Source organism: Lontra canadensis, unplaced genomic scaffold (assembly GCF_010015895.1).
Source record: "Lontra canadensis isolate GAN:19392208 unplaced genomic scaffold, GSC_riverotter_1.0 scaffold88, whole genome shotgun sequence".
NCBI classification, from domain to species: Eukaryota; Metazoa; Chordata; class Mammalia; order Carnivora; family Mustelidae; genus Lontra; species Lontra canadensis.
Genome location: NW_022631082.1, coordinates 5130575 through 5243825, shown reverse-complemented (window position 1 = coordinate 5243825; position 113251 = coordinate 5130575). Strand labels below are relative to the sequence as shown.

Below are 113251 nucleotides of genomic sequence, written 5' to 3'. Positions count from 1 at the left end.
GGAGTGTGAGGAAACTTCTAGAAGCATCCCCAATGCCCCCATTGGAGACTGTCAGTTCATGTCTCTTTCCCAGGTAGTTTTAATCACTTAGTGATTGCCTTTGGAGAGGCACTTGCGGTTAATTAGTGGTCATTTCCGGAAAGGAGAGGCTTCATGTGAAGTCCCTCTGATTTAATGGCCCAAGGCAGGCCCACTTCTCATTCCTGCTCAGTGCGGTGAGGAAGATTTTCTTTGCAGTTCCAGAGCGGATGCTGTGTGTTTTCCCTTCAAGCGCCAGGAGGTGGGTGATTCCTCAGAGTCTGTCCACTGTTTTCCTTTAGGGCCTGGTGGCTACAATGGGCAGTGGCCACAGGACTCAGGCAGGCCAAAGAAGCCTGGGGTGGGCTGAGGGAGGAAAGGCAGGACTTAAGTGTCTTAAAAGGAAGGAAGGAAGGAGGCCCAAGCTTGAAGTGGGTTAGAGAAGTGGGGAGACATACTCTGGGGATTTACATAAACGGAATCATGTGGTTGGTCCTCCTCTAGGCCTGGACTCTTTCACTTGGCGTAATGTTTTTGAGATTTGTCTGTGATTTTTGCATGGAGTTATAGAGTGCTTTTTTTTTTTAATTTAAATTCAATTAGCCAACATAGAGTGCTTATTCTCAATACTGAATATCAGGGTTCTGTAAAGTATAGTTTGCAGGCTAAATTCACCTGACAGCCTGCTTTTGTAGGAACTATAAGCTAAGAAGGGTTTTTATAATTCTTTTTTTTTTAAGATTTTATTTATTTCTCTGACAGCGAAGGCGGGGGAACACCAGCAAGGGATGTGAGAGAGGGAGCACCAGGCTTCCCGCTGAGGGGGAGTCAGATATGGGGCTCAATCCTAGGACCTTGAGATCATGACCTGAGCCAAAGGCAGATGTTTAATGACTGAGCCACCCAGGCGCCCCGGGTTTTACAATTATTAATTTTGGTGGGGGGGATAGAACAACATTTTGGGATCTGTGAAAATTGTATGAGATGATTCCAATTTCAGTGTCCACTAATAAAGTTTTATTAGAACATAGCTGTGCCCGCACAGTTACATAAACATCTATGGCTCTTCTCACCCCACAGCTGCTCAGTAGAATTGTTGTGATGGAGAAGATGGCCCACATGTCCTGAGATATTTATTATCTGACCCTCTCCAGAAAAAGATGTGACCTCTAGGTTTAGTATTCCATTGTTTGAATACATAATTTTTAGCTTTATTGTTAGATGTTGTGTGGTCTTCAGTTTTTGGCTCTTGTGAGCAAAGCTGCTATGAATATATTTGTACACATCCTTCAGTGTAGAGGTACTCATTCCAGGAGTAGCATTACTGGGTCATAGGGAAGAGGTACATTTAACGTTAGTAGACATCATCAAATCATTTTCCAAAGTGGCCATACCATTTTGGACTTCTCTAGGAGCGTTCTGGTCTTGCTAACACTTGCAATTTTTTTTTTTCATTTTTGCCATCCGTGTGTGTGTGTGTGTGTGTGTAAGCTGATATTGCACTGTGGTTTCATTTTGCATTTCCCTGATGACTAATGTTGAGCAGCTTTTCATATGAGTCTTGGCCATTTGGATATCCTCTTTTGTGAAGTAACTGTTCAACTCTACTTAAAGAGACAGATAATTCTCTATTAATTCAAAGGCATTCAATGTGTATTGTAGATATGAGTCCTTGGTCAGTGGATATACATCTGTGTCTTGTCTTTAGTGGCATCTTTTTAAAAAAATATTTTATTTATTTATTTGACAGACAGAGATCACAAGTAGGCAGAGAGGCAGGCAGAGAGAGAGGGGGAGGCAGACTCCCTGCTGAGAAGAGAGCTCCATGCGGGGCTCGATCCCAGGATGCTGGGATCATAACCTGAGCTGAAGGCAGAGGCTTAACTCACTGAGCCACCCAGCGCCCCTAGTGGCATCTTTTGATGAACAAAAAAATCCTCTTAATACAGCCTGACATTTTCCTTTATGATTAATGTGCTTTAGGTCCTGTTAAAGAAACAGTTGCTTATCCTAAAGCCACAAAGATGTTGCATATTTTATTTTAAAAGCTTCCTTGAATTTGCTTTCACATTTAAATGTGGAAAACACCCAGAATTCAGTTTTGTGTATGGTGTGAGGTAGGGATCAAGGTTTACCTTCTTCCATATAGCCAGCCATACAATGAGCCCAGCATCATTTATTGAAAAGACAGGCTTTCCTTGCTGCTCTGCCAGTTGTTTTTGTTTGACCTAAATAACCACATGCTCCAGCATTCCAAAAAGGCAAAAAAAAAAAAAAAAAAAAAAAACCTTCAGAAAAACTCCTCTTCCTGCCCAAAGCTTCTACCCTGCTAGTTAACATTCCTTATCTCCAGGAAGTTAACCATTTGTTTCTTTCCCAAGGCTTTATGTATAAACAAGTAAATACCCAGAATTCTCCTTTTTTTCCCATATAATCTGTATCCTACTCTGAATTCTGTTCTACATCTTGCTTTGTTTTGTATTAGCAATTAAAAATAAACCTCTAAGGTACTATATGGAAAAATATCCTTTTGTTTTTCGTTACTGCGAGATCTGTCACTGTGTGAATGGAATACACTTATTTTAACTAAATCTCACTGAAGCAGAACTAGGTTATTTCCAGTCTTTTGCTACAGACAAAGCTAGTCAAGAGCTGTGTCCTCTTCTCCTTTTGCACATATGTATGACCAAATCTTATGAGAAATTTCTGGAAGTAGAATAGCTGAATAAGAGCATGTGCAGGGATACCTGGGGTTGGGGGGCTCAGTTGTTTAGCGTCTGCCTTCAGCTCAGGTCATGATCCCAGAGTCCTGGGATTGAGCCCTGCTTCTCCCTCTCTCTCTGCCCCTGCTTGTGTTCCCTCTCTCGCTGTGTCTCTCTCTGTCAAATAAATAAATAAATAACATCTTTTATTTTTAAAAAAGTGTGTGGAATTGTTATTTTGATGAATGTCTGTAGACTGAACATTTAATGTTGGGACTGGGGAGGAACAAGCATCACACCCTCATCTATGCAGAGTTCTGTGAGGTGGTTGTCATCATCATCATCATCATCTCCTTTTTTAAGATTTTATTTTTTTTAAAGATTTTTTTTTAAGATTTTATTTATTTATTTGACAGACAGAGATCACAAGTAGGCAGAAAGGCAGGCAGAGAGAGAGAAAAGGAAGCAGGCTCCCTGCTGAGCAGAGAGCCCGATGCGGGGCTCGATCCCAGGACCCTGAGATCATGACCCGAGCCGAAGGCAGAGCCTTTAACCCACTGAGCCACCCAGGCACCCCTCTTTTTTAAAGATTTTATTTATTTAACAAAGAGAGAGATCACAAATAGGCAGAGATGCAGGCAGAGAGAGAGGGGGGAAACAGGCTCCCCGCTGAGCAGAGAGCCTGATGCGGGGCTTGATCCCAGGACCCTGAGCTCATGATCTGAACTAAAGGCAGAGGCTTAACCCACTGAGCCACCCAGGTGCCCCAAGATTTTATTTTTATTATTTGAGAACAATCATGAATGGGGATAGTGGGAGGGACAAGTGGAGAGGGACAAGCAGACTCCCTGCTGAGTAGGTTCCAGACACAGGGCTCAATCCCAGGACCCTGAGACCATGACCTGAGCTGAAGTTAGATACTCAACTGACTGAGCCACCCAGGCACGCTCCCATAAAAGTAATCATTATGCCCAACATGGGGCTTGAACTTACCCCAAGATCAAGTCACCTGCTCTACTGATTGAGCCAGCCAGGTGCCCCTCCATGAGTCTTTGTTGTGTACCAACTATATCCTGGGCACTTTGCTAGGTGTTGGGCATAGGGAGGTATGACTGACCTAAACTGTCATTGCACACTATGTGATCACCACCTGAAGTAAGGACTCTGAAAGAGGGGCACCTGGGTGGCTCAGTGGGTTAAACTTTCTGCCTTCGGCTCAGGTCATGATCCCAGGGTCTTGGGATGGAACCCTGCATCGGGCTCTCTGCTCAGCAGGGAGTCTGCTTCCTCTTCTCTTTCTGTCTGCCACTCTGTCTACTTGTGATCTCTCTCTGTCAAATGAATAAATAAAGTCTTTAAAAAAAGGAGGGCTCTAAAAGAAAGAACTATGGTTTTAAGAGACTACTAGACACCTTTTGGGCTGGGGGAGATCAGGAAAGTCTCCTTGAAGGAGGTGATGGTTGAGTCAAAGTAGAAAGAATGAATTAAAGATTTTCTAAGCAGGAGAAATGGTGTGTGAAACAGCAGGGCTTCCCAGACTAAGGCAACAGCAAATGCAGAAAACTATGGTTATATAACAAAAAGCCCCAAAGTCTGGTGGCTTAGAACAGATCACTTGTATTATCCCTCATGGTTGCTGTGAGTTGGGAATTAAGCAGCAAAGTGAGCCTGGGAGTAATTCCAGCTTGAGGATCTCTCCTACCCTTCAGCTGGGTATTGGCAAGGGCTACAGTGGTCAGAAAGCTTGGCTGGGGCTGGAAGGGCCATTTCCAAAGTGACTCACACCCATGGCCGGCAGCTTAGTGCCTCTTGCCCTGGCTCGCCACAGGGCTGCTTGAGCATCCTCACAATATGGCTGCTGACTTCCGCCACCAAAACAAGGTGGTACTGCCGATGTCTTTTATGACCTTGCTTCAGAATTCCCGCATTTTCACTTCTACCATCTTCCTTTGGCCCTGGTTCCAAGAGGACCCCACAAGGGGATGAATACCAAAAGACAAAGAATGTTGGGGGCCCTCTTGGAGGCTGGCTACCACAGGCCTTGCGCAGGAAGGGGCCCGGAGTGACCAGGGTGTGGCTCAACTGGGGGGAGCAAAGGAGTGATGGCAACAGCTGATGTGGGTGAGGCTAAATGCATAAGGGTTGGGTTTACTCTAAGAGCCTTGAGAAGGCCTTCTGGCCCATTCAATGGGTTAGGGAGGAGGGGACCTGATCAGATGGATTCTGAGAAGATTCCCTCCCACTGGCAGGGGATTCAATAGCTGAATACGTGGTGAGAGGCCTGAATGGCAACCCAGGAAGGACGTGGGGCAGGTCATCTGGGAGAGCGCTGAGGATAATCTAGGTTGGGGTGGTGCCCTTGGAGGGGCTTATCAGTACACTGATTTGAAGGCTGCTGGGCTTGGTAACAAGCCTCCTGTGATCCCAAACAGTAAGCCACCTGCCTGTTCAAGGGCCCTGCAAAAAGCAAGTGGGTCCTCCCAGCACACTCCAGAGTTGTTTTTCCCAGATCTGATTCCTGGCCACATGAGCCCAGAGAGAGAGAGAGAGAGAGAGAGAGAGAGAGAGCGCATGTGAGCGTATGCAAGCTTGAGAGGCCCACCCTGTTGGTCTTCCTGCCTGGCCCCTGTCTGGGGTGAGTGGCAAAGTGTCCCTTTTGAAGCCTGGAGTGTTGCTGCCACTGCCTAAAGCTTTTGCTGGGCCTGGCACCAAGAGAGAGCTCAGTGGCCATGACTAATTCCCCAGCCGGTGGGGTGACTCAGCTCTGGCCTTCTGACTGAGTGGCTCAAGGCATGTGGCTATCTCCCCACTGGCCCTGGCGCTTGGGGCTGCCCTGACCTTGGCTGGGTTGACACGTAGCCTCTCCTGGCTTCTGGAGGGTGGCCCTTCAGCTGAAGGCTGGAATGTGGCCTCCAAAGCAGGGAGCTCAGGCCTGATAAGTCTTTCTCTTGAGGTGTTTATGAGCACTACTTCAGAGACTGAGAGGTGGAGACGGTGTTAATGCCAGCAAGAGCTGAACCCGGTTTCTTCTGGAAGTTCCATTCATTTCTCTCAAGGGCTGATCCCATTTTTAGGTGGGGGATGGGTCTCCAGTGGTCTAACCTGTCACTCTGGAGGTGCTCAGGAGTCACCCGTATTCCTAGAGCCAGTCTTTATGTCCCTGAGGCCTTGCCCCATGTGTAAAACCATTTGAATCATCCCTCAGTAAAGGGATCACCTGAGAGGGAGCCTTGACTAAATGCAGTTGCTCCCCTGTGAGCTGAGTCCCCTGACAAAGAATTATAGTCTATTGCTCCTCTCTCCCCTGTCCCGTGAGCACCCTGTGCCTTAAGGTGTGTTCGGGGCCCCAAAACTGGCTTCTGGCCCATCTACAGGGGCCTGAGCCTCCCTTTGGTGACACAGTCTTCTATTTACCACCCCTTTTCTGCTCTTACTTTTTAATCTACTTCCCCCCAGCCCTGCCTCTGGGCCTCCAGGGGGCCTGACAACTAACCAGCCAGCTGGGTATCACTGTTTTGCATTCGGGCTCGGTAGCTAAGGACCCCTGGATTCATGGCCCCTGCTGCTTACTTAGTCCACGATCTTGGGTAAGCAGCCTCTGAGCCAGACTCCTTTGTGACAAATATTCCAGGATTAAACAAATTCCTCTAAAGAGAATAGTATAGTATGTAAGTGCTGCTAAAAATACTACTAGCTATTAATTTTAATCTTATTAATATTTCAGTCTTCCTGGATCCTGCCATGTATGGGTAATCCATTGCAAACAGTCTGAGATCCACTTCTGGCCAGGCTGACCTCCCCCCACCAGCTGCTAGGGAAACCTAGTATACATGCATGTTTACAAACCAAGTGACTTATAAAATCTATAATATGAAAATGTAAAAATGTACCATAATTTGTAACTCGGTTCTGACGTGTGTTTTTTTTTTAAGATTTTATTTATTTGACAGATAGAGGTCACAAGTAGGCAGAGAGGCAGGCAGAGAGAGAGAGGAAGAAGCAGGCTCCCTGCCGAGTAGAGAGCCCAATGCGGGGCTCAATCCCAGGACCCCGGGATCATGACCTGAGCTGAAGGCAGAGGTTTTAACCCACTAAGCCACCCAGACACCCCTGGTGCTTTTTTAATTGTTTTTTTTATTGTTGTTTCAGCAGGTACTTTTTTTTTTAACTCCTCCCTCTATGAATGGTTTATTTTTTATTGTGATAAAAGACATAACTCTTACCATTTTAACTATTTTCGAGTAAACAGTAGTGTTAACTGCATGCCTGCAGTTGTGCGGCAGATCTCTGAAAGTTTTCATCTTGTAAAACTGAATTTGTTTCCACTGAACTACTTTCCTTCTCCCTCCTCTCACCAGCCCCTGGTCCCCACCATGGTTCTTCTTTTCTACAGTTGTAAAGTTTATTTTTATCTTCTTTTTTTTTTTTTTTAAGTAATCTCTCCATCCAATGGGGGGCTTGAACTCACCCAAGATCAAGGGCCATCTGTTCTACTGACTAAGCCAGCCAGGCCGGGCTTGCTCTTTTTCTTTGAGACTTTGACTACTTTAGATACTGAATAAGTGGAATTATGAAGTATTTGTTTTTTGTTTTGTTTTTTAAGATTTTATTTGTTTTTGTTTGACAGAGAGAGAGACAACGAGAGCAGGAACACAAGCAGGGGGAGTGGGAGAGGGAGAAGCAGGCTTCCTGCTGAGCAGAGAGCCTGATGTGGGGCTCGATCCCAAGACCTTGAGATCATGACCTGAACTGAAGGCAGATGCTTAACAACTGAGCCACCCAGGCACCCTAGTATTTGTCTTTTTGTGACTGGCTTACTTTATTTACCATAATGACCTCAAGATTCTTGCAGGTTGCCACAAAGGGCAGGATTTCCCTTTTTAAGGCTGAATAACCCATTGTATATACCACATTTTCTGGAAACCCTTCATCTTTCCAAGGACATTTGGGTTGTTTCCATCTCTCTCTCTCTCTCTCTCTCTCTTTTTTTTTTTTAAGATTTTTATTTATTTATTTGACAGAGAGAGATCACAAGTAGGCAGAGAGGCAGGCGGAGGGGGTGGGAAGCAGGCTCCCAGCTGAGCAGAGAGCCCTATGTGGGGCTCGATCCCAGGACCCTGAGATCATGACCTGAGCCGAAGGCAGAGGCTTTAACCCACTGAGCCACCCAGGCACCCCTGTTTCCATCTCTTGACCACTCTGAATAATGCTGCGATGAAGAAGGGTGTGCAAATATCTTTTTGAGATCCTTCTTTTTTTTTAATTTTTTAAGATTTTATTTATTTATTTGACAGAGACACAGCGAGAGAGGTAACACAAGCAGGGGCAATGAGAGAGGGAGAAGCAGGCTTCCCACCGAACAGGGAGCCTGATGCAGGGGCTCGATCCCAAGACCCTGAGATCAGGACATGAGCCGAAGGCAGACGCTTAACAACTGAGCCACCGAGGCATCCCAGAGATCCTTCTTTTAATTCTTTTGAATATATAACAAGTAGGATTACTGGATCATGTGGTTATCCCATATTTATTTATTTATAAATATTTTATCTGGGAGAGAGAGAAAGAGAACAGAGCAGGAGCAGAGGGGAAAGCAGAGGGAGAAGCAGACTCCTTGCTGAGCAGGGAGCCCGATGCAGGACTCCATCCCAGGACCCTGGGATCTTGACCTATGCCAAAGGCAGCCGCTTAACCACTGAGCCACGCAGACGTCCCTCCATTTTTAAATCTCTTGTGGAACCTCCACTCTTTTCTGTGCTGGCTGCACTATTTTACATCCCCACTGATAGTACACATGGATCCTAATTTCCACATTTCTGCCAGCACCTGTTTTTGATTATTGTGTGTGTGTGTGTGTGTGTGTACTGCATATATACACACACATATATAATAATTTCTTGATAGTTCAGCTCATGCCCACTAGAGTGGCCCCTATCATTGTGGTTTTGATTTGCATTTCCCTGATTAGTGATGTTGGGTGTCTTTCATATGCCTGTTGGCTATTTGTGTATTTTTAGGGAATGGTTTATTCAAATCTTTTGCCCATCTTTAAAATCAGGTTGTTGTCTTTGTTGAGTTGTAGCTCTTTATTCTGGATATTAACATCTTATCAGAAATATGGTCTGCAATCTTTTTTCCCATTCTATATGTTGCCTTTTCACTTTGTTGACTCCTTTGCTGTGCATAAATTGTTTGCTGTAGTCCCATCTGTCTTTTAGCTTCTATTGCCTATGCTTTCATGTCCTAGTCAGTAAATCATTGCCAAATTCAATGTTGTGAACCCCCCTTTTTTCTTCAAAGTGTTGCATAGTTTCAAGTCTACATTTATGTCTTTAATCCATTTTGAGTTAATTTTTATATGCCGTAGGTAAGGATCCAACTTTACTTGTTGGCACATAAACATTTCCCCAATTTTCCCAACGCCATTTGAGGAGACCATCCTTTCCCCAAGTTCTGGTGCTTTTTTAATCACACAGGCTGTGGAAGTGGCCTGGGCCTCACCACACTGGGAGATCCGTGATGCTAGCTGCATGGTTTGTGCGTCCTCAAGATTATCCGCGATTAGCACCTTTTTAAAGATGAAACGGGGCCTGGGTCCAAATGACCCATCCAAGGTCATTATAATGAGCATATAGATGGAGTGGAGTTCAAGTCCTCAGTTACAATCCCAAGAGCCCACATGCTGGAGCCCTGTAGGAATGCTCCTTGTTTTATCCCCAGCATGCTAGGAAGAATGAATGAATGAACCTCTCAGGCAAGGCTCCCAGCAAACAGGGAGCTTGGACGAGCCCACAGCTCCACGCGGGGGTGTGCTCCCTTCTCGCGCCTGCGCGGCCCCTGTGCACGACCTGCTCCACTCTATCTGCCCGCACATGGTATGGCCTCTTTCCCTATGGTACGTCCCGCCTTCCCCCACGTCGGGGCCGAGATGGTACATGCCGTCTTAGCTCACCGCCCCTCCCGGTCGGTTTCCGCGCGAAAAGCCAGGGCTGCCTCTGCCGCCGGCGCCGCTGTCTCTGCTGCAGTTTCCAAGATGCCTGCCCGCACCGCCCCGGCCCGGGTGCCCACGCTGGCCTCCCGAGCCATCTCCCTGCCCGATGATGTCCGTAGGCGGTAGGTGCCGCATGGGGGGTTTGTGAACTCGGGCTGGGGGAGATGAGGTGGGGTGGGGGGGGTTGGGAAGTGGCTCGGCGTTGGGGGTGGGGGGGTTGCTTCCCCTCTTGGTAGCCCGTGCTGCCGCTGACAGACGGGCGCGCATGCGCGGGACGGCGCGGCGGCGGTTGGCGCGGGCAGAGTGGCACTTCCGGTCGCGCGCACCCCTGGCCGTTTGGCGCCAAAATGGGCCGAGGCCCCTCACAGTTCCCTGGTGACTAGAAACTTGGGGTCACTTTTGATCTCAAAGTAGAGCGAGCTTTGGGTTCTCCTTGGGGATCCCCTTCCTGGAGGAGCCACGGGCCTGGGTCCTGCCGCCAGTTTGGTCGCGCAGGAAGTGGGCAGCCCGCGGCCTCTGGACACCCCTCGGCCCGGGCACTTCGGCCTCTACTTCCGGTGCCCGGCCCGCTTGGGGGGTCGAGCTGGTCCGATCCCTAGGGGCATTTTGGGGGCTCCCCCTTGGCACCCCGCTCAGCGCATCCCCATGGCGGCCTCCAGAGACAGACGTCGCCGCTCGGGGCCCGGGCGCGGCCGGCTCAGGTTTGCGACCCCCGTCTTCCTTGGGGGGCTTCCTTCATCTAGGACTGCTGCGGGGAAGTCGCATCTGGAAGGAGCTCGTACTGTGCAGCGCAGGACCAGGGGCTCGGGCAGCATGAAGGCTGGATGGTCTTTCCCAGTAAATCTGTGCCTGTGAGCCATGGGCGTCAAGGAAGCTTCGCTAGGGAGAACTGGCTGCAGTTTCGTGTGTGCGCGCATATGCGCGCGTGACACAGTGGCCATGGGTGTGTGTGTGTGTGTGCGTGCGCGCTTCACACAAGTGGCTGCAGTTTCGTGTGTGTGCTCGTGTGTTGCACAGCAGTTAGTGTCCGGACTGGCTGTAGCAGTTCTGTGCAGGTGGGTCGCGGGCAAGAATACTGGGCTCCTGTTTGTGACGGGCACCAGTTTCACTCCTGAAAATTGGCACTCCTTGGAACACTAGTCATTGGAACCTTGACCAGGCAGGAACTGCCCCCCTGGATTTGTGAGCTGGTTTTGCCATTTCCCTGTTTCCCTGTGCTTTTCCTATGGTTGTGCCAGGCCAGTCTTTTGGGCTTTTGGAGTTGGGAGTGTGTGTGTGTGTGTGTGTGTGTGTGTGTGTGTGTATGGGGGTGGGGACGGCTGTATTTGGGGGTCCCTACCACAGGTTTTAAAGTTCAGTCCCGCTTCTTAATCACAGAGGAGGTGTGTCTTGCTGAAGAATCCCTATCTGTATCCTCCCAAGATAGAACTTGAAATGGAATTATGGAAATCCCTGGCTTGGTGGTGACAGACCCAACAGATATTTGGGCCCAGTCTTCTTTATGCTGATGGTGAGAACTCTCATCTCCTCTGGCTCGTTTGACCTTGGGCAAGTGTCATAAACAGGCTGTGGCCATGGACTCCTTAACATGGGCTTTAAACTGACACTGGATGACATGAGACTATGCCCAGCACATAAATCCCCACGTTAGCATTCTTATTGGCTAATCTAGCTTTTTGTCACTTCTGCCAGTCAGTCCCTAATCATATAAAGCACTTGACAGTTCCTCATTTAATCCTCAAAAGTTCTTAAGAGTGGATGCTGTAGGAGTTTGCTGTGAGGAAGCAAGGATTCCTGCTGATGTCTGCTTCTTACCAAAACGTTTCCTTTCATCTAGGGTTTTGAATAGGCCACTGGCTTAGCTTAGGGGTTTTCTTGGGCCAGTGTAAGTCTTTGGCTGAATTTGAATGCTCTTAAGTAAGTTTTACCATCCTCCGTTACCTTAGGTTTCATATTACTTTGAACCAGAATTGCCTACTGTAGGTGCAGAATTTTGGGATTCTGCTTTAGGCCATGGGATGGACATTGAAATTGTCTGCTTATGGGACCCTCAACCACTTCTTGTCTTACATTTTGAATTTCATTGTACAAAATACATAAACATGGTATTCAACACTCCCTTAGATTTGTAAATGGAGGTATAACTTCTTGATCTACGAAAATTAAAGAGGTATGACTTATAACACAAGAGGTACTTAAGTCCAGTAGAACAGTCTAGGAACAAAACTAGGCCAGGTCCTCATGCGTTTCTGTCACTTTTGCTAGCTTACCTATATGTGTCAGCTTTTTTTAAACGTGTAGTTCCATTAGATAATGTAGTACTACCAGAAAGTATTTTCCGTGTTTGGGTTTTTAAGTCTTTAACTTCATTTTTAAAGTGTAGCACCCAAATCGAAAAACTGTATAAAATAAAGCACCCAAAATCTAAAAATTATGCCTTTCGGGACAAGCTATATTTTTCCACTTAAATTTCTTATTTTGTCCAAGCCACCATTTGTACAAAGCAATAAGTCTCTCACTGGTCTTCCTGTTGCTCCTCGGGTCTTTTCTCCAAGTGGAAACTGTGAATCCTCTTAAAAAGTTGGATCTGATGGTTTCCTTGCCCCACACACACTGCCGGGTGCACTGGTCCTGAAGTCCAGAATCCCTGTCCACTTGTCTGATTCATCGTGTGCTCTTTTCACAAGCCATACAGACCTCAGGTTCTCAGGGCCTGAGACCATGCAGAGCGGCCAGTGGGATGCTGAGCTGCTCCATATCTACCCCTTCCCTAAGTTGGCTACTGTCCATTCATCCTTCAGACTGTGCTCAGAAAGACCATCCCTCTTCCCCATAACAGGAACGGTGTTGAATTCTGCCCAAGCACCCTGCATGTTGCCTTTGCAACCCTGGCATGGATGGTAATTTGTTTGCCTTATTTACTCTGTCTGTAATTTGGTGTAGAGTAGACTCTGAAAGGCATGCACGCAAGACTTTCCCCTCTAAGGAAGCCTGGATTCAAGCACAGATTGTAGCAAACCTCCTTTGTACCACTCTGATTAGCCTAAGTAATTGTGCTAGCTTTTTAAACTGCTAGTCCTTCTGTGATTGGATTAAGTTGGGTTTCAAGTTCTTAGCTCTAGTTCCATGACTCCAACTGATTGGGTATTGAAGAGGGCAAAACTGACTCTCCTATTTCTCCCCGGCAGGAATATTCTAGAGGTACAGACCACCGGGGTTCAGATTCCTTCCTACCATAGCTGTAGGGCTAAGTTTTTTTTTTTTTTTTAAAGATTTTATTTATTTATTTGACAGGCAGAGATCACAAGTAGGCAGAGAGGCAGGCAGAGAGAGAGAGAGAGAGGAGGAAGCAGGCTCCCTGCTGAGCAGGGAGCCTGACATAGGGCTTGATCCCAGGACCCTGAGATCGTGACCTGAGCTGAAGGCAGAGGCTTAACCCACTGAGCTACCCAGGCGCCCCAGGGCTAAGTTTTTTAACCTCTTGGTGGTCGATCTCTCTGTCTTTCTTTTTTCTTTTCTTTTCTTTCTTTTTTTTTTTAATTTGTTTTTGAGAGAGAGAGCCCACACAAGAAGGGGGAGGGGCAGAGGGAAAAGCAGACTCCCTTCTGAACAGGGTCGATCCCAGGACCTTGGGATCATGTCCTGACCCGAAGGTCAGGATTGAGCCACCCAGGCACCCCACCTCTTGCTGTTTTATCTGTAAAATGGAACGGTGTTGCCCATGCTACCTGGGTGTTATGAAGACCAACTAAGCTGATAGGTATAAATGTGGTAAAGCAGCCCCTGCCAGAAAACCTTCTGTGCTACTTACTGCACGGTCCGCTGTGTATTTCACTTCCATTAGGGGAGCATGATTTAGAGTAGCAACACGCAGATCTGCTACCGAGGCCGATGTCAGTATTTCAGTGTAGGCCATGTACATGTACAGATGATGTGTATTCCTGCTTATCATTCCAGCCTTCACGTTTGGCTTCTTGCAGAACGGTCTGGGCTTGTTCCTTCCGCTGCTGCCTTTGCTTTTGTGCCAGGTATCCAGTTCTACTCTTAGGCTTTCTTCTCAAGGACTGAGGTGGTGTTCTGTCCTCTTTCATCTCTCAGTATCTCTTGCTTTTTAATCCTTTCTATCCTTGGCTTTTGTGGTGCAGTTTACTACCAGGGAGCCTCTCTCCCCCCCTGATATTCTGCCCCCGCCAATCATTTTCTTTAGTTCCTGGGCCCTTACCTCTCCCCGTCCTAGGACTTGCAGCAGTTGGGCCTATCAGCTGGACAGGACTAACTCCAGGTTTGAGGCCTCTCAGGAAAGCCGGTTTTAATTTCTAGCTGCCGGGTAGCCAGCCAGTGCTGCTGAGCCACTGTTCCCTGAAATGTCACTCTTCACACTTATGGCCTGTTTACTTTTTCTCTACCAAAATGTTCTGAATTTCTGATACCGCGTTAGTTTTTTTGTTGTTGTTTTTTGTTTTTAAGATTTTATTTATTTATTTGAGAGAGGGAGAGAGAGAGCATGAGAAGGGATAAGCAGACTCCCCAAAGAGCTGGGAGCCTGATGTGGGACTCGATCCTGGAACTCCAGGATCATGACCTGAGCCAAAGGCAGTGGCCTAACCAACTGAGCCACCCAGGCGTCCCATGCATTAGTTTTTAATTGGATCCATAACAAATTATCTTAGTGGTTTAAATAGAACGTAAATTTGTTCTAACAATGCTGTAGGTCAGAAATCTGGTATGGGTCTCGCTGGATTAAATAGTGTTAGCAGGCTACATTCCTTCCTGGAGGCTCTTGGGGAGAATGTTTCTTCACTCTTTCAAATTGTTGACAGAATTCAGTTCCTTGTGGTTGTAAGATTGAGGTCCCTCTTCTCTTGCTGGCTCTAACCATGTCCAGCTTCTGGAGGTGATGTACCCTTTGGCTCATGGCCCATTGCCTCCATGTTTCAAGTTAGTAAAGGCAGTCCTCGTGCCACATCTCTCTCTCACCCTTCTTTAGTCACATCTCTTGAAATGCATCTGGGAGGTTTTTCTGCTTTTAAGGATTTAGGTGATTAGATTGGGCCCACCTGGCTAATCCAGGATAATCTGCCCATCTCAAGGGCTACAACCTTAATCACATCTGCAGAGTCCCTTTTACCAGTGAGATACCAGTACTCCCAGGTTCTGGAGGATTAGGGCATGGACATCTCTTTTTGGGAAGGGCTCATTATCCTGCCTCCCACAGGCAGGATATCATCTCAGGCCATCGGAGATACCATCTCAGACAGCCCTGTCCCATCTGCCACGCGGCCAGTTCCAAGAGGCAGAGTTCATGAAGTTTTGTAACTTCTTTAGCAGTGGTCTCCATTCCTAATAAATCACATTACAGACCAGCATTTCTAGTGTGTTAAAGAGTGATTTAACATTTGGTAATCTCTTCCTGCCTATTATGTAATTTTGCCAGATTAATTTTCCTAAAACACGGCTCTGGTGTGTTGGTTTCTTCCTCCCTGCCCTGCCCTCCCCTCCCCCTACGATTCCTTCAGTGGTTTAACTGTGGAACAAAATCAATTTTTTAGCCTGATGTTATTGACCTCCCTCAGACTGGCACCCAGCCTGACTTGTGTGGGTTTCTTGGGTGTCCTGAGCCAGCTCCTCCACTGTACGGCTCCTGTTTGGGCAGCTCCCCTGCTCCGTTCCCGCTGAGCTGTTCCCCTGGGCTAGTCCTTCCTGATGCTTTTCTATACTTTTGCTCTTCGGAAGCCTTCAGGTTTGAATGATATTTGCTTGATTCCTTCAGTTACAGTTTATTTCCCTTATAGGACTGTGAGGGAAGCAACGAGGAATGAATCATGGGATCTTGGGCTGCAAGGGAGCTGAGGTGTTATCTCATAACATGGCTGCTGAGTGTCCTGCCTGGTCCTCCACGTCTGTTCTAATCCTCCCCGCTCTGAATGCAAAGCAGATGTGAGATGGTGTCGCCCTCCGTTTTCCCGGGAAAGGGATGGACTCTTCCGTGGAAGCCTGGGTGTCGGGAGGTGCACTGCCCAGCCTCGTCCCTGTCACACTTCTGGCTCCCCAGGGCCTGTCCTGGGCTCCGCCTTTCCTCTCTAGGGCCAGGCAGGGGACAGTCTGTCTTCACAGGACAAGGCATTTGAGGTCCCCTGAAGAGTTTATTTGGTTCCTCTCTGCCAGGCTAAACAATCCCAGGTCGTGGGAGAGGTGGGCAGAATTTGTGCCCCGAGGTAGTCGTCGGCGTTGTGGAAAGGGTGCTTGGGGGGCGGGGAGGGCGCTCACTGCCAGCTGAGCATCGTCCTTAACACCTGAGGTAGCCTCAGGGTCAGGGTGCCGTGTTGTCGCCAGGGTTCTGTGAGTAGAAGGACAGAGAAGCCCGGCGTGAGGCCCCTGCAGCCTCGTGTGTGCCTCTGGCTGTGTGAACAGAGTTCTGCAGCTCTCCCGGACCTGAGTTACGTCGAGGGTGGAAGGGGGTTACATGTAGAGTGTGTGTGTGTGTGTGTGTGTGTGTGTGTGTGTGTGTGTGTGATATAGTATATGCTGCCACTGTGTCTGCAGTCAGATTTTTTTTTTTTTTTTTTTTTTTTTAAGATTTTATTTATGTGGGGATGCCTGGGCGGCTCAGTTGGTCAGGCGGCTGCCTTCGGCTCAGGTCATGATCCCGGCGTCCTGGGATCGAGTCCCACATCGGGCTCCTTGCTTGGCGGGGAGCCTGCTTCTCCCTCTGCCTCTGCCTGCCACTCTGTCTGCCTGTGCTCGTTCACTCTCCCTCTCTCTCTCTGACAAATAAATGAATAAAATCTAAAAAAAAAAAAAAAAAGATTTTATTTATGTGACAGAGAGAGCCACAGCGAGAGAGGGAACACAAGTTGGGAGGAGTGGCAGAGGGAGAAGCAGGCTCTCTGTGCATCAGGGAGCCCAATGTGGGGCTCAATCCCAGAACCCTGGGATTATGACCTGAGCCGAAGGCTGACGCTTAACGACTGAGCCACCCAAGCGCCCCCAGTCAGAGGCTTCTACAGAAAGACCTTTCCTGACCACCCAGGTCTGAAGGTCCCTTCCCGGCAGTCCCGGCATCCCACTACCCAGCTCGTTGCCTGGAACAGGGCCTGGCATGCAATCGGTGCCTGCAGATGTGGTGGGGGTCAAAGCTAGAGGGGAGGCCCCCACGCACTCAGAGCAGCGTCTGTGTGACAGGAGTCCCGCAAAGCCTGCTGCTTGCATTCCCTGTGTTGCGCTCACACGTGGCTCTTTGGAAAAACCAGGCTGGGAGAGCTCTGTTCTTGCCCGTTTGGCTAATGATAAGAGTACGTTGTCTGTATGGGTGCTGGGTAGGAGGGTCCAGAGATGGTAGAGGCCTGGTCCCTGCCCAGGGCACTTCTCCAGTGACTGATGCTAACCCAGCTGGTTAGACCTGTTCTTCCCGCACTGTCCACAGGTGGCACCCAGCCTAGGAACCAAAGCTTGTCCACTCACCTCCCTTTCCTCAGTGTCTTCTGTCCCCTTCCACTCCCCCCAGAAAAAGAGGCAAGACGCTAATCTTCAGTGATCAAATCAGGCTCTGCTTTTCTCGCCAAACTCACGACAGTTCTGCACTCCTGAAGGATTAGGTATAAACATTCCAAAGGAGGAGCTCTCTGGTGAGGCGCCAGCCAACAATTTTTCTCACCTCATCTGTCACCCCTGAGTGTGGGTGCTCCCTGCTGCACCAGATGCCTTTACTTCCTTTTTGTTGTATGTGTCTGGTTTTTTTTTTTTTTTTTAAAGTAGGCTCCACGCCCAGTGCTGGACTTGAACACACAACCCTGAGATCAAGATCCGAGCTGAGATTGAGAGTAGCATGCTTAACCGACTGAGCCACTCTGGTGCCCCTACTTCCCTCTCTTATGTTCCTCCTTTGAATGCTGCCACCCCCACCCTGGCCTTTGGGAATGTTAGCTGGCTGTTCCTTCACAGCACCTTATGACCCTGGCCCATTCCTTCTAACACTGGCCACCCTGTGGTATGCCCTTTCATGGGGACTTGCCAGACCAACTGGAGGAAGACCTCCTATAGGTCATTTAACAGGTACACCCCAACTATATGGCCTGCCTCTATTTCCCCAGTTCCTTTGGAAATAATACCGTTATGGAGCTCCTCTATTCTCTCACTACCAGAAAAACCGCACCCTTAAGGGGGCTGGGGGTGGGAGGGGAGACCTCATTCAGATCACAAGTGACTTCTTAAAGACGACTACAGGCATTGTAGTAGGATTTCTAGCTTGGGTGGGTGAAAACCACTGTGGTGTTTTGTTTGTTTGTTTTTTCTCTAACACTGCTACATGTCAAATTTATTTCCAAAGTTCTTCAAATTTGGATTTAGGGATACCTGGGTGGCTCTGTCAGTTAAGTGGCTGCCTTTGGCTTGGGTATTGATCCCAGGGTCCTGTTATCGAGTTCTGCATCAGGCTCCTTGCTTGGTGAGAAGCCTCCTTCTGCCTCTGACTGCTGCTCCCCCTGCTTGTGCACTCCCTGGCTCTCTCTCTCTCTCTCTGACAAATAAAATCTTTAAAACACACACACACACACACACACACACACACACAACTGTGGTTTTAGTCTTAGAGTAAACAGAGTTGCATAATTGCCTTTCTTTCTCCATTTTCTTCCCACAGGCTCAAAGATTTGGAAAGAGATAGCCTAACAGAAAAGGTAACCTCCACTTTAAATTTTATTACCAGACGTTACTGTTTAACAGATAGTTTGTGACTCATAAAAAGTTTAAGTGAAGTCAGCTTTTTTTCATAGTATTTTTGAAAAATATTTTAGAGTGTGTGCATGTGTGCGAGTGGTGGGGGGAGAGGCAGAGGAAAAGAATCTTCAAGTAGATGCCCTGACGTGGGGCTTGATTCCCACGACCCATGAGATCATGACTGGTGCTGAAACCAAGAGTCAGATGTTCAACTGACTGAGCCATTCAGGCTCCCGCGCTTTTTACCATAGTTTTGAGGATAGCTTAGATATTATTCTTAATGTTCTGTGTTAATGTGCTGCTGATCTCTTGGTAACTCACTGATAAGTCTCCCAATCTGGGTTCACACCATCGCTTCTGAATTGTAACTTGTCCTGGTCACAGCTCTCAAAAGCACAGTTTTTTTCTAATACACTGTTATATGTCTCTATCCCACCTCCTAATCTTACCATTTTTCACCGCTCTGGAGATGGTATGATGTGATCTTAAGGGAAACATCATAAACGTGTCTTGTAAATATTCAATTTTCCGGGCTGAGTCAACATTGCCCGCCACTCAGTTGGTATTTCACGACCTGGCAGCCTAATTATCTGTGTAGTGGCCCATTAGTGATTTGGGAGTTTGGGGACATCTAAACCTATATCCTTCCCTTAGGAATGTGTGAAGGAGAAACTGAATCTCTTGCATGAATTTCTGCAAACAGAAATAAAAAATCAGTTATGTGACTTGGAAACCAAATTACATAAAGAAGAATTATCAGAGGTAAGTCCGTTCTCAGCATCCTGGTGTCTAGAAAGTGTCTCTTCCCCTGTAACTCCCGTGTGACCAGGAAGGCAGAATCCTCCCCAGCTCTCCTTGTTACCCAGTAGTTATAAAGGAAATGCGTGTTTCCTTATTCTCTTGTTGCCACTTGTTTACATTCACTGCTACTTAAATTATCCTTTCCTGCTGTAGGAGGGCTACCTGGCTAAAGTCAAATCCCTTTTAAATAAAGATTTATCCTTGGAGAACGGAGCTCATGCTTTCAGCCGGGAAGTGAACGGACGTCTAGAAAACGGGAGCCAGACAAGCGGCGAGGACCGCAGAGTGGGAATGGCAGAGGAAAAGAAATCTCCCAAACCCGTTTCCAAACTTCCCACACCCAGACGAAGCAAGGCCGATGGAGAGACCAAGTGTAAGACCACTTATTTAATCTTGGTGGAGATTAGCTGTCTCCTTACATGGTACCAGCCTTGGAGCCGTCGGTCCCCCCAGGACAGTACCTCCTGGGTTGTTTCTTGCGCGTACTTCCTAACTGGCTTGGATGTACGATTTGTTCTTTGACCAAATACGGAGCAGGAGGTCCCAAAACGTAGCTTAAGTTGGTGATGTATAAGGTAACAGGAGGTAGTAATACTATTTCTAAGTTAAACGCCTATTTAAGCTCAATGTATAGTCTCCTTTGTAGTTGAAGTAACTCTTCTGGAATTTGTGAAAACACACGAGAGTGTGGGAGCTGAGCGCAGGTCAGATTCTTGGCCACTTCGTCTTTTGACAACATAGAGGAGGTTGTCTCCTTCTCTGGGTCAGGCTATGGCTCCTCAATGAAGATCTCCAGTACCATGGCTCAGCAAATTGGCAGGTGCTAATTGCTACCTTTTATTGAGATTGTTGTTGGTTGGAGAAAAAAAAGAAGGGTACTTAATCTTCAGAACCTGATTCTCCGCACTAGCTTGCTAATGCTTAAGAACTACACTTTGTGAACTTTTTTATTCATAGTGGCTTTTTTTTTTTTTTCCTTTTTTCTTTAAACAGCTGAAGCTGCTTCTTCTAGCCCCAGGATTACAAGGCAAACTACCAGGCAGACCACCATCGTATCTCATTTCTCAAGGGGGTCAGTATATAATGAATTGACAGCCATCTTTTCTCAGGGCAAACCGTTCTTGGTAAACAGGAATGGAATTAGTAGGGTCTAATTTAGCAGTTTTGAGTTCCACATTGCATAGGTTTTCGTCTTACAGTTTTCTTCGTTCAACACTGATGAAAAGCATTTCTCAACACCTATGTTCTTACTCTTCTGGGAACATTCAAATATATGCAAAACTAGCCATGGTAATAAAATGAACCCCCCCCCCCACCGCTGCCCAGCCCCAGATACCTGTCACCCAATGTCAACAGTTACCAGCTGGCCATCTTTTCATCTGTAACCCCATAAATTCTCTCCCAACTGGATTATTTTGAAACCCTCCCAGACCTGTCATTTCAATATATTTCTATCTTTTTTTAAAGATTCCCCCGCTCCCCAAGATTTTATTTATTCGTTTGACATAGAGAGAGTACAAGCAGGGAGAAGGAAAAGCAGACTCTTGCTGAACAGAGAGCCCAACGTGGGGCTCTATCCCAGGACCCTGGGATCATAAAGGCAGACGCTTAACTGAGTTACCCAGGCGCCCCTTCAGTATATTTCTAGATAATAAAATTGGTTTCTCTCTCTCTCTCTCTCTTTCTTTTTTTTGTTTAGCAATTCCAGGAAAATGTGAATAAAAATGTTAACGTTTAGCAGTCTCTATTTTCTTTTTTTTTTTTTAATTTGACACAGAGAGATCACAAGTAGGCAGAGAGGCAGACAGAGAGGGAGAGGGAAGCAGGCTCCCTTCTGAGCAGAGAGCCTGATGCAGGGATCGATCCTAGGACCCTGAGATCATGACCCTAGCGGAAGGCAGAGGCTTAACCCACTGAGCCACCCAGGCGCCCCTAGCAGTCTCTTTAAAAAGACAAAACATGGGGCGCCTGGGTGGCTCAGTGGGTTAAGCCTCTGCCTTCGGCTCAGGTCATGATCTCAGGGTCCTGGGATCGAGTCCCGCATCGGGCTCTCTGCTCGGCAGGGAGCCTGCTTCCTCCTCTCTCTCTCTATCTCTCTCTCTCTCTCTGCTTGCCTCTCTGCCGACTTGGGATCTCTCTCTCTCTCTGTCAAATGAATAAATAAAATCTTAAAAAAAAAAAAAGACAAAATATAAGTCCAATATTTTTGTACTTTATAAAGCATAATAATTCCTTACTATGAAACACATAGCCAGTGTCTGTGTTTCCTCGTGTCTGGTAAATTTTGTTTGCTTGATTTGTTTTAAGCCTTTCTAATTAGATTCCTTTCTTTTCTTGCCATTTATTTGAAGAAATTAGTTCATTTGTCCCATAGACTTTCTAGGTCCAGCTGACTGTATCCTCGTTAATGTCTTCCTTGTTTTGTGTTTCTTATAAACTGGTTAGTTAGCTCTAGAAGCTTGATCAGCTTCCAGCTCTGTTATTTTTTGAGACCCTTCCGTAGATGGTGCCATGTGTTCTTAGAGGCATGTGAGGTCTCTTCTGTGATGCCAGCAGCTGTTGATCGACATTGAGATCCATGATTTCTTAGGTTTGCAAAATGGCAACATTCTAACCTGTCACTCAGACATTAAACTTGAAGCCTCTTTTAGTATCCTGGCAGTGAGGGCATTTCCTTGGAGGGAATAAGACACCCATGACCTGAATGTGTCCTAAAGAGGCTGCCTTTGGTGGGGAGGGCTACAAGTCCTCTCAGGCCTGTTGGGGCGCTGGCGTCTGGCGGAGCTAACAGTTGGCTTTCCTGTTGCTGACAGCCCTGCCAAACGGAAGCCCGAGGAAGAGCAGGAAAAAGCGAAATCGGATGAGTCTCCTGAGGAAGAAAAAGACCAGGTAGGGCTGGCATTTTCTTCCCTCGCCTTCTCTTGGTACATTTGCTGATATGATAGGCTAAGTGTAAAGTCAGGACTACCTAAATGGACTTGAAGCGACCAAGATGGTGTTAGGGACACGTCGCTGCACCCAGGCAGTATGAAGTATGTCACCGTTAGGCCTGGGGGCTCCACGGACCCCTGCTACTCACAAGGCAACCCTGTACCTTCAGAGTCTGTTCCCTCTACTTCCTACTTCTCTAGCGGGCAAGACTGGCAATCAAATGTGACAGGTTTACAGCCTTCACTGCTGCTCTCCTAAGTCCCCTTTCCACATCTAGCTTGTCTAACAGCAGAGCGTCAGACGGCTTCTGTGTGTAGTAGACCAGTGCTGCTGGGACCTCTTAGGTTAGAAAGCCCGTGGCTTATTGAGGGTCTTTGATACAGAAAACGTTAATCTCTGATGGTATTTTCCCTTGTGACTTGAGGGCCATACCTAGATAATACCAGGCGGTCACACATTCATTTTCATTTTGATTTTGATTTGAGATTAGCTATGTAAGTTGAGGGGAAGTCTAGGTTTGGGTGTAGGTAATAAATGCCTTATTGCTACTGATAGAGCAAACTACAGACACTCCTCTTTAAGCCCGGGTTTCCCAGCCGTGCCATTGACTTTCGGGGCCAGTTGCTCCTTTGCTGGAGGGTGGGGTGGGGAGGGCATTCCTCTGGGTTGTGGAACACAGCAGCATCCTGACCTCTACTCACTGGATGCCAGTAGGAATCCCCTTCTCCCTTCTCAGTTGGGACCACCCCAAGCATCATCAGTTACTGCCAGTTTGGGGTGAGGGATAAAGTTGCTCTGGGTGAGAAGCACCAGACTGAGGGGTCATTCAGGTGTCACTGGACTATCCCTAGCATTGAGATAGGTTTGACATCCCATTATGAGACACAGTGATTCTGGTTTTAGGAACTTGATGTTAATCTTCATAACCTTTATTCAGATAGTTACAGTTTACTTGGGTTACCCACTCTCAAGGGGAAACTGAGGCACAGAGGGAACCACTAGTCAGTGGACAAACCTCTTGTCTCCTAGGAAAAAGCAGTACAGGCAGAAGCAGGCTGGCTCTGGTCATATCAATAGCTCGCTCCCATATACATCCGTTTTAGAGTGGTTTTTCGCACCCTAACTTTTTGGAAGGCTTACATAGCCTTCTCATCTGGCCTCTTAAACGGGTATTTCAGTTTCTGAGTTTGTGTAAGGCCTGGAGGCCTTGTGGGTGAGACACTTGTAAATGTACCATCTATTCCACTCGTCTAGAGGAAGGCTTCATGTACCAAACAGTGGTATCAGATGGCATTGGTCATACAGAGATAATCTCACTTTAGTCAGTTTAAAGTATTGAAAACTTACTGTGTTTTAAAACCAATGCATTACGTGCACTTAGTAAAACTAAGTAGTACAAAAGGATTTGGTGCATAGATCTCCCTTCTCCCTGATCTTTGGGGGCTGGGGGTAGGATTTATCAGTTTCTTCTATGTTGATTGAGAGAGAGAATATATTAGTATACTAGTGTACTGTCTGCGTCCGGGTTTGCTGGAGAAACAACCAACAGACTGTGTATATGTAGAAGATGAATCTTAAGAAATTGGCTCATGGGTTTAAGGCTGGCAATTGTGAAACATGCAGGACAGGCCAACAGGCTGGAGACTCTGGGAGGAGCGGATGTAGCTCAAGTCTGCAGGTAGCCTGGAGGCAGGATTTTCCATAGATACAGATACAGATTTCTTTCATATGTGTTTCAAATAATGGATTACAGTGAGGTTCTGGGCAACTTACCCAACTTTCTCCGATGGGAACCTGTCCTATAACTAACACAGCAGCAAAACCAGGAGCTGACATTGGTGCAATTAGACTTTACCAGTTCTCGCTTATGTGTATATACTCACATGTGTCGATTAGTGTTGTAACTTCCACCTCAAACAAGGTACAGATCTGTTTTATCACAATAATTTCATCCCATTTAAATACATATAGATCTCCTGGAGATGGCAAATAGTGTGAACTTAGGGAAACGGGGCACTGGGGTATTATCCGAGAAGAGCTGGTGTCTGGTTGAGGTTGTCATTCTTACTTGTTGATGTGAATCTCAGATTACTTTTTTTTTTTTCTAATGCTAAAGGATTCCTGACGGGAGGTGAAGGATCTTTGATTCTTTTACATACCCTCACTAGACCAGCTGGTACACAGACATGTGCTATGCCAACTCTTGGCCCTCTTCTTTGCTTTGAGGGAGTGGGGACATCACTACCAGACCGATAGTTGCCCAGATCTTTTCCCCCAACCCAGATCCTCTGCCCTGTTTAACTGTATCAGATGTATCGAACTCTTTCTCACCCATGCTTTTCATTTTGATCTTCTTTGAAATGAATATTTGTGTCCTCTTCCCTTCTCGCCACACAGGAGGAAAAGAGACGGAGAGTTACCTCCAGAGAACAGTAAGAATAATTAATACATCTTTTCTGTACGATGTGCAATCTTCATTACTGAAATGACTTTTCTGAAGAGTTTTAAGGAGCTTTATTGTGAGTTGCCATGGCGACTATAGATGGCTTAAGAATGCTGAATTTGGGGTCAGATTATTAACCTTCAATTCATGTAGAATTCTCATTGCAAAGAATGAATTGAGGGCAACCGGCCGTTGTCAGAGCCAGATTTAAAGGTCCTATTAAATATTAAAGTAGTATGTGCCTTTTGAGGTTCTGGGATGAAGATTCCTTCCTTGGGTAGGAAGAGAAGGACCGGATGACAACTGCTTGCAGGGGAGGAGTTTGGGAGAGTCACCCTTGGGGTGTGTGCTACTTTGCTTGACAGAGTTGCTAGACCGCTCCCTGCAGAAGAACCGGAGAGAGTAAAACCTGGAACACACATGGAAGAAGAGGAAGAAAGAGATGAAAAAGTAAAGCCTGGTCCCATCCAAGTTTGTCGATTGTACTTTTTAATCTTTGAGTCCCCATCTGGTTTTAGGAAGGGGATCGGGGGAGTGGGGAGCCTGTAGGAACACAATGACTTTCTCTAATCAAAATGACCTTGACTTTAGCCAAAATGTGTTTCAAACTCCCCTTTTCTGTGGTTCTCTACCTGGACGGGGGGGTTATGTGGCTGTGGGGATAAGCACACCAGTGTTAGGCTTGGGGCTCAGCTAGACCTTGTGCTCACGCCTCAGTTGCAGAACTTTGGTCCCTGCCCTTGTCCATCTGCCTCCCTCACTCACCAAGTCTTTGCGGAAATCTCATTCTCAAACACCTGTGGTGCTAGAATTCTGTGGCAGCATCCAGATATAAAGGTGCACCCCCCCCCAAGATTTTATTTATTTTAGAGAGGTGAGTTGGGGGAAGGGCAGAAGGAGAGGGAGGGAGAGAATCTCTCAAGCAGATTCTGCGCTGAGCATGGAGCCTAATGTGGGGCTTGAACCCAGAACCCTGAGCTCATGACCTGAACCCAAACGGAGTTGGACGTTCAACTGACTGGGCCCCCCTTTAAGTTGTATACTTATTTATTTAACTATTTGAGAGAGAGAAGGTGCGAGAGAACATAAGCAGGGGGAGTGACAGAAGGAGAGGGAGAAGCAGGCTCCCGGCTGAGCTGAGTAGGCAGTCTAATGTGGGGCTTGATCCCAGGACCCCAGGATCATGACCTGAGCTGAAGGCAGACACCGAAACAACTGAGCTACTGGGCACCGCTAAGTTGTATTGTTAACTGAGATAAGGCCAGATTACCCCCAGGTCTTCCTCAGACCTCCCATTTCTTTGTAAAATCAGATCTTAAGGTTCTGTGAAATAGAGATGTGCCACCTGAACCCCCTCAGGGAGGGGATAGGAAAGGGACTAGGGGTTTGATACCAGAAGCCTTACCATTGGACAGTACTTCTTGTGTGACATACTGCTAACACAGTGGTCACAGGTGGTGGAGTGACTTCAGGTCCTGATTTGTGTCCTGTGAAGATATCGGCTAGAAGTTCCTTACAAGGGGCGCCTGGGTGGCTCAGCGGGTTAAGTCTCTGCCTTCAGCTCAGGTCATGATCTCAGGGTCCTGGGATGGAGCCCTGCATCCAGGTCTCTGCTCAGCAGGGAGCCTGCTTCCGCACTCCCACCTGCCTCTCTGTCTCCTTGTGATCTCTTTCTCTCTCTGTCAAATAAATAAATTTTTTTTAAAAAGTTTCTAACAAACTGGGAGGGTTACTGGTGTGACTGGGAATCTCTTAAAGAATGGGCGTGTTTTATTGCTCTAGTGGGGGAGCAGCTGAGATGTATGATAATTCTTGAGCCACTTGGTCCTTAACGCTCGCCTTTAATTGATCAACTTTCCTACCCTGATACTGGTGAAAACTAGACAGCAGTTATGGTTAGAGCACTCCAAGCTCATCTGAGCACAGGCTGTTCCAGGGGGCTTTCTTGACCACCCTCCAAAGGAGCTTTGGGCAGGATTGAGGTTCCTTAGCTGTGGTCGGGCTCCCAGGATGTCTTCTTGTAGTAGAGCTTCTGCGATATGTTTCTTCTCAACATCACCAGCCCTTGTGGTCTCTTCATAAAATGTGGAGTTTGAGGCCAGGCACACTTCGATGTTTTCCAGAGAGATGTGTTGAGCTCTTTTTTTTTTTTTTTTTAATTTTATTTATTTATTTGACAGAGAGAGATCACAGTAGACAGAGAGGCAGATAGAGAGAGGGGGAAGCAGGCTCCCTGCTGAGCAGGGAGCCCGATGCAGGACTCGATCCCAGGACCCTGAGATCATGACCTGAGCCGAAGGCAGAGGCTTTACCCACTGAGCCACCCAGGCGCCCATGTGTTGAGCTCTTTAAAGTCTGGTGCAAACCGACGTGCTGTCAGGGTTTGAGGTAGAACACTTGCCGAGTAGGCCATCCTGCTTCCTGCCGCTATTATGGTGCCTGTTCTGATAGCTATAGCTGTCTGTGAGGTTGTCCACTTCCAAATGACGGGTGATAGAGGGGTTTGGGGGTAAAATACTTGGATTATAGAACTCTTAGATCCTGCCACTTCTGTCCACTTACCACACCAGAATTAAATGTGCTGTCTTGAAGACAGTCTTTACTCCCACCAGCTAGACGATAGGATCGGTTTAGGTTTATTTCCACAGAACACTTAGAGAAAGATCAGGGTGGGACACCTGGGTGGCTCAGTCATTTAAGCATCCGACTCTTGGACTGAGCTCAGGTTGTGATCTTAAGGTCCTGGGATCGAGCCCCCGTGTCGGGCTCTGCACTCAGCCCAGGGTCTGCTGGAGACTATCTGCATTTCCCTCTGCTCCTCTGCTTGCTTGCTTCTGCACGTGCACTCCCAAATAAAATCTTGAAAAAGATTAGGTCTAAGTGAAGGAAAATCAACTAGTTTTTTTCTCTCCCCTCTTCCTCCCCTTCCCTCCCCCAGGAAGAAAAGAGGCTCAGAAGTCAAGCCAAAGAACAGTAAGTATGCCTAACATGCCTTTGCACTTTCTACCGCGAACTTAGTTGCTGAAATAAGCACTCTGGTAGAGAGCTGGCCGGACAGGGCATTAGGTGTGTAAGTTATACATGTGTGTGGCTGGTTGTGCTTGTGGGAGGTCAGCCCACCGTGGTGAACGCAGGGCTCCGTTGCTCTCAGCTGATCGTGACCCCAGCCCCTTCCTCCTGGTGGTCCTGCAGCAAGCCGTTCGTCAGGGGGCAGGAAAGGGCACTGGACGAGCAGCTGTGTTCCTCAGGGCAGCTGTTCAAGACACTGTAGCAGACTCTTGCTAAAGCCCAGTGGCTTCACACAGCATTATTTAGCTTATGAGTCTGCGTCTTGGTGACTGTCAGCTGCCCTTGGTGACTGTCAGCTGCCCTTGGCCAGACGTGGTGGGGGTGATGGGGATGGTCTGCCTCTGCTTCAGGACGTGGCCAGCCGGGGTGCGCTTTCATGGCGGTGCCAGAGCGTGAGGGCAGAGGAGAAAAGCACCTCAAGCCTCTGTTGACGTCGAGTTGGCTGAAGTAAATGTTGAGGCTAGGCCTTTTTCTCGGGGTGGGCGGAACAGCCAAAGGGGCAGCAGGGCCCTGCAGCCAAGGTACTGTGCGGAGAGCCGGCTTCCCGTGGTTGCGGGGCGGGCTGCACACCAGACCGGCCCTTGTGAACCCCTCCGGGGTGACCTCAGGCCCAGAGACTTGCCTTCTTCCACTGCACTCAGAGTTCCCATCAGGTTGCAGGAAATCACTGGAGTCCTCTTGGGGTGGGGTGGGGGGTTGGTTTTTGTTTCAAGCTATGCTGTATGTCAGCAACGTCTGTATGAAGTGCTGATGGCATTTCTAAAGATCCCAAGTTCTGAAGTAATAAATGCCTTCAGGTTTCCTGCAGGGAAAGCTTGCCCGTCAGCCGGGAAAGGCAACCCATGCTCTAAGTCGTGGGGGGAGGCTGTGTCTAGTCATCGCGGGGGCTGCTTGCAATGGCGTCAGGCTCCCTGAGCTGACTGGCGTGTACGTATTCCGTTGTGTGACAGAACACCTAAACCGAAGCCTAAGGAGGAGCCAGACAGAGAAGGGAGAGCGGGGGCGCAGGCTGAAATGAATGAAGGAGACGAGAAGGTAAAGACTGAATCTTGGTTTCTTAAATAGCACTTTTTATCTGTTCCCATGTGGTTGGGACACATGGGGTGGGACAGGGCTCTGGGTTCAACTCCTGTCCTACCTACCCATGGGGCGACTCTGGGAAGATTACCTTATGCCCCTGGTGGGGATTGATGGTTATCACTGCACGTCCGTGAACGTGCAGTTGTCTGTTTACCCGTCACAGTGGGTGGGGCCTGTGTGTGCCTCGCCAAAGGGGTGTGCGTCGGCTTCTCCAGCTCCTCCGTGAGAAGGCTTGACCTGTGTCCCCTCAGACACATCGGCCACAGCTGTGCTGCTTTACTGGCTTCCTGAGTTCTCAGTCTAGGTCTCCCCATCCTGCCAGCTATGTAAACACATTTAAACTCTAAAACATAATGTATGGAGCAGGGCTGGGCCTTCATGAAAATACAGGCTGGCAAGGTCAGCTGCAGGGCGGTCCTGCTACCCGAGCTCCAGGGGATGAGTACTCCTGCCCCGGGAGCTGCAGCACCGGGCTCTCCAGCCCTTCAGGCAGTGTGCTCGCTTCTAAGAGAAGCTGAACTAGGACAATCCCAGGATTGTCTATGTCATGATTTTTTGTTAGTTCGTTTGTCTGTTGAGATTAAACAGTGGAGACAGGTCACAGACTTGCTGGGTCATGAACTTCCTTCCGACCTGGCTGGCACTAGGCATCCATTCTCATTCTGTGGCCTTTGACCCTTTTGGTGCCACCTCCAGCTTGCTCTACCATCTTCTTGTCTCTCACCTTTTCTGCCCAGATACCGGTTATCTTACTAAAGGTGCTTGCCCAGAATCCCTTTCCAGGCCCTCTGGAGAGACCTTTGGGATGGTGTCGGAATACCCAGTCCCTACGGACAGAAAGAGACAGGAGCTTTTGCCTCATGGTAGAAAGGGATGGAGAGAACATACATGTGACTCTTTCTAATATTGTTAGCTTTTCTGCTTTAATAAATCTACTAATAGAGTTGTTACTCTATGAAAATGAGCTCAATAAATTTATCAGCAGTATTTTTTGTACATAAGATCAGAAGGTGCTAGATTGTATATAACAAGGAGTTGGTGACTGCTGGGAATTCTTTTATTGATTTTCCATACCGGATTGCTAAGTTTTGTCCTGGGTTTTTTTCCTGCTGTTCCATTGCTCTCCGTATGACCTCTTCACTTCTGACCAGATGAGAGATCGAACTACAGGCATTTTTTACAACATATTCTAAATGGCTATAATATTCCCTTTTACAATGAGCTTTCTTGGGACTGGGTTGGCTAATGATGGCCCAAATCTGGCCTATGTTCCTTTTTACAAAGTTCTGATGGAACAGAGCCATGCCTTTTCACTTCTGAATTGTCTCTGGTTGCTTTTATGCTGTAATGACGGGGCTGAGTAGTTGCAACACAGACCGTGTGGCTTACAAAATCCAAAAATGTTTTCTGGCTCTTGATAGAAACCGTTTGCCAACTCCTGGTCCACTCTTGTTTGGAGGGGGTAGGGAATGGAGTTAAAAATTAGAAGTTTCTACTCTACCCTGTATATCCTTCTAGACTTTCCTGTTCTCCAGTTCCACAGTGCTGCGGTTGTTAACTGATACTTTCGGTTTGGTCTTGCTCTTTTCTCAGAAACTAACTTTTCCCCTCTTTCTCTCTCCTCCCTGCTTCACCCTCTTAGGATGAAAAGAGACCCAGAAGTCAACCCAAAGATCTGTAAGTGGTTGAAATGTTTGTGCCTTTGCGCTGTGCTTTGTGAAATTTTCATTCCTGAAATTATCGTTCTAGAGATCTGTGACGATGTAGCGGTTTACAGGGAGCTGATGATACTCTTGGAATATTGGATCCTTTCAGGCAGGGTTGGATAAGAAATTACCCTGGGCCTCTTCCTTACCCCTTACCCTCTGCCACTTGGGTAGCCGTCCCAGCCCTGCACAATCTCATGCGTCTCTTAGCTCCCAGCACTTCTCATGTGGCCCAAATTGGGGTCACAGGGGGCTTCTGGGGGCCTTCTCTTAGGGTTACTACAACTTATCAATGCTCCTTTTAAAGCCACCATCAACCATCACAAGGGGCTTTCTTCATTGGATGGGAAGAAAGAATCTCTTGCCCAGATATATTCTAAATATTTTGCTTCTCAATAGGGAGGCATTAATTTTTTTTTTTTTTAAGATTTTATTTGAGAGTGAGAATGAGAGAGAGAGAGAACACAAGTCGAGGGGAGGGCAGAGGGAGAAGCAGGCTCCCCGCTGAGCAGAGAGCCCGGTGCAGAGCTGGATCCCAAGACCCTGGGATCATGACCTGAGCCGAAGGCAGACGCTTAACTAGGACTGAACCACCCAGGAGCCCCAAATTTTTTACTTTCTATATGAGTTGGCAATACGATTATTCTGAGCAAATATTTGGCATATATTTCTTTACCGAATAGAGCTGCCAAACGGAGACCTGAAGAGAAAGAACCTGAAAGAGTAAATCCACAAGTTTCTGAGGAAAAAGATGAGGATGAAAAGGTAAGCTCTTGTTTTTCAATCCTGCTGTGTTTCCTACATCCCAAAGTGATTTTTTTTTTAAAGATTTTATTTATTTATTTATTTCACAGACAGAGATCACAAGTAGGCAGAGAGGCAGGCAGAGAGAGAGAGGAGGAAGCAGGCTCCCTGCTGAGCAGAGAGCCCGATGCGGGGCTCGATCCCAGGACCCTGAGATCATGACCTGAGCCGAAGGCAGAGGCTTTAACCCACTGAGCCACCCAGGTGCCCCAGAATTTTTTTTTTTTTTTTAAGATAACTTTTTATTATGAAGGCGTTCATGCATACCCCCAAAGTAGGCAGAATAGGGTAGTGTGACCCCTTGCCTTCTCATCCACCTGCAACAGCTCTCGGCTCGGGTCTTGTGTTTCTGTCCGTCCCTCCCCATTCTCCCATCCTCCCTCGCCCCTGGGTGATAATGAACAAATCCCAGATGTGTTACTAAAATACTTAGAGAACTACCTGTAAGAGGAAAGGACTCTTCTTAAATATCACCACAAGACCACCATTAGCATAATGTCCAGGTCTAGTCTGTTCAAATTTCCCTGCCTATAAAAACAGTGGAGACTGGGGTGCCTGGGTGGCTCAGTGGGTTAAAGCCTCTGCCTTGGGCTCAGGTCATAATCCCAGGGTCCTGGGATCGAGCCCCGCATCGGGCTCTCTGCTCAGCAGGGAGCCTGCTTCCTCCTCTCTCTCTCTCTGCCTGCCTCTCTGCCTACTTGTGATCTCTCTCTCTGTGTGTCAAATAAATAAATAAAATCTTTAAAAACAAACACTGAATCAGGACCCAAACAAGGTCTGTCCGGTGAATTTGGTTGACATTTGTCCTGGCTCATCCAGAGTTGTGCCCCTTCCTCTTGCAGTTTATGGAGGGAACTGGCTTTCCTGTAGGGTTTCTCGGTTTGGGTTTTTGTCGTTTGCACCCCCCACGTGTGTTAAGCATCTCTCTCCAGCCCTGTCTCCTACAGGCTGAGGGGTAGGTCTGGGGACTTACCCAGAAGCGGGTCTTTTGTTTCCAGTGGACAGCCGAGGTGGTGCCAGACGCTTCCTGTTGCATCACACCAGAAGGCACAGTTGTCTGTTTATGGTTTTAAGAGTGATCACTGGGCCAAAGGGTTGTCACCTGATCCATCCTTCATAAAGTCCCTCTCAGCTTTTCACGGAGGTTTTTAGCAGTTACTGCGTAAGTCTGTTTTATCGCTGGGAGTTGCAGAGTGGTGATAGTCCAGTTTTCTCATTCCTTCATTTACCCCAAATAATTCTAGAAGTAGGTTTTCCCTTTCTCTATGGCAGCCCGAGCAGACTCCTATAATATCATAGTCTGGGTAGTTTAAACAACAGATGTTTATTTTCAAAGTTCTGGAGACTCAAAGTCCAAGATCAAATGCCAACGGGGTTAGTTTCTGGTGAGGCCTTTCTTCCTGGCTTGCCGACGGCTGCATTCTCACTGTGCCCTCACAGGCTCTTCCCTGTGCAAATGTGGAGGGAGAGCGGGAGCCTGCTGTCTCTTACAAGGACACAGTCCTGTTGGATTAGGACCCACCCTTGTGACCACCCTTACAACCTCAGTCACCTCCCACATCCTTAAAAGCCTCCTCCAAATACGGCCACATTCTGGGTTAGGGCTTGAACGTGAAATTTGAGGGGGACTTAATTCATTCCATAGCACCCCTCTTCAGTTGTTGACTTACGAGGTACTGCTTGTACAAGAAAGCTAAACATTTTTAAAAATTTTTAAATTTTTATTTTTTAAAGATTTTGGGACAACCAGCATAAGGTGGGGAGCCGGGAGGTGGGGGAAGGGGCAGGGCTCAATTCCAGGACCTGAGATCACAGCCTGAGCCAAAGGTAGACACTTAACTAACTGAACCACCCAGGTGCCCCTAAACTTTTGTGTGTGTGTGTGTTTTTTTTTAAAGTGGTCTCTGTTGGGCACCTGGGTGGCTCAGTTGGTTAAGCGTCTGCCCTTGGCTCAGGTCATGATCTCAGGGTCCTGGGATCAAGCCCCGCATCAGGCTCCCTGCTCAGCGGGGAGCCTGCTTCCCCCTCTCCTGCTCCCTGTGCTTGTGTGCACTTGCTTGCACGTCTGCACACTCTGTGTCAAATAGAATTTTTTTTTTAAAGATTTTACAGATTTAAGATTTGACAGAGAGAGACACAGCAAGAGAGGGACACAAGTGGGGGAATGGGAGAGGAAGGAGGAGGGAGCCCGATGCGGGGCTCAATCTGAGTATCCCGGGATCTTGGAGCTCTGAGTACCAGCTGAGCTGAAGGCAGACGCTCAACGACTGAGCCACCCAGGCGCCCCTCAAATAAAATCTTAAAAAAAAAAAAAAAAAAAGGCTTTCATTATGGGAATTTTGAATATAAGACTTTACACACGGCAGATGGCTGGGGCCTCACTGGTCCTTTGACTGCCTTCCTCTCTGCCTCTGACCAGGTTTTGTGATAAACATGTATGTAAAATTCTGCAGCATTATTCAGATGGAAAATACTTTGTCGTATCCTTCACTCCTCTTTTGTTCTCTCTGTTTAGGAAGAGAAGAGACGCAAAACTACATCCAAAGAACCGTAAGAACGTGTTTTTGTCTTGGTTAAAGCAGGTCATATTAAAATTCTTGTTCTAGAAGAAAAGATAAAGAGGCTTTTCGTGAATTGCGAGAGCAGCCGTAGCTTAGCTTTGTGTCTGATTGGCTCTGTGAGCTCAGGACCCGAACCCTGCCAGTCTGCTGAGGCAGCTGCCCTCTGGGTGGGAAGGGTGGGGAGGGGACCCAGCACCTTGCCCCGAGGCAGCAGCGATGCTGGTGGTGTTGGTAGATAAGATGTGGCTTTGGTAGATTCTCTCATGTTCTGAAAGGATTTTAAAAACCAAACCATCTTGTGCTTTATTCTCAGAATGGAGAAGAAAATGGTCCGAGCCAAAACAGTAGTGTCCTCCAAGGTAAACCTGCAGCCGGGGGTAACACCGGTGCTCCAGCGGCGGCGGGGTTGCCCAGCACCCACCCTCTGAGCGCTGTTTGTGTCCCTGCCCCCAGACCAACCCTCTGCGGTGCGTGCAGTGCGGACAGTACCTGGACGACGCGGATCTGAAGTATGAGCAGCACCCTCCCGACGCGGTAAGTTCCGGCTCTGCCCCGCCGCCCAGCCCGGCCTCCACCGCTGCCTAACGGCGGGCTATCTCGCAGGTGGACGAGCCACAGCTGCTGACCAGCGAGAAGCTCTCCATCTTCGATGCCAACGAGTCTGGCTTTGAGAGCTACGAGGCTCTTCCCCAGCACAAACTGACTTGCTTCAGGTAACCAACGCGCGCTTCCGCTCCATAGCAAAACAGCGCTTCCCCGACGATGCCGAACTTAAGGTCCCCATGAAGCTGTCTGTTTTTGTGTTTTTTCCCCCCTTCCCCCATCCTAGTGAAGTTCTTTAGCACCTAACCTGTAACATTTCCTTCCTAAGTTGCTAAGACTTCATGGGTAAGAGCCACAAAGATGGCAGGAGTGTGGTAGGGTTGCTGTGTGGCTGGTTAAGACTATACGTGTTCAGTCTTCGGTCTGTACCTGTCCAGAAGCTCGTTCAGATGCAGGCCAGCCCTGTGCCGGGCACTGATCTCGGTGTTAGGGATGGAGCTGTGCAGGTCCCTGCTTTCGTGGGGGCAGAAACAACGTCCTCCCTGTCAGGTAGTGACAGCTACGGCAGATGGGAAAGGCACGGCGAGCAGAGGGGGTGGGAGAAAAGAGCGTGTCTGGAATGGTGGGTACGTCACTTGAGCAAAGCCCTTAGTGAGCTGGAGAACGAGCCGAGGGGATGGCTGGGAAGGACACCCCCGCCTCTGCACGTGGACGGCACAGCGCGTGCGACTGCGAGGTGGACTCCTGTTAGCTGCTGACGACGCCGTCCTGAGGCTGCTGTGGTGGGAGTTGAGGGAGCCGGGGGTCAGGGAGGGCGCTAGATCCTGCAGGGCTTTGCAGACTGTGGCAGTGACCCCCGAGTTTTCTGCGTGAGGGTGTTGGCATCTGGACTGCGCCTTTGGCAAGGTTCAGACAAACCTGTGAAGATGCGGGGTCTCCGTGTTCAGCGCCCTGTGTTCCATTCGGCCCCTTCTTGCTGCGGCTACTCTGAGGCTCTGCTTTGTTTGTGGGAAATGGCTTGCCTCCAGGACTAGCCCAGGATTTCTTTCCGGCCGTGGCAGGTGCTTTTCCCCTTCCTGTGGGGTACGGGGGGTGGGGGGTGGCCTCCGTCACACCTGGTGCGAGCCTCAGATGGGCATCACTTCCATGACACCTGTAAGCCCGAGCCGGTTAGGGGTTCTCTTGCCCTCAGACAGGATCCCCAGTATGTTTCTTCTGCAGCACATTCCTTGCTTCCTGTGGTCGGTGGTCGGCTGTATCTTCCTCTCCAACATGATCAGGATCCTGATCTGTGTCAGGATGCTGTCCGTCTACCTGTGATCTCTAGGCCTGGCCCTCGCCTCGGCCACGGAAGTGTGCTGTGTTGATACCGCCGACGTTCATGCCCTCGTGTGTCCCTGTTGCGTCTCCACAGACCGGGGCTCGGGGAGCCAGGGCTGCTGTAGTCAGGAGTGTCAGAGCTTGGGGGCTTTTGGCTGCCCCCTGGAAAGGGGTCTGCTGCAGACTCCTTCCTGCATGGTGGGGAGGTGGCACTAAAGACATACTTCTCGGGGCGCCTGGGTGGCTCAGTGGGTTAAGCCTCTGCCTTCAGCTCAGGTCATGATCTCAGGGTCCTGGGATCGAGGCCCGCATCGGGCTCTCTGCTCAGCAGGGAGCACGTTTTCTCCTCTCTCTCTCTATGCCTGCCTCTCTGCATACTTGTGATCTCTCTCTCTCTGTTTCAAATAAATAAAATCTTTAAAAAAAAAAAAAAGACATACTTCTCAGGGATAATGTGCTCTTTAGCCTCAGGCCATTGGAGTCAGACTGCCTGGGGTATTGAGGGACTCTGGTGACCTCTGGTACTTGGGCTAAAAGTGGCAAATGGATGCAAGTCCAGGGCAGGGTCTGCACTATGAACTAGTGGGTCCTGCCCCTGCCTGGAACTTAGAACTTCTCCCTGATATCACCTCTATCAGGAGAACCCATGAGTGGCTCAGTTGGTTAAGCGGCTGCCTTCAGTTCAGGTTATGATCCCAGATTCCTTGGGATCGAGCCCCACATTGGGCTCCTGATTTGGTGGCTGCTGCTCTGCCTGCCGCTCCCCCTGCTTGTGCTGTCTCTCACTCTCTCACTCTATCTCAAATAAAATTTTTAATTAAAAAAAGAGGACCCATGGAAAGCTTGTCTGGCTGGGTACTATTTCCTCCTCTTCTGTAGGTCCACGGTGTCCTGCTCTCCCTTGGTATGTGTCCACACATCCCACTGGGCTGTAAGTCCAGAGAGCAGAGCTATGACTCATGTCTGTCTGTCATGCCTGCCATGTAGTAGCGGAGTTCAGCTCAAGGTGTTCATGTTTTCATTTATTAAGTTCTATGAGATTTCACGATGAGGGTTTCTGGCCTCCAAGGGCTACGCTCCGGGGTCGTGGTGGAGGGTGGTTCTCCCCAGCGCTGCAGATGGCGTGTGGCCTGCCTGGGCCTTTGAGGAACAAGATAGTACCTCTGGGGCAGAAAGTAGTCGCTGAGGCCAGCATGAGCAGAAAGACCCACCTCCCCCGACACCCTGATTTCATGTTCTTCTGAACTTTGACATTTGGCTGACAGGACCGTGGATGCTTTGAAGCTTGAGATTTAACCATCTGAGTGAGCCGAAGTCTGTCCTTCCCATATCTTTGTACTACTTTTATGCTGTTAATGTAGTATGCTGTATTACACTTTTTTTTTTTTTTTTTGGAGGTGAAACTCCTGTAGCACTGACCATGTATAAATACTGTAAATAGGTAAATGCAGACAAACAGAGTGGGGAGTTGCCAGGGCAGGGAGGGAATAGGAAATAGTGTCTGTTTACCGGAGATGAGCTTCTCTCTGGGGCAGTGAAGAACATTTTGGAGCTAATGGAAGCAAGTGTTGACGACCTTGAGTGGAACAAGCCCTAGATGTTAGCAATATGCCAAGGGAAGACGGAGTTACTCCTCCCCTATGAGGTTTCCTGTCCTCCCGCTGTAAGACTCCCTGATTTGGTGTCACCCCCGTAGACACCTAGGCCTGCAGGCGTCAAGGTCCTCTTGATGCACAGGTGGGAGAGTCCGGTAGGACAGTTGGGGTGAGGACACTGTGGCGATCTAGTGTTCTGGCAACCGGAAAGGTAGGAGCCTGGGACTCGCGCCTGGTCCCATCACCTCGGGTCTGCACGGAACTCTGTATGGCCACCTGCCTTCTCCAGCGGGCTGGTAACGGCTCTCTGTTGCCTGTCTAGCGTGTACTGCAAGCGCGGTCACCTGTGCCCGATCGACACCGGCCTCATCGAGAAGAACGTTGAACTCTTCTTCTCCGGTTACGCGAAGCCAATATATGATGATGACCCATCTCTCGAAGGTGAGTGGAGCGCTCCGGGTTCTGTGTGGGACTGAGGTCTGAAAAATGAAGCTTGCCTCCAAAGCAGTGCTCAGCTGGCGCTCCGCCCTCTTCAAGATGGGACCTGGGACCATGCTGCGGACCGCTGTCAGCACAGCCCGTGGGCCCTGCGGACTCCCCGCTTCGGCTGTCAAGAGCAGTCAGCTCGGGGGCGCTCGGTGCCACTGGCCCTTCTGGGGTTTGATGGGAGTCCTGGCTCTTAGTTTATTTCATTTTCAGGAAAGTTTCTTTTTTTTCTCTTAGGTGGTGTTAATGGCAAAAATCTTGGCCCCATAAATGAATGGTGGATCACTGGCTTTGATGGGGGCGAAAAGGCGCTCATTGGCTTCAGCACTTGTAAGTATGTGGCTGCTTGGGGACTGTAATGGGATCCGAAGGGGCCTTCATTCCAGCCCTCCCTGGGGCTCGCCTGGGCTCCGGTGGGATGCCTCAGGCTCACGGGAACAGCAGCTGACTAACTTGTGACTGTGTGGGAACAAGGTCGGGTTCCAACAGAATGACTTTTCCAGCTGGCTCTGGAACTGACCCTCCAGTTAGCTGAAAGAACAGGTCCTATCCCTTTAGCTCAAACCCAGACTGAATTCCAAAATCAAAGATGAGCCGAAATAAGGCCACTTGACCAGTCTCCTATTCTCTAGATGTCTTTAAGATTTTATTTAAGGAATCTCTACACCCAAGGTGGGGTTTGAATTCATAACCTTGAGATGGAGTTGTGTGCTCTCCCGAGTGAGCCAGCCGGTCGCCCCCACTCCCTGGCTGTCTCAGACCACTTCTGAACAAGTTGACTCTGAATGTACTTTGCATTGTGGTGACTTTTGCATAGGGAACGACTGAGACTGTTCCAGAGTCTTCACAGACTCATCCGTGCTCTTTGGCTGTCATAGTTGCCATTAGGTTCAAACCAACTTTTTTTTTTTTTTTTCCTAAAGATTTTATTTATTTATTTGACAGAAAGAGATCACAAGTAGGCAGAAGGAGAGAGGAAGGGAAGCAAGGCTCCCTGCTGAGCAGAGAGCCCGATGCGGGGCTTGATCCCAGGACCCTGGGATCATGACCTGAGCCGAAGGCAGAGGCTTTAACCCACTGAGCCACCCAGGCGCCCCTCAAACCACTTTTTAAAATTTCCGCTTACTGCAGCTTTTGCCGAGTACATTCTGATGGACCCCAACCCCGAGTACGCGCCGCTGTTTAGTGTGATGCAGGAGAAGATCTACATAAGTAAGATTGTGGTCGAGTTCCTGCAGGGCAACCCAGACTCCACCTATGAAGACTTGATCAACAAGATTGAGGTGAGAGGCTCAGGGTCTTCGTGACCGGGCTGCGTGCCTGTTTATGGGCTGCGTGGCGTTTGCTGGAAAACTCACATCTAAGATGAGAAACTGTCTTTCGGTTTCATGAGAACAGTTTCGCTTAAGCCTGAGAGAAACTTCTGATGTTTTTCTTAAAGACCACTGTTCCTCCTTCTGTGCTCAACCTGAATCGATTCACAGAGGACTCTCTTCTTCGACACGCCCAGTTTGTGGTAGAACAAGTAGAGAGTTACGATGAGGCCGGGGACAGTGACGAGCAGCCCATCTTTCTGACCCCTTGCATGAGAGACCTGATCAAGTTGGCTGGGGTCACCCTTGGGAAAAGGTAAGGATGCGGCAGGAATAAAACTGAAGACACGACGGGGCGCCTGGGTGGCTCAGTGGGTTAAAGCCTCTGCTTTCGGCTCAGGTCATGATCCCAGGGTCCTGGGATTAAGCCCCGCATCGGGCTCTCTGCTCAGCGGGGAGCCTGCTTCTTCCTCTCTCTCTGCCTGCTTCTCTGCCTACTTGTGATCTCTGTCTGTCAAATAAATAAATAAAATCTTTTAAAAAAAAAACAAAAAACAAAAAAACTGAAGACACGAGACCAGCGAAGGTACAGTGTCCTGGGCACTTCTCCCCAGCCCCTAACACGATGGAAACCTCTGTCGCAGGCGAGCTGAAAGACGTCGGACCATTGGGCATTCTGCCAAAGAGAAGGACAAAGGTCCCACTAAAGCCACCACGACCAAGCTGGTCTACCAGATCTTCGACACTTTCTTCGCAGAGCAGATCGAAAAGGACGACAAAGAGGACAAGGAGAATGCCTTCAAGCGCCGGCGGTGCGGCGTCTGTGAGGTAATCTCACGCGGGCTGCGCTGCCTGAGTGATCAGGAGCTTGAGACTCTCCCTGCTCGGACGTCACCCCTAAGCCGAGTCAGTTATCTGGGGGGGATTGCTTGCCCCACGGGACACACACACATTGACCGAACAGCTGTGGAAAGAGGGGTGCTTGGGCACTTTGCTGCGAATGCCACTGTCACCGAAGAGGCTGGCCTCCCGGTGGCATTGTTCTGTCTGGGTCACACTGGGTGCAGAGGAAGGGATTACCCCACACAGAGAGCTGCCGCTTCTGACAGGGAGGGAACCCCCCCTGCCCCCCGCCGGGAGCCTCCCAGTGTAACTTTCCCAGGGAAGTGGAGACTCCGTCCAAAGTAGATTTGAGGCCTCTCAAGAGCCCTCTCTGCTGTGAATTCTTACATCTGCCTCACTCAGGAGTTGGGGGTTAATCTGTTGGGTCACGTGGAGAGGCGGTGTTTTGGTGTCCACTGTGGGTATCCCTTGTCTTCCTGTCCTTCGCAGACACTGCATTTGGGGGGAGGGTTGTGTGTATTTTTGATTTGAGGGGTTGGTTTTCTTTATTACCAAAGTTCTGTGACTACCCTGCATTGAGCAGTCTGTTGGTGCCGTTTTCCCGATAGCATTTGCTCCCTGAGTTTGTCACAGTTCGGTAATTCTTACAGTATTTCACGCTTACTCCTCATATGTGTGGTGACCTGTGACCAGTGATTGTAGTTTGCTGAAAGCTCAGATGATAGTTAGCGTATATTTAGCAGTAAAGAATTTTTTAAAAATATACTTTCTTTTTATCTTTTTTTTTTTTTTTTTTTTTTTTTAAGACCTAAAGGTAGTTAATAACACATTTAAAAGACCACACCGTAGCATAAACATAACTTCCGTCTGCATTGGGAAACCAGAAACTTCATTCGGCTCATGTTACCGTGGTGGCCTGGAGTTGGGGTCCGCCTGTATTTGACTTATTTTGGACAAACACTCAAATGCAAAATGCCACAGCTGCCTTTAGAACCTGTGTTCATGCTGTCTGCTGGACTGCGCTCTCCTTTTGGTTTCACAGGAACTCACGTTTTTACCATTCTTTCGGTTTTACTTTTTCATCTAGCGCATGTACGTGCAACGTTCAACGCGCCTTAAATACACACAGCTGGTGTCTGCACCTGTTCCATGTTGATGTGGTTCAGTCTAGTTGACTCACTTGGATTATTAAATGGCATTTTGTTATATGAATCTCCCAGCATTATCCCTGTTACAATGCTGTGGCGGTGTCCCTGAGTGAGGTTTCTTGTGACCATCTCTACGTAGAAGCAGAATTGCCGGGGTGTGGGTTATATTTCACTTCGGTCTAGAAAACTCCGGGGTGGTGGTGCTGGCTTACCCTTTGAGCATTGCTTTCTCTGCACTTGTCCCAACACGTGTCCTGCTTTTTAAATTTGCTCGCCTGGAGGGGAAGAATGGGATCTTGCTCTGGACTTCCTTCTCATACTTAACCTAATGAGGCTAACTAAATACAATTTCTTAAAATTGTAATTCACCAAAAAAAAAAAAAATGGTTGCCAATAGTTACTAATGGCCATTTCATTCACTTCTTAAAAATTTTTAGGTTTGTCAGCAGCCCGAATGTGGACAGTGTAAAGCCTGTAAAGATATGGTTAAGTTTGGTGGTAGCGGACGGAGCAAACAGGCTTGCCAAGAGAGGAGGTAGGTTTGGCTGACGCTGCTCTTGTGGCAGAGGAAAATGCCAGTCGATAGCGAGTGAGCTTGGCCCAGAACAGGTGGGCCAGGGTATCCGGAGCAGGCAGCTTTCCCTTATCTAGCGTTGTCACCAGGCCTGTCCCCTTTATCTGACTACAAAAGCCCCAGTAGGTTTCACTTATAAAGGAGATTTGCTTATAACGAGTGACTTTACAGGTGCCCCAACATGGCCATGAAGGAGGCAGATGACGATGAAGAGGTTGATGATAATATTCCAGAGATGCCATCACCCAAAAAAATGCATCAGGGGAAGAAAAAGAAACAAAACAAGAACCGGATCTCTTGGGTTGGAGACGCTGTCAAGGTAATCCTGGAGACGATGGTCTTATTGTCACAGCTCTGAGAAAGTTGTTGCCCTGTGTGTCACTGCCACACCCCTTCAGCAGCCTGAGTCCTGGAGCAGAGAAACCTGCTCATTTGCCCCCGAGAGGAGCGGGGCCAGTGGGGGAGGCCAGGGCCCTTGGCCATGCACCAGAAATGGTCTTTTGGGTTTTTTTTGTTTTTGTTTGCTCGTGTGCCCCAAACTCTGTTTTCCTAACATTTCAAAGTGGGCATTTGACACTGTCCTGGAGTGTCAGGCTGGTTCTCCATCAAAGCTTGTTTCAAAGAGAGCCACTGCTGCCCGCTCTGGCCTGGGTGTGGGTGTTTTGGAGACACTAGCAGATTGCCTCCCTGTCGTTCTGTGATTGTCTAAGGCACAACTTTTTTTTTTTTTTTTTTAAGATTTTATTTATTTATTTGACAGACAGAGATCACAAGTAGGCAGAGAGGCAGGCAGAGAGAGGGGGGACGCAGGCTTGCCGCTGAGCAGAGAGCCTGATGCGGGGCTCGATCCCAGAACCCTGAGATCATGACCTGAGCTGAAGGCAGAGGCTTAACCCACTGAGCCACCCAGGTTCCCCTAAGGTACAACTTTTACCAAAGCTGGAGAGGTTCCCTTTCCTTTAGCATTGCTTCCTTGATGTCTGTAAGCCAAAGATCTGGTATGTGGCATGAGGCCTTCCCCTGCCAGACGCTGCTGTAAGCCTGGGTGCGGCTAAGCCTCTGTCCTGTGTGCTGATCCTCCATCCAGGATAGGAAAGGGGCACGTACTGTCCAGTGGGCGGAGAGCTGGAGGGAGGTTGGGGCCTTGGAGGCTTCCTGAGGAGGCAGCATCTGAGTGGAGACCCTGAAGGTTGGCAAGGAACCAGCCTCACAAAGATGTGGGGGAGAGGCAGGGCGGGGGCCCTGAGTTGGAAACTAGCTTTCCCGGTGGGAGAAGTAGGTCCTCGTGGCTGGCAGGAGTTGGGGGCAGGGTGTGGCCTTAGGACCTTGGCATGGGGAGCTGGGACGGGTGCTGTTTACAGTCAAATGCTGGAATCTGCTTTGCTGCCAGCACTGAAGGGCAGGGCTGATGAGGGAACGAGTGCTCTTTGCGCAGACATCCAGCTAAGGGAGGGAGATGTTTTCTGTAGTAACCGGGTCGGTAGAGCCTCGTGACTTAACAAAATTGTTAGGAATTAGGCTTTTATGCAAAGTAATAGGAATAAGTAAGTCAAGCCGAGACGGACCTTCAGACCCATCGTCACCTGAAATGAAGCTCTCGTTTTCAGACTGATGGGAAGAAGAGTTACTTTAAGAAGGTGTGCATCGACTCAGAAACCCTGGAAGTGGGGGACTGTGTCTCTGTTATTCCAGATGACTCCTCAAAACCGCTGTATTTGGCAAGGTTTGTGTCTTTTCCTTTGCTTGACTTCAGCACACGTTCTTAGACCACTAGCAGATGCTCATGTTCGGAGAGCAGCGGCGGCTCTTTGCTAGGCTAATTGCAAAAAGAAAACACAAGCTTCCCTAAGTGGATTCAGTCCGGACTTGCCGGTCAAGTGCGTGCCTTTCTTCGGGCTCCAGGGTCACTGCGCTGTGGGAGGACAGCAGCAACGGGCAGATGTTCCATGCCCACTGGTTCTGCGCCGGGACAGACACGGTCCTTGGAGCCACGTCGGACCCGTTGGAGCTGTTCCTGGTGGATGAATGTGAGGACATGCAGCTTTCGTATATCCACAGCAAGGTGAAGGTCGTCTATAAAGCTCCGTCGGAGAACTGGGCCTTGGAGGTGAGTGCCCAGCGCCCCTCGCGTGCCCTTCTCTCTCTGCGTGGGGTCGTGGCTGACACCAGGTCTTGTGCTCAAAGGGAGGCATGGATCCCGAGGCCATGATAGCGGAGGATGATGGAAAGACCTACTTCTACCAGCTGTGGTATGATCAAGACTACGCCAGATTCGAGTCCCCTCCGAAAACCCAGCCGACGGAGGAGAACAAGTACAAGTGAGTGCTGGCCCAGCCGGCCGTGCTCCAGGGCCTGCGCGGCTCTACACGGCCCTCGGACTCTCGCGTGCTGCTGTCTGCCGGGCTTCCTTTTCCCCACCAACCGAAGACGGCCTGACTTGGTCACAGTTGCTTTAAGTGCGTGGATGGCCTGGACGCGGAGTTCCCTTCGTGAGAGGCTCTCCCGTCCAGGAGCAGAATGTGTGCTTCTGTGCGCTTCTCGGCGTCTGTGCTACAGACCTTGCACGTTTTCTTGTGTTTCTTAGAGGTTTTCTTCCGTTAGTGCTCCCCTTGATGCTGCTTTATTCTACCTGCTGACTGACTGCTCTTAGGGAGGCTTGCTTTTTAAGATTTTCTCCAGAAGTTCAGTGCCCCACACCTTCCTTTGTGGCCTCCGTGCCTCACTTGCTGGGACGCAGCATGGCTCCGGCGCCTCTCAGAGGCCTGGAGGGCCGCCTTGCACGCTTCTGGTGTTTCTCCCGTCAGCCTGCTGCTCCCTTGTGACTTGATCTCCAATGAGGGCCATTTCTAGCTCTCCTTTATGGGCTTATGGATGAGAAATAATGTTGAATTTTGCCAGCTAGCTTTTCAGCTGATAGAGAACGGTCTGAGACTCCTTTGACTTGAGCTCTGACTGAACCACTCTGCGTTCTTGCTTGTGGTGTACTCTCTCTTGTACTCTACTTTCTGTGTGTCTTAGGGGTTTGGTTTGGTTTGGTTTTGCCTTTTTTATATCAACTACTCGAAAGTGGAATTGACTTGTCACTTTCTTATGTTACATCTTGGGTCCCAAGTAAGTGTTTTCAAAGCGTGAACATGAACTACAGGAAAGCTATTTCCTGCAAATATTTGCAATATTTTCTGTTGGTCTTCAGAGTCTCTGGGCCTCTGGCTGCTCATGCAGCTGCTGCTGAGCAGCTCAGGGCCTTTGTTTCTGTCCTTCGCTGCTTCAGGTTCTGTGTAAGCTGTGCCCGTCTGGCTGAAATGAGGCAGAAAGAAATTCCCAGGGTCCTAGAACAGCTTGAGGACCTGGACACCCGGGTTCTCTACAGCTCGGCCACCAAGAACGGCATCCAGTATCGAGTGGGTGATGGCGTGTACCTCCTCCCCGAGGCCTTCACGTTCAAGTGAGTGCCCGCTTTGCCCAGGGCAGGGCCGTGAGCTCTGGACCAGCATAGGGTTCGCTTCGCGATGTCCCCCAGCCTGGACCCTGAGGACTAGCTGCTGCCTAAACTGTCACTGTAGTATCTGTGGTGACCAGCCACGGCCAGCCCACCAGGGCAGAGTGAAGCTGTAAGCCTGATGGAAGCCCGAGGATGCACCGGCTAAGGGGGCGCTGGTGCGCGTGTTGGGGCCCTGTCGGTCCCATGGGAGGATGGTCTCGCCCACCGAGCTCTTAAGATGAAGTGAGTTGAACGGAAAGCACTTAGCCCAGTGCCTGACCTAGATTAAGACTGAACAAACAGGAGTTGCAAGCCCACTGACCAGGAAGAGCAAGACCTCTTTCTGAGTTGGGGTTGGGGCTCTTCGGTGACAAATAAAGCCGAGGAATTTCCACACTTGATCCCGTCTTTGTTCTAAGAATTAGCACATGGTTGCGTTGACAACCAGCACTTCCCGAGCTTCTCTGTTTCCCGACTTGCAGTGGCATTTCCCTAAAGTCCCAGTTGGAACCCAGTCCTCACCCCTCCATTCAGTTACTCTGAATTACAGAGCACAGGGCAGGGGCCTTCCGGCCTTGTGCAGTTGGCGCCTGGAGCCCCCTTCAGCCCTGCTGTCCGTGGTGCGGAGGGGAGGGTGTCCCAGGTGCTGTGTGTCCCAGTGCCTGCTGCACAGCACAGGTGTCCGCACAGGTGCTTGGGGGCGCCCCTGGGGCCTGTCCAACTAAGGAAGCCTGGTGGGAAAGCACGGCAGCTGCCTTCCTGAATGGCAACCTTGACAGCGTGCAGCCAGATCAGATGGCCAGTACCTCGGCAGCCAGGCCACATCGGCTTGCCCAGACTGCGAGTCTCTGCCCCGTGCTTTTTGCAGCCTCACTGCTCGGTCAGCACCTCAGTCGGCAGAGCACAGGTTATGCCTTGGGAACAAGCCCATAGACGGGAGGTTTCCTTCTTGCCCGCACTGTGTCCATCATAGTTCAGCAGGGCACTTGGCCAGTTGGGTCACTCAGAGCTGAGCTGGTGGAACCACTACCTTCTCAGAGTTGCCGGTCTGAGCCAAGGGAAAGCGCCCCAGAGGCTCTCCTGGCAATTGACTGTTCCCGCCCAGAAGTACCTGTATGTCCTTACTCACACTCGTTGAGCAGGATGAGTCACATGCCAGGAAGTGCGGTCCTGCTGTGTGGCCGGGAGCTGGGCAGACTGCGACAGTGTCAGTAGCTATTATAGCGAGCAGTGCACAGATGGAGAAGACTCGGTTTATTTTATTTTTTAAAGATTTCATTTATTTGACAGCCATGTGAACAGGTGAGGTGGGGCGGGTGGCAGGGAGAAGTAGGTTCTCCGCTGAGTAGGGAGCCTGACGTGGGGCTCGATCCTAGGACCCTGGGATCATTTCCTGAGCCGAAGGCAGATGCCCAGGCGCCCGAGAATGCTCCTTTTAAACTATATGTGTGAGATTTAATCATTCTCTAAGTCTCGGGGCACTTAGCTGCATTAGTTTCTAAGGTGTTCGAGCTAAGTAGTAGTTGTTACTGGCTGGTGAGGAAGGCCGAGGTCATTGCTTTTTGTGGTCTCATGTTCAGTTACGCGTAATGTTTGCTTCTCCGCAGCATCAAGCTGTCCAGTCCCGTCAAACGCCCGCGGAAGGAGCCTGTGGACGAAGATCTATATCCAGAACACTACCGGAAGTACTCGGATTACATCAAAGGCAGTAACCTGGATGCTCCTGAGCCATATCGAATTGGCCGAATAAAAGAAATCTTCTGTATCAAGAAGAGCAACGGCAGGCCCAACGAGACTGACATCAAGATCAGAATCAACAAATTTTATAGGTCGGTGAAGGCCTCTGCTCTTCCGGGAGGCAGCGGTCTTTCTAGAGGTCTGAAATGGGGTCGTAACAGTGGTATTTTAAGACCTTGGTAAAGGTAGCTGTTTCTCTAAGTGTTTCTGATTATTTATCTGGTGGGTGATAACAGTGACTTAATTCTATTTCATAGCCTTGCTTTAGACCTTTGTTTTAAAGTGGCAGAGTTCTCTGCCCCCTCCCATCTCTCCTCCCCATTCTGTCCTCCTGTTCTTCCCAGGTGCCCCTTCCTGTTTCTGGGGTTCCCTCTGTCCTTTTCCCAAGTTCTTGGCTTCACTTAGTCTGCTTCTGGGATCTTAGTAACTCGTAGTGGTTAGGAGCTAATCTGAAAATAATCAGAGATGGGTATAAGGTTGTTTCACTTAACTAATGTATATCAAAGACTTTTTAAAGTCTTTGTAATAATCATTTGTATTAGCAGAAAAGAAACGAGAAGTCTGGCTAGGATAAGCAAGAGAAGAAAGCTCTAGATGCTTAATGGGCAGCGGGCAGCTCTTGTCCATGGTAAAGGAGCCAGCAAATCATTCCCGGAGCTCATGGCAAGGCATCACACTCAGTTGGTCGTGCTGATGAAGGTGGATAGAACTCAAGCTGAACTAACGGGGTTGTGGTCTTTACCTGTTGGTTTTCTGAGCACCCCCAGAAATGTGGTGCCGTTTAATTCTTTGTTAGTTAACAGTGAGAGAGAATTGCTAACCAAGACACTTCCATTTTCAGGCCAGAGAACACCCACAAGTCTACCCCAGCAAGCTACCATGCAGACATCAACCTGCTTTACTGGAGCGATGAGGAGGTGGTCGTGGACTTCAAGGCCGTGCAGGGCCGCTGTACCGTGGAGTACGGGGAGGACCTGCCTGGGGGCCTCCAGGACTTCTCTGCAGGGGGGCCGGACCGCTTCTACTTCCTTGAGGTGGTACCCTGCACTGGCTGGAGGGAGGGGCTTCAGGTCAAAGTCCCAGCCCCCATGAAAGTCGTGGAATTACTCAGAGTATATCTGCAGTATCCAAGTTCTTCTGGAACTTACACTTCTTTCAGCCAGAAGTAACGTTTGAGAGTCCTTATGCATCTACAGTGCATTTGGAGACTAGTAGGTGGCCTGTGCTAGCCCTATCAGTGCCTTAATGTGAGCTAGGGAAAGGTGCCCCTTTGCCTGGCAGACTCAGTCCTGCCTCTCAGTCCCTTCATTCGGGCATCTGTGGCCGGGTGAGGTGTATACGGCTGAGCGCTGGTGACTGAGAAGGGATCTGGGAGTCTGTCAATGAAGCTAATCGCTTTTGAGCTGTTTGAGTGTGCCTTTTCCTGCATTAGGTCATCTGAAGTTGGTCCACGCCTGTCTCCCTCAGGTGGCCCTGTGGGCGGCCCAGTTGTCACTTTGCCTATTTTTAGAATGAGTAGGCCAGGTACTTAGAATAGCAGGAGTTCCATTGTTGGCCCCATAAAATGTTTGTATCGTAGAACTCCCCTCCCCCCGCCCCTGCTTCCAGCATAATAAAATCGAAGTATTCTTATTGATGGCTAATTGCTTGTGGCCGTAATTAGGGAGAAATTAAGTGGATCTTTATCAGATTAACTTAAATTCTCTTTGTTAGAAAAGGGACCAGTGTATATCTCTGCCAGACTGTTGTGGTTTTTTCCTTCTTAGGCCTATAATGCGAAGAACAAAAGCTTTGAAGATCCTCCAAACCATGCCCGCAGCCCTGGAAATAAAGGGAAAGGGAAGGGTAAAGGTACGTCATTATTCCACACGGATCTCTAGTCTATCTTACGTAATTCGGGAACTCATGAGTCCTTTGGTATGAAAACACAGCTTCTGCTGTTAGCTTGTTCTTTGCTGTGAATTCAAAATGAGGGTTTAAGGAGAGCAGGTTAGGGCTCTGACCTAACTTGTGGCCTGTCTCTTCCAGGGAAGGGCAGGGCAAAGTCTCAGACATGTGAGCCAAGTGAGCCCGAGACCGAAATTAAACTGCCTAAGCTTCGGACCTTGGATGTGTTTTCCGGCTGCGGGGGCTTGTCAGAAGGCTTCCACCAAGCAGGTACGCACCGTGAGAGTCTATTTGTGCAACTAGTCAAACTGGATGAGGCAGGTTCTACCCGGAAGACGTTTCTGGCTCCGGTCACAGTTCTGCCTCCAGTGTGATTCGAGGGGATGCTTCGCACACCTTTGTCCTTGTATGTCCCAGGCATCTCGGAAACACTGTGGGCCATCGAGATGTGGGACCCTGCGGCCCAGGCATTTCGGCTCAACAATCCCGGGTCCACGGTGTTCACGGAGGACTGCAACGTACTGCTGAAGCTGGTCATGGCCGGGGAGGCGACCAACTCCCGGGGTCAGAAGCTGCCTCAGAAGGGAGACGTGGAGATGCTGTGCGGTGGGCCGCCTTGCCAAGGGTTTAGTGGCATGAACCGCTTCAACTCTCGGACCTACTCCAAGTTCAAGAACTCCCTGGTGGTTTCCTTTCTCAGGTAAACAGAGTAGAAGCCCCTGTGGTCAGGGCTGCCTGAGGGTGGCTAGTGTGCCTGCTGCAGGCCACGCGGGCGAGGCGCCCAGCCTCTGCCTCCAGGGAGCTGGTGGCTGGCTTCTGGGCAGAGAGACTTGAGTCAGCGGGTGTAGCTTCTGGTAGAGGGGTCTTCATTTGGTGCGTGCGGATGACCCCCGTGGTCTCTGCCGCCTCCCACAGCTACTGTGACTACTACCGGCCCCGCTACTTCCTGCTGGAGAACGTGCGGAACTTCGTCTCCTTCAAGCGCTCCATGGTCCTGAAGCTCACTCTCCGCTGCCTGGTCCGCATGGGCTACCAGTGCACCTTCGGCGTGCTGCAGGTGGGCAGCCCGGCGGGGCGCGGCGGGGCTCCCGGGCGGCGGCAGATGGTTTCTAACGAGAGCAGAGTTGAACGGGACAGGCCTGTAACACGGTGACCTGTGCCACTGAGCACGGGTGAGGTGGTGGCTGGGACATGGATCCGGCACGCCAGAAAGTCCACTTCCCTCTTATGGCCTCGAGAGTCGCATCCTCTGGTGCCCGCGGGGGGGGGGGGGGGCGAGTGTCTCCAGCCCCTTTCCCTTGAGAGGGAAGGGTGGTGGCCAGCCCGGAGCTCTGGGGAACAGTTAGATCCCCGTAGGGGGTGGGGAAGCCGGAAGTGCAGAGCTAAACCGCCAGCGCTCACGGCGGTCTCTCTCGGGTGAGCGAGCGCGTACAAACCGCAGGAGAAGGGGAAGGCCGTACTCCAGGGAGTGACGGGCAGCTTTGTCTGCGCGGTGATCAGAGGGAACCATGCTTGATCTGAAAAGCGGCTAGTCTGTAGGTACCTGTTCAGTAACTAACGGCATAATGACAGCCGAAGCAATGCTCAGAATTGGGGAGAAAGTCTGGCTGGGAGGCAGTGAGGTAGTGCCTGCGTGAGCGAGGCGCTGGGCTGCCCCCCGGCCCCCACCCCCCGTGTCCAGCGTCCGTGGGTCCTGGGCTCACCAAACCGAGAGCGCTGAGATCACGGGACCCCGCGTAGAGCTCTCGAAAGAGCTGGCTGCAGTTGCCAGCACGCTTTACTCCCGTCTTCGGGAACTAGTGGCCTTGGCATGGGCTCTTCTGTCTTTCATCTGGTCCCACTTACTCTTGTTGGGAGCAAATCTGCTGGGTTAAGTAGGGGCCGGTTGGAGGCGCCCGCCTGAGTGTGCGTGTCCGGCGTTCTCCGCAGGCTGGTCAGTACGGCGTGGCCCAGACGCGGAGGCGGGCCATCATCCTGGCTGCGGCCCCCGGAGAGCAGCTTCCCCTGTTCCCAGAGCCGCTGCACGTGTTCGCGCCGCGGGCCTGCCAGCTGAGCGTCGTGGTGGACGACAAGAAGTTCGTCAGCAACATCACCAGGTGGGAGCCCGCTTGCCCCGCCGTGTCGTGGTGCTTGTTCCCTGGCAGGTGGGGTGTTGGCAGGTCTTTGGAGAGGCCTGAGCTGAGAGCGTGTTAGCGCAGGCAGCAAGGTGCCGGCCTCCCGCAGAAGCGCTTCACCTCCTCTGGTCTTGCTCTGACCTCAGGGTGAGGGCTGCTCTCGGGGCAGCCGCCAGACCTGGCCGGCATCAGGAGCAGAGCCCGTAGTACAGCTTATCCTCTTCGCATACTCGCGGCCTTGGGCAGCCCTTTGACTTCTGGGCTAGGTTGTCCTCTCTGGAGGGGGCAGTGCCGGCCGCCAGGATACGGCACCTGCAACGTGAGGGACAGCTGTGGCCTGGGCCCCCTGGTTGTCAGTGGTCTGCTGTGCTGTCGCAGGTTAAGCTCGGGCCCATTCCGGACCATCACCGTGCGGGACACCATGTCTGACCTCCCTGAGGTCCGGAATGGAGCTTCGTCCCTTGAGATCTTGTACAACGGGGAGCCTCAGTCCTGGTTCCAGAGGCAGCTCAGGGGCGCACAGTACCAGCCCATCCTCAGGGACCACATCTGTAAGGTAACAGCGCCCTGCCAGAGCGGGGCCAGCCTGGCAGGACCAGTGGCCTCACGAGAATGGAATGTGTGCCTGGAGCCCAGCCAGGGCTTGGGGTGGGAGGCAGGATCCGAGCCTGGCCCCTTCCAGTTCAGCCCAGATCCGCGTCCTCTCAGCGGGTCCCCACCCTCCTCTCCTGCCCCTGCCGTCCATGCCCCCTGCTGCAGGGCTCGGCCACTGCCCCCTCGGACTGACCTCCTCTCTTCTGCCCGTGTTCTGTGTGTTCTCCCAGACACACCAGCTCTTTCTCTGGGTGGTTCTCTGATCACGCGGGGGCCTGCTCACCTGTCACCACCTCAGAGAAGCCCTCTCAGCTTGCCCTAAGCTGTCCCTTACCTGTTCTCCCCCATGCTGTTCCACGTCCCTGCTTTGCTACCTCCATGGCATGTGCAGTCCCCAGGCTGTTGATTTGGGCCACCGTTTGTCTCCCACGATGGGATACAGACCCCTCGGGGGTTCCCGGGCACTGTGGTGTTTCCAGTGCCGAGAATGGTGGCATCCAGCCTCCCACGGGTGCTTCATGCTCCCTGACTGAAGCGACAGCTGGGCCCTGCTGCGCTTTTTCAGGACATGAGTGCGTTGGTGGCGGCCCGCATGCGGCACATCCCTCTGGCGCCCGGCTCCGACTGGCGCGACCTGCCGAATATTGAGGTGCGGCTCTCCGACGGCACCATGGCCAGGAAGCTGCGCTACACGTACCACGACAAGAAGAACGGCTGCAGCAGCACCGGGGCCCTCCGCGGAGTCTGCTCCTGCGTGGAAGGTGGGGACCCTGCCGGTGCCCGGGGTGGGACTTCCCTTGGGTTTACCTTGAACCGCAACCCCCAGCCCCCTTAGCTTCTGATGGCCTGCAGCAGTCTGGGGGCTCCCGGCGGAGATGCCGGGGACTGCCGCTCACAGACCTGGGCAAGGCACAGACAGCCCAACCCTGGACGTCCCTGCTGTAAATAGATGCTGAGTGCACGCTGTGTGTGTGGCTGGGGACTGTCGCTGCTCTGTCCCTCCCGTTCCATAACCGCAGTCTCATCGCAGCCCTCTCTTCCAGCGGGCAAAGCCTGTGACTCTGCAGCTAGACAGTTCAACACCCTCATCCCCTGGTGCTTGCCCCACACCGGGAACAGGCACAACCACTGGGCCGGCCTCTATGGACGGCTGGAGTGGGACGGCTTCTTCAGCACGACTGTCACCAACCCTGAGCCCATGGGCAAGCAGGTAGGGCTGGGGGCTAGGGTCCTGCTGGGAGGGGACAGAGGCATGGGCTTAGCGGGCGGGGGCGGCCCACGAGAGGCTGGCGCTCCTCTCCACCTCCTCCCTCTGTGCTGACGGAGACCGGCTTGGCCATCAAGCCTAAGGCTGGAGTTTCCAATGGGGTGGGTGGTCCCAGGCTTGTTCCCCTTCCCCACCTCACCTCTCGCCCCCAGGGCCGCGTTCTCCACCCCGAGCAGCACCGAGTCGTGAGTGTGCGGGAGTGTGCCCGCTCCCAGGGCTTCCCGGACACCTACCGGCTGTTCGGCAACATCCTCGATAAGCACCGGCAGGTCAGTGGGGAGTGGGGCCGGGCCTGCTTTTCCTCTGGCCTTGAGCAGGGGTCGAATGACACCAAGTGGCCCTGATGGCACAGCCCCGTCAGTCTGACCAGGGGCAGGGTGTGTGAGTGGAGAGCAGGACTCACCTGGTCCCTTCTGAGGGGACACCGAGCAGCCAGAGTTCTTTGGCCAATTGGCCTCAGTATTCCCAGGCAGGGGATGCCAGGACAGAGGGACCCCGGCCCTACGGCCCAGGGTGCTCACAGGCCAGGCTGTTGTTCATTGAGCACATTGGTTGCTGTTTATAGCTCTGAGGCAAGTTTAGCCCAAAGGAAAGTTCCAGGGCACTGAACTTCAGTGAGGGAGCAGAGGAAACGTGCAGTGGTGGAAATTCACACTTGCTAAGGCTGGGAAGGAACCCGCCGTCCCTTGCTGATGCTCAGGGTGTTGAGCTAGCTCTTTCTTAAATGGATTTCCGTCTAAGAAATGCCTGCGCATTGCTCACAAAGCCAGCAGCGCCTGCACTTCTAGCAGAAACCTCCTGCCTCCCCCCACCCCCCAAGTCCTGCTGTCTAGAAACAACCCCTCTTGGCCGGAAGTGGAGCGTGGTGCATCCGCGTCTGGCTGAATTTTTCTGAAGCCCTTTAAAGGCCCCTTTTCTGTGGGTGGGTCTTGACACGGGGTTTCAGGTGTGAGCATGGGCTGGTTGGAGGGTCCCAGAGCCATCACGGTAGAAGGGCTTTGGAAGCCCATGTGAGCAGGAGACCTGGGCTTTCGTGCCCTCATCACTGTTCTGACAAGAGGCGGGTGCTGACCCCCGTTGTGCCAAGCCAGGCATCTCCCTCCTTCCCTCCTGCAGGTGGGTAACGCTGTGCCGCCGCCTCTGGCCAAAGCCATTGGCTTAGAGATCAAGCGCTGTATGTTGGCCAAAGCTCGAGAGAGTGCCTCAGGTACGGTGCAGGGTGTGTGGTTGGCTCTGGGCCCTTTCCTCGGGCCTCCCTGTGGCCTGGCTCAGGCGCTGGCCAGGGCGGCCTGGGAATCCCTGGGAGCCCCCGGGAGCAGTCTCGCTGAATGTCCCTTCTGAGCTGCTGCCGCTGCCTGTCTGCAGCGCCATCAGCAGGGACACCTGGCCGCTGTCATAGCCCTTGGTTTCCGCCTGTTTGCTATGCTTGCGTGTTGCTTAGTGTCCATCACATGTGTGCTCTGCGGTGACGTCCCTTTTTATGTCCCTTCAGTTAAAACCAAGGAAGAGGAGTCTGCTAAGGACTAGTCTTGCCCTCCCGTCGCCCTCGTTTCTGGCACCAGGGATCCCCAACATGCACTGATGTTGTATTTTTAACATGTCAATCTGTCAGTTCAAATGTGTCGTTCACGGTGTTTGTGGCCTTGGCTGACATGAAGCTGTTCTGTGAGGTTTGCTTATCAACTAATGACTTAGTGATCAAACTGTGCCGTACTTTGTGCATTCTGGATTTTAAAAGTTTTTTATTCTGCGTTGTATCAAATCTACCACTGTATGAGTGGAAATTAAGACTTTATGTAGTTTTTATATGTTGTAATATTTCTTCAAATAAATCTCTCCTATAAACCACCCTGGCTGGTGACTTGTGATTTCCGAGGGGCTTCCAGCTGACTCGCAGCTGCATCTGGGTGCGCATGGGCTCCTCAGGGCTGAAGGGGACTGCACAGAGTGGTCAGGCGGAAGTTAGATCACTCCCGGGGTACAGTGTCTGTACTTGGGGTGGGGGTCAACTTGTGACAGGTCTGGCAAGTGGAATTTGTTAGTGTGGCTTCCAGGAAAGCCTTTTAAGGGAGCAGTCTTCATGCTGGCCTTTCCCAGCATAGCCTTTCTTTGCTCCGGAATGGAAGGGGATGCCTGGTAGCACAGCAGCCATCTTGTGACTATGAGGATAGAAGCCCTGTGTAGTCAATGGTGGAGAAAGAAGAGTGGCTTGGAGCCCTGGCCTGGTGCCCACAGACAAACTGAATTTTTTAGGTAGGCTTCCTGGGCATTCAGCCTAATTCAGTCCTACCGAATTCTAAGACAGACCTTTCCTTTGGTTTGTCTTTGGGAAAGGACTTGCTATAAAGTGCCAACAAAGCAGAAGCGGACGAAAAAGTGTTAGTCACCAGCACTCACGACATAGGGAACCACTGCTAGGATAAGAAATGCCCCTCCTTCCACCACTACCGGTAAATGGCGCCCCTGGTGGCCCTTTAGCTGTCGCTTTCCCCTCAGTGAGTGACAGTCTCTGGTCATAAGAGTAAAGGACCAAACCTAGTTCAACTGTAAAACTTAAAACTACCTTCCTGCTAAGGGCCTAGATGCTTCCCTCCTGTTGTAAACAGTGCTGCGCTCAACATCCCTGTGCGCGCTTTTGGGTCTCCTCCAGGGAAACGCCTGGGGGCGCCTGATCATTGAGTCTGAATGTTTCCTGTTTCTACTTCAGAACATGGGACCAACCTACCCGACTAGAGGTTTTAATGTGCGAACATTCAAATGGTGCAAAAAGTGCAAACTTCCCTTTAGCCTACCCTGGCTTTTGCTTCTTTAGTCCTCCTCAGTGACCTAGAGAGAGCCTTGTTAGCGTTTTAAAGAGCGACTGAACATTTTCAGGTGTCCGGTGGCCACTGGAAGTTGTTCCCTGTCCCTGATGCCTTGTGAGTTGGTCTTTGCTGACTGCCTTTTGGGCATTCGATTTTCCCCCTTGCTTGTTACTTGGATCTTGAATCGTCCTATCTTTACCGGATAGGAATCTTATTTTTAGGGATTAGATTTACATGTGTCTGCTTTTCTGTTATTCAGAGGCAAAGTGTAAAGGTTCTCCCTACCCCCAGATCAGAAACTGTGCTTTCTTCCATATTTCTATGGCCCCTTGTTATTTGTTTTATTTTGTTTTGTTTGGCCCCTCGTTTTTTTTTGTTGGTTTGTTTGTTTGCTTTTTAAAGATTTTACTTATTTATTTGACAGAGATCATAAGTAGGCAGAGAGGCAGGAGGGGGTGGGGGGCGAAGCAGGCCCCCTGCTGATCAGAGAGCCTGATGTGGGGCTCGATCGCAGTACCCTGAGATCATGACCCGAGCTGAAGGCAGAGGCTTAACCCACTGAGCCACCCAGGCGCCCCAGGCCCCTCGTTTTTAATGTTGCTTCTGTAAGGATGAAAATAAACACCTCAGCTTATTTACTGACCAGGTAACAAATGCACATGGTGAACACAACAGCTTGTTCCCCCATCAGATTTTATTTCCTGTTAGACCTTCGGTTTGCCCACCTAATTTTCTTTTTTTTTTTTACACTAAAAATTCATTTAGAAAGTATATTGTGAGGGGCGCCTGGGTGGTTCAGTTGGTTAAGCATCTGCCTCTTGATCTTGGCTGAGCTCCTGATCTCAGGGTCCTGGGATTAAGCCCCGTGTCAGGACACACTGAGCGGGGAGTCTGCTTCAGGATACTCTTTCTCCCTCTGTCCCCCTCTTAAAAAAAGGAAAAAAAAAAAAAGTATATTGTGAGTAGAGTGAAGTATGTTAAACCTTTTCCCCATTCCTAAACCCTTTGATTAAGACAATGGAATTCTTACCTCCCAAAGTCGTCCTCTGCCCAAGTACAGCGTGTGTGTTTTGTTTTGTCCTGCTACGAACAGTAGCGTTGACTGAAACTACACTTCAAAAGCTATTCTACCTGTGAATGTCTTGCCGGGCCCCTGGTCTGGTTCTGTCTTGTTTCTGTCGAGGTCTAATAGGAAAACAGTCCTGAACATACAGCTTGTATTTTGATAAATGAACCCACATCCCTTTTATTATTCTTTTTGCCTTTTTTTTTTTTTTCTCAAGATTTTATTTGGGGCACCTGGGAGGCTCATACAGTTGAGCATATGCCTTTGGCTCAGGTCATGATCCCAGGGTCCCAGGATTGAACTCCATTTCGGGCTCCCTGCTCAGCAGGGAGTCTGCTTCTCCCGCTCCCACTCCCCCTGCTTGTGTTCCCTCTCTCGCTGCTGAGTCTCTCTCTGTTAAATAAGTAAATAAAATCTTAAAAAAAAAAAAAAAAAACTTTAGATTTGGCATATCTTCTAAAAACCTTTGGGTATTTTTATAGTGATCCCATTAAATGTACAGACTTCTGGGGGAGACTGAGCTAATGACAAGCCTGCCTTTCTAAGAATAGGGTCTGCCCTGGTTACAGATATTTTTGTCCCTCAACATTTCAGTCTTAATATAGATACTGCAGATCTTTTTTAAGTTTTTTTTTTTTTTAAGATTTTATTTATTTGAGAGAGAGAGTATATTGTGGGAGGGGCGGGGGGAGGAAAGAGGGAAAGAATCCCAAGCCACCTCTGCGCTAAGTGCAGAGCCTGAGGTGGGGTTGGAACTCAGGATCCCAGATCATGACCTGAGCCGAAATCAAGCCCCCCGGCACTTACCCAACCGAGCTATCCAGGCGCCCTGATACTGCAGATTTCTTAACTTGATTCCTAGGTATTTAATCCTTCCATCATCAACATAACGGGATTTCTTTTTTGGGTGTTTTTTTTTTTTTTGAGGGGTGGGGAGGGGAAGGATGTTATTTTCTAAGTAGTAGTCCTTTGCCTCTATAGAAAGAGTGACTTGTATTGATTTTTATTTTTTTTTAACTTATTTATTTGACAGAGATACAGCGAGAGGGGGAACACAAGCAGGGGGAGCGGGAGAGGGAGAAGCAGGCTTCCTGCTGAGCACGGAGCCCGATGTGGGGCTCGATCCCAGGACCCTGGGATCATGACCCGAGCCGAAAGTAGACGGTTAACGATTGAGCCACCCGGGCACCCTTTGTATTGATTATTATTATTTTTTATTTATTCGACAGACAGAGATCACAAGTAGTCAGACAGGTAGCCAGAGGGGGGGGGGAGCAGGCTCCCCGCTGTGCAGAGCGCCCAACACGGGGCTCCATCCCAGGACCCTGAGATCATGACCTGAGCCGAAGGAAGAGGATTAACCCGCTGAGCCACCCAGGCGCCCCTTGTATTGATTATTGACTTTGTATACTGTGTGGAGTTTTTTTGTTGTTACTTTTTTTTTAATCTAGCCAACTTGCTGAATTCCCTTATTATTGTGATACTTTTCCAGCTGAAGTCTTTGCTTCAGGTATACAACTCGATAACAAGAACAATGTGAAGATTCACTTTTTTTTTTTTTTAAGATTTTATTGATTTATTTCACAGACAGAGATCACAAGTAGGCAGAGAGAGAGGGGGAAGCAGGCTCCCTGCCGATCAGAGAGCCCGATGCGGGGCTCGATCCCAGGACCCTGGGATCATGACCTGAGCCGAAGGCAGAGGCTTTAAGCCACTGAGCCACCCAGGCGCCCCTGAAGATTCACTTTAGCGTGAGGCATAGAAACTGTTTTGCGCTTTGGCTTGGCAATGGGGTCTGAGCTGGGCAGTGGCCTGTCCCTCCGGGGTGGCCCAAGGGTGTGGTTGCCTGTCAGGTACATCTGCCTTCGTGTACCCCAAGAGCACCGGTCTGAGCCAGGCTGTGGACCACACTCCTGTGGCACTCCTGGGGCTGAGGGAGGGGACATGGCTTCCAGCAGCTTCTACCTCTCGGGCTGCCTGGCAGGGAATCTTCTGTCAGAGTTCAACTCAGCCTTTTCCCAGGAAGAAAAACCTCGTGGACTTGGAGAATTGACAAGAACACGGGTTGTAGTAGATTTTAGTGTGCCTCTAATCAATGAAATCCACGGGTGGCTCAGAGTCTCGTTACCATTTGAGGTGACTGTTAAACACGATCATGTACTTCGAAATCATTAAAAGGGGGGAAATCAGGCCTTTCTGGCAAGAACTATATATATATTTTTTTAAAGATTTTATTTATTCACTTGACAGACAGAGATCACAAGTAGGCAGAGAGGCAGGCAGAGAGAGAGGAGGAAGCAGGCTCCCTGCTGAGCAGAGAGCCCGATATGGGGCTCGATCCCAGGACCCTGAGATCATGACCTGAGCAGAAGGCAGAGGCTCAACCCAGTGAGCCACCCAGGTGCCCCTGGCAAGAACTATATTTAATGAGAAGCTGGTGGTGCCCGCTGGTGAGAAAGCTCCTGTCTCCAACAGAATGGCCATTAGTAAATCAGCTGAAAGAATAGATTTAGATGCTCATTTTTGTAACCCCTAATCTAATTTATTCAGTCAAGAATCATGGCTGGGTTTGGGTTTTTTTTTAACGTGGCTTTTGTTTGCTTGTTTTTTTATAAAGCATTTAAAGTGTATAATTCAGTGCCCATTCAACTGCATTCACATTGTTGTGCAACCCTCACTGCACTTTCCAGCACATTTTTATCCCAAACAGAGTCATTAAACACTAACTCCTTATCCTCCCTCCCGCCAACCCCCTCTACACTCCTTTCTGTCTGAGCTTGTGCTCTCCGGGCACCTCCCATTGGAATCCTGTATGCGTCCTTTTGTATCTGGTTTCTTTCACTGAGCATGGTTTTGCTTTTTTTATGGCTTTATTTATTAAATCTTACATTTAATGAAATCTTAAATTTATTAGAGCAGGGAAGGGACAGAGGGAGAGGGGGAGAGAGAATCTCAAGCAGACACCCCGCTGAGCACGGAGCCCGATGTGGGGCTCCATCCCAGGACCCCGAATTTATGACCTGAGCGGAAGGCAGAGGCTTAACCCACTGAACCACCCAGGTGCTCCTCTTCTCTCAATTATTTTGAGTACATACCTAGGAGTGGAATTGCTGGACCAGAAGGCAATTCCCATGTTTCACTGTTTGAGAAAGTCTCAAACTCTTTTCCACAGTGGCTGCACCCGTTTCCATTCCCATCAGCAGTGCACAGGGTTCCATTTGCTCCCCTTCCTTACTGATGCTTAGTTTTCTATTTATTAGTTAAACATCCGTCCTAATGGACGTGAAGTGGTAGCTCATTGTTTTCAGTGTGGGTATGTCCCTGTGTTTTTAATTTCTTAATCACGCTAAAATACATAGAAATTACCATTTTAACCATTTTTCAGTGTCCAGTTCCGTAGCATTAAACACATTTCCACAGTCGTGCAGCCATCCCCACCATCCGTCTCCAGAACTTTCTCATCTTCCCAAACAGAACTTCTGTCCCATGAAACACCCGACTGCCCAACCCCTTCCTCCAACCCTGGCTCCCACCATCTGCTTCCTGTCTCGGTGAACTTGACTCTAGGGAGCCCCTATGAGTGGAATCCTGCAGTATTTGTCCTTTTGTGACTGGCTTGGTTCACTGAGCACAGTGGCCTTAAGGTTCTTCTGGGTCTTAGCAGGTGTCCAAAGGCCGTTCCCTTTTAAGGCTGAATAACGGTCCATTGGCTGGATGGACCACGTTTTGTGTGCCCGTTCATCTGTCAATAGACACTGGGGCTGCTTCTGCTTTTTGCCAAAGTGATCCCTGCTACTTTGAGCACGGGTACAAATATCCGTATGTGTCCCTGCTTTCAATTCCTTTGAGGGTGTACCCAGAAGTGGGATTGCTGGATCACGTGCTGATTCTGTGTGGAGTTTTTTGTAGCAACTTCCCTGCTGTTTCCCACAGCATGACATAATGACAAATGACATAATGACATAAACATGCAAGGCACAGCTATAACCCTTTTGTGTGCCTCCCAGATCCCCCTCTGCTACTTCCCCAGACATAACCACTAAGAGAGCATTGCTTGCCATGTCTTCTTCCTGTCCAAGTTTTTCCACCACTCCCGCATTTGTGAGTCCATAAACCTCATGTTCTCTAGGTCTTTAAAAATATTTGGTTAGTGCTATCTTACCACACATAGCTATCTGCAACCTGCTTTTCTCTCTCAAGCATGTTTGTAGGGGTTTTTTTACTGTTTTTTTTTTTTAATTTTAAAGATTATTTATTTATTTATTTGACAGAGATCACAGGTAGGCAGAGAGGAAAGCAGAGAAAGAGAAGAGGGAAGCAGGCTCCCTGCTGAGCAGAGAGCCTGATGTGGGGCTCGATCCCAGAACCCTGGGTTCATGACCTGAGCCAACGGCAGAGGCTTTAACCCACTGGCCACCCAGGTGCCCCTTATTGTATTTTTTTAAAAAATATTTCTTTATTTAACAGAGAGATAGAGAGCACAAGTAGGCAGAGCAGCAGTCTCTGCCTACTGGGAGAGGGAAAGGGAGAAGCAGGCTCCCCAGCAAGCAGGGAGCCCGACGTGGGGCTCGATCCCAGGACCCAAACCGAAGGCAGCTGCCCAACCCACTGAGCCACCCAGGCGCCCCATGTTTGGAGTTTTTGAAGAAAGGCAAGCTATAGAAAAAATGCAGTGCATCCCAGAATCACCAAAATGGGTGGTCAGCACCTGATTCCCTTTTTAAGCCGTAATGATGCCCCACACCCTGCCATTGTCTGTCAGCTTTGTCCACATTCTCATATGGTCATCTGTGACTAGAAAACTTAGGTAGATAGTGTCCTACAACCACTGACTGTGCACCAACTCTATTCCAGACCCGGTGCCTAGTCTGGGCACATGGCGAGATGACAAACCAACAGTGTCCCTTCCTGCCCTGAGACCAAACCAGGCAGACAAAATCGACAACGAACAAGGTGATTTTTTTTTTTAAGATTTTATTTATGTATTTGACAGAGAGAGATCACAAGTAGGCAGAGAGGCAGGCGGGGGTGGGGGGGAGCAGGCTCCCCACTGAGCAGGAGCCCGATGTTGGACTCGATCTCAGGACCCTGAGATCATGACCTGAGCCAAAGGCAGAGGCTTTAACCCACTGAGCCACCCAGGCGCCCCAACAAGGTAATTTTTAAAGAGCGAAAAGTGCTATGGATAGAACTGAGATGGAGTGAACGAACCTTGCTTTGTTCCTCTCCAGATTTCATTAAAGGGTACAGATCTCATAGGTGTACAGCTGAATTACCTTTTACACCTGCTGGTGTCCTCCACGGCTCAGATGGACATGTAGGAGATTCCCATCAACCTGGAAGGTGCTGGCACCCCTCCACCCTCAGAGATCATCTCAGTTCTGATTTCATTATCGGTTGGTCTTGCCTGTTTGAGAATTTCCCTGCAAATGGTACCCTATGGAATCATTTCTTTTGTGTCTGGGATGTGCACCACTCTCATTGTGGGTGTTAGATTGCTCCTTTTTTGCTATATTGTACCTCACTGGAGAGATGGACCACAGCTTATCTTTGACTATCCATTCATATGTGGGTAGACTTTTGAGTTGTGTCATGGGCTGAATTGTGTGGCCCTGAAATTCATATTTAATCCTGAACCCAAGGACTTCAGAATGTGAGTGTATTTGGAGATCGGACCTTTACAGAAATAACTGAGTTAAAATAAGGTCATGCTGGGGCGCCTGGGTGGCTCAGTGGGTTAAAGCCTCTGCTTTCAGCTCAGGTCATGATCCCAGGGTCCTGGGATCGAGCCCCGCATCAGACTCTCTGCTCATCGGGGAGACTGCTTCCTCTTCGCTCTGCCTGCCTCTCTGCCTACTTGTGATCTCTGTCTGTCAAATAAATAAATAAAATCTTAAAAAAAAAATAAGGTCATGCAGGGAGACCCTAATCCCATATGACTGGATGACTGGTGTCCTTCTGTAGGGACCGCGTGAAAACAGAGGGCCAAGATGGCCGCCTACAAAACCAAGGAGAAAGGCCTCAGCAGGGCCCTGTCTGCTCAGCACCTTGATCTCAGACTTCTAGCCTATGGTGCTTGTGAAAGAACACATTCCTGTGGTTTGAACCCCCTTCTCCCCACCCCACCCCACTCCCCACCACTCATCTGTGTCCATATTCTAACACCTGGGTTTTTGTAGACAGGAAAATTCGTTTCTTCCGGAAAATACCAGGAAGTAGAATTCTATACCGTGAGATCTGGCGAACGGCCCTAGAGCTGCCAGAGTTTCTGGGGGGACGGCCTACTGGCCTACTGTGCATGTCCCCGCGGCCTTCCTCGTGTGCTGGGCGCAGCTGGTTGGACTCTTGTCCTGGCGGCTGTCCGGTAGAGATTCCGGATGTGGGAAGGATGTTCGTGCCATGAAGAAGAGCTGGAGGAGAGGGAATCATGGGCGTTTTTATTTTTCCATCCACCCTTGGACTCCAGCTTCTCCCCATATCCTGTGCTCCTTTGGGACCTCTTCGTTTTTCGTGGGAAATACCTGACTTTTTGTAAAAGTGATATGTGCCTGGTTTTTTTTTTAAGATTTTATTTATTTATTTGACAGACAGAGATCACAAGTAGGCAGAGATGCAGGCAGAGAGAGAGGGGGAAGCAGGCTCCCCGCTGAGCAGAGAGTCTGATGTGGGGCTCGATCCCAGGACCCTGGGATCATGACCTGAGCCAAAGGCAGAGGCTTTAACCCACTGAGCCACCCAGGCACCCCGTACCTGATGTTTAAAGACAAAAAAGTGTTCTATAGAGAAAAATGCCAGAAAGGAAGTAAAGGTGAAGCCAGATGGAAATGCCCGGAAGCGTCCGTCTTTAGTGGTTAATGTCCTGTGGGCACCCACAGAAGCTTGGTTTCTCTCCAGGGATTGTGCTTGCACAGATGAGGGGACAGGTAGCTAATCCGTTGTTCAGGATGCTTGTGCTGTTTTCAGCTTTCCAATCCCTTAAGCCACACCGTGCTGGATGGACCCTTTTTACAGACAGTTTAATACACTTGGACATGACCTTCCTTAGGCCAATCCTAAAAGAGGGAATGCAGGGTAGTGGGTGTGCAAAACACATTAAAATACATTTATATGTTGCATCTCACATATATTACACACTGCAGATTTATATATAAAGTGCATAATTGGAATGCCTGGGTGGATCAGTTGTTAAGTGTCTGCCTTCGGCTTGGGTCATGATCCCAGCATCGTGTGATCGAGCCCCGTGAATCAGGCTCATGCTCAGCAGGAAGCCTGCTTCTCCCTCGGCCTGCTGCTCCCCCTGCTTGTGGTCTCTCTCTCTCTCTCTCTGACAAGTAAATAAAATCTTAAAAGAAAACTAAGTGCATAATGTTATATGTATATGTATACTTATATTTAAACCAAAATAATGTATACACATAGTAAAAATTTTTAAATATAGCAGAAAACTCCAAAAACAAGCTTTCCTCTCCTGAAGTCTTCCTTTTGAAACATCCCTCAGAAAGTTTGATATAGGGGTGCCTGGGTGGCTCAGTTGGTTAAAGCCTCTGCCTTTGGCTCAGGTCATGATCTCGGGGTCCTGGGATTGAGCCCCGCATTGGGCTCTCTGCTCGGCAGGGAGCCTGCTTCCCCCTCCCTCTCTGCCTGCCTCTCTGTCTACTTGTGATCTCTCTCTGTCAAATAAATAAAATAAAAATCTTTAAAAAAAAAAAAGAAAAAAGAAAGTGATTTTTTTTTAAGATTTTATTTATTTGAGAGAGAGAATGAGCAGGGGGGAGGGGCAGAAGGAGAAGCAGACTCCTCACTGAGCAGGGAGCCTGACGTGGGGCTCAATCCCAGAATCCCAGGATCACTACGAGAGCTGAAGGCAGACACTCAGCAGACTGAGCCACCTAGGTGCCCCCAGTTTGATATTTCTTTTCAGATAATAGTTTGCATATATCTACATATATGTGCACTTTTTAAAAAAAGATCTTATTTATTTATTTGACAGACAGAGATGGCAAGTGGGCAGAGAGTCAGGCAGAGAGAGAGAGAGGAGGAAGCACGCCCCCTGCCAAGCAGGAAGCCCGATGCAGGGCTCAATCCCAGGACCCTGAGGTCATGACCTGAGCCGAAGGCAGAGGCTTTAACCCACTGAGCCACCCAGGCGCCCCTACATATATGTGCTTTTTTTAAAAAAAGATTTTATTCATTTATTTGGAAGAGGGCACGAACTAGGGAGCACAAGCAGGGGAAGCAGCAAAGGCAGAGGGAGAAGCAGGCTCCCCACTGAGCAGGGACCCCAACCATGGGGCTCGATCCCAGGACCCTGCGATCATGACCTGAGCCAAAAACAGCCGTTTAACCAACTGAACCACCCAGGCGCCCCCATATATGTGCTATTAAATATTTCCACGGATCGGTCCCTATAATCCATTCCATTTTTACATCTTGCTTCCTCCTAGTATCTTGGGAGATATATTTTTTTTTAACATAACCACAAATGGAGATCTAGTTCCTTAATCACATAGATTGTGGCATAGCATACCGTAATCTATTTAACCTGTAACAGACAGCTAGGCCTGTCCAGTTTTTGCTCTCATGAGCAATACCGCACAATGATTCTTTTTTTTTTTTTTAAGAATTTTTATTTATTTATTTGACAGACAGATCACAAGTAGGCAGAGAGGCAGGCAGAGAGAGAGAGGAGGAGGAGGCAGGCTCGCTGCTGAGCAGAGAGCCCGAATGCGGGACTCGATCCCAGGACCCTGGGATCATGACCTGAGCCGAAGGCAGAGGCTTTAACCACTGAGCCACCCAGGCGCCCCCTGCACAATGATTCTTACATCGTCACATACGTGTATACATTTTTTCTCACAGGTGGAACTACTGGCTTGCTCAAAGGAAAACATACGGGTGAATCAGATGAAGGGGATTAAGAGGTACAAACTCCCAGTTATTTAAAAAAAAAAAAACGAAAAACAAGTCACAGTGGGGAAGAGTACCACACAGGGATTCTACTCAATAATATTTTTTGGGGGGGGGGCGCCTTGATGGCTCATTTGGTTAAGTGTCTGCCTTCGGCTCAGGTCATGATCCCAGGTCCTGGGATGGAGCCCCGCATCGGCTTCCTGCTCAGCGGGGAGCCTGCTTCTCCCTCTCCCACTCCCCCTGCTTGTGCTCACTCTCAAATAAATAAAATCTTAAAAATGTTGTAATAACTTTGTATGGTGGCAGGTGGTGACGACATTGAATGCCACACGATGTACAGAAGGGTCGAATCACTGTGTTGTGCACTGGAAACTGATCTATCGTAAGCCTGTGCCACCATAAAACAAAATTCATAGGTTCATTTTAAGTTTTACTGAATGTCAAATTTCCATCCAAAGTGTCTGTGTAATCTCATGCATTAATGCGTGTATGAGAGCCTCTTTTTCTACATCTTTGCTACCGTTGGGTAATATCAAATTTCTAAAGTTTTGCCCATCTGCTATGTTGCTAAGATTTTGCATTTCTTAGAGTAAATTTGAGTAAGTTTGCCCAAATGTTTATTGGCCCTTTGTACAAACTTTATATTTTCATTCTTACTGCCAAAACACCCTTCTTTGCTCATTTTCCCAGGCTCCTTTCTCATCTGCTAATTCATTTCTTACCACTCTACCCTCTACAGCCTTCCAGAACAATCTTTCTCGCAAGAAAATGTGGTCACAATGGGTCACCATTCAAAACATGTCCGTGACCTCAGCCATACTGACAGCCTACAGGATAAAGAGCTACACTCCTTAGCCTGGTTTAAAAAGCCCTTTATGAGCCAGTTCCCACCTTGCCCCAAATGCCCATTAATGGAGCACTTAGTATGGGCAGGCCACCCCCTGCCCATAGGTGCTGGGCACCCAAGAGGCAAACAAAGCAGGGAAATGTCTGCTTTCTGCAGATGACCTCCTACACAGGGTTTCTCAACCTTTTTATGTTATCGCCCCTTTAAAGGAAAAAAGTGTGATTATCTTTCAATGTAATTTAATTTCTTTTTAAAAATATTTTTATTTATTTATTTGACAGAGTGAGAGAGTGGAGAAGTAGGCAGAGCAGCAGGCAGAGGGAGAGGGAGAAGCAGGCTCCCCGCTGAGGAGGGAGCCCGATGTGGGGCTCGATCCCAGGACCCTGAGATCATGATCTGAGCTGAAGGCAGGGGCTTTAACCCACTGAGCCACCCAGGCACCCCTGTAATTTAATTTCAATCTAATTAATTCAAATTTCTCCCTGACGATATAAATTAAATATGTAGGAGTAAGATTTTGGAGGGTCACAAGCCATTGTAATATCCAAGGTGTTTTGTTACCCAAGAATTCATTCTGGCCTCCTTGGGAGCCAAGTGTGTTCCTCCGAGAATAATACTCTTTTTTTTTTTTTTTTTTTTTTTAAGATTTTATTTATTTATTTGACAGGAGAGAGTTCGCAAATAGGCAGAGAGGCAGGCAGAGAGAGAGGGGGAAGCAGGCGGGCTCAATCCCAGGACCCTGAGATCATGACCTGAGCCGAAGGCAGAGACTTAACCCAGTGAGCCACCCAGGCGCCCCGAGATTAATACTCTTAAGGGAGAGCTGGACAATAAACAAGTAAGTGGAAAAGATTCTATCAGAGAGGGGTGCCTGGGTGGCTCAGTCGGTTAATTGCAGTCCGCTGGGGTTGAGTCCCATGTGGGGCTCCCTGCTCAGGGGGGAGCCGGCTCCTCTCTCCTCTGCCTGCTCCTCCCTTTCCTTCTGCCTGCCTCTCCCCCTGCTAGTGCTCTCTCCCTCTCTTTGTCTGTCAAATAAATAAATAAAGCCTTAAAAAAAAAAAAAAAAAAAAAAAGGAAAACTCTTCCCAGACTAGGAAGACCAGCCTTGATTTCTTCAGCTGCAAAACGAAAATGATAATTTCCTCCTCGCAGCGCCTGGCATACAGAAAGCTCTCAATAAGTGAGCTTTATTGTTACTAGTACATTTTAAATTTTTCTAAAAGTTAGTAAATGGAATTGAGACTCTGTTCAGCCTGAGTGCCACCGCCCAGCCGCCCCCTCAGTCGGCACCTCCACCTCCGTCCGCAGGGGGCGCTGTGGGCGCTGGTGCCGGGCTGCTCTAGGCGGCGGCACAGGAAGTCTCATCCTCCCCTCACTTCCGCTCTCTGGCCCGGGCTTGTGCTGCGTGGGGAAGGTTTGGAAATGCCGACTGGAGATTTTGAGTGAGTCGTGGGTCGCGGGGCGGACCCTGGGGGTGGCTTGGGGTTCTTGGGGGAGTATCGTGGGGCCTGGTGCGTCGGGCCGGCGGGGGCCTGGCCTCGCTGACTCAGCCTTCCCCTCCGCAAACTTGTCTTTGCAGTTCGAAGCCCAGCTGGGCCGACCAGGTGGAGGAGGAGGGCGAGGACGGTGAGTATGCCGGGTCGTCCCAGGTCACCGCAGCCAGTTCCCCAGGCCGGTCATTGCCGCCAGCTCCAACCCTGGCACCTCCTTCCGATCCCACATCCCCCTTCACGGCCACCCTCTGCCCCGCGCTATCCTCCCTCCGGTCCCGCCTGTCGCCGATTCCAGATAGTCGCTGGCCAGTCCCTCCTTCTCGCATGCCACCGCCCAGTGCTCAGACCTGCTCCGGGGAGGAAGTTGTAACAGCCTGCCTCCTGCCTTTATACTGGCGCCGGGTATCTTTATGGGCTGCCCCTCGCTTTCATCCTTGCCACTGCTCGAGGTTACCACCGCTCCACGTCCTGGCACGGCTATCCCAGGGCACTTCTTTGCCAGTCCTCAGCCCTTGGTCCCACCCTCCTCCGCCCCTGATGTGGGCATCATCCCAAAGGTCCCTTCATTTTTAGCTTGGGAGTTCCCACTCCTCCAGCTCAGCCCTCTCCCCACACTCCCTTTCCTAGACAAATGTGTCACCAGCGAGCTCCTCAAGGGGATCCCTCTGGCCACTGGCGACACCAGCCCAGAACCTGAGTTACTGCCAGGAGGTGAGTGATGACATCTGCTCCATTCGGGGCTGTCTCTTCTCAGCGGCATTCCCTCCTGGTCCCCAGCGCTCAGTTCCCTCCCCTCTTCTCTCTCCTAGCTCCACTGCCGCCTCCCAAGGAGGTCATCAATGGAAACATCAAGACAGTGACAGAGTACAAGATAGATGAGGATGGCAAGAAGTTCAAGGTGAGGCTGTGGGAAGAGGTGGGTGCCCCCGGGCTTGGGGGCATTTGGGCCGGGAGGGGATGGCGTGTGGGTTGGGTTAGTTGGCCCCAGGACCCCTGAGACAAAGAAAGTCCCAACCTCCCCGCTCCCATCCACAGATTGTCCGCACATTCAGAATTGAGACGCGGAAGGCCTCAAAGGCTGTCGCAAGGAGAAAGGTGAGACCCTGCTCCCCTTGTCTTGGGGGCTGTCCCAGAGCTGACTCAGAGGAATTAGGAATCCTTTTTTCTGATACCTTTATTTGTAGACGTGGGGTTTAGCTCTTTGTCCCTATGGTGTTGGAGCAGAGCTGAGGTCGAGGGGTGTTTGTGCACTGTTGGGGGTACTGAGAAGTCCAGGGTGCAGAAGGTGGGTGGGCTTAGATTCTTAACTCCTTTCGGCCCGTTTACCAGGAGGAACAGAGGCAAGCCCTCCCCTCATGTGGTCATAGCAGCTCCCATTTAACCGGGCTGTGTGCTTAGGAAGAATTGATAGTCATAAATTTTCTGTGCACTTCCTGTGTGCCAGACTGCAGTGCCAAGTGCTTTGCAAGAAGTGTTCTCTCATCCATCCCCCTAGCTGTCTTGGGAAGTGGAGAGCATTTGTGGTCCTCACTTTATAGAGGAGGAAGCTGAGGCTTTGGTTGTTTAGCTGATGGTCCTCATAGTCTGGGTGACCTCTGTGCACCCCTGGACATGACTTCCCTTATGGGAGCTGGCCCACCTATTGTCACGGGTCCCCCAGGAATGATTAGCTGTGGGTCTGTTTCCCCCTGGGCCTTGGTTCTCTCTTCTGGAACTTGGGGCCAAAAGCTGTCCCTACCTCCTGAGCTGGTATGAAGCTAGGAGCTGGCATATCCTAGTGGGACCCACTAGGAAACAGGAACTGTCATTGTCTCACAATGGGGGGCTTTTCAGGAGGGTGAAGAATGTGGTTCAAGGGCCAGGCACCCTGAAGGAAGCTACTGTAGGTCTGGGGTGCCAATGGAGGGGGTCCCACTTGCCCTTACCTGTCCCCCATCCTGCCCTGAGCCCAGAACTGGAAGAAGTTTGGGAACTCAGAGTTTGACCCACCAGGGCCCAACGTGGCCACCACTACAGTCAGTGACGATGTATCCATGACGTTCATTACGAGCAAAGAGGTGAGTGGGGCAACAGGGCAGTCCTGGTGGTCATGATGGTGGTGGCCGGGGTGTGGCAGCCTCGCTCTGAGCCCCTGTTGACTGCTCGGCCAGGATCTGAACTGCCAGGAAGAGGAGGACCCGATGAACAAGCTCAAGGGCCAGAAGATCGTGTCCTGCCGCATCTGCAAGGGCGACCACTGGACGACCCGCTGCCCCTACAAGGACACGCTGGGGCCCATGCAGAAGGAGTTGGCTGAGCAGCTGGGCCTGTCCACCGGGGAGAAGGAAAAGCTGCCTGGAGGTGCCCGGGCCTGGGATGCGGCTTGGCAGGCCGTGGGGTGGGGAGAGTCCTCTGCACCCCTGGGAGAGACCTTGGTCTCGTGCTGTGACTGGGGCTGTCGCCCTTGGGAAGTTGTCATCTCTCACGTCGGCACCAGCACTGTAGGTCTGTGGCTGTGGCCTGTGTTTGAGAGAGATCTGCTGGGCTGGTGCTGTGACTGCTGGTAGTGTCACCCATCGTTCCTTGTTGGGGTCTGGTGGACCATTCCTTTGCATGCCTGTGTGTCTACACCGCGTGCACTTGAGACTTGCCAGGTGTGATTGTGCTGCAGACTGTGACCAGACTTGAGCGTGCTGTGTCCATCTGCCACGGATGTGCCCACACATCCTTCCACACGGGTGTGTGTGTGTGTTGGGGAGGGGAGGCGGCTATGTGTGTGCACCTGTGCAGACTGACGCGTGACTGGGGTCCAAGTCTTTTGGTGTGGTTTGCTGATAGTGGGTTGAGTCTGGACGGTTCTACACTGTGACTAGGTGTGCAGCACGCCTGTCATCTGTCCCTGCGGTGTTCTTGTGTGTCGTGAAGCTGAGCAGACCACAGTCCTGTGTTGCCTTGGATGGCATCAACTCCTGTGGGTTCTTGCTCTTTCTGGATGTGATCTTCATGTCACTGCCACCAGCGGGCCTCGGAACAACCAGGTGTCGGTGGCTTGATAGATGGTGCCGGGGCTGCCTCAGGGTCAGAGCTGCCAGCATCCTGGGGGGATGTGTGCCTCGTCTGTGCCAGGGTGAGGCCTGACCCAGCTGCTTTGGTCTCCAGAGCTGGAGCCCGTGCAGGCTGCCCAGAACAAGACCGGGAAGTACGTGCCACCGAGCCTGCGGGATGGGGCCAGCCGCCGCGGGGAGTCCATGCAGCCCAACCGCAGAGGTGAGTGGCAGGTGGCCCTCTTAGTCTCCTGATTATCCTTCGTTCAGGGCCTGGTTAGGGCTGTCCTCTACAAGTTGTTGTGCCTTGCCTATCTAGCCGACGACAATGCCACTATCCGTGTCACCAACCTGTCAGAGGACACTCGTGAGACTGACCTCCAGGAGCTCTTCCGGCCCTTTGGCTCCATCTCTCGCATCTACTTGGCAAAGGACAAGACCACTGGCCAGTCCAAGGTGGGCTGGTGGCCATGGGGGTTGTGGAAGGGGTCACCTGTCCTGGTTGTTCCCTGGGCACCCCTGACTCCATACCCCTCCCCCAGGGCTTTGCCTTCATCAGCTTCCACCGCCGTGAGGATGCCGCACGAGCCATCGCTGGGGTGTCTGGCTTTGGATATGACCACCTCATCCTCAACGTTGAGTGGGCCAAGTAAGACTTCTGCCACACCCCCGCCTACCCCTACCTTTCCCAGCCAATACTCGGGTTGACTGTGGGCCCCACATAGTCCCTAAGCCTGTTCTGAGCTACAGGTTTACTGTCTTTTCCTTCTCGAGGGGCTCACTGCTCATCTGACTGTGTCGTCGTCCCCCCTCCCCCACCCCACTGTCATGGAGGCCCCACGTGTGTGTGGCAAGGGGTCTTGGAATTCCCTTCAGGGCCTGGAGCCCTCGCACTCGCTGTCCTCATCACCGGTCTCTCTCTCTAGGCCATCAACCAACTAAGCCAGTTGCCACCTTTGCTGCTGCTTCTCGGCCCCGGCCCCAGGACATCATGGCCCTAGAAGGCAGTCCCCGAGAGCCCGGGGCTCCCGGCAATAAAAAGGCTCCAGTTGTCACATTCTATCTCGTTTATTCACGGCTGTCACCTGCTCTGTGGCTAGCAGGGCCAACCCTCCCTAAGATCAGTGCTATAGGCAGAAGTCTCCCACTCTGGCCCCCAACGGGTCTTTCTGTAGGGGAGGAAGCGGTGGTTTGGGACGGCTCGGGGCTGGGGGCCTCCCAGGCTCTCGGCTTCCATTCTGCTGCCAGTCTCAGTGACTTGTGGTGAGAAGGTGGCAGCTCAAACTAGGTCATGGGCCAAGGTCAGGGGATTAGGGCCCCAAGGTGTGGGGAGTGGCTGTGATCTTAAGGGGCAGGACTTGGCCAGGTCTCCCAGCATCCTCCTCCGGGGTTCGGCTCCCCGTGCAGCCGAGGCAGCTCTGGGGGCAGCAGCCCAGGCTGGGTGCCACGGCCATATAGAGCAGTGGGTGGAGGCAGATGGCCAAGGGCATGAGGCCCCGCGTGACCTGGTGGCTCACGTAGGTCCTCCAGTCCAGTGCTGCCCGGGCCTCAGCCTCGTTGGCAAAGGTCGGGCAACGGGTCCTCCAGCGCTGCCGTGCGTGCACGTTGAGCACCTGTGTGACGTAGTAGGGCACGTAGGAGCTGGCATAGAGGGCCAGGCCGCTGGCCACCAGCACCACCACACGCAGCTTCTCAGCCGCTGTCATGCCGTGGCTGCGCAGCACCGCCCACCCGAGGGCACCGTAGGCTGCCAGGGTGAGCAGCAGGGGCAGGCCACAGCCCAGCACCGCCAGCGCCATGCTGTAGGCTGCGTAGGCCTCCAGGTGGTGGTCACCTGCCGTCCCCATGCACCTGGTGCAGGCCATGGGCTGGACCACTGTGCAGCCGCCTGCCTCCAGCGGCTGCTTCAGGTGGGAGAAGCTGAGCGTCGGCGAGGCCAGCAGGGCTGCCAGGGCCCAGCCTGCGGCACTGACCGCCCAGGCGTGCTTGGGCCGCAAGCTGCTGCGGACGAAGAAGGGGTGGACGATGCCCAGGTAGCGGTTCAGGCTGATGCAGGTGAGGAAGAGGACACTGCCCAGCAGGTTGCAGGTGAAGAGGAAGCGCTCCAGGCGGCAGGCCAGCTCCCCGTATTGCCAGTTTTTGGGCGGGTAGAAGTAAGCCGCCAGTGGGAGCAGCGTCAGGGCGTAGAGCAGGTCGCTGATGGCCAGCTGGGCTGAAAAGACCACAGCGGGGTGCCACGGGCGCCGTTCTCGTGTGCTGAAGCGGTAGAGGGCGAGGCCGTTGCTGGCCACGGCCACCAGGAACTCACCCACCAGCAGGGGCCACAGAAAGTTTTCCTGGAAGCCGCTAAGAACGTGATCAATGGCAGCTGAGAAGTTGGCTGGGCAGGGCTGCGCACCTATGGGCAGATGGGGTCACCCCGTGAGCACTGTCCCTCCTGGTGTGGCTCTCGCTGCCTCCAGAGCCTCTGCCCTGTGCCTGGTCATGTAAGCCCCCTAGGGACACGCTTTCTCAGTCCTTTCCCTGCCGAGGAGCCACCCGCCAGTTTACAGAGGAAACGCGCCCAGGAAGTTCAGAAGCCAAAGTCCTCCTGTGATGGTGACTAAGCTTGCGCTGGGTCCTGAACCGTCAAGAAGGGGCGTGGTCACTGCCTTCACAGGACACGTGTAAGCCAGGAGTGATAACTCAGAACCACCAGGCTTGGGGGGGGCGCCCCAGTGCCGCCTCTAAGACTTGGTGCATCAGCAAGTCTCACTGCCACCATCTTCAGAATCTGGCCCAGCCTCCCAGTTCCTGACCTCATCCCAACCCATTCTCCCCACAGTCTCCTAGGTTGTCCTGGGCTCCGCGCCCTCTTGGCTTCCTCCTCACTGGCAGGAAAACACAGTGCACGCTTCTTCCACTGAAGGGCCCCAGGAGCAAAGGCTCCCTCTCACCAGCTTGCTCTTCTCCCAGGCTCTGGGTGACTCACTCCCGACAGTCCTTCCCACACCGCCTTTCAGGCTCTTCTGCAAGGCACATTCCACCTCAGGGCCTTTGCATGCAGTCTCTTCGCCTGACTCACCAGCCCCCACTTATCTCCAGGTCTCTAACCCCAAGAGGCCCGTTCTGACTCCTCTAACATTGCGAAGGCATCCTGTCCCCGATTTCTGTAAAGCCCATACATCCACCTGACCACTGTTAAGAAAGCCTCCAGAACATCTCCTGAGGCCAGGGAGTGCCCTGCCCCTGGCTTTCCAGTGCCCAGAACGAGGCCTGGGACTCAGCCACGCAGGGAAGGATTCTCTTCCACGTACCAACTCCGCCTCAGAGGTGGGCAGACAGCCCATCCCTGGTCTCTCCAGCCGACTCTGGGCCCCTGGCTCCTGCACGCACCCCTCCCTTGCCCGACTGCTGGCCCAGCCACATTTCTGCCTCCCGGTCCAATCTCTGCTCTGGGAGGAAGTCCCTGTCCAGACGTGGTTGACTCAGCGGCCTCCACCTCCTAGGAGCCAGCCGCCCCCACCCTCCATCCTGGGCTGAGGCGCAACAGCTGAGGACCCAGGACCTCTGCTGGACTCAACCAACCCAGCAGCGTCTGCTCCTCACCTGAGGTGGTGGCAGCCATGGCCGGCGTGCCTGCTGCCCTCGAAGTGCTAGTCCCCAGTCCCCGAGTTAGCAGTGCCGCGGCCGGCCCCTCCCTTCCCTGCAGCTCCACCCACAGCCAGTTCCAGTCCTTCCACCGCCCCCTGGTTTCCTTCCTCTTCACACCCTGCCCTCCAGAGCGGGCCCCTTACAAGCTTGCAAGTAATCCTGGGGGTGCTGGGGGGAGTGGGGTGGGGGGACGCGGCAAGAGGCCCATCAGCTTCACCCGTGCAAGCGGCCCCACACTCCCGCTGCTCAGCATGGGGGAAAAGAGCGCAGGTTTGAGGCAGAATCCCATCCAACTCCCAGACTCCTGGCCATAAGCCCCTTGGCTTTATACACAGATCTCCAAGTTTCTATTGCAAATGCAGACTCAGACTTATGGGAAATCAGTCATTTACCACAGTGGGAGGTTGGGGAAACGGCTCCTTTATGAAAGGAAACCCAGGGCTACACTAGCCCAAGGCAGAATCTTGTGGGCCCCAATTTGGGGCATTCCATCTGGCGCTCCGGTTTGGCCTCAGACCGCTTTCTTAGGTGGCCGTGCTTGGCCTGGCCTGCAGTCCCAGGCAGCTCCTCTGCGTCCCAGCTTGGTCTGGCCCCGCTGGGGCCTGCTGCCCTTGGCCTTTGGAGGCCTGGAGTCAGTGCCTTGACCAGGCCTCCGCTCCTTTCCTTGCTGCTTCTTGCCTGGCGGCCCAGCACGCCGTCTTCGTTTGGCTGCCTTTGGGAACATGTCTGAGGGAAGAAAATGGTGTCAAGGCCACCACAGCACAGGGACAAGCCTAAGGTGCCCAGCTGTGGCCACCCCAGCCACATACCCTCATCGGGCTCCTCTCCCACTGCCTGGCGGAAATACTCGGCTTCGTCCTCCTCTTCCTCTGGCTGGGCGGCCCCCTCTGTCTCTGGGGGGACACCAGGGTCCTCAGCATCGCTATCCCCATCAGCCCCTGCTCGTGCCCGCTTCATGCCCGCCAGGCTCTTCTTCCTGCAAAGGGGTGGCACTGAGGGTGGCAACCCGCACCCGGGACCCTGCCTCCCCAGCACAGCCCACTGCCACGCACTTGTGCGCCTCCCGCTGCTCCCGCTTGCGCTGGACGTTTTGGGCCTGCTGGTCCTGCCTCTGGGCCTTGAGCCGCAGCTTCTCCTCCTTGGCTGCCAGGATGGCCTGGAGTTCCTCCTCAGTCTTGTGCACTGGCCAGGAAAAGACAGGTCACCCTGATCCAAGTGTGTCCGGTGCACCCCGTGACCCACCTTGGAGGGCCTCAGACTCCCAGCCCCATGGTCGGCCAGCCCCGTTCTCACCGAAACTGTGGAACAGCACGTTCCCCTCCCCCACACCCTCCTGGATTTTGATGAGCTGCAGCGTCATCCGAGGCCCAATCTGGAGAGACGAGAGACGACGAGGGGGAAGAGTCAGTTCTCCCTCAGGGCTAGGGGCTGCCAGTGAAGTTACTTCTGCCCCTAGGCCTGCCCCCGGGGCCGGGCCTCACCTCAGTGAGCCTCACAGCGCTCTGCTGGGCCCGCATGTTGCCGCGGCCCGCCACTGCCTGGGGCAGCTCTGTAATGTTGTGCTCGCCATCCGGCTCCGCCTCGCTCTCCGACAGCCCCGCGCCCCTGCGCAAAGGACACACCAAGGTCAGCAGGGGATGGCAGGCCCCCAGGACTGAACTGATCTCCCACCCAGCGCCCTCCTCACGTGGCCAACAGCTCGCTGATGTCCTGCAGACGGCTCATGTTGGGGAACTTCTCCTGTAGAAGCTTCTTCATCCCACGACTTGCGCCCACAGGAACGACTTTGATGCTACTGCAGGAGCCGGGGTGTGAGAAGGGGGGAGTCAGGAGTCAAGAAACTGACTGGAGGTCAGCTCCACCCGCCTACCCTTTCCACAGGGCGTCAGAGCGTTTACTTTGAGACCGAGCAATCACAGCGCCTCAGCCGCACGTGAGGCCCCACCCACCCTTCGCAGGACTCACTAATGCCGGAAATCCAGCTCCTGGGAGTCGGGACTGTAACTGATGAGAAGGCAGCGCTTGACGGTGTTTAGGTTCACCTGGGGGGGGGGGCAGGGCACATGGAACCACGTGAACCACCCACAGGCTTCCCTGCATGGCACATCAAGCCCAGGCCATGGCCACTCCAGGAATCCCCAGCAAGGGTGCACGGGGTGCTGCTAGCGCTGGGGGCCTAACGCACTGGCTGGGCTGCTGGCTTGAAATCCTGGTTCTGAGGCCTGTGCACACCAGACTCCCTGATGATCAGCATCTAACAGCCCAGTGTGAAACCTGCTGGTACCAGACATTAGGAGCTGGGACCCTGGAACCAAACAAGTTAAAAAATCCAGTCCTGGGGTGCCTGGGTGCCCAAACGTCTGCCTCTGGCTCAGGTCATGATCCCAGGATCCCTGCTCAGTGGGGAGCCTGCTTCTCCCTCTCCCTTTAACCCTCCCCCGGCTCCTACTCTCTCTGTTAAATAAATTTTAAAAATCTTATTTAAGGGGCGCCTGGGTGGCTCAGTGGGTTAAAGCCTCTGCCTTCAGCTCAGGTCATGATCCCAGAGTCCTGGGATCGAGCCCCGCATCGGGCTCTCTGCTCAGCGGGGAGCCTGCTTCCCCCTCCCTCTCTGCCTACTTGTGATCTCTGTCAAATAAATAAATAAAATCTTAAAAAAAAAAAAAAAGAAACATTAAAAAAAAAAAAAGTCTGTCTTCCGCTCAGGTCATGATCTCAGGGTCCTGGGATCGAGTCCCACATCGGGCTCTCTGCTCAGCAGGGAGCCTGCTTCCTTCTCTCTCTCTCTGCCTGTCTCTGTTTGCAATCTCTGTCAAATAAATAAATAAATACTTTACAAAAATCGTATTTTAAAAAAAAGGCATTTCACTCTTTTTTAAGAAAGATTTTATTTATTTATTTGACAAAGAGAAACATCACAAGTAGGCAGAGAGGCAGGCAGAGAGAGAGGAGGAAGCAGGCTCCCCGCTGAGCAGAGAGCCCGATGCGGGGCTTGATGCCAGGACCCTGGGATCATGACCTGAGCCGAAGGCAGAGGCTTAACCCACTGAGCCACCCAGGCGCCCCTCAAACTATTTTTCTATCTTAAGATGGAGTCACAACACCTACCACACTGCTCAGCCCAACACTCAATACACATCCGAGAAATAAAGGATGGTCCGCATCATTTTCCATCTTCCGGAGAGTAAGGCAGGTCATGAGGGAGCCTCTTACCCCAGTGTCACAGAACACAAGGGTGAGACTGGACCTCAGGAGCTGGAGCTCTGAGCCTCAATGCTGGGAGGTGAAGACTGAGCAAAAACCCCAGGGCCTATGTGTGGTACCTACTATACTGTCTGCCCATCCACTCTTACCTGCCACCACACCAGGATCCGCTCACCTTGTGCACATTGATGGAGGGGAACAGGTTCTGGAACATGGTGGCCATGAGCTTCACGTGCATACCATGGGGACCGAAACTGTTGAGGACCAGGAGGGGCGGGTGGGCAAACTGTTGCTCGTGCATGCGGTGTCGGCGCAAGGAGGAGACGACGTCCCGCACTAACGTGTACTGCAGGACAGGGCGAGGAGTGGGTGCCTGCCGACCACATGCGGCTGGCACCACCCCAAACCCATCCTCTACCCAACATGGCCCTCCTACCACCTCCAAACCTTACCTTGTTGATCCGGAAGGTCAAGGTGGGGCCTCCCGGGAGCCGCATCAGCTTCTACAGAAAAAACAGCTGGTAAGAGTCGAGGCGTTCAGCTAGGGAGCAGGGAGTGGGAACCTCTGCTTAACTCTTCAGAGCGTTTACTTTGAAGCCAGAATCATGGCAACTCAGAGGCGTATGGGTTCATCATGAGAGTTGGGGGAGGAAGAGGGGAGGGAGAAGATTAGGGCTGTGGGTATTAACTCACAAAGTAGATGTTGGTCTCCGTTTTACTCAAGATCAGGAAGTGTGTGACCCCAAGGGGCCCAGCCACTGCCACACAATCCTTCAGAGTGTTTTTCTTTCGTATCTGAGAATTGCAAAAACAAATTGGAAGCATCATAAATCTCTCTTCTGGAGCAAAGACTGTAAGCTGAAGCTGTTATGCCCTTCCTTTGCATTTAATTTTTCCGAGAAAGAGAAGAAAGGAGTGGAATGCGCTCGACCTCTAGAACTAATCAGACTTGAATTCGTCCCTTGTATACTGTGCACCGCCCAGTCCGCAGATGATCCAACTGGGCCGTGCGACGTTAACTTCCCCAGACCTTTAAGAGAGGCCGTTTCCATCCGAGTCACTAAACCACCAGCCTTAAGCATTCAGGCAAGCCCCAGCTGAGCGCGTTCATCCGCTGCCCCCACACATCCCTAAGTGGCCGAGACGATGTTCCCCATAGAGCTCCCTTTCTCCACCCGAGACTGAAGCCACGCGGGGTTCCGCGGTTGAAGCCACCTCCGCCGCCGCGAAGACCTGGCCCGTGGCTGATGTAGGCGGGGTGGGTGGTGCAGACCTGCAGGCGGGTGGCGGTGAGGGGCTCCATGACCCTACGCAGATCCAGGCTGAGCTGCCGGACGCCGCGGCCTGCGCGACCCCGCGCGAACACGAACGAGTGTGGCTGCGCGGCGTAGGCCTCGAGGTTGCGGAGCTGCGCCTGGGCGCGCGCACGCTTCTGGTGCCGGGACTGCGGAGGTGAAAGGCGAGCGGTCAACGCCACGGCCGCCGGGGGGACCCCGCCAGCCCCACCCGCTCCCCCGGCCGCAGCGTCTCACCCGCCCCGACTGCCCCATGCCGCCAACTCCTCCACCAGGATCCTTCTGCCTTGTGCTTCCGGCGCTGCGCCGCTTACTTCCGCCGCCGGCGTGGTGATCACGTGGGGCGGCACGCGCGGTGCAGACGGGCATGCGCACCAGGTAGCGGCAGGCAGGAATCCGCGGAGGGGTTGCTATGGAGACACCTGGTGCTTGTTTCTACGGAAACCGGGCGGGGCTAGCGTCTCGGGGAAGCAGCTTGGGCTGCAGAGAAATGAACCCTGGTTCATTTCGAATCCTTCGAATTCCAAGGTTCGAATCCTTCCTCGGCCCATTTACACCAGCTGGGTGAATTTGAGAGCCAATTTATCCACTCCAAGGCTCCCACAAGTGTCCTAAAGTGAGGATGGTGATCATTTCTCCTCTGACCCATTTAAAAAGATGATGTATGCACAATGCTTGGCACGCCAGCACCAGGCCCTTGAGGAACAACCAGAGAAATGGGTAGAGCGTGGCAGTTAGACATGTGGGCCTCAGCTCCTGAGGGCCAGCTGTCTTCCCCGGAGGCCCTGTCTGTGGCTAAGAGATGGAAACTCCACATCACCTTCTGGAAACTTAGGGCAAGGCGGGAGCTTTGTGAATAACTCACCTCCTCCTGGTTTCCGCTCAAAGCCCCAGTCTTGGCCTCAGGCCTCTGGCTTCTACCCCAGAACCTTGGGGTGGGGGAAAGGGACGCCCCCAACGTCTTTTTCCCTGTCCCATTGGTTTCCTTCCCCCATAAGCTTCCCCTCCCTCAGCTGTCTCCCCTCCCCCATTTGCTTCCCCTATGCTGGTTCTCCTCCCCAATTCTTTCCCCTTTTCTCTCCTCTGTCTTTCCCTTCCCATCCCTGTCTTCTTCCTATCTCTGTCTGCCTCTGCCCCAGCTTTGTCTCTGCCATCAGTTGTCTCTCATTGCCTTCAAGTTTTGATCTCTCCTGTCTCTGTCTCTATCCCCTTTTCTCTCTTCACATCCCTCTTTCTGACTCCCCCTGTCTCTGTCCATCTCCCCCATGACTCTCCCCTCCTCTGTTTCTTGGACTCTCTCTCCCTTCTGTCAGTCCTTCTCTATGACTTATGAGGTTTCTTCTCTGCTGCCAATGGAGGAAGCTGGAGGGGACTGCGGGTGGGGGGCCATGGGGCCCAGTGTGGGGGGGCCCCAGCCCAGGCCTGGAGCCCAGCCTGGCAGCCTCTCTCAGATCTGGGACGACCATTTCCTCTTTCAGCCCGGGAGTCCACTCGGGTTACGAGTTCAGGACGGTAGGAACTGGGCGAAGAGGACTGCTTCCTGAGACTGTGTCTAGAGGTCGGTGAGGCCTTTGTGCAGGTGGGAGACCCTAGTCCAGGCTCTGGGGGGCTATACGTGAGTCTCTTTGTACCTCTGAGAAATGACTGCATGCTTACTTTTGCCTGTTTTGTCCCTGCAAGATTTGGCCTGCGGATGTGAAGCTGTGTGTGGGAGACAAATGGGAACATGTTCACTGTGGCGGGCAGGTGGGCGGGTGCCAGGGGTTCACTGTACACCTAGTTAGCACCTCTGTGCTTGCCAGCGTGAGACCCTGTGTGCCTGGGTGTGTATGTGTCTGACACAGAACAGATGTACTCCACCCACAGGGTGTTTTCCTTTAAGTCGTGGTGTGTGTGTGTGTGTGTTTGTGACTATATTTTGGACACACAGTTGCTGCTGGAATCTGTGCTTTGTTTCCAGGTGTGTCTTTATATGTGCCCATGCCAGGCAAATCCGCAGATACACACACACACACAAACACACACACACACACACACAGATTCCATCTGTCTATCTTTGTGGCTCTGTGCAGGGGTCCCCATGTCTCGTTGGATATCCGTGTGTCTCTGTGTCTGCACTGTTACAGGCGCCTGGGTATGTGTGAGGGTTGTGGTTATTCGTGTGTGAATGTTGGAGCCAAGTTACCGGGGCTGAGTCCCATCATTCTCCAGCCATGTGGCTGCAGACAAGTCACTCACCCTCTCGCACACTCAGTTTTCCCTGTTGTAAAATGCGGCTACCTACAGAAGAGACCAGCGCTGGTTTTGGAAGACTGAGATTAAAGGTGTGGAGTCGAGAGTCGTGTCTGATGCAGCAGGTGCTGCTGATCTGATGTCTGCTGTCGTTGTCTTTCTCTCTGGTGTGTGCGTGTCGGAGGTTGGAATCCCGCTAGCCTCCCAGGGCCTGCAGCCTCCCACGCTCTGTGCTCTGCTGTGGGGGAACGTCCGGAATGCTGACCTGTGTTATCAGGCTCTGGTGGCCTGGGCAGGGGGATCTGGCAGTTCTGCCTCGGTTCTCATGCGGGAAATGCTAAATATTTACAGTTGGAACTCCCGGGCTCAGCACCACAGCTCTCATCCCAGGCTCTGGGGCGACCAGCCTCCTCCCTCCTGCTCTCCCACCAGCCTCTCCCCATCCTCACTTAGGCGCTCCTGTTGGACCTTCAGCTGCTCCTGGGTCTCCTTGTGCCTGCTTCAAGCCTTGCCAGACGCAAGGTCTTGGTCCTGAGAGGTGAGAGGTGAGAGGGCGGGAGGGCAGGAGAGCAGGTGGAGGCTGATTTTGTCTGTTGGGAGACCTGGGCTTCCCTAGGCCTCCCTCTTACCCCGGGTTGAGATCCTGGAAGGCAGGGGATGTTGCACATATGCAATCTGGCTCCAAGGGGGGTGGTCCATCCCTGTTGTGGGGGGCCTGGTGTCTTCAAGGAGGGGGCAAGGAGAGCTCTTGTTTGGTGTGCAACTATGAGGGTGAGCAAGCCTTTCTCCAGCTCAAAACCCTCCGGGATTCCCACCTCACTCAGGGAAAAAGCCCAGGTCCTCTTGAGACCCACAAAGCCCTGCCCATTTTGCCCCGTTCCCTCCCTGCCCTCAACTCCTCCCGCTCTACCCCTTGCTCACTCTGTTCCAGTCTTACAGGCCTCCCTGATGTTCCTTGGGCACATCAAGCAAGGTCCTAGCTCAGGGCCTTTGCACTTGCTGTTCCCTCTGACAGGAATGTTCTTACCCTTCTCTCTTTCTACAGGTCTTTGCTCGAGTGGCATCTTCTTCCCCCTTTTTTTTTTTTAAAGATTATTTATTTATTTGAAAGACAGAGATCACAAGTAGGCAGAGCAGCAGGCAGAGAGAGAGAGGAGGAAGCAGGCCCCTGCTAAGCAGAGAGCCCGATGCGGGGCTCGATCCCAGGACCCTGAGATCATGACCTGAGCTGAAGTCAGAGGCTTTAACCCACTGAGCCACCCAGGCGCCCCTCAACTGGCATATTCTTAGTGAGTCCTGACCCCGTTTAAAATGGCCCCTCATCCGGGGACTCCCACCCCCTTCCTTGAGTGTTCTCCTAAACACTTATCACCCTCTGCCCTCCCCCCCATCTGCTTTCCCCACCGAGATGTTGGCTCCATGAAGGCAGGAATTTTTTTGTGTGTCTGTAATGGTCATGGCTGTGTCCCCATTGCCTGGAACAGCTCTCAGCACACAGTAGGCATTAAAGGAGTGCTTGGTCAATGTGTGAACAAGGCAATGTGAGTGACAATGAAGACCCCAGGGCACGAGCCTGTGTGACCACCAGGATGTCTGGCTTTGGACATAGTGGGACTTGGAAAATACAGGGGTGATGTGTGGACATCTGTGACATGTTCTGAGTGTGGGCAAGTGCATGCGGGAGGCATATATGTCCTTAGTCTGAGAGGCTGTAGGTAGGTGAATCCCAAGAATGAAGGCCATGGGGGCCAGGCTAGGAGGTCTCCGTGCATGCCCTCAAGGGAAGATAATTACAGGAGCTCACCTATGTGAGCCAGGGAACACGTGGGAGGATGTAGCTGACCTGGGGCTTGTGGGTGCTGAGGGGTGTATGGGTGGCACAAGGCACAGGACAAAACCCAGACTCAGCCTCTGAGAGCTGATGTTTTGGTGGAGGAATTCAGATCATAAACAATGGCAAACAAGTGAGGCAATTTCAGAGTGACAAATGCTGAAATGAAAAAGTTGGACTGTGACAGGGAGCGCCCAGGAGGAGCAATGCTAAATGGGGTTGTCAGGGAGGGCTTCTGAGGAGGGGACATGTGAGCTAAGACCCAAATAAGGAAAGAGGGGGAGCCATGTGAAAATTCTAGGAAGAATGCTCTAGAGTGAGGAAATAGCAAAGGCCCTGAGGTAGGACCATCCTTGTTGTGTTTCAGAAGCAGCAAGGAGGTCAGTGTGCCTGGAACAGAGTGAGTGAGGGGTGAGTGGGAGGGAAAAGAGGGCGGGGACGGGATAGGAAGAGGGTGCAGGGCTTTGTCAGGCACAGGAAGACCTGGGCTTTTGCTCTGAGTGCGCTGGGGACCACGAGGGGTTCTAGGAAAGGGAGACACATGGCCTGACTCTGGCAGCTGTGGGAGAAACAGACCAGAGGTTGATGACAGACAACTGGAGGCCTGGGGGGGCAGCTGCTATAAGGAAATCCAGATGGAGTCTGGAGCTGGGATCATGTTGGAGGGTGATGGCTGTGCGGGACGTGGAGGAATTCAGGGCCTAAACAGAAGAGCTGACAGGCCTGGCTGATAGGTTGGATCTGCTGTGAAGAAAGAGGAGACAGGGATGATTCTGGGGTTTTGGTCTGAGGACGTGGGAGATGGGGTGTCTGCTACTAGTCTGAGTTAGTGAGACTTAACCTCTCACCCCACCTCACCTCTTCCCACCCATTCTCCCTCTGCTTCTGCTCCAGCCTCCCGGGAACAGTCTAGCCTCAGGGCCTTTGCATTTGCTGTTCCCCCTGGCAGGGATGCTCTTCATCCTGACATCCTCATTACTTTCTCCCTCACTTCCTTCAGGTGTTTATTCAAATGTCACCTCCTCCAGGAGGTCTTCCCTCCTTTCAAATTGCCGGGGCCGGATCCCCACATCTCTCCACTATTTACTGCTATCTTAGCACCATCTAATACACTATATTAATTCCTATAGTTTATTGACCTTGTTTTTTGCCCAAGAGGGCAAGAATTTTTGTGTTTTGTTCCCTGCCGTATTCCTTAGAACTGAGGCTGGCACACAGCAAGCACTCAGTGAACGCTTGTTGAATGAATGCACGACATGCTGCCCCCAGGGCGCCTGGAACTCAATGGAGAGGCCGCGGTGGGATCCCATTTGGGCATTTCCAGCCAGGTGGCGGGGGATGCGGAGGGGCTCGGCGGGGAGGCGAGCCTGCATGGACCTGGAGCAAAGCAGGTTCGGCCCAGCCGGAGAGCTGGGGGCCCAAGCTAGGCTCGGGGGGCTGCCCTCCTTCCCGTTCGTCCTCTGCCTGCAGGTCTGCCATGTGGGCGCCTCCGCTGCGCACGCTGCAGCTGCTGCTCCTGCTGGATGCGACGTGGGCGCGGGCAGGCTCCCCGCGCTGCACCTACACCTTCGTGCTGCCCCAGCAGAAGTTCACGGGCGCGGTGTGCTGGAGCGGGCCGTCTGCCGCGCGCCCGGCCCCAGAGGCCGTGAACGCCAGCGAGGTAGCGGCGCTGCGCATGCGCGTGGGCCGCCACGAGGAACTGCTGCGCGAACTTCAGCGACTGGCCGCGGCCGACGGCGCTGTGGCGGGAGAGGTGCGCGCGCTCCGCAAAGAGATCCGCGGCCTGAGCGCGCGCCTGGGTCAGTTGCGCGCGCAGCTGCAGCACGAGGCGGGCCCGGGGGCGGGGCCAGGCCCGGGGGCGGAGCCCGCTGCGCTGCTGGCGCTGCTTGGGGAGCGCGTGCTCAACGTGTCAGCAGAGGCGCAGCGCGCCGCCGCCCGCTTCCATCAGCTGGATGTCAAGTTCCGGGAGCTGGCGCAGCTGGTCACCCAGCAGAGTGGCCTCATCGCCCGCCTGGAGCGCCTGTGCCCGGGGGGCACGGGCGGGCAGCAGCAGGTAACCTCTAAGCTCGCCAGGAGTCGTAGCCACTTCCTGTGTGCAACATTTGTAAGACGGGACTCCTGCGACCCCACGCGCGATCTCTGATCCGCAGTTTCGAAATCCGAAAAGCTCCCCAAACCGGATTCCGACCTCACCTCCCACAGCTCATTTGGGTCAGAACGCGACTGTGGCCACTTAAAATCATTACTTATCCACTTAATATAAATATTCATAGAGTCTGTAATCAAGCACATTATTATGTAAAGACTAAAGACCCATGTTATGGAGGTGTTATGCTATTAGATGTCTGTCCTATGTTATTCTTTCTAAATGCTGCCATATTATCCTTAATTCTGGAACATGGCTGGTTCCCATTTTGAGTAAGATTGTTGCTCTGTGACAACCCACACCTTACAGGGCTGTTGGGAGGATTCCAAGTTAATACTTATTATTGGAGGTACTCAACTCATTATCTCTACTTTGCAGAAAAGGAGCGTCAGAGGCACAGATCAGTTCAGCTGTGAATTTAGGCCCAGCTGTACTCTTGAAAGCTAGAGTTAGGCTTTGGGGAGTATCATTTCTAGGGCTAGGACATGCCCCTGCCTGATCTCCCACCTATCTGGGTGTTGGGGGATTTAGGGCCCCAGTATCTTTTCAACTGAAGGCTACTGTGGTCACATCTGAGTCTCTTGGTCATCCCAGGTCCTGCCACCACCCCTGGTGCCTGTGGTTCCTGTCAGTCTGGTGGGTGGCACTAATGACACCAGCAGAAGGCTAGACCCAGCTCCAGAGCCCCAGAGAGACCAGACCCTGAGACAGCAGGGACCCTTGGCCTCTCCCATGCCCGCAGGGCACCCTGTTGTCCCCACCAAGCCAACAGGTAAGATGAGGGCAGGGCTGTTGAGGGTGTGGGGAGCTAGGGGATTCCAGTGCAGTGGGTAGAGGGAAATGGGAGCCAGAATTTTAATGGCCAATTTCTTTCATGGTAAGGAGACCAGAGGAAACGATGTTTTTATTCTGGTGATGGAACAGGGAGCTATGACTCTCATTCTGATAAAGACCAAAATTCTTACTGTGGTATGAGAACAGGGAAGGAGGTACTCTTCCTTTGATGAGAGGACAGGGAATTTAGGACTGTCTATTGGTGAACATTTAAGCTAGTTCTGAGTGCCATGTTTAGGATTTCTATTCTGGTGAGACTGTAGAACCAGGATTTAAGTACCCCAGGCTCCGTATTTGCTGTAGTGAGAAAAGAATGAATTAGAGTTTTAACTCAGGTAAGGAAATGGATATTGGGGCTTTTATTTTGGTCAGAGAGTGGGAGAGGCAGGACTGCTATTCTGATGAGGGGATGAGGTGAGAATCAGGACTCATCCCAATAAGGGGTTGGTTAGTCCGGGCTCTGCCTTCCCCCATCTCTGTACCCACAGGTCCGTGGCAGGATTGTGCAGAGGCCCACCAGGCGGGCCACAGGCAGAGTGGCGTGTATGAGCTGCGACTGGGCCGGCATGTAGTGTCAGTGTGGTGCGAGCAACAGCTGGAGGGTGGAGGCTGGACGGTGATCCAAAGGCGGCAAGACGGCTCTGTCAATTTCTTCACCACCTGGCAGCACTACAAGGTGGGCGCAGGCAGGTGGGGGGGGCTGGGCAGAGGGTGGGGGACCTGTTTCTGACCTTCTGACTTCCCTGTCCTGCCAGGTGGGCTTTGGGCAGCCTGATGGGGAGTACTGGCTGGGCCTGGAACCTGTGCATCAGCTGACCAGCCGTGGGGACCATGAGTTGCTGGTGCTCCTGGAGGACTGGGGGGGGCGTGGGGCACGAGCCCGTTATGATGGTTTCTCCTTGGAGCCTGAGAGTGACCACTATCGCCTTCGGCTTGGCCAGTACTATGGAGATGCTGGAGACTCTCTTTCCTGGCACAATGACAAGCCTTTCAGCACCGTGGATAGGGACCGAGACTCCTATTCTGGTAAGGAGAGCTCTTATTCTGGTGGGGAGTGGGGACAGGTGGTGGGACTCCTAGGGAGGAAATGAATGAAAAGTGGGGTGAAACTTCCCTCTGATAAGGACCAGGGTAAGCAAGAGAACAGAGAGCACTTTTATTCTGGTGAGGGGATGGAAAGCCTAGATTTCTTCTTTGATGAGGCAAATTCTTTCCTAATAGAGTCAAGATTCCTGTTCTGGTGTAAGGCAGGGAATGAGAGCTAGAAATCTTATTCTAGAAAGGAAGTAGGTGATTCCCTCCCCCCCCTTAAAGGTAGAGCTCCTGGTTTCCAGAAAAGGGTGGAAAAGGTGTAACTTGTACTTTGGTAGGGTGATAGGGAAGGAATTAAAGATATTACTCTAAAAAAGAAAATGGGGGCCAGGGTTCTTACTTTGGGGAGGAGAGAGAGGACCTCAGGGTTGTGTTCAGTAAGAGTGAGGAAGGCCAGGGGACGCCTGACGAAAGCCTTGCACTAGTGAGGTAGTGGAAGAAGCTTTTATTTTGGTGACAGGGTATGTGGTTTCTCTCTTCTCAGGTAACTGTGCCCTGTACCAGCGGGGAGGCTGGTGGTACCACGCCTGTGCCCACTCGAACCTCAATGGCGTGTGGCACCGCGGTGGCCATTACCGCAGCCGCTACCAAGATGGTGTCTACTGGGCTGAGTTTCGTGGCGGGGCTTACTCTCTCAAGAAGGCTGCCATGCTGATCCGGCCCCTGAGGCTGTAACCATCTCTCCATCCGTCCCCTGGGTCCCAGGGAACGTTTGTCAGGAGGAGCCCACGTTGTCCTGGCCACACTTGCTTTGTGACATGGCGTGGGCCACATCCCATAGCCCATCCTGGTGTGGATTTGCTCCCCGGCCCTGAAAACGGGACCCAGGAATCCCCCTGCCCATCTCTCAGACCCAAATGGCTCCCCGAGGGCGTTTAGATCTCAGTTTGAGCTCATATTTTATAACAACACAAAATCTCCACAGAGTGTGTCTGGCTTGCATCTGCCCCTTGTCTGGGTCACTCCCTGGGCCCGCCCTCCTCCTCATCATCGTCCTCTTCTTCCAGCTCCTCCTTTAGGTCCTCCAGGATGAGGTTGTCCAGGTCTTCTAGGAGGCCCCCCTGGCTCAGGCAGGTGGCCACCGTGGAGCCACTGCTGATGTGGGGGTTGCTGGGGTGCAGGACTTTGGGTAGGTGGTTCTGCTTCCGGCTCTTGGGGTGTGCGCAGGACGTCCCAGGCATGTGGGGCTCTGGGGAGGGAGAGGTTATGAGGCCGTGGAGCCTGAGGCCACCCAAGAGTCTGGGGGCAAAGGGGCTGTAGCCATGAGGCGCTCAGGAGAGGGGAGGGACCTGGGCCAGAGCCACAGGAAACTCAGAAATGAAAGTTACAGGTATTGAAGCCACAACAGACCCAGGGACATGGGCATCACCTGAGACTACAGGACACAAAACAGGAACCAAGGACACAGACCACAGGGGCAGAGGCTGAGGTCATGAACAGGGTGAAACCACCAAGCCTCAGGGCCAAGACCACAGAACATGGCTGATGTCTATTAGGAGGATCAGGGTCTTGGGTGGCCTGGTGTTGGGAGGCCACGGAAGATGTAAAAGGAGGGGCCGATGCCATGGGATGCACTAAGTGGCTCTGGGGACGGAGGCCTTAGGAGGCACGTGGAAGAAGCAGGCAGGCACCTTGGTACTAAGGCCCCAGAGGTGGATGTCCCAGGAGTCAAGGTCAAGTAGGCTGCCCTGAGTGGAGGGAGGTCATGGGGGACATGCAGGGCCCTCACCTCGCCGGTTGTAGCAATCGGCAGCCGAGCAGGAGTGGGTGTGGGTGCTGCGGCGATCCGTGTCCCGGTCCCAGCGCGGAGGGAGGATCCGTGTTGGATACACGGGGAAGCCGCACCCATAGCAGGGGGATGAGGACCCCATCTGTGCCCAGCCCCTGGGGTGGGGGGGCAGGGTCATGAGGGTCCAAAGGTAAGGCCGGGGGCCGGGTGGGACCAGGGCAGGGCCTGGGGGGTGCAGGGCTGGGTGGGGGTGGGGGTTGGGTGGAGGTCAGCACCCTCACCGGAAGTTGTGCCGACACCTCGGGCAGTGGAACTCAGCCACACCCCACATCTTGTCACAGGGCACCGGCTCATAGCGCTTTCGACACTTCCTGCACCGGGACACCTGGGCATGTAGAGTGGGGAGCAGGCTCTTGTCAGAGGGGCGCCCCTGGAACTTGATACTGGCAGTGGGAATAGGTACCCCATGGAAACTGACAAATGCTACAAATCTGGGGTTCTCCCCCTACCTCCCTGCACTAGCTGGGCTACTAAGCATTTACCAGAAGCACACCACTGATCAGGGGTTCCAAATCCAGACCTGGGATTGTGGTTTTGGGGTCAGGTTTGATTTCGGTGGCAGCGGTCAAAACTGTGGAGCCAGAGGTCGGGCTCTGAGGTAGGGGTGGAGCTGGAGGGCCGGAGGGATGGGGTCTGAGGTGGAGGCTGAGCTCCAAGACTGTGGGTGAGGGACTGGGCTCTTGGGGTTGATACTCTCAAGTCAGAAGTATGGGTACCGAGAAGGGGGACTGGGTCATCACCTCCTTCCGCTGCGGTACGCGCCGCCACCAAACGTGGTCACAGGAGGAGCAAGCGAACTGCCGATCCACGGCGGGAATGAGGTCTTCCTGGGCTCGCTGGAACATGCGGAGGTTGGCTTCTGTCAGGGGCAGGAGGGAGGTCGCCACGGCCTGCAGGATGGGGACAAAAGGGAGGACACGCCTCACTGTGAACCTAAACACACATCAGCCCTCTTCCCTCTATATACATGTCTCCCTCTCCTCATCCACGGATGCCCTCCACTCTCCGTGCCTGTGGATGTCCTCCTCCACTCTACCTACTGCTGTCCCATACCCTGTACTCACCTGGATGTCCTGGTCCTGCTTCATGTCCTCCGGTGGGTCCTGGGTGGAGACATCAGGGGCAGAAAATGGGGAGCAGCTTGGACCTCTTTTTACCATTATTTGTTGGGGCGGAGCAGCCAGGTTCTGGCCCCATATGAGTAGGGAGTCCCTAACTCGGGAGGAGCTTAGAGAAGGTCAGGTGCATGACCTCAGTTATCCTCATAGTCGCCTTGAGTGGGGACGCACCTACCACCCCCACTGCTGAGATAAAGAAACAGAGGCTCTGAGCTGGGAGAGGGGTTGCCTGAGATCACCCTGAGTGCGCATGGCCCAGCAGGCCCGGACCCCATGCTCCACACTTGGTGGCGCTGTGACCCGTCGCCTTTTTGAGTCCATGCGGCTCTAGGCTGAGTGCTTGGGCTCTGGATTCAGAGAGATGCAGGTTCCAATCCTGACTCCAACGTTTCCAGCTGTGGGAGTGGAGCCAAACCACTAATGAGGGGCATCTCAGAGCGCCATGGCTGACATCCCAACCGCCACCTGCTTGCTGTGTGAACCCGGCAAGTGACTCCATCACTCTCCATCTCGGTTCAGTCGTCTGCAGCACGGACGTGATAACGGGACCGTCTCAGTGGATCAGTATGGGGATGAAATTCAAGAAAACCCTACTGCAGGGGGAGCGCTCACTTTCCTATTATCATTTTTCTTTATTTGAAGTAGGCTTCATGCCCAATGTGGGGCTTGAACTCGTGACCCTGAGAAAGAGTCCGCATATTCCCCTCCCCCACACTGAGCCAGCCAGGTGCCCCTCTCATTATTTTTTATCATACCCTTTACATGAGTAAATGTAAAGAATACAATACGTACCTTATTACACTCTAACAACTAGGGGGTGCTTTCAGGCAGGTGAGATCCACAGTGCTCTGGCCACCAAAGTCATTTAAGGGGTAAAGGAGCCACACTGCACCTGTGCCTCAAAGCCTTTCATTCATTCATTCATTCATTCATTCATCACATGGGGTCCCCTGCCCCTCTCTCCTCCCCCATTTCTGTTTATCCTAGCCAGTCCGCCTGTTGCTCATTCTGTTGCCTCTTCCAGGAAGACCCTTTCCAACCACCCCACTTTCCAGGATCACTATTCCTCACACTCCTTCCGGAAAGCCTTTTCTGACCTCCAGGGTCCTGTACAATGACACTAATCCTGATTTGCTTCACTGCCTAGCTTCGTCTCTCTCTCCCACTCAATGCCATCACAATGTAATGAGCACCTAGTTTGCACACTCCCTGGTTGGACCTGTGGCTGGAAAGGTAAGTCTATGTGGATCATGAATTGGGGAATGGTGGTGCACAGAAGGGGCTCATCATGGATATGCCAGGTTCCTTCGGTTCCCCCTCCTCAGATACCCCATCCTTTGATGGGGGGGGCAGTTTACCTGGGCATCCAGGTCATTACTCAGTTCCTGTCCATCTTGCTGCTTTACCCCTGTGGCAAGAGTAAGTGTAAGTAAAAGGTCCTTGAAGGATCTTGTGGGAGTTTCAGGGTCCCCCCAGGGGCCCAGTACAGACCCTTCTCAGATCATTTCAGCGCCTCTTCCTACCCTTAAACCAGATCACACCTCTTTTGCGCGCTCCCGGCTCCCAACCCCTACCAGGTCCCGGACCCCAACCCGCTCACCGTACACGATGGAGCGCCCCACTCCCGTGTGGTCGCTGGCAAATCTCCTCATCAGAGTCCCCGCCTTCCTGGAGGATACCTTCCCATGAAACTTCTCCCGGAGGCGCCGGACGCTTTTCTCCAGCTTGGGGGGGCAAAGGGGGGTTCCGATCGCGTAAGGAGAGGAGCGACTGACCCCCCTCCATCTCTAGGCATCCTTCTTTCAGCCTGAACTTGACCCTTGGTTTTGGTCCCCCCCCCCCCCCACCCCCGCCATCCCTCTACGGCATTTCCTGGAAAAAGCCAAAGTCCCCACAGGGCACTGGGGGAGGGAGCGGACTAGTGCCAGCGTCCCAGGATAAGGGAGGAGGCTGGCCAGGTAACCTCTGGCCTCTGATCCTTGACCCTGCAGCCCCCGCTTTTCCTTGAGGAGGCCTCATCTCACCCGGGGGATGTGGCGGTCATTCTCCTTTCCGGGGGAGGGGGGGACGAGTGCCAGCCAGGCGGTAGGTCTGGGCTTCGGATGGAGTCCCCAGAAACTGCGAAGCCCCTCCGCGCCCCCAGCCCCTCCTCGGCGCCTCTCGCGAGCCCCCCGGCCCAGCCGTAGCCATCTCCTACCTCCACACCTTCTTGAGACATGGTGGCGGCGGCGCAGTTTACCGCGAGGGTCCGCACTGCGTGCTCGGAGCCCCCCTACCTGGGCGCGCCCGCGGGTCCAGCAGCCGCGCAGGGCAGGGGGGCGGGGCCTCCGGGCGGCCCCGCCCTTCCTCCCCGGCCCCCTCTTTCGCTTTCGATTACTGGGGGTGACTGGGTAGACGGGGCGCTCTGGCTCCGCCCCGGCTCCGCCTCTGCCCTTGCGCCCCTAACCCGGGCGGGCGCCAGGGGTCTGCACCCTGCGGCGGAGCGCGCGGACCTCGGACCGTGGAGGCGGCGCGGCCTCTGCAATCGGTCACATGTCCCCACGCTGCGCGGGGTCCGCGTCTTCACGTCCCTCGTGGGGGCGGGGCCGCATCGGAAGGCCGCCGCGAATCTCCGTGCCCCCTCAGCTCGCACTCCCCCACTTCATCGCTCGCTCTCCTCCCCTCCCTCAGGAATGGAGGACCTGGACCCAGTGCTCGCTCTGAGTCTCTTAAACGCGGCCGTGTCTTCTTTCCGAACCTCAGTTTACTCCTCTGTAAAATGGGGATGGTACAGTGGCTACGTCTTGGTTGTGCGTGTCTGCCAGGATTCAAGACCCGGGGTAGAGCGCGTAGTAGCACCTGGGGTAGGCTAACTCGTCACTGGGCCACCTACTGTGTACCGAGAAGATGCTTGTTAAAAACAGAGGTTACTGGTCTCTAACAATCTGGCGGCAGCAGCCTGTAGTCTAGGGGTTCCTGGGAATCTGCACCGTAAATTGGAAGGTGGAGAATCTTCTCCGCTAGCACTACCCCCCCCCCCCCCCGCTAAAGTAAGCTCCACACCTAAGGTGGGGCTTGAACTCGTGACCCTGAGAGCAGGCGTCACATGCTCCACCCACCTAGCCAGCCTGGGGCCTCTATTACATAAAGATATTCTTTAACAAACGCACCAAAAATGGAGATTTAAAAAATATAGGTGTTCTAATGTTTTCTCCTTGACCTCCAAAGCTTTGTTTGTGGTTCTGTGCACCCCATCTGGAGCCAATTAGTGAACAGAAACAGTTCACGGTTCTTTGTGGCTGAATGTGGAATTTCCAGCAGGGAGGAGAGAGCGTGGAGGCTGCATAGAGTACCTGGGATTTTATCCTGAAGGAAGGGGGGAGGTGTGGAGGGGAATCTCTTGTTATATAGATACAGGATATATAATATATAGTATGTAATTACTACTTATGCAGTGGAGAAGGAGGCTGCAGCCAGGGTGGGTAACAAGCAGGCAGGGAACAGGTGGGAGACCCATCCAGCTCTAACATGAACCAGGTCTGCTAGATCCCTTTTTTAAAAAGAGATGGAGAGAGAGAGACAGAGAGTGAGAGAGAGCGTGTGCCTGTGGAGCACACCTGGGAGGGGCGGGGGGGGTCCACAAGAAGTGGGGGAAAGAGAGACTCTTAAGCAAGTTCCGTGTCCAATATGAGCCTGACGCAGGGCTCGATCTCACAACCCTGAGATCATGTCCTGAGAGGAAACCAAGAGTTGGACGCCTAACTGACTGAGCCACCCAGGCGCCCCCAGATCTGCTAAATTCTCATAATAACGGCCATCATATCGAGCTCTTACTCTGTGCCAGGCACTGTTCTGGGCACTGAGCATCTAACAGTCTCATAGAGTTTTTGTGCATCAGGAATCTAGGAATGGTTTTGCTGGACTTTCTGGCTCAGGGTCTCTTGCAAATATTGGTCACGATGTTGGCGGGAGCTGCAGTCACCTGAATGTTTGATTGGGGCGGGAGGGTCCACTTCCAAGATGGCTCATTCAATGTGATGGGCAGGTGCTTGCTGTTGGTGGGATGGCTCAATTCCTCCCTCCTTGGGTGCTTGAGTGTACCCACCCCCCTCCAGCTTGGCCTCCCCACCTCCCTAGAGCAGGGGACCCAACAAGAGAGGAAAGGCCAGGTGGGAGTTGCATCTTTTATAACTGGTGTTGGAAGCCACACAGCATCACTTCCACCACGACCTTTTGTATGTTAAAATCAAGTCACTAGATCCGGCTTGTGTTCAGGGAGAGGAGAAGCAAGACCCCTCCTTCTGCCGGCTCCCATCTTCCCATCTCTTGCTGGAGCCTCTCACTGGCTGCACCAGACGGCAGGGAGAGCCAGGGAGCCAGCTCCGCGGTCAGCCTCTCAGAGCAGTGGATTCGGAAGGATAAACAGAAGATAGAACCAGAGTATTGCATTTTGGCCACCGTGGATGGACAGAGAAGCAAACATTTCCAGCGATCACATGGGGGCGCTGCCTACCCACCAACAGTTTTCTGACTTTGTGGCCATCCTGGCCTGGCGGAGTGTGGCTTGTAGGTGCGTCGGTAGTCGGTTGGAGTATTACTGCATTTTGTCTTTTGTCTTTATGGAAAGGTGTGGCTAAGGAGAAAAGAGATGTGCTGCTAACAGGGATAAGAACTAGTCCCGGGGCGTCGAGGTGGCTCAGTGGGTTAAGCATCCCAGTCCTGACTGCGGCTCCAGTCCTGGTCTCAAGATTGCAAGATTGAGCCCCAAGGCGGGCAGTGCGCCCAGCGGGGTGTCTGCTTGACATGCTCCCTCTTCTTCTCCCTCTGCCCTTCCCCCACCAAATAAATAAATCTTAAAAAAAGAAGAATAGCCTCTGACATGTTGGTTAGTTGAGTCAAAGATTGAACCCTTACCTATCTATCCATTTGATGTGGTTTTGGGATGTGGGTGAGGTTTGGGGGAGGGGGTAAAGTCCAGAGCCGATGGCCACGAAAGAGTTCTTGAAACATCTGGTGAAAATGGCAGTTTTATTAACCACGGGGACAGGACCTGGGCAGAAAGAGTGGCATGGGGGTTGTGAGGAGGAATTGATTCTATACCAAGCTGCTGAGGGAGGTCAGGACAAAGGGAGGTGTCCAAAAGGCCCTTCATATGCTAAAGCAGATCCTCAGGCTCCTGGAGGCCTTGCTATTATCAAGCTAAGTACGTTTTCCCCTCTAGCAAAAAGCATTAAGTAAGTTGGAAGTTTCCTGGGGGAAGGTCACACATATGGGGGAGGGGGCGTTGTGAGTGTCAGCTTGTGCTCGGTCCTCAGCCAGGCTTCTGCTCCCTCATCACATCCGTTAATTTGATGGACAGGCGTCGAGTGCATCCTTTGGTGGCGGGTGTGGAGCTGGGTACCATTTCTGCCCTTCTCTTGCTCATGGTCTTAATAGTAAAGAGAAGCACAAAGCAGATGATATCACAAGTAATTATTATATTCGATATAGGAAAGAATGCTAGGATTCGAAGCCGAGGACTAAGAAAGAATTCTTGAGGGACGCCTGGGTGGCTCAGTGGGTTGAGCCGCTGCCTTCGGCTCTGGTTATGATCCCAGGGTCCTGGAATCGAGTTCCACATCAGGGTCCTTGCTCGGTGGTGAGACTGCTTCTCTCTCTGACTCTGCTTGCCACTCTGCCTGCTTGTACTCTCTCTCTCTCTCTCTCTCTCTGACAAATAAATAAATAAAATCTTAAAAAAAAAAGGAAAGAATTCTTGATACGTCTTTGGTGCAAAAGGGTGGTTTTATTCAAGCACGAGGACAGGACCCATGGGCAGAAGGAGCTGTACTGGGGTCAGGAGGAGTGGCCCATTATCCACATTCAAGTTGGGAGGGGTTTGGTGATAGCCTAAGTCTCTAAAGAATTTTGGAAGCAAGGTTTCCTGGACATTGAAGGGGCTAGCTGTTGCTGGGAGAGGGTCATTAATTACTGCATAATAAAACCCTGGTCATGAGACTCCTCAGATATCTATCGGTGGGCCATATGCTTGGGCCATGATTGCCAACATGTACTATCTTGGGGGGTTTAGAGATAAAGGAAGAAGCTTCCAAAAGAATTTTTATTAAAGTAGGCTTACAGGATGGGGGTTGGGGGGTGGGCTAAGATTGCCTTTTGCCCTTAGCAAAGTTCAACAACGAGGCAGTTGAGTCCCGAGAGGAAGCTCACTTTGCCTGTTTCAAGGACTTGTCAATGGGTTGTAGGTAGTAAGGACATTTAATTATTCTTCTTCTGCCTTTGTTTCTCATATCGAATGTATGATATATACCCCCCAAAAAAGTCATTGAGGAGTCCATGAAAAAGGATAACACATGGGAATCCTGACCTGGGCGGGTGGCCAGGGAGGGCTTCCTGGAGGAGGTGCCCCTCGAGCTGAAATCCTGTGACAATCCTCGAGCTGAAAACACTGTGAAACACTGTGCCAAGTGGTTGAAACTCTATATTTCATATGATCCTCATAGCACCCCCACAAAAGGTGGTGAAGTTATTCCAAATGGGAAAACAGGTTTGGGAACTTACTCTAGGTCTCTCTGAAAGGTGGATTAGAGTTTCCTAGTCGAAGAGGCCCAGCCTGTGCACTTGAGGTGGGAAGCGGTTTGGTCCATTACAGGAAGCTAAAGGCCACTGGTGGTGGGGGCAAGTGGAGGGAAGGGAAGCTCAGGTCGAAAGAAGCCCATCTTTTAGCCGGATCCTTGGAGGCTTAAGCTGGGTGACGGGTTTAATTGTGGAGGCAGTGGACACAATCGGAGCATGTGTGTGCCTCTCATAATTTAGTCAATTTCCCCTCAATTTAACCAAATGAAGAAAACTTGGGAACGCCCAGAGTTGGAGGTTTGGGGAAGCAGGAAATCTCCAAACCGCGAGGGCATCTCTTGGTAGAACGGTTGGGGAGCGCAACTTGGCAAAACCTACGAAAGCAATCTGCATGGTATTTGAACCATTTCTTTCATGTTCTGGGTTCTGATGCTTTGACATCTTGGCGGGACAGCCCCTCCTTGGGCTCACACACCAACCATTTGTGTGTATTTCTGCCTGGGGTCTCCATACTACCTTTACTTTCCGCACTGCATATTTCTCTAACAATTGAATTTTTTTTTTTTAAAGATCTTATTTATTTATTTGACAGACAGAGGTCACAAGTAGGCAGAGAGGCAGGCAGAGGCAGGAAGGGAAACAGGCTCCCTGCTGAGCAGAGAGCCCCTTGTGGGGCTTGATCCCAGGACCCTGGGATCATGACCTGAGCTGAAGGCAGAGGCTTTAACCCACTGAGCTACCCAGGCACCCCTAACTATTGAATTTTTTTGTCGCAATAAGCACCCATCACTTTTGTCAGCGGGACCAAAAAATACACCGTAAGATAAACCCAATTACTTCTAAAAATAATATATATGAAATCCTGGAAATACGTCTTGGAGCATGACACCTAAGAGATGAAAGGTAGCTTGGGGTTTCATACTTGGCCTAGTCCTTAGTAAACGGAATGTTCTTCACAGCACAGAAATCTATTGTTTGAGTTTTGCGAAATCGGCTTCAAACACATTTCCAGGAATGCATTATGTGCAAAGGTTGGGTAACATGTTTGGGGCTCTGCTTAAATAAATTCAGTAAGTGGAAAAATTACAGTGGCTACAATACCTGGAGTGTATCCAGGGCTCGCTGTGTGGGGTGTCCTCGGGGCTTTGGGGTCATTCATTCATTCCTCTGCCTTCTGGCTTCTGTGTCACTGTCCCTTTTTCAGATGATGAATCTGAGTTTCAGAGTGATTAAACGAAGTACGCAGGGCACCCCGCTTATAAGCAACATCCTCAGGACTCGAAAGCAGGCCTGCGATCACACCACTCGTCAAGCTAGAATGGAGGATGGGAAGGGTACAGGTCACGGCAGGTACGCTTCGGAACCAGTCTGGGTTTGAGTCAATTACTAACTCTTGCTTAAACTTCCTGGGCCTCAGTTTTCCCATCTCTGAAATGGGAATAGAGTTGTGCAGTTTCCATGAGTTCATAGAGATAAGCCACGTCGACCTGTGCTGTCTGACGGGGAAGCCAGCCACTGGCCACATGTGGCATTAGAGCTCTTGAAATGTGACAGGTCCTAATTCAGATGTGCTGTCAGTGTCAAACGCTCCCGGATTTTGAAAATTTAGGTAAAATAACACATCACTGGCTTTTTTATGTTATTACATGTCGAAATTATAATATTTTGGATATACTGGGCTAAATAAAATTATCATAATTAATTTCACTGGTTTCTTTTTTTAATTTGAGACACAGAGAGAGAGGGAGAGCATAGGGAGGGAAGGGAGGGGCAGAGGGAAAGGGAGAAGCAGACGCCCCACGGAGTGCAGAGCTAGATGCTGGGCTTGATCCCAGGACCCTGAGATCCTGACCTAAGTGGAAATCAGACGCTTAACCCCCTGAGCCACCCAGGCGCACCTCACCAGTTTCTTTTTGCCCCATTCATGCGACAACTAGAAAATGTAAAATTTCATATGCAGTTTGTCTTATAATTTTATGGGATTGTGCTGACTTAGAGGATACAAAGCGAACAGTAGCCTTCCAAGGAGCATGTAGCTGCTTCTATGATCATATCCCCTTGGTTTATGTTGCTTTTCCTAATGCGTGGCCCTGTGGGAGGACAGTCCTCTGCTCCAGTCCTGGGCAGGGTGGCCTGTGTTCTGGCAGCAGAAACGCGCCGTTAATCATTAACCCTGTGTTCCAGAAAGCTCACAGGCGAGTATCAGGAAAGTGTGTGTGAGGTACCTGCACCAGATCCCGAGCCCTAGGCCACCCCACGTGACCTCATCTCTTTACAGTTTGAAATTTTGATATTTTTACATTTGGAAATTTCGAAGATGGTGGATGGCTCTCTGCCCCGAACAGGACTCTGCCTTTTCTTCTTTCTGATTACAAAAGTATAGTGTGCTTGTACCAAAAAGGAAAAAAAAAAAAAAGTTAAACGTTAAGAAATGTTTGGTTTAGAAAGAGGAAGTCTGTACACACAGGAAAACAAAACCTTAAGTTATGGTTTTGTCCGAGACCACTGGCGTGTCCACAAACATGGGGGAAACGGGGACAGGGTACGTGAAAGCAAACTGTAGATAGTTCTGGTTCCTGGAGAGGGGAAGCGGGTGGGAGCTTGAGATGGGGGGGGGCATCACATTTTCTTTTCTATATGCCAGGTGTTTGGGGAATCTCTTTGCTAGGGTGTCCTCATGTAGCATTCAAAATAATAATAATAATACTCGAAGGGACAGTAACTCCTCATTGCCCTTGCCCCTGGGATAACACCCATTAAATATGATGGATATTTTTTCCAGATCTTTGTCCTCTGCTTATTCTATTCTACTCTACTCTATTCTATTCTATTCTATTCTACTTATTTTACTTTTTAAATAAGCTCTGCTTCCAGCATGAAGCCCAAGGCAGGGTTTCAACTCACAACCCTGAGACCAGCCGAGATGCCCCTTGAGACCTTTGTCCTTTGAACTACCTCTTTTTTAAAAGATTTTTTAAAGTTTATTTATTGGAGAAAGCGAGAGAGAGAGAGAGAGAGAGAGAGACAGAGAGAATGTGCATGGGTGGGGGAAGGGGCAGAGGAGGAAGCAGACTCCCGCTGGCAGGGAGCCCTATGTAGGGCTTGATCCTAGGACCTCTGGGATCATGACCTGAGCCAAAGGCAGATTCTTAACCAACTGAGCCACCCAGGCGTCCCAAGAATGACTTATTTTTCTACCTGACTTCATCATAGTGACATTCAAAGAAAAACAAGAATTTAAAAAATATATGTCCAGATTTCTGAACCAATAGAGTTCGGGATCAAAAGAGGAACTTCGTTATCAGGGACTCTGGGAAGATACACACACTTTTAGCACTTCTGTCTTCTCACTTACAAAATGGGAAGAAAACAGTCCCCATCTCAAAGAGTTGCTGGGAGAAGAAAAGGCGGTCATGGGAGAGCAGTGCTTAGACCAGAGCCTTCCTGTAACAGGTGTTCAGTGTTTGTTTGACTTTTTTTTTTTTTTTTAAAGATTTTATTTCTTTATTTGAAAGAGATCACAAGTCGGCAGAGAGGCAGGCAGAGAGAGGGAGCCAAACACCGGGCTGGATCCCAGGAACCTGAGATCATGACCTGAGCTGAAGGCAGAGGCTTAACCCACTGAGCCACCCAGGCACCCCTGTTTTGACTCTTGCCACGTGATGTGGTCTCAGACCAGAATGTGGTCTCTCTCTGCCACTTACCCATGGGGGACCCCAAAACCATGGTTGAACCTCCTGAAACCCTTTCTTTGCTCATCCACGAAATGGGAAAACAGCACTTGTGCCTACTGTAGGGTTAAATGAGAAAATGAGACACACTGGAGATACCCGCTCTGGCTTCAAAGGGTCCCTAGGGGCTTCAGGAAAGAACCATAATGTTCCATATGTATACCCAGGCAGGCAGAGGAGGGAGCGTCTGGCTGGTGTTCCAGAAGGAGGTGGTATGTGGGATGCTAGAAGCTACAGGCATGGAATTGGGTGGGAGAAGGAGAAAGAGCTGAATTGGTTCTCGAACCTCCCAGAACACCAGAGCCTCACTCATTAAAAGGCAACTTTCCGGTGCCCACTCCGGATCTGCTGGAGATGCTCCCGCACCTCACCGGGTCTTAGCTATCCAACAGAAGCCGAGTGCCAAGTGTTGGTCTGCTCGTGAGGAAAACAGACAAAAATCTCTGTCCTGAAGCAGGCTTCTATCTTTTGTCCCCTGGGGGAGTTTTCTGCCAGCACTTCTTCAAACATCTTTTTCTGTACTACGGTTCTTCTCTTTCTCTGAGATTCTGATGATAGGAGCATTGGACCTCTTCATAGTATGCTACAGCGCCGGCGTAGAGACCGGACAATTTCTCTTGCTCTCTCCTCAAGTTCACTGCCTCTTTCCTTTTCGATCTCCATTCTGCTACTTAGCTCACCCAGTGAACTATTAATTTTGGTTATTGTATATTTCAGTTCCAAAACGTCCATGTGGTTCTTTCTTTCTTTCTTTCTTTTTTTTAAGATTTTATTTATTTATTTGAGAGAGGGAGAGGGTGAAAGAAAGCATGAGCAGGGGCTGGGGGTGGAGGGAGAGGGAGAAGTTGATACCCCTCTGAGAAGGGAGCAGACTCGGGGCTCGATCCCAGAACCCCAGGACAACAACCTGAGCCAAGGCAGGTGCTTAACCTACTGAGCCACTCAGGTTTCCCATGTGTGGTTCTTTTTCTAACAACTTTATTTTTCGATTGAGGTTTTCTTTATTTCCATTAGTTGAAAGGTGCTTGCTCTTACTTCTTGGGCATAGTTATAATATCTGGTTTATAATATTTGATAGGGCGCTGCGTGGCTTAGTCCATTAAGTGTCATGATCTCAGAGTCCTGGGATCAGCCCTGTATCAGGCTCTGTTTGGCTCTCTCTTTCTCTCTCCCTGCCTCTCTCCCTGCTCATGCTCACTCTCTCTGTCAAATATATAAATAAAATCTTTTTTTTTAATTTTTAAAAAAGATTTTATTTATATATTTGACAGAGATCACAAGTAGGCAGAGAGGCAGGCAGAGAGAGAAGGGGAAGAAGGCTCCCTCCCGAGCAGAGAGCCTGATGCGGGGCTTGATCCCAGGACCGTGAGATCATGACCTGAGCTGAAGGCAGAGGCTTAACCCACTGAGCCACCCAGGCGCCCCAATAAATAAAATCTTTTAAAAAATTAAGTATTTGATGATTCTAACATCTGCTTTATGTTGGGGCTGGTATATGATGATTTTCTCTTCCTTTGTGAGTGGCTGGGAATATCCTACTTCTTCATACATTGAGTAATTCTGGATTGTATTTGTGAAAATTTGAATATTCTATATAACACAATGTTCAATTGTGATATCCTGGGTTTTGTTTATTTTTTATTTTTATTATTTTATTTTTTAAAAGAGTTTATGTATTTATTTGAGAGAGTGAGCGAGAGAGCAGGAGCTAGGGGAGGGGCAGATAAGCAGACTGTAGCAAGGAGCTTGATGCAGGGCTCAACCCCAGGACCCCGAGATCATGACCCCCGCCAAAGGCAGATGCTCAACCGACTGAGCTACCCCAGCGCCCTGGGTTTCCTTCAGATCCTAAGAAGAATGTTGTTTTGTTTTGGCAGGCAGCCAGGCAATCAATTCAAGTTCGGGTTGCAAGTCACAACCCACTTTCTCCAGGATATGGTTCCGTATCAGTTCAGTTTTCCAGGACATCGCGGTGCTATTTGGATCTGTCCCGTGTGTACCACCCAATCTCTATGACCCATAGCTCTTCCTTTCCTGCTCTTCAGACCAGATTTTTTTGTTTTTTGTTTTTGTTTTGTTTTTTAAGAGTTCTTTTTGTTTTCATCTAGTGAGTGATTCTGAGTTTTGGGCTGCCTTTAAGTCTAGGCTTGGAAATACCAGAGGAAAAATGACAGAGTCGTTGTTGGTTTGATGACAGTTTTGAGTTACGGTTTCTTTCCTCAGCCAGACTGCTACCATTTACTTAAAAAAAATAAAGGGGGTGCCTGGTTGGCTTAGTGGGTTAAAGCCTCTGCCTTCAGCTCAGGTCATGATCCCAGGGTCCTAGGATTGAGCCCCGAATCAGGCTCTCTCTGCTCAGCGGGGAGCCTGCTTCCTCCTCTCTCTCTGCCTGCTTCTCTGCCTACTTGTGATCTCTGTCAAATAAATAAATAAAATCTTAAAAAAAAAACAACTTGGGGTGCCCGGGTGGCTCAGTTTGTTAAGCAGTCAACTTTTTTTTTTTAAAGATTTTTTTAATTTATTTGACAGAGATCACAAGTAGGCAGAAAGGCAGGCAGAGAGAGAGGAGGAAGCAGGCTCCCTGTTGAGCAGAGAGCCCAATGCGGGGCTCCATCCCAGGACCCTGGGACCATGACCCGAGCCGAAGGCAGAGGGTTTAATCCACTGAGCCACCCAGGCGCCACCCAAGTGGCCAACTTTTGACATCAGCTCAGGTGTTGATCTCAGGGTGGTGAGATTGAGCCCAGCCCCTCACTGGGTTCCACACTCTGCAGGGAGTCTGCTTCTCTCCCTCTGTCCCTCCCCCCACTCATGCTCTCTCTCTCAAATAAATAAATCCTAAAAAAAAAAAAAGGGAATAAAACTGCTATAAACATTTGTGTGCAGGTGGATGTAATTTTTCAGCTTACTTGGGAAATACTTATGAGTGCAATTGCTAGATTGTATGGTAAGACTATGTTTAGCTCTGTAGGAAACTGCCAAACTGTCTTCCAAAGTGGTTATAGCAGTTTGAATTCCCAATTCCCAATGAATGAGCGTTTCTGTTGTGCCACAGCCTTGCCAGAATTTGATACTGTGTGTGAGTGTGTGTGTGCGTGTGCGTGTGTGTGTGTGTGTGTGTTTAAGCCCCCCTCGGCTGAGCAGGAGCCTGATGCAGGGCTTGATCCAAGGACACGGGTATCACGACCTGAGCTGAAGGCAGATGTTTAACTGACAGCCACCCAGGTGGCCCCCCTTTTTTTTCTTAAAGATTTTATTTATTTATTTGACAGACAGAGATCACAAGTAGGCAGAGAGGCAGGCAGAGAGAGAGGGAAGCAGGCTCCCCACTGAGCAGAGAGGCCGATGTGGGGCTCAATCCCAGCACCCTGAGATCATGATCTGAGCCGAAGGCAGAGGCTTTAACACACTGAGCCCCCCAGGCACCCCCCAGGTGCCCCTTTAAAAAATATTTTATGTATGCATGTATGTATAGAATATCTCAACAAGATCTTTTTTTTTTTTATGGTTTTACTTTTTTAAGTAATCTCTGCACCCAACTTGGAGCTTGAATTTATAACCCCAAGATCAAGTGTTGCACGTTCTACCGACTGAACCACACAGATACCCTGATATTGTCGGTGTTTCAGGTTTTGGCCATTTGAATAGGTATGTGGTAGTAGCTCATTATTGTTTTAGTTTGCAATTTCCTTATGATGTATACGTTGAGCATATTTTCATATGATTGTTGGCTGTTTGTATACCTTACATGGTGACTTTTCAGCTCTTTTGCTGATTTTCAAATCTGGTTGTTTTTCCTCATTGGATTTTTAGAATTCTTTGATATTTTGTGTATTTTGGATACAAGTCCTTTATTGGATTTGTGCTTTGCAAATAGTTTCTCCCATTCGTGGCTTGTGTTTATATTCTCTTAATCCATTTACTTTTCAGAGTCTTCCGATAACTGCTCTGGCACTCCTGGGAGAGACAGGATGGAAGGAGCTTTTTCCATCTTGATGGGAACAGAACCTCTAGGCAGGAATATTTTATTTTATTATTATTATTTTTTAAATATTTTATTTATTTATTTGACAGAGAGAGATTACAAGCAGGCAGAGAGGCAGGCAGAGAGAGAGGAGGAAGCAGGCTCCCCGCTGAGCAGAGAGCCCGATGCGGGGCTCGATCCCAGGACCCTGAGATCATGACCTGAGCCAAAGGCAGCGGCTCAACCTGCTGAGCCACCCAGGAGCCCTTATTATTATTATTTTTAAAGATTTTTTTTATTTATTTGACAGACAGAGATCACAAGTAGGCAGAGAGGCAGACAGAGAGAGAGGAGGAAGCAGGCTCCCCGCTGAGCAGAGAGAGCGATGCAGGGCTCGATCCCACAACCCCGGGCTCATGACCTGAGCAAAAGACAGAGGCTTTAACCCGCTGAACCACCCAGGTGCCCCTTATTATTATTATTTTTTTAAAGTTTTTATTTATGGGCTGCCTAGGTTGCTCAGTAGGTTGAAGCCTCTGCCTTCAGCTCAGGTCATGATCCCAGGGTCTTGGGATGGAGCCCCACATCGGGCTCTCTGCTCCTCAGGGAGCCTGCTTCCTCTTCCCTCTTTCTGCCTACTTCTCTGCCTACTTGTGATCACTGTCTGTCAAATAAATAAATAAAAACTTAAAAAAAAAGTGGGATGCATTTAAAAAAAAAGATTTTATTTATTTATTTGACAGAGTGAGGGAGTGAGAGAACAAGAAGGGGGAGCGGCAGGCAGAGGGAGAGGGAGAAGCAGGTTCCCGGTGGAGCAGAGAGCCCCATGTGGGGCTCTATCCTAGGACCTGGGATCATGATCTGAGGCGAAGGCAGACCCTCAACCGACTGAGCCACCGAGGTGCCCCAAGGTGGGAGTAGAAAATCCAAGGCATCCTATAATTTTACCTGTCAATATTTCCCATGTTTCTCTAATAGATAAGGACTTTGAAAAAGGCATGCTCACAATATCATTATCACACACAAGCAAATAACAGTAATTCTTTAATATCTCACACTGAATCAACAGTCAGGTTTTCTAAAGGTGTTTTGTTCCAAAATGTCTTATTTTTGGTTAATTCATTTAAACCAGAATCCAAGTAAGCTCTACACATATCATGTGATAGATGGTCCTCTCAAATGTCTTTTAATATGTAATAGCCCTCCTTGCTTTAAAAAATGCCCGTTAAGGCATCTCGGTGGCTCAGTTGGTTAAGCGTCTGTCTGCCTTCAGCACAGGTCATGATCCCAGGGTCCTGGGATCGAGCCCCACCTCGGGCTCTTGTCTCAGCAGGGAGCCTGCTTCTCCCTCTGCCTCTACCCCTTCCTCCTGCTCATGTGCTTTCTCTCTCTCAAATAAATAAATAAATAAATAAAATCTTTTTTTTTTTTTTAAAGATTCTATTTATTTATTTGACAGAGAGAGAGATCACAAGTAGGCAGAGAGGCAGGCGGGGGTGGGGGGAGCAGGCTCCCTGCTGAGCAGAGAGCCCGATGGGGGTCTTGATCCCAGGACCCTGAGATCATGACCTGAGCTGAGGGCAGAGACTTAACCCACTGAGCCACGCAGGCACCCCAATAAATAAAATCTTTAAAAAAATAAAAAAATGCCCTTTTTTTAATGGAACCCATGGATTTTATGACAGTGGTACCTGTCGAGAAAGCATGCCCACTCTTAACTGCCTGACTCAGGAGGGGCATATTTCTTCTGCTCACTCGATTAGCCAGGCCCCATGTGATGGGAGTGGACTCCGGGAGTCCATGGCCATCAGCCATGGCCTCACTCCACCTGCCCAGGAGTCTGGGACATGTCATTTAATAGAGCGATCAGAAAGCAAGGATACATAGCGCTGTTTCTGCCAGACCTCCTCCTGCCTCCCCCAGCCAGCTCCTGACTTTGCATCAAAGGCCATGATGGGAAGGAGAGACCACACGGAAGCCAACCGTGATGGACAGTAGTAGCAAGATGCAGTTTTCTGAGGCTGCTGGGGTAGTGGGTCTGGCAATAGATCAGGGTCCACTATTAGTTTTGGTTCAGCCCAATGGCCATGATGGCTGTATCTTCTTCAGAACTGGTTCTGTGTCTTTAGGACCTGGAGCCTTATTTTCCACTCTCCTGGAAACTCGTTAAGTACCCAAACACTGTTTCTTGAATCCGGTTTATTGAGGTGGGTTTTACATATCACAAAATCATCCTTTTTCAAGTGTACATTTCAATGATTTTTTAAAAAGATTTTAATTAGGAACTCCTGGGTGGCTCAGTCAGTTAAGTGTCTGCATTCGGCTCAGGTCAGGATCCCCGGGTCCTGGGATCAAGCCCCATGTCGAGCTCCCCATTCAGCTGAGAGCCTGCTTCTTCTTCTTCCTCTGCCTGCCACTCTGCCTACTTGTGCTATCTCTCTGTCAAATAAAGAAATAAAGAAATAAGCTCTTTAAAACAACAGCAATAACAAAGAGATTTTATTTATTTGAGAGAGAGAGAGTGAGAGAGTGCTGGGGGGGTTGGTTAGCAGAGGGGGGAAGCAGATTCCCTGCTGAGCAGAAAGCCTTTCAGGGCTCAATCCTAGGACCCTGAAATCAGGACCTGAGCTGAAGTGAGGCACTTAACTAACTGAGTCACCCAGGTGTCTCCTCAATGATTTTTAAATAATTTTTCTCAGTCGTGAAACCATCGCTGCAATTCAGGGTTAGAACATTTCTATCTCTCCAGGAAGAGTCCTTGCGCCCGTTTGGGTAATTCCCATTGTCACTCCAGCCTCGAGCCACCAGTAACCTCTATAGATTTGCCTTTTCTAGACAATTCATATAAATGGAATCATACAGAGTGTGAAGGCTTGTGTGTCTGGCTTATTTCACTCAGAACTGTTTTGAGGTTCATCTGTGTTGTAGCCCGTGTCAGGACGGCAAGATTTTTGTTTGTTTGTTTTAAGATTTTATTTTTTTGACAATGAGAGAACACAAGCAGGGGGAACAGTAGAGGGAGAGGGAGAAGTAGGCTTCCCCCAGGGCAGGGAGCCCGATGCCGGGCTCGATCCTGGGACCCTGGGATCACGACCTGAGTGGAAGGCAGACACTTAAGCATCTGAGTCACCCAGGCGCCGCAGGACAGCAAATTATTATTATTACTATTTTTACTGCCCAATAATATTCCACTGTATGGATATTTTGTCTATCGCTCCCCAGTTTTGTTTTTGGTTTGTTTGCTTGTTTATTTTTCGTTTTTTGTTTGTTTCTCATTTTTGTTTTCGGTCCAGGTTTTAACTCTATTTCAGTGATGGTAGTAGTCATGTCACAGGGCTGGAGCCGCTGCCTTGGGCATCAGCAGCCTTACTGGGGGCTTTTCCCTCTGCCACCATGCGCTGCTTCTGTCGCAAAGTGGTGATCGTGGTCCCGGGAGGCCTTGGCCACGCGAGGGGAACGGCTCCAGCTCCTGGGACAGCTCTGCCTGCAGCTGTCGCCGTCCCTCTGGTGACAGGCTTTCAGCCTCTCGTGGATACCGTTGATGATTTCGCGATCGATTTGATGGTCGCTGCCCACTCTGCCTCAAACACGCACAAGATGGCCTTTTGCTGCCGTTCGGTGACGCAGTTCGCGGCGGAATCCCCAGCGGGAAGAGGAACACCTGTTCTGTGCGTGCTGCCGCTCCGTGAACTCCTCGGGGTCTCGGCCGTCCACGAGGAAGTCAAAGGCCTTCATCAAGTAGGTGATGAGGTTGGGCAGCGAGGTCTGCAGCGAGAGGGCGCTGGGTTCTTGCTCTTGGTCCTTTCCCAGTTGTCGCGCAGGGCAGTGGCGTGCGGGTCGGCCTCCACCCGGATCTTCTGTCTAGTTTGCCTGCTGCTGCTCCTAAATGTTCCTTTTTTTTTTTTTTTCTTTTAAAAAGATCTTGTTTCATTTTATTATTATTTGTAGAGAGGGAGCGAGAGAGGGAGAGTGTGGCAGGGGAGGGGCAGAGGGAGGGAGAAAATCTTGAGCAGGCTCTACCTGGGCACCGAGCCCAGATCCCAGGGAGGGCCCCGTCTCACCACCCTGAGATCATGACCTGAGCCGTAATCAAGAGTCAGATGCTTAACCCACTGAGCCACCCAGGCGCCTCTAAAATATTTCATCTTTAAAGATGTTTTTTATTTTTTTAAACGATTTTTATTTATTTTTTTGACAGAGAGAGACACCGCGAGAGAAGGAACAGAAGCAGAAGGAGTGGGAGAGGGAGAAGCAGGCTTCCCACTGAGCAGGGAGCTGGATTCGGGGCTTGATCCCAGCACCCTGGGACATGACCTGAGTCAAAGGCAGAGGCTTAACCAACTAAGCCACCCTAGTGCCCCTTATTTATTTTTATTTTAGAGAGAAAGAGCGCGTGCACAGAAGTGGGAGGGGCAGCAGGAGAGGGAGAGAGAATCTCAAGCAGACTCCAAGTGGAGTGTGACCCCTCGTGGGGAAGGATCCCAGGCCCCTGAACTGAGTGGGAACCAAGAGTCAGGCACTTAAACGACCTCACCATCCAGATGCTCCCACTCTTAAGTGTTCTTAAACTTTTCTGGTTAAATTAGCCAGAGTCGGTCAGGTTCTGTGATTAAGCTAATAACCTTTACTAATTTTTTTTTAAATTTTATTTATTTATTTGACAGACAGAGATCACAAGTAGGTAGAGAGGCAGAGAGAGAGGAAGGGAAGCAGGATCCTGGCCAAGCAGAGAGCCCGATGCGGGGCTCGATCCCAGGACCCTGGGATCATGACCTGAGCCGAAGGCAGAGGCTTAACCCACTGAGCCACCCAGGTGCCCCAACCTTTACTAATTTTTAAAACTTTCTATTTTGTTCATGTGTGACTGATGTGAGTGGAGAGTGAAACAAATGTATAGAAAAGTAGGATTGGAACATCGTGCAGCCTCAGAGAGAGGAATTGTGTATTTACATGCGCACACGGGTAGATATGTGTAACGTGTCTATGTTGTATCTGTATGTGTAACCTCCTGGTGCCCTGCTTTCCATCTCCTTGGCCTCCCTGGATTCCAGCTGGACCTGCCAGGGACATTTCCATGCAATGCAAATCCTACCTCAAGAAGGCACACACATTTTTCTGTTCTCTTCTTCAGCGTCTCCTTCGTTCTCAGCGTGCACAGCTGTTAATGCCCTTTGGGGCAACCCTCAACCAGGAGCTAGTAGGTAACCAGGAGAGCAAGAGCTAGCGGATAAATAACACTAGCAAACCGAATCTGACAGCACGTTAAATAGATTGTACACCGTGGCCAAGTGGGAGTTATCTCAGGACATGTTCAGGGAAGACTCAAATGGGTATTTGTACACCCATGTTCATAGCAGTCTTATTTACAGTAGTCAAAGGTGGAAATGACCCAAATGTCTAAGGACACATGAATGGATAAACAAAATATGCTGTATCCATACAATGGAATATTGTTCAGCCATAAAAGAAACAAAGAACAAAGAACATGTTTCAACGTTGATGAATCTTGAAAATATGCCAAGTGAAAGAAGCTAGAGATAAAGGGTCACATATTGACTGATTATTTTTATTCTTTTTTTTTTAAGATTTTATTTATTTATTTGACAGACAGAGATCACAAGTAGGCAGAGAGGAAGGCAGAGAGAGAGGGGGAGGCAGGCTCCCTGCTGAGCAGAGAGCCCAATGTGGGGCTTGATCCCACGACCCTGGGATCATGACCCCAGCCGAAGACAGAGGCTTTAACCCACTGAGCCACCCAGGCGCTCCTAGGATCTCATTTAGTAGTACACACCTACAAGGAGCCCACTGAAAGAGCTCCTATTGGCTAAAGAGAATGATTTGAGCAACAAGGTCAAGCAATATTGAGCTACACTCCAGATAATACAATTAGTGATTAAATAGGTTAATAAATGGGGAAGAAGAGTCTGGTGTCCTGTGCAGAAGAATTCCAAGTAATTCATGAAACTATACTGCCACGAAGGAAGGGGAACATAACTCCCCCTTGGCATGAACTGCACAGAGAGACTTCTTTCTGAAGAGTGCACTGTGCAAAAGGGAGCAGAGCTAGTAACGTTACAGTGGGGGACATGACAGACACTACTTCAGTCATTGATCAAGGTCAACAGCAGTTGTCATGAATCATATTGATTTATATATCCTTGATATAATATGGAGATGTCATCTTACTTCTGCAATATTCCTTCTCTAAACCTAAAACCCCACAAGTGTAATCATGAAAGAACATCAGATAAATCCCAATAAAAGGTCATCCTGCAATATCCCTGGCCAGGATTCCTCGAAACTGTTGGAGACATAAAACAAGAAGCCTGGGAAATTGTCACAGACTAAATATAATATGATGTCCTGGGTGAGATCCTGGAACAGGAAAAGGGCAATTAGGTGAAGACTGAGGAAATCTAAAGTGTGGATTTCAGGGAACAAAGATGTATCAATATTAGTTTGTGGGGCACCTGGGTGGTTCAGTTGGTTAAGTGACTGCCTTCAGCTCAGGTCATGATCCTGGAGTCGCAGGATCAAGTCCCGCATTGGGGTCCCTGCTCAGTGGGGAGTCTGCTTCTCCCTCTGACCCTCTCCCTTCTCATGCTCTCTCTCTCTCACTCTCTCTCTCTCCCAAGTACATAAATAAAATCTTAAAAAATATATTGGTTTGCCACTTCTAACAAATGTATCATGGTAATGTAAGATGTTGATAATAGGGAAACTGCAGAGGTACATGGAAATTCTCTCTGTACCCTCTTCTCAGTGTTTCTGTAAATTTAAAACTTATCTAAAAAATGAGATCTGTTTTACAAGTGTGCCTACCCTTTGCCACTGAGAGACATATGTACTTGGTACTGAATGCAGACTCTGGAGCGAGATTGCTTGGGTTCAGATACCAAACTCTGCCACTAAACTGTGGTTGGTAGCCTTCAAGATGGCCTCCAGGGACCCCTGCCTCCTGACAGTCATGCCCTGTATAGTCCTTGTCCTCACTGAATCAGGCAGGCTCATGAGACCAACAGAGTTGTGGAAATGATGCTGTGTGATTTCTGAGTCTAGCTCTTAAAAGGCATTGTGATCTCCTCCTTGCTTTTTCTCTTCGATTGCTCACTTTGGGGAAAGCCAGCTGCCATATCATAAGGACATGAAGGAATGCTTTGGAGAGGTTCACACGGTAGGGAATTGGATCCTCCACTAATAATTCCCTCCAGCTTGCCTGCCATGTGAGGGAGCTACCTTGGAGAGGGCTTCTCCAGCCTCAGTCGAGCTTTCAGATGACAGCAGCCCCAGCTGACATTTAATTGTAATCTTGTGAGAGACCCCTGAACCCAAACCGTGCAGTTCAGCGGCTCCCTGTGGATTCCCAACCCACCAAAACTGTAAATGATAATACTTACTGCTTCAAACCTCCAAGTTTTGGGGTAATTTGTTTCATAGCAATAGATAAAACTAAGGCACTAATTCAAGGGTAGGCACTTTTATTTCCTCCCATAAACGACAAGGTAATAAATATTTTAGGCTTTTCAGGTCACATATAGTCTCTGTTACATACTCTTCTTTTAAAAATTCTTTTATTTTTAAAAAAGATTTATTCATTTATTTGACACAGAGATCACAAGTAGGCAGAGAGGCAGGCAGAGAGAGAGGGAGAAGCAGGTTCCTCGCTGAGCAGGGAGCCCCATGTAGGGCTGGAGCCTGATGTAGAGCTCAATCCCAGGACCCTGAGATCATGACCTGAGCTGAGGGCAGAGGTTTAACCCTTCTGAGCCACCCAGGCACCCCTAAACTCTTCTAAAATGTATACAAAATTCTAAGCTTGAGGGCTGTGAGCCCCTCTGCTGCTGGCTTCTTTCCTTCTCCTTTCCATTCGCTTCTCTCTTTCTCCTCTCCCTTCTCTTTAATTTACTCCATCATTAATTCAACAAAATGAGCACCTACTGTGTGCCAGGCCCTGCGTGGGCTGCTGCAGTTATAACTGTGACTAAATTGCCTTTCTTCCCAGCCGTATGGGAGACAGACAGCAAAGCTGTGAGTAAAGAACCCAGCATGTCACATGCACTATAGCATGTACTCTGAAGGAAACAAGCAGGTTGCAGGGAGAGAGAAGGGTCCAGTACATCTGGCTGGGGTGGCTGGAGGTGTCTCTGAGTGGAGACTGGAGGGATGAAGAGTAAGCAATCATGGGAAAAGTGTTCTGGGCAGAGGGAACAGCTTAAGCAATAGCCCAGAGGCAAGAAAGAGCTAGAAGTTTCTGCTAACTGTGGAGGACAGTGTGGCTGGAGTGAGGTGGAGAGTGGGGGGCCATGGGATCAGAGAGGTGACGGGGCCACAGTGCAGGGCCTTGAGGGCTGTGGCGGTGGAGCAATAGGCGTTGGGAGGGCTTTGTGCAGGAGTCGTTGACCTGATTTTTCTCTCTGACCTGTAGATTCTAGCAACTCTGCTCTCTCCCATGGCCTCTTGTCCTCCTCATTGGAAGGCCGGTGAGGATTTACTGAATATTTACTGCATGCTGGCACTCACAATTACTCTCTGAGGGAAGTAATGGTAAAGACGAGGAAACCAAAGCACAGAGAGGTGACAAACTGGCCAAGGTCACACAGCCAGGAGGAAGTGGAGGCAGAATCTGAACTCAGGCAGCGGCTGCTGCGCTATTCTTGTGGCCCCACAGCTCCAGCCTCCTTCCCGGGTCTCCTGCCATCAACTTCGCTCTCATCCATCAACCAGCTGGGCCTTCTACCTCAGGGCTGGTCAGCTCCTCTCTTGGTCAAACGTCTTCCATGGCTCCCTGCTGCCCTTGATAATGACTAAGTCCTCTAGCCTGGGATTCAAAACCTTTTATGAAGTCAGCCAACAGCAGCCTCCCTGCCCCATCTTTCTCTTTCTCCCTCTTACCTCGGTCCCTCATTGAGACCCCAAGATCAAGCCATCCTGGGTGCCTTGCAGTCCCTTGGCACTTGGGGTTTCCTG

At 50.9% G+C, this 113251-nt stretch overlaps 5 protein-coding genes and 2 non-coding genes across 14 annotated transcripts; 3 read left to right on the top strand and 4 right to left on the bottom strand.

Annotated features, from left to right (window-relative positions):
- Nucleotides 1–9677: 9677 nt before the first annotated feature.
- On the top strand, nt 9678–54568 carry DNMT1 (DNA methyltransferase 1). Of its 4 annotated transcripts, none has more exons than XM_032883949.1 (40): nt 9678–9830; nt 18347–18383; nt 19078–19185; nt 19378–19597; nt 20218–20296; nt 22038–22113; nt 24553–24587; nt 24964–25048; nt 27537–27571; nt 28618–28702; nt 30390–30424; nt 31137–31218; nt 33773–33807; nt 34132–34177; nt 34272–34352; nt 34422–34531; nt 37599–37717; nt 38000–38092; nt 38894–39045; nt 39204–39391; nt 39720–39903; nt 41504–41601; nt 41812–41959; nt 43248–43363; nt 43543–43747; nt 43825–43958; nt 44912–45085; nt 46729–46950; nt 47700–47892; nt 48625–48709; nt 48887–49015; nt 49163–49445; nt 49661–49802; nt 50675–50841; nt 51238–51415; nt 52019–52214; nt 52497–52663; nt 52873–52989; nt 53837–53927; nt 54213–54568. In XM_032883949.1, exons 1-40 carry the CDS (start codon nt 9751–9753, stop codon nt 54245–54247), a joined length of 4845 nt encoding a protein of 1614 aa, XP_032739840.1. In that variant the 5' UTR covers nt 9678–9750; the 3' UTR covers nt 54248–54568. The 4 variants fall into 4 exon arrangements, with proteins under 4 accessions (XP_032739840.1, XP_032739841.1, XP_032739842.1 ...); XM_032883950.1 differs by lacking the exon at nt 9678–9830 and adding an exon at nt 10314–10409; XM_032883951.1 differs by lacking the exons at nt 9678–9830; nt 18347–18383 and having other exon boundaries at nt 19081–19185; nt 19418–19597.
- A 13118-nt stretch (nt 54569–67686) lies between these two features.
- Nucleotides 67687–71916, top strand: EIF3G (eukaryotic translation initiation factor 3 subunit G). The gene is made up of 11 exons (XM_032883947.1): nt 67687–67789; nt 67927–67973; nt 68468–68551; nt 68650–68738; nt 68876–68935; nt 69793–69897; nt 69991–70180; nt 70979–71086; nt 71183–71319; nt 71406–71512; nt 71790–71916. Exons 1-11 carry the CDS (start codon nt 67770–67772, stop codon nt 71803–71805), a joined length of 963 nt encoding a protein of 320 aa, XP_032739838.1. The 5' UTR covers nt 67687–67769; the 3' UTR covers nt 71806–71916.
- A 102-nt stretch (nt 71917–72018) lies between these two features.
- On the bottom strand, nt 72019–79455 carry LOC116883067 (suppressor of SWI4 1 homolog). Of its 4 annotated transcripts, XM_032883945.1 has the most exons (14): nt 79233–79333; nt 78974–79144; nt 78394–78495; nt 78153–78203; nt 77876–78046; nt 76462–76538; nt 76184–76291; nt 75978–76101; nt 75790–75868; nt 75549–75678; nt 75306–75472; nt 75099–75222; nt 74213–74225; nt 72933–73261 (listed from the first exon to the last, which is right to left on the bottom strand). In XM_032883945.1, the coding sequence occupies exons 1-14, from the start codon at nt 79248–79250 to the stop codon at nt 73040–73042; spliced, it is 1557 nt and encodes a 518-aa protein (XP_032739836.1). In that variant the 5' UTR covers nt 79251–79333; the 3' UTR covers nt 72933–73039. The 4 variants fall into 4 exon arrangements, with proteins under 4 accessions (XP_032739835.1, XP_032739833.1, XP_032739837.1 ...); XM_032883944.1 differs by lacking the exon at nt 74213–74225 and having other exon boundaries at nt 72019–73261; nt 75142–75222; nt 79233–79455; XM_032883942.1 differs by lacking the exons at nt 74213–74225; nt 75099–75222; nt 75306–75472; ... (8 more) ...; nt 78974–79144; nt 79233–79333 and adding an exon at nt 74452–74487 and having other exon boundaries at nt 72019–73261.
- LOC116854217 lies at nt 76372–76442 on the bottom strand. The gene has a single exon (XR_004380111.1). It is a non-coding gene; the product is annotated as a small nucleolar RNA U105B (small nucleolar RNA).
- Nucleotides 78263–78348, bottom strand: LOC116854215. Its single transcript, XR_004380109.1, has one exon. It is a non-coding gene; the product is annotated as a small nucleolar RNA SNORD105 (small nucleolar RNA).
- Nucleotides 79456–80482: 1027 nt separating the features above from the next.
- ANGPTL6 (angiopoietin like 6) lies at nt 80483–88059 on the top strand. 2 transcript variants are annotated; one of them, XM_032883941.1, is made up of 7 exons: nt 80483–80553; nt 81681–81765; nt 84529–85111; nt 85799–85976; nt 86527–86714; nt 86794–87064; nt 87615–88059. In XM_032883941.1, exons 3-7 carry the CDS (start codon nt 84536–84538, stop codon nt 87803–87805), a joined length of 1404 nt encoding a protein of 467 aa, XP_032739832.1. In that variant the 5' UTR covers nt 80483–80553; nt 81681–81765; nt 84529–84535; the 3' UTR covers nt 87806–88059. The 2 variants fall into 2 exon arrangements, with proteins under 2 accessions (XP_032739832.1, XP_032739831.1); XM_032883940.1 differs by lacking the exon at nt 80483–80553 and having other exon boundaries at nt 81687–81765; nt 85796–85976.
- Nucleotides 88013–92381, bottom strand: SHFL (shiftless antiviral inhibitor of ribosomal frameshifting). The gene is made up of 8 exons (XM_032883948.1): nt 92235–92381; nt 91638–91761; nt 91396–91445; nt 89984–90022; nt 89660–89809; nt 89141–89244; nt 88860–89014; nt 88013–88319 (listed from the first exon to the last, which is right to left on the bottom strand). The coding sequence occupies exons 1-8, from the start codon at nt 92253–92255 to the stop codon at nt 88090–88092; spliced, it is 873 nt and encodes a 290-aa protein (XP_032739839.1). The 5' UTR covers nt 92256–92381; the 3' UTR covers nt 88013–88089.
- Nucleotides 92382–113251: the final 20870 nt, after the last annotated feature.

What these genes read in the sequence shown, in the direction of transcription:
- DNMT1 (XM_032883949.1), top strand. Translation starts at nt 9,751, where the DNA reads ATGCCTGCCCGCACCGCCCCGGCCCGGGTGCCCACGCTGGCCTCCCGA. An exon ending in AAAACTACATCCAAAGAACC is followed by an intron (nt 33,808 to 34,131) that starts GTAAGAACGTGT and finishes CTTTATTCTCAG; the next exon opens with AATGGAGAAGAAAATGGTCC. An exon ending in TCAGGGACCACATCTGTAAG is followed by an intron (nt 51,416 to 52,018) that starts GTAACAGCGCCC and finishes GCGCTTTTTCAG; the next exon opens with GACATGAGTGCGTTGGTGGC.
- EIF3G (XM_032883947.1), top strand. Translation starts at nt 67,770, where the DNA reads ATGCCGACTGGAGATTTTGA. An exon ending in CGTTCATTACGAGCAAAGAG is followed by an intron (nt 69,898 to 69,990) that starts GTGAGTGGGGCA and finishes CTGCTCGGCCAG; the next exon opens with GATCTGAACTGCCAGGAAGA. An exon ending in CATGCAGCCCAACCGCAGAG is followed by an intron (nt 71,087 to 71,182) that starts GTGAGTGGCAGG and finishes TTGCCTATCTAG; the next exon opens with CCGACGACAATGCCACTATC.
- SHFL (XM_032883948.1), bottom strand. Translation starts at nt 92,255, where the DNA reads ATGTCTCAAGAAGGTGTGGAG. An exon ending in GGGGCGCTCCATCGTGTACG is followed by an intron (nt 91,446 to 91,637) that starts GTGAGCGGGTTG and finishes CTCTTGCCACAG; the next exon opens with GGGTAAAGCAGCAAGATGGA. An exon ending in AGGTGTCGGCACAACTTCCG is followed by an intron (nt 89,015 to 89,140) that starts GTGAGGGTGCTG and finishes CCCCCACCCCAG; the next exon opens with GGGCTGGGCACAGATGGGGT.
- ANGPTL6 (XM_032883940.1), top strand. Translation starts at nt 84,536, where the DNA reads ATGTGGGCGCCTCCGCTGCGCACGCTGCAGCTGCTGCTCCTGCTGGAT. An exon ending in GCACGGGCGGGCAGCAGCAG is followed by an intron (nt 85,112 to 85,795) that starts GTAACCTCTAAG and finishes TCTTGGTCATCC; the next exon opens with CAGGTCCTGCCACCACCCCT. An exon ending in CCACCTGGCAGCACTACAAG is followed by an intron (nt 86,715 to 86,793) that starts GTGGGCGCAGGC and finishes CTGTCCTGCCAG; the next exon opens with GTGGGCTTTGGGCAGCCTGA.
- LOC116883067 (XM_032883944.1), bottom strand. Translation starts at nt 79,364, where the DNA reads ATGCCCGTCTGCACCGCGCGTGCCGCCCCACGTGATCACCACGCCGGC. An exon ending in ATCAGCGAGCTGTTGGCCAC is followed by an intron (nt 76,102 to 76,183) that starts GTGAGGAGGGCG and finishes TCCTTTGCGCAG; the next exon opens with GGGCGCGGGGCTGTCGGAGA. An exon ending in AGGAAAGGAGCGGAGGCCTG is followed by an intron (nt 73,262 to 75,141) that starts GTCAAGGCACTG and finishes ATCTGCCCATAG; the next exon opens with GTGCGCAGCCCTGCCCAGCC.